The sequence below is a fragment of the Emys orbicularis genome, chromosome 6 (assembly GCF_028017835.1).
Source record: "Emys orbicularis isolate rEmyOrb1 chromosome 6, rEmyOrb1.hap1, whole genome shotgun sequence".
Taxonomy (NCBI): domain Eukaryota; kingdom Metazoa; phylum Chordata; order Testudines; family Emydidae; genus Emys; species Emys orbicularis.
The window spans coordinates 71,982,626-72,126,804 of NC_088688.1; the positions used below are offsets into that span (position 1 = coordinate 71,982,626).

Genomic DNA, 144,179 nt, shown 5'->3' on the forward strand with positions numbered 1-144,179 from the left:
AGCATGCGCCACAGTTTGGGGACCACTGCATTAGAGTATTATGTATTTAAAATATAATTAGACACTTCTGATCAACGAAGTGCTTATTGAAGAACTTGGCATATTTGCTCTGTCTTCCATGGTAGTATGTTTTCATTATCTTCCAATTCAATGACAGATTCACATGTGACTTTAGAAACACTTTTCCTGATGTCATATTGCAGCTTTTGTTTTTGTCTTGATTTGACAGGATCCCTCACTTCTAATGCAGTATTAGGTATGTTAGCATTCATCTTTTCTTTGAGCAGGATGCAGTTGTTTAAAGTCATTTTTAAATCAGCATTTGAATTGGTGAAATCATCTTCTACAGAGGGGTTTATAGACCACCAGGACAATGAGATAAAGTATGGACTATCTTCCTCATTTAACTTTTTCCAATAACCTTCTAAATATCTGCACTGCCTTCTTGCAGTGCAGATGCAAAACAAGCTGGTAAATTTCTGGATACAGCAATGTGGTTGGAATTCTTACTCCTATACAAACCTTTGAAATACCTCACTTAGGGCTAAACTGTGCCTTTAATGTACAGCTCTGCTTTGAGGGCCATGTAAAAGCACAACCCCCCAGGAGGAGCTTGCTTGCTGATATGCTGCTTTAAAAGACGAAGCATTTCCCTCACTCCCACTGCACAGCTGCCAACGCTACAGGCTGATGTATGGGGGGGATGGCTCTGCCTTCCTCCCGCCCTCTTTGGGGTGCCTCGCATCCCAGGGTTGCAATGAGGGGAGCAGTCATGGTGCTATAAAGAGTACTGTAGTTGAATCGTACTACAGGGGCACCTTTTACAAGACAGGTGGAACAGGCCCAATTTCTGTTAAACTTTAAGACGGGGAGGGGCACTACGCACACATCACCCATGCTCTCCTATACCAGGCATTTAATTGGTTCCAGTATGGGGTACAGGGCTTTTACCGTATAACTCTGGGTAGGCTCTCCTCAGCCTACTCACCAGGACTCAGCTTGCTCTGATCCCATCCCATGAGCCCAAGGCCCATCACCAAAATTCCAGGTCTTTTACCTTTGGGAACAGTCATTTTGTTCTTTTAACCACACTGGATACCGATCGTAAATTGTGGCAATTTAACAACTCAACCTTAGCTAGGTACTAAGCATGATCCTACCTAAAAAACTGGCCTGAAGGTGGTGCAAGGACAGCAAAAGACTCCCATATCCTCTGCCAGCTGGTCCATAGGATAAAAAATTCCATCCTGACCCCAAAACGGGCAATCAGCTTGACCCATAGCATCTGTCAAGTCTGATTCCCATTCCTAGTTCAGGGTGGGGCTGCTGGAATGGAGCTGGAAGATGCTCCAAATGGCTCTCATTCCAGATTAAATCCTGGGAACTGTGAAATGCTGGCCAATCAAACCCTCTCCTTCCCAGCTGGCCAGTGGGTATCAGACTCCAAGGGGGGGCTGGAGCTACCTGATGTCCCTCATTGAGCGTCTGCCTACTTGACTGCTGAGACTGTCCTCTCCCCAATGGGCCCATTCAGTTTCCCCCACCCATTGAGGCAGATGGGTGGCATTGCTTATTCTACAGGATTAAGTCTGTTCTCAGAATTTGCCGTTGCCATTAAATACATGAGAAAAATCTTTGCTTGTTGAGAATTTCAGTGCTGCCTACATGTCACATTCAGACAATTTTTTTATGTCAATATATTGTATTTCTGACCAAAACATCACCTCTCATTCTCATAATTACACTTTTCAATTCCCAACTATTTTAGATGTTTTTAATATCTGTCACATCTATTTTGTAACTGCTATTTTTTATTCATCATAACCATTTCTTCCATCTCAAATTGTTCATCTCTATAGTTCCAATATTCTTTCAGAGTAACTAGCATATCAATTTCATTTCCAGACCAGCCACATGTCACTTTTGTACCACAGATCAATGTCTCTCACTGGTGTTTACTCCAATTGTATTCACTCAAAAATTATTTATATACATATGGGGAAGGGGGATATTTTCAGTTAAGGTTCAAGCCTGGCCTCATAACAGGCACAATTTATCCCCATAAAAAAAGCTGCAGTTCTGTGTGCTTCTGCCTTTAACTCTCCAACTTGTGCCTGCAATCAGGTAGCTAGAGGCACAAGTTTTCAGATTTATGCCTACAGTTGAAATGTAGGCACAAAAAAGTGGGCACAAGGGAAACCATCCTTCTGAAAGTGTATCCCATTATATTTCAACAAAAATTTTCTAACTTTATTAGAGCTCTGCACACTTCACTAGTTCCAGATTTACAGTCTTAATTCAGATGCTATTAGTTCTGAATTTATTTCTGACATGGGTTTTTGGGCCAAAATTTCAAATGTAGGCATTTAAACTGCACCCTCAAAATATTACATGTACATCTCTTGCATACACAAAATTCAGCTGTGCATTTGCAAAGAAGTATTTGTTCAAATGCTGATAAGCGATATGCATAAATATCCATCTGTAAATGCAGTTACCCATTTGGCAGGTGACAATACTCATTTGCATATCCAAGTTACAGTTTTACGCTGGCAATGGATGCATGCACAGGCAAGTGAAGGTTTTACACTGGCAATGGGTGCATGCAAGAATGTTCAGACTGCAATTACAATACAGATATTTCATAATGTAGGCCTCTGTGTTCACATTGCACATTTATCTGGCCATTATGCCTTTTATTGCTCAGTGTTGTTTTTAGTCATTATGTAATTATCACAGAGTAATTTTCCAGTCTTTTCTTGTTTCTGTTGAGACTTATGGTAACATTGATCAAACAATATGAGTATGCATAAACTACAACCTTACATTATGTATTTGTGTATTGGATAAACGTACTCATGTACTGCAAGTCTGTCATTAGGTGTGTCCAACCTAATGGTAGTCAAAAAATGAAATTAGTCAAGAGAATGTAACTGAATCCCTACCCTTTGGAAAAAAACTGGAAATAACAGATAAGAAAATAGCACAATTGTCCTTGCTAAATTTCCTTTTCTTTAGCATGAAAGACTGATTATCTGGTAGTTTTCCTTGGCAGCTTTAAAAGTAATTTGCTGGTAGATTGGGGGGGGAAAATTATGCATTCATTTTGTGAATAAATTTAGAAGAACCTTTTATATGTGGCCTTTTAAAAATGTTCCATTAAGTCAACAACGTACCTTTACATTTATATTCCAAATAGCAAATTCTTTGCTTTTATTTTCGATACAAAAATTGGTATGAGACCACAAATTATTCAAAAGCTATTTTCCTCTTGAACCATGCAAGAGAAAACTTGCCACAGTTAAGTGACTCCACTGAATTAATAATAAGCACAAGCAAATTCTGGAAAATAGTCCTAAACTGGCCATGATTTAACAGCTGCATCTCTTGGAGCTGACAGGCCTGACACTTCTGTAGCGTGCTACAGGTTTTGTTTCTTACTCATAGACTTTAAGACCAGAAATGAGCATTGTGATCCTCTAGTGTGACCTCCTGCACATTGCAGACCACAGAACCTCACCCCCTACTCCCGTAATTGACCCATAACCTCTGGCTGAGTTACTAAAGTCCTCAAATCATGATTTAAAGATTTACAATTACACAGAATATACCATTTACTCTAGTTCATACCAGCAAGTGATCCATGCCCCATACTGCTGGGGAAGTCAAAAAATCCCCAGAGTCTCTGCCAATCTGACCTGGGGGAAAATCATAGGCCCCAACTCCATGCGTGCTCCAGCCCCAGAGCACCCACAGGGAAAAATTGGTGGGTGCTGAGCACCCACTGGCAGCCGCCCTATCAGCTCCCGCCTGCCGGCGGGTCTCATGTATCAACACCTCCACCTCCCTTCCCGCACCTTCCACCCACTGCAATCAGCTGTTTCACAGCATTCAGGAGGCTCTGGGGGGAGGAGGAGGAGCAAGGACGCGGCACGTTCAGGGGAGGGGGCGGAACTGGGAGAGAAGAGGCGGGGCGGGGCGGGGCCTGAGGCCTCTTCTCTCCCAGGTATTTATTACTCTGATGTATTTACAGAAAGCAATCATATCTCCTCTCAGCCTTTGGTTAGGCTAAACAAGCCAACCTCCTTAAGTCTCCTCTCACACGGTAGGTTTTCTATTCCTCTGATCATCCAAGGAGCCCTTTTTTGCCCCTGTTCCAGTTTGAATTCATCTTTCTTAAACATGGGAAACCAGAATTACTGTATGCCAGATGGGGTCTCACCAGTGCCTTGTATAACGGTAATAACACTTCCCTGTCTCTACTGGAAATACCTCGCTTGATGAATCCTAGGATTGCAATAGGCTTTTTCATGGCTGCATCAAATTGGCATGTGCTAATGAGGTATTTCAAAGGTTTGTAGAGGAGTAAGAATTACAACCACACTGCTATATCATCCAGCACATCTTCTCAAACAACCTTATGTGGAACGGATAAGCAGCTGACAATATAGGAATTAATACATCCATTCTCTATTTAATAGTAACACTAGTTTATAGTTTTCCTTTTCCTAGATACTAAACATAATAGGTGGAAAATGTTAATATTCCATACGCAAGATTACTCAATCAAATCTTTGTCATCATTTAGGGATTTGAGGATTCTTGCATAGAAGGATAAACCTTGTTTTGTTTTTGCTTAGTAAGGAATTATGGGAAAGCAGATACTAGCAAATAGTTACTAATTTCTTTAGCCATAATATTGGTGCCTCAAAACACCAGGCAACCGGAATTCTCAAACTAAAACTTTGTTTTGAGAATGTAAGGGTGAGAGTATGTTTCAGAGTTCAGTTATCACTCAAATATAGTATTTCCTTTGTTAGAAAAAAGTAATTTTAAAAACCCAAATGCAAGAAGGTCTGGAAATAAACAATTAATGGATTCAGCCAGTTTCCTACAGCTGCCTAGTGATGAGAAATTAGAGGTTTCACTGTGTAGGTTGGATATTTGGGCTCAGCTCTTGCAAAGAGTTGTGTGAGGATGGGCCCCCTATCCTCATAAGAAGCCTTACTGAAATCGATGGGGCTCCATGTGGGTAAAAATTGGCAGGTAATTCACGGGCAGCCTCAATTGTATCTTAAAGACACAACTCTCTGTTAAAGCAGTGTGGAGTTAGAATTCCTCCAAAGCTTGCTGGAGTGCAGATGTACAAAGGCTGTGGTATACTCCTCCCTTTGGGCCTGATATAAAGCCCTTTGAAATAATGAGAGTTTTTATATTTACTTCAATTGGCTTTGGATCAGATCCTCTGTGTTTGGCCAGCTCTGCTGGAAGATGTGAAGGGGAGGTGAACCCTGATGCTGCTCCCTCGACATTTGTTCCTTGCTCAGAGTTTGCATGGATGGACCACTGCCAGCATCCTGAGGGCTCTTTTCTGGCCCTTTTTTCTGTATCCACAGTGCAACAGAGCACAGTCTAGCCCAATGACTTTTAGGAAAAAGTCATAGCCCTTCTCCACAGCTACCTGCTCACCTCAAAATCAAGTTAGTGAAAGATATCAGAAAGGAAAATAATTTCAAAATCTTTATAGTAAATAATTCCAAATTTACACATTAACATAAAGGAACACAATATTTACTATAAATTTGACTGCAGTATTGCATGCTAAAATGGCCTAAAGCTGCAGCTTTATCACAGTATGGCTAGTTGGCAGCCCTTGCAATTTGTTCTGATCCATTTATGGGCCACCTACTTACCAGCAAGCAGTCCTCACCATATTTGTAGATCTTCTCACCCCAACGTGTAACTAATTGGGCAGCTGAACACAAAAAGAGGAGGGGGAACATTCAAAGGGCCTTGTGTGGCCAGAAAGGAAGCCCACCCTGGGTTTTGCTCACATGTCAGGCATTGATGACAGAGGATGTTCACAAAACACAGCTGTGCAGAAAGGAAGCTGAAAGCTGAATGGGACATAACACCCCATCTGCCTACTGGAACTAAGATTAAAATGCTCTTCTGTGATCAATTGTTTAATTCAAGTGAGTTCATCAAGTCAAAAACAAACATTTGTGTGAAGGGAAATTTAGTAGTTGGAGAATGAATGGGGCAAAAATGGGAAGACTTCTAACATTTTTACTGTGGAAACTGAGTGTGGAGCAGTCATTACAGTACCTTAAAAACATAAGCCATTCCCTGACCACCACCGCTGCTTTAATGGCTAATGTGGGAAACATTCATAGATTCATAGATTCTAGGACTGGAAGGGACCTCGAGAGGTCATCGAGTCCAGTCCCCTGCCCGCATGGCAGGACCAAATACTGTCTAGACCATCCCTGATAGACATTTATCTAACCTACTCTTAAATATCTCCAGAGATGGAGATTCTACAACCTCCCTAGGCAATTTATTCCAGTGTTTAACCACCCTGACAGTTAGGAACTTTCTCCTAATGTCCAACCTAGACCTCCCTTGCTGCAGTTTAAGCCCATTGCTTCTTGTTCTATCCTTAGAGGCTAAGGTGAACAAGTTTTCTCCCTCCTCCTTATGACACCCTTTTAGATACCTGAAAATTGCTATCATGTCCCCTCTCAGTCTTCTCTTTTCCAAACTAAACAAACCCAATTCTTTCAGCCTTCCTTCATAGGTCATGTTCTCAAGACCTTTAATCATTCTTGTTGCTCTTCTCTGGACCCTCTCCAATTTCTCCACATCTTTCTTGAAATGCGGTGCCCAGAACTGGACACAATACTCCAGCTGAGGCCTAACCAGAGCAGAGTAGAGAAGAAGAATGACTTCTCTTGTCTTACTCACAACACACCTGTTAATACATCCCAGAATCATGTTTGCTTTTTTTGCAACCGCATCACACTGTTGACTCATATTTAGCTTGTGGTCCACTATAACCCCTAGATCCCTTTCTGCTGTACTCTTTCCTAGACAGTCTCTTCCCATTCTGTATGGGTGAAACTGATTTTTTCTTCCTAAGTGGAGCACTTTGCATTTGTCTTTGTTAAACTTCATCCTGTTTAACTCAGACCATTTCTCCAATTTGTCCGGATCATTTTGAATTATGACCCTGTCCTCCAAAGCAGTTGCAATCCCTCCCAGTTTGGTATCATCCGCAAACTTAATAAGCGTACTTTCTATGCCAATATCTAAGTCGTTTATGAAGATATTGAACAGAGCCGGTCCCAAAACAGACCCCTGCGGAACCCCACTTGTTATGCCTTTCCAGCAGGATTGGGAACCATTAATAACTCTCTGAGTACGGTTATCCAGCCAGTTATGCACCCACCTTATAGTAGCCCCATCTAAATTGTATTTGCCTAGTTTATCGATAAGAATATCATGCGAGACCGTATCAAATGCCTTACTAAAGTCAAGGTATACCACATCCACAGCTTCTCCCTTATCCACAAGACTCGTTATCCTATCAAAGAAAGCTATCAGATTGGTTTGACACGATTTGTTCTTTACAAATCCATGCTGGCTATTCCCTATCACCTTACCACCTTCCAAGTGTTTGCAGATGATTTCCTTAATTACTTGCTCCATTATCTTCCCTGGCACAGAAGTTAAACTAACTGGTCTGTAGTTTCCTGGGTTGTTTTTATTTCCCTTTTTATAGATGGGCACTATATTTGCCCTTTTCCAGTCTTCTGGAATCTCTCCCGTCTCCCATGATTTTCCAAAGATAATAGCTAGAGGCTCAGATACCTCCTCTATTAGCTCCTTGAGTATTCTAGGATGCATTTCATCAGGCCCTGGTGACTTGCAGGCATCTAACTTTTCTAAGTGATTTTTAACTTGTTCTTTTTTTATTTTATCTTCTAAACCTACCCCCTTCCCATTAGCATTCACTATGTTAGGCATTCCTTCAGACTTCTTGGTGAAGACCGAAACAAAGAAGTCATTAAGCATCTCTGCCATTTCCAAGTTTCCTGTTACTGTTTCTCCCTCTTCACTGAGCAGTGGGCCTACCCTGTCTTTGGTCTTCCTCTTGCTTCTAATGTATTGATAAAAAGTCTTCTTGTTTCCCTTTATTCCTGTAGCTAGTTTGAGCTCATTTTGTGCCTTTGCCTTTCTAATCTTGCCCCTGCATTCCTGTGTTGTTTGCCTATATTCATCCTTTGTAATCTGTCCTAGTTTCCATTTTTTATATGACTCCTTTTTATTTTTTAGATCATGCAAGATCTCGTGGTTAAGCCAAGGTGGTCTTTTGCCACATTTTCTATCTTTCCTAACCAGCGGAATAGCTTGCTTTTGGGCCCTTAATAGTGTCCCTTTGAAAAACTGCCAACTCTCCTCAGTTGTTTTTCCCCTCAGTCTTGATTCCCATGGAACCTTACCTATCAGCTCTCTGAGCTTACCAAAATCCGCCTTCCTGAAATCCATTGTCTCTATTTTGCTGTTCTCCCTTCTACCCTTCCTTAGAATTGCAAACTCTATGATTTCATGATCACTTTCACCCAAGCTGCCTTCTACTTTCAAATTCTCAACGAGTTCCTCCCTATTTGTTAAAATCAAGTCTAGAACAGCTTCCCCCTAGTAGCTTTTTCAACCTTCTGAAATAAAAAGTTGTCTGCAATGCAGTCCAAGAACTTGTTGGATAGTCTGTGCCCCGCTGTGTTATTTTCCCAACATATATTTGGATAGTTGAAGTCCCCCATCACCACCAAATCTTGGGCTTTGGATGATTTTGTTAGTTGTTTAAAAAAAGCCTTATCCACCTCTTCCACCTGGTTAGGTGGCCTGTAGTAGACTCCTAGCATGACATCACCCTTGTTTTTTACCCTTTTTAGCCTAACCCAGAGACTCTCAACACTTCCGTATCCTATGTCCATCTCCACCTCAGTCCAAGTGTGTACATTTTTAATATATAAGGCAACACCTCCTCCCTTTTTCCCCTGTCTATCCTTCCTGAGCAAGCTGTACCCATCCACACCAACATTCCAATCATGTGTATTATCCCACCAAGTTTCAGTGATGCCAACAATGTCATAGTTGTATTTATTTATTAGCACTTCCAGTTCTTCCTGCTTATTACCCATACTTCTCGCATTTGTATATAGGCATTTAAGATACTGGTTTGATCTTGCCTCCCAGTTTTGTCCTGACCCTCCTTTCTCTCTGCCAATATAGCCCACACTCCCTCTCTTTTCCGACCCATCTCCCAGGTCTCCATGTTCCCCACTTACCTGTGGGCTTTGCTCTCCTGTCCCCGTCGAACCTAGTTTAAAGCCCTCCTCACTAGGTTAGCCAGTCTGTGTCCAAATAGGGTCTTTCCCCTCCTCGAAAGGTGAACGCCATCTCTGCCTAGCAGTCCTTCCTCGAATAGCATCCCGTGGTCGAGGAAGCCAAAGCCCTCCTGGCAACACCATCTTCGCAGCCAGGCATTCACCTCCATGATGCATCTGTCTCTGCCTGGGCCCCTACCTTTGACAGGAAGAATCGAAGAGAATACCACCTGCGCTCCAAGCTCCTTCACCCGAACTCCCAGAGCCCTGTAGTCACTCTTGATCCGCTCAGTGTCACACCGCGCAGTATCATTTGTGCCCACATGGATGAGTAACATGGGGTAGTAGTCAGAGGGCTGGATAATCCTCGACAATGCCTCCGTAACATTTCGGATATGGGCTCCCGGCAGGCAGCATACCTCCCGAGATGAAATGTCAGGGCGACAGACAGGCGCCTCCGTCCCCCTCAGCAGAGAGTCTCCGACCACTACTACCCTACGTTTCCTATTCGCAGTGGTGGCAGCAGACCTCCCAGCCTTAGGGGTACGAGGCTTCTCTTCCTTTACTGTAGGGGGTGATTCCTTCTCTCCTGTATCAAGAAGAGCATAACAGTTACCTATTACCATGGCGGGAGGGTTCGGAGCAGGGGTGGAGCACTGCCTGCTGCCAGAAGTAACCAGCTGCCAGTGTCCACCCTGAGCCATCTCCTCCTCCACCAGTGGTGTATCAGCAGTCCTGTGTACTGGGACAGCTACCTCAGCTGTCTCCACATGGATACTGTCCAGGAATTGCTCGTGGATTCGGATGCTCCTTAACCTAGCCACCTCCTCCTGTAGCTCTCCCACCTGCTGCCTGAGAGATTCCGCCAGCAGGCACCTTTCACATTGGATGGTCCCCCCAGCCTGGATATCAGTAAGTGGAAATTGCAAGTTTCAGTCTCTGCAAAAGCACACCAGGATCTGGGTAGAAGCATCCATGCTCAGGCGCTCTGTCTGGATACAGGCGCAGGTGGAGGAGACAGAAGCAGTGCTGGCACAGGTGTTGCGGGTCTTCCTAACCATCGTAAGCCTCCCTCTGTGAAACTCCCTCTCAAACTCCCATCTGCAGCCCCCTGTCTGCTGAAAGGGTTGTTTAAGCAAGAAGTTTTGAATGTAGTTGGTTTATAGGTTTTAAGGGGAATAAAGGGAAAACAGATAGAACCGGCAAGGGACCCTCGCCCCCTTCCCGCTCCCCTTCCAAACTCCCTTGCGAAACTCCCTGTTAGCAGCCCCTGTTCGCATTGCAGAGCCTTGGCCACTTAAATTTGTGGCTTCTTCTCAACTTCCTTCAGCTAAAAGCCTCAAAGACAGAATGTTTCTTATGGACAAGAGGATCAGACCCAAAAAACCTTTTTATATTGTGACTCAGACACCACATATCTCTGCAACCTCTGGGTTATCCTTTATCCTGAACTCATTCTTCCAGATCTCCTGGGTCTGTAAATATACTCATCACCGTCTCTACAACATTGCTTGTGACTGTCACTGCCTCAGCTCCACCTCTGCTGAAATCCTCATCCATGCATTCATCTCCTCTCTCCTTGACTACTGCACCTTGGTCACTGTGACCTTAAGTCCCAGCTTTGTAGATTCCAGCATATGCAGAATGTTCTTTCCCACTCACTTGGATGAAGCTGCACGACAATGACTCACATCTTAAACCTCCACTGGCATCGTACTCATTTCAGAATCCAGTTGAAAACTGACCGCTTTGTTTTTAAAACTCTCCATTCTACACTACCATATGCATAGTCTTCCTTTATTCCTCTTTTTGGTCTAGCTATGGCTCTGTCTTTTCTTACAGTCTTACTATTGTTTGAGAGAGCCTTTTCCTCTGCAGTTCCTGTCATCTTAATAATTATCTCTTTGTCTCATTGTCTCTGTATCCCATTTCAAGTCTCAGTTAAACACATTTTCTCCCTTGCCTGTGCATCTTATTTTGTCTCTCCCTGCGCTTGTCGTCTTCTTCAGGGGTTATGTTACCTGTTTCTTCCCATTACAACTAATAATGACTCTTGATGCTTCTCATAACTACAGGGCTGAAAAAGCCCGTTTTCTACACTTTTAAAACATCATGTGTATCCTATTTAAAGGCCTAACTGTGCAACCTTTACTCATGTTGGTAAACATTTACTCGTACAAGGAAACCCAATGAAGTTAATGAGACTCATCCCATAAGTGCTCACCAATGTAAGAGTCACACAACCTAACTAAAAGACTACATCTGAGGTCTGAAATTTCTAGGCCCAGTTATACTATACCTATAATATACTATAGCCACCATTTTTCAAGAGAGGTAAAACAAAATATAATTATGATCTAAGACATGACATGACATGAAACCTGGAAAAATAACACTTTCTTAATTTGGAGCATCATAAACAAGGTCTTGGTGTTCAGGATCTCAGTGACAATCAACATGTTAAATAATCTTAGTCACATCTTTAAATAAATCCCCAGGATATTTCAGTTGATTGAGCCCATGGTATGCATTTGCGGTAAACTATTGCTTAGGATGTTGAGTTCTAATTTTCTTCAAACAGTATAATTCTTTGTACACACCCACATCTATGCCCACTTTAATAGTGAACACTCTTTCCTTTAGTGATTTTTAGAAACTCATGGTCTGCGGAGATATCCTTTTGAGGCCAAAAGTATTGCTGCATATTACCATTTTCAGCCTCTGTGCAACTTCTTAGCCTGTTCAACTTATTTTGTTCCCTGCCCCAACTAACAGAAGCATGCATCCTGTGGTAGCTTTGAACCCTTAACTTTAGACAAGCAAAATTCTTATTGACTTGAATAGGAGTTTCGATTTAGTAAGGACTGCAGGACTTTGGTCAAAATAGCTATCTATAACTTCAGATAATGTGCTCTAATACAACAGCTGCCATTATTTGCCTCCTAAAACACCTGTGGGCTAAAACGATAATGACCAATGTAGAGGGCTTTTACTTAGGCCACTTAAGATAGTTAGGCATTAGCTGTCAGGTCAGGCATTTTCCTGATCTAAGAAACCTAGCAATAATTTTTTCTGTATCTGTTGAGCTCCACATGTTATCAGTGGTACAGCTTTACTCTACAGTATTGATCTTGTCCTAGCAATTAATGGCTGTTAGAGTAGCCAGCTGGAAAACAGGACTTTTTTCTAAACATACTATCAAACTAGATCTAAAATAAATCTCTCCCCATAACATGGCATCTTTGGCACAGCAGCATAGTGTCCTAAAATAGTGCTAAGAGCAGGCTTAATAGGGAATTAAAAAATGTTTTGATGAAACAAAGAAAATCTCTAAATTGTTCTGTAGGGGGTCTGTCATTACACCTTGGCACATGCCTTATGATATCATTTTATCAGTTTTGCATTATGCCATGCTAGTGTCCCTTTCATACAAAGGCAATTCAATTAGCATCTTTTGTCTGTACTATTAAAATGCTTTTACTCACCCATTCTTATATAAAGTTTCAAAAATTATAAGAAGCAGGGTTGATTTAAATAGTGTGCCTATCTATTCCTGCTGTTTTGCATCTTTGACAAATTGAGAGAGAGAGGGGGTCTATTCCTCTAGCATTTAAAAACGTAAGCTCTCACTAATTTTTGATTTTAGACCTTTAAAATTTGGGTAGTATAAATAATCTCTATATAATTGAAACAAATAAAAGCTTGCAGTTGATTAGTTTTATAATATGTTGAGTGTATTAGTATGCCCTCTTGTGTTAAACAGGGGAATATTCAGTTGTTTATTGTTTTAAAGAAAGATGAAGCAAGCACATAAGATATTTCAAAAGCTAGTAGCAGCAGAGTGTTTGACCTAATTTTAAGGACAGACACAATCTGTCAACAATAAGCTGTTCATATATTAAATAATAGAATAAAAATATAATTTTACCTTACAGAACACAGCAAGCTTTTACATATACGTGTTCTACTATTAAAAATTCATCTTATTTTTTCTGATTTTATAACTTTATTCACAATTAATTAAAACTAAATTATCAGATTAGATGAAAACACAGAAAATCTGAAGATTTAGTTATGCATTTAAGATTAACTCATGATAAACTGACATGATATGAAATCTTCAGGATAAAGAACAAATGTGGCCAGGAAGGTTAAAGGGGGAAAAAAGTATATTAAGCTAACATTAAGACCATGACATGAACAGACAAAAGTAAGGAAGTTCAAAGTTAAAACTGTCTACATTCTTTAATTCATCCTATCATGAAGCAAATCTCTTGGTACCTAACTTTACATAGAATTTCCATGCATAGATAGATTTACAAATATAGTCCTTGAGATGTGCCACTGTGGACTAATCTGAGACCCAAATATTACCATAGGAGCCCCTTCAAGATTTAGACAAAACAGAACAACTTGAGGTAGAATGCATGGCATAACTCTGGATTTTGTTTTGTCTGTTTATAATACTGTTAAATTTACTTAAAATATTTGTTCTTAAGTGTAAAACAATTTCCTTTTTACTCAAATATATGAGAAGTGCGTTTATACAGTTCAAGTACATTAATATAGTTTAAAGGTGCAGATTGAGTTAACAGAATATTATAACTTCATCTGTCATTCAAATATGTATTAAGGGACTTCAAATCCAGATTATTAACCCAACAGATGCTCATAAAAGATGTCACATTATGATACTGTATATCATGCAAATCCATATTTACAGGCACTTATTTTATAATCATGTCTAAGCATACTTAAACACCCCAATTTGTGGGTCATTGCAATAATCCTGTGACTGGTTTTTAGAACTACTATGTTTTATTACATCAGTGAAACTGCTATGAATATGTATTTACAAGATCTGTGTCCTAAAAGCAATATACCACATTCTGGCTGAGGATAAAGTTATTGGTCTGCTGTAAATTTGCCTTTCCTAAATTAAATAGCTTAGTTGTTCAAACACTTCATCCACTCCTCTCTGACAACCTCACCCCCAATAAAATTACCCAAGACAGACCTGATTAAAGCATCCACAATGTCATTGGGAATCTAATTATTTTGTAAGATGGAAACACCTACTGAAAAACACAAACACAAACCTATCATCAACAATTATTTTTTCTGCATTTCTATAATTTACAAATGCTTGAACAAACATTTCCCCTAACTATTAGGGAAAAAATAAAGATTTCTAGAGACTTTGACCCCTTAAAGTCAGGCCATTCAAATGAAATTTAACAGTTGAATTTCTGGTTCTTGGAAACTATCTGCATAATGGAAATGCTGACACAGCCTTAACTCTAGCAGTGAGAGCAGCATGGCTATAATAAATGAATCACTTACCATTTTCACGATTCTTTCCTCTCTCTAAGTAAATGCAAAATAGAGACTTTATCTGGCTCAGACATTAAACTGTCTAAGGGAACTGCTAAAATGAATTATTCACTTGAAGTCACTGGGGAAAAGAAGGCAAAATGGTAGTGGATGGCCAACATTAGAATTGTTGCAGAATAGAATTTCAAGAAATTGGATCCAGGTCAGAAATACAATTACTTAATGAAAGTGATCCTGTTTCACAGTAAGTCTTAGACCTATTAGAACAAGTCTCTATCATGTAAATCTTTTGGTGGACTATTGTTGGCAGATTTTTTTTTAAAACACCGTGAATCTTCTACTGACTGACTTCTCTCAATTTTTAAAAAAAATCATATTGCAAAATCCCTCAAATTTTTTAATTGTAGGATTTGAAAAATGGTTGGAATTTAGTTTATTTTTGAGTATTCTTTTATTTTTAGTGGGAAAATCCAGTTACAGATTTGCCGATTCCTGTGTCTCTTCTCTCCCTTCCCCCCTACCCCTCCACTTTTAAAGGAGTATATCTAAGCCTCTGAACCCAATCCTGCAAACCCTTACTCAGAAATAATCCTTTTGCTAATAGTCCATTGACTTCATATGAATAACAAACTTAGTGAATGAGTGCAGTTTTAGGCCCCAATCCTGCAAACACTTATGCATGCACATGGGACTGCTCATGCATTTAGTTGCCTGAACCACAGGGCAAAATCCTGGTCCCATGGAAATCAGAGGGAATTTTTCCATGGATTTCAATGGGGTCCAGATTTCACCCTTAGAGTTTAGTGTCTCTGCATGTACATTAACACACACATACATATGGCAACCTCTTTCTTGAAATAGCTTGAGTCTTCTCTCTATTCTCTCATATGTATGCTTGTTCTGAGTGCATAGGTAGGCAGACAGGGAGAGGATGCCTGGAGACATGAAGTCATGCTACATGTCTGTCTTTCAGGTCTCCAGGGAACCTGCTGCAGGTGGCCAGCAGGAGAAAAGAGGAAGCCGAGGGGCAGGAGGACTCCGCCGCGCCTTCCCTCCGGGCTCTGCTGGGGATCGCTGGACAGCTCCCCGCGGCCACTAGCAGGGCCTCCTTTCTGCTCCTACCGCCCCGGGGCCAGGCCTCACCTACTACCATCTTTCCAGTGCAGCTGAAGACGGGGACAGGAAGAAGCGGGGCGCAAAGCCCGATGTTTCGGAAAAAGCGTAAATGTGAGCGAATCCAACGGTCTACGCCGAGGAGGGCATTGCTAGGTCCGGGGAAATCCCCGCCTCCAGCCAGGCTTCCCCATTTCCCCCTAGTTCAGAGCTTTGGGACGTGCATGCCAATGCTTCCAATGCACATCGGGACTGAAAATCATTTAAGCATGTCAAGGAGAAGGGTCTGGAGTGTGTGTGGAGTGGTGGTGGGGGTTATTTCTCTCCCTATAGCTAATTGTTTGTGAACAGGTGAAGTCCTAGTTCCGCGTTAGAAACAGCCACACGTCCTGGCTCAACAATTCACTCCTCCCGCACTTCGGTGCAAAGCTTTTCACGGCTGCCTCCAGATCAGAACCACAATACACAGGCAAGGGCATCATCGCTGCCTCTATCACTGTAATTCTGGGATTTCCTGTTATTATGAATCAAATCGAGCAATCCGTTCCAAGTTACTCCCAAAATAATTACCCGGGCAGGGGAAAATTCCTGCATGCCGCCCTTTCCCCATGAAGTCAAATGAAATACACCAGGTATTGCACTGGTACCGCATTTGTATCCTATTGAAACTGATACTGTTACCTGTCAAACTTGTAGTATCCTAACTGCAGCACCTTTTGCTAACAAGTAATTACGAGGCCACATTTCCCCCAGTTTTGGATACAAATTGGGTGGAATGAGGAATAATTTGCAGATTAATGTAAACAGGCAGCAGCAAATCCCAACTGCAGAGATTTCTGATCCTAACAGGCAGCAGCTGTAGGGCCAAAGGTATTATAACGGGATTCCAGATGGAATATAACCACCTCAAGTGCTGTGCTAGTCAGGGTTGCTGGTTGCGCTGCGCGTTGACAGCAAGTCGTTAGTGCTTGCGAAGGGTTTGAGGCACCCACCGTGGCAGGCTCTAGGAGGGCAGAATATTGCTACGAATGGTGATTGTGGTTATTAATTGTGCCTTGTTGTTGCTCCGGCGGGACGATCCCTGGTGTAAGTGCCCCCGAGGGAGAAGACGGACGGACCCTTACCTGCCTGAGCAGCTCTTGCAGCACGGCTCGCCGCGCCCCGCCCGGGCTGTGTTGCACTGCAGGGAAGGTGGAATTCCCCGGGCAGGGGCGGGGCAGCGCTCGCGCTGGCTGACAGCTGCTCCCGGGATTCTCCTCGCGCCTCCTCCCTTCCCTCGCTCCTCGCCTCACGCTGCAGCTTTCCCGTCCTCCAGGTGACGTCATGCCCGTTGTTTTGGTTCGCCCGACCAATCGGACTCGCCGGCTGGATTCTACGGGCGCCGGGATGGGCCCTTCGTGGCGGCGGCAGGACTCGCCGCTGCCGACCATAACGCATTGCGCAGGGTGCACCACCGCCTGGTCTTCCTGCAGCTTTAACAGCTCTGACATGGAAACACCGCTGCAGTTCCAGCCGGGCTTCTGCTCAGAGCAGCAGCGCCCGCGCCTGCATTGCCAGCAGCAGCAGCCACCGGGCCAGGACAAGCAGAGCCTGCTCCAGCAGCACAGCCCATGCCTCCAGTGCAACAACTGCACCTACTCTGGGGCTGCGGCGGGGGATAACCTGCCCCTGCTGCTCCGCACTTCCTCGCCCCTGTCGGGCGCTTTCAGGACCCACTCCTCGCCGCTCTCCTCCTCCGCCGCCTCCTCTAGGCAGGGCAGCCAGCTGAACGTGAGCGAGCTCACCCCCTCCAGCCATGCCGGTTCGTCCAGGCAGCCACACCACCCCCAGTACCACCACCACCACCACCACCCCCAGTACCACCAGTGCCATAGTCTGCAGCAGCAGGCAGCCAGCCCCAGCAGCAGTGTCAGCAGCGGCAGCACCCACCACCACCAGCAGCCCCACCAGCGCCGGGAGAGCAACCCCTTCACCGAAATAGCCATGAGCAGCTGCAGGTACAACGGCGGCGTCATGCGGCCGCTCAGCCACCTGAGCTCGTCCCGCAGGAACCTCCAGGAACTGGACTCCGAGTCCCAGCCGCTGCAGCCGCCGCTCTCCAGCCCCGGCGCCGCCGCCGCCGCCTCCTCAGCCCCGGAGATCGTGGTGTCCAAGCCGGAGCACAACAACTCCAACAACCTGGCGCTGCACGGCCCCGGCCCCGGGGGCAGCGTGGGGGGCAGCAGCCAGAACAACAGCGGCAGCAAGTCCAGCAAGAAGAAAAACCAAAACATCGGCTACAAGCTGGGGCACCGCCGAGCGCTCTTCGAGAAGCGCAAGCGGCTCAGCGACTACGCGCTCATCTTCGGCATGTTCGGCATCGTGGTGATGGTCATCGAGACCGAGCTGTCCTGGGGCGCCTACACCAAGGTACCTGCCCCTCCCCGCTCGCCTCCCTTCCAAAGCGCTAGCTGCCAGCCACCCACCCTCACTCCTCCTGCTGCTGGGCTTGCTTTCTCCCAGGCACCAGCTTCCTACCCACCCTTCCCTCCTTCTGCCTTCCGCGCTCTCTCCAAGGTCCCAGCTAGCTGTTTGGTCTGTCAGTCAGTCCGCCTTTCCCCCGCGGAGAGCGGCTTCCACCCAGTGTATGCCCTGCAGACACTTTCTACATTCACCTGCCAGTGTCACCAGTGTCCGTTAGGCGCTGCTCCTTTGCGACATGCGCTACATACCTGGGAGGGAAAGGATGAGGAGGAGGGAGAGAAGGGATTTAAGAACAACTTGAAAAGAAAACTGTGTTTTCGAAGTCAGCAGTTTAAATCGCCACGCTCAACTCTTCATTCTGCCAACCAGGGTCAATTTCTTTGGATTTGTGTAATTCCATAGACTTGAGAGAGACTTTTTTTCCCTCTGGGACTAGAGCTCTCCATCCCATTGGCAGTCTCTAGAGTAAATTGGTTTCCCAGTGCTGGCTGTCCCACCTGTACTGGTCTTGCTGCTGAAGCAATGACAAGTAGCCGTTTTGATTTAGGGCACCTATTCTTCATCCTTAAAAGATAGAAATCAAGTCAGTAATCCTGGTCTCTGTTATGCAAGATAGATTTCCCCCCATCACAGTTCAGAAGGGTGAAGGACAAAAAGTCTTTATAAAGGTGTATATCTTTTCATGGACACTCAAATATTTTTCTGTTGCAGGAGTCGCTGTATTCATTAGCTCTAAAATGCCTTATTAGCCTCTCCACGATTATTCTGCTTGGTCTTATTATTGTATACCACGCAAGGGAAATTCAGGTAATGTTTCACTTTATAAACTACCAAACATTGAAACTGTCGGTAATGAAAAGACTCAGTTTTCAAAGGGCATTCTTTGGTGAGTAGTTACTCTTTTCCAGTATTTCAGAAAACATTCACTTTGTTTTTGGTGCAGTTTACTGAATCTATTTCAAAGGGATCTTGGAGACTAAATATAATAAATTGATATTCCTATTAGAAGTTATAAAAATGTCTGTAATATGCTGCATAATCACTTATTATAAATGACTGAATAGAGTATTCTGTGTACACTTGTTGTTTTATGCTATAAGGGGAATTTTTTAGCCCAGAATTTAGAACTATATTATGCTGACCCAGACATCCTCATTAGATCACATGATTAATTGTAAGGAGACATCAGTCACCTCTAGATATGAAGTCTTAACCATGCTGTCCTAAACACTGAAGATAAGACAATAATTGGAAAGAAAAAAGATAAATAAAACAAGCCATAAAATGTTTAAACTGTAAACAGATATTTTTAATGCCACAGAAATTATAGGCATCTAGTAAAGAAATGTGAGAAAAAAATGTAATGGTCAACAAGTGTTGCCTTCATTAGTATTTAAAAATGTACCTTTTCAGGACTTGTAGACTTCCTTCCATAAATAACCCAAATTTTCAATTGGGATTTTGCTTAGCTAAGGAGTGAAGGAAGGATTGGATTTATAATCAAATAAGGATAATCTCCACATTAATTTTTCCTTGGTGTTTTATTCCTAGATGCATATAATGCTATTGTTATTTCCTGCTATAGAGAACTTGTGGCTTAAAGCAGTAGTGAATATTTTCAAGGACAAAGAAACTTTTTTTGTGTTGTATCAATTAACAGAAAGAAAAATGGCACACTTATAAAGGAACTATAATATAGTTGTTGTTGCAGCTATGTTGGTCCCAGATTTTAGAGAGACAAGGTCAGTGGATCAACTTCTGTTGGTGCAAGAGACAAGCTTTTGAGCTACAACAAAGTTGGTCCAATAAATGATATTACCTCATCCATTGTGTCGCTCTATAATATAGTTGTTATATAAGAGTAAGTACAGGCTTCTACCTGCTAAGGTTAGAGTAAAAGAATACTGTTTTATCTGAGACCATTTGCAAAATAGGACCCTGATCCTGCAGTCCTTATATGTGCAAAACTCCCATTTCTGAATCAGGCTCTAGTTTCTTTGCACTAAGATCATAGAGCTAGGAAACCTGTTAATTAAATTCTTCTTGAGTAGTTGCTGTAGAAGTGTTAATATAAACTATTGGAGGACTTAAGAAAAATAGAAAAAAATGTGTTGATATTTCTGTAATGCAGAGGTTTTTTCCCTCACAGTGCTTTTCATAATGAAAATTGTAGAAGTGTGTTATGTAAAAATGTACTTAAAAATAACCTTCCTAGATATTTCAGTTGCTGTATGCAATTCTGTTAAGAAACTTTAAATAGAAAATATAAAGAAATTTTAAGATAATTAATTTTATCTATGTATACATCAGTTAATTTTCCAAACTACAGTAAAATAAAAATTTTGAAAGTACTCAAACATTTGTTCATTAAACAATCGCCATGTGTAGATTATTGCCCTGCCCCCCAAAAACCAACTCACAACCCTAACCAAAATAAATAATATTAAGAAAAAGCCCAAAGATTTCTGAAGTTTGGAGAAGTTAATGTTTTGTAGAGAAATGTGCCTACAATTGTATTCATAAGGGAACTTGAATAATCTACAACAGATCCAAAAAATATATCACTGATTTTGTGCTAGGATTTTGATTAGTACTAATTATTTAGAAAGACCATAGATTTACATTTGTCAGCTAAATTTTTGCAAATAATAATTGCTACAGCTGGGAGTAAAGCTGGATCTTGTGCGTCTTTTTGTATGTGTCTTCTCCAGTTGTTAACAAAAGATAAAATAATCCAGGACTTCTGTTCTTCAGCTAATATATATGAAATCAAATACCTTACAGTACGGTTGCCAACAGTCCCTTATTACAAGGGATGTCCCTTATTTTTTTATCTCTGTACAACAAGATCGGGAGTTGCTGAGTGCTGCAAAAAGCAGCAAGAAATACCCCCGGCGAATGTAGGTGAGTACAGGGGGAGGGGAAGGTGCTAAGGAAACAGTCCCTTATTTTTTGAAATACAGTGTTGGCAACCCTACATTACAGTGACTCATTTGTTTTTCTGGTCGGTAATAAACAAAAATGCAACTTTGGTTGTATTTCTGTGAATTCTTCTGGGTTTGGTGCCCCTCTTAGAGAGCTTCCCAGTAAATGAGATGATATAGAATGAGTAACACCATCTACTAGCTTAATCGAAGTTAATATAGTTTAACACTGCCTGACAGCACTAAAACTAAAAACATACTTAGGACTTGTCTACACTGCCTGCCAGATCCACTGAGCACTCTTTCGTCAACTCTGGTACTCCACCAGAACGAGGAGCGCAAGCAGAGTCGACAGGAGAGAATCAGCAGTCAACTTACCGCAGTGAAGACACGGTGATAAGTAGATCTAAGTATGGCAACTTCAGCTACGCTATTCATGTAGCTGAAGTTGCATATCTTATATCGACCCCACACAGTAGTGTAGACAAACCCTTAGTTGCAAAATAGTGATACAGTTTCTTTTCATCAGGAAGGTACTATAGACTGCCAATAGTCATTGTAGGATTCTGGATAAACTGCAGATCTTCAGGGCTCAGTTCATTTACCTGGACAATGAAGAAGGAGATCTCTTTTCAGCAACATGGGAAAGGGCACTATACCACCTTTAAGCTGACAACATTAAATATCCTCCTGATTTAGAGGCAACCTACTTAAAACTTTTTATTCCCCTTTCTGTAAAAAAACACAAAAAGCAACATAAATAGCCATATAAGTAGCAAATAATAACTGGGTATATAAGTGAATGTTACACTTCATGTCTGAATACAGTGGACACAATTTAAATATTTTGGCTTGTAACAGAAATTGTGAAATCTATTCTTCAGATTATTGTTCCATGAAAAATATTGCACACTCCTACTATCAGTAGATTTAAAGAAGATCAAGTTTTTAGCCATCTGTTTTCTGAAGGGACATCTATATTGCCAAATTTTTAACGTCTGTTAGCTTCAATGAGAGTTTTATCCTTAGTGAGGACTACAGGATTATGTCCATAGAGATGTGGCATACTTGACGATGAAGGTTTTATTGTTTGGTTGTTTTTTTCCTCTGGTGGGTTGTTTGAACTCACTAATTGTTGTTAACCTAATCTGTGTTTGAGCATTGATTCCATTCTAATCCTCATCTGAGAAGTGTTGAGACTGTGCTAGTCAGTACAGTGCAAATTAACAGGCACTCGCTGAGATAGCAAACAATATTCTAGGAATTGGAAGAATATCCATATTCTCTGTTTGTAGTGTGTCACGTTTTACAATTTGAGGGAAGCAATGCTACTTGGAAATGAGAGGTATTTGTTCTACAAAACATGATGGAAAGTATTTTGTGACAAACGATGAAAGTTTACAGATTGTTTCTGCTCTCAGAAGTTACTCTTGACAGCACCTGATGGCCTAAAATGCCTACTAGCTGGAATCAAAATTTCTTCTTTATTTTCAATGACTACCTTGAGCTACTGCCAATGGGAAGTGTGAACAATGTGTGGTTCAGTCCTTCCCTGTACTGGAGATGACTGTGTGCTACCAATTTAAATGTCTCTTCTGATGTATTCTGATAGGAAAACAGTCAAATTGGCAATAAAGCTAAACTCTGCAGCTTGCCATTCCAGACCCCACAAGGATCCTATTTTAAAGATGTTTGGTAAGCGGGTTTTATTAGAATTATGAGGTTCCTTCACAAGGTTATTTTATGGAGGAAATTTTATATTACAGCCTTGGTTGAGCTGATACATGTTAGATTATTATTTTGTTAGACCATGTGCTCCATAGTGAGAAGGCAGAAGGGCAGCAGTTCCTCGTGCCATAGGTTGGTTTTTTCTCTTTCAGCACCACAGACAGCTCCATATTGGAAATTCTCTTGGCAATGCTTGGCTATGGCGCTTTACGTCCTGGTGTTCTAAACAGAAACTATATGTTAACATCATTTATAAAGAATTTTCAATTTCCATTTCAAAATGCTCCTGGAAATGCAAGGTTTAAATGACATTTTATTGGCTTTTGATATTAACTGAATAGAAATTCATGATTTTTGAATGCACATTAAGTCTTGCATTCTAAACCCATTAGCAAAACAAATTCATTTTTATGCTCCAATAAATGTACATAGATCAAGGCTTCCTGAATACTATATTTCTAGAGTACTAGGGAAAGTATGATGTTTGGATGTTTTGCAACCTTTTTAAAGTTTTTTTTCAAACAAATACGTTTTTGAAATACACTAACACAATAATTGAAAGTCTATTATAAAAATACATTTTATTTTGAAACTCTCAGTGGGTAAAGGGTGATCTATTACAATAATTTATTAACTTTCTAACTGTTATGTTAAGTCTAGCACAAATCAGCAGGATCCAGGACATTTTAAATGTAAGGATCATACTTTATTCTTAGCTTATGTCTTTGTGAACAAGGCAAGAACATCAGGAGTCAAAGATGTAGACAGCATTAACGCTGAGTTTTCTTCATTTGTCTCATACCCATAATGCTATGAAAACATTTTAGTTGGGAGATTATGAAATATGCATTAGCATGCCTATCCAGGCAAAAGAAGGGTTGGTGGCTTTTGGCCCATGAAAGATCCGTAAGCCTTCTGGGTTCATCAAAGAAACTGTTCTCTGGATGAGAATGTATGTCTCCATAGGGAAAGCATACTCAATGCTTTCCCTAGAGTCCTGACACAGGGTAGCTGCTTCCCTGACTGCAAGTCTGCTAAGGAAGTTTTTGAGATAGGTAGGGTAAGACTAATAAACTTTATTTTTATTGGCCAGTGACAAACTAGTGGCCCATCATTCTCAGGCTTATCTAATATCCCACTGAGGAACTGGGAACCTGTGTAATGGAGACAGAAACCCTCCAGGGCTAGTGGTTTACTTTTGCAATTATACATCATAATTTATGGTATATTTTCTATATGGACTTTTAGTTTAAATAGAATGTTTACTTTAAAATTATAAACCCAAGAAAACTGTGGGAGACTTAATGAATGAAAATAATGAACCTTGAGATATGCTATACACATTGATTATGATGATTGAGGCAATTTTGATTTCTCCTTCCTTTATATTTTAAATAAAGCTGGAATAAGTTTAACTATAGGGTTCTAAATTTTGCCACCTTTGTACATATTGAATGAAATGAGACATAAGCCCTATGATTTCTGGTATCCACTACATACCACATATCATTTAGCAGTGCTTTTACTTATAAAGGTTCTGCACACATAGAGGTTCTTACATTATTTATATAATGGAATGGTAATATATCGTTGCTTGCAGGGTGTATGGAGTTGCACCACAAATTAATTGTATGTGTTGCTGTTGGTTTACCACAAAATGGGCTTGTTGGCCTTTCTTGATCTGTCATGCATGCACAGCATAAGTGTGTGTGGCAGGAAGACCAATACAGGCAGAAGCCACCAACAAGAAATTGGGAAAGCTATGGGGGAAGGGAGACAGGAATTTTTATTCAACATTGATTCAGCATAAGGTAAATGAAAAGCACATTGGCTAAATTTTCTGCAATACTTCATTTTTAGGATTAGGGGCTTCTGATTTCAGAGCTGACCTTTATAACTCGTTAGTGACAGTGTTAAATAACTGTTTTTTCTCTCTGAGCATTTGATTGAAAGTTTTGAGGAAAAGGAAATAGCTCAGATGAATTTCATCGTTACTGTCTCATTTGAGGAATGAGACAGCTACAAATAAAAGAATACTAGAATGGCAAAAGTTTCCCTGTCAGTTGCAGTTAGTACGGTGTCAACCATGTCAAGAATGAGAAAATGTAATTGGGCATTGAATCACTGTATTTTTGTCCATTACTGAGCAGTTAGATAGTTCAGTGTGTCTGCAATAGAATCTAATTAGGGCTGTCAATTAATCACAGTTAACTCAAGCAATTAACGCAAAACAAATTAACTAGATTTTTAAAAGTCACAATTAGTTGTGCAATAGAAAATAGTCACAATTAATTGCAGTTTTAATCACAAATAATAATGGAATACCAATTTAAATTTGCTATACATATTTTGGATGTTTTTCTACATTTTCAATTATATTGATTTTAATTACAACACAGAATACAAAGTGTACACTGCTCACTTTATATTATTATTTTTTATTACAAATATTTGCACTGTAAAAAAGTTTAACAAAAGAAACAGTATCTTTCTATTCACTTCATACAAGTACTGTAGTGCAATCTCTTTATCATGAATGTGCAACTTACAAATGTTGAATTATTATTTTTTACATAACTGCACTCAAAAACAAAACAATGTAAAACTTTAGAGCCTACAAGTCCACTCAGTCCTACTTCTTGTTCAGCCAATTGCTAAGACAAACAAGTTTGCTTACATTTATGGGAGATAATGCTGCCCACTTCTTATTTACAACGTCACCTGAAGTGGGAACATGCGTTCACATGACACTGTTATAGCCGGTGTTGCAAGGAATTATATGCCAGATATGCTAAACATTCGTATGCCCCTTCATGCTTCTACCACCATTCAAGAGGACATGCTTCCATGCTGAATTAAAATTGGTATTAGATTATTGTCTAACAATGTGATTAAAACTGCGATTAATCATGATTTTTTTTCAATCTTGCGATTAATTGAGATTTTTTTCGATCATTTGACAACCCTAAATCTGATAAAGTAAGGAAAAGGCTAACATGAAAATTTTGGGTCAGTTTCCTTCTGCTGTTTCATGGTCCTAAAATACACAAATGAATAGGATATATTAAACAGGAATTATTGGTAGTTTTTGCTGATTCTATTTTTGGAATTATTTATTGCAAAAATGTATAAGGCATCCGATATACAATGTGTGAGGCACTCATTCTATGTATACACAGCCTGTTACCACATACTATTTTACATAATTGAAATAGCAATATATATCATGATTAAAACTTGTTCTTCCAAGATAGAGAACATAATGTTGAAATTCATAATTTGTACAGAGAAAATTTTCATAGCAATGCATGAGAAATTAGATATGTTACTCTGATATTACTGAAGGTGGCATTGCCCTTTTTTCTCATAGAGCTGGATGCAGCTCAGGATTACACTGACCTCTTCTTACATAACCCAGAACAGAAGGCCTCTGGTGACTATTTTTTTTAATCTCACAAAAATCCTCCAGGAGGGAGGACACCGTGATATAACATGTTCATAATCCCTATTTCACAAGGGGTCTGGAGCTGACCAGTATGGCCTTGGAGATGGGTAGCATTGGCTAGGGTGGAGCATGTTCCGTGTGTGTACTAATTCAGTGCCACCTCCAGGGCATCTGTACCATTGGGACTCCTACAGAGCCCACGATGTAAGTGAAAGCTGCCCTAACCTGAGTAACCACCACATGCCTTTCCCCAGAAGTGACACCCTCTAGGATGCAGCTTCAGTTGCTGGCACAGAAAGTTAAAATTATGCTAGTAGAATTGGATCAGGATCGGCAGCCCTTGAATAGCTGAAGTTTCTCATCACCTCATAAGACTGGACCTTCGGGCCATATTCAGGCAAAAGTCTTGATGAAAGTCTACAGGACTTCAGTGAGCTTTAAAATAGTGAAGTACAAACCATAATAAAATTCCAAAGCCATGGCTGGTCCATTCGAGCTCATGTTAATTTCCAGAGCCCAATCCATCACTTCCAAGGCCTGTAGAGGCTGACTTCTTTGTGGAGGCAGCACTCTTTGGTTCCTCAGAGAGGGAAGAGGAAGTGCCTTGGAGTGTTCTTAAGTGATTCTTGGCTAGCAGTCATAGTGCTGTTGATGGGCCTGCAATGACTGAGCCACATTCAACTCTCATCAACACAGGGGAAGTCATTACAATCTGTAGCCCAAAGGTGTTGGTAGGGCAATAAATAGGGGAACCCAGAGATTCTCTTTCTCCCTCCCACTCCCCAAAATATGCAGATTGGAACATACACCAGTAGGAAACTTATATGGAGCTTTAGTTATTAAGAAACTTCCACTATTACAATAAACACTAGACCAAATTATTCCTGTGATGCATTCCGGGTACTTATTGGAGTCAATGGGAACTCCCTCAATGAAAATGCTGCATTCACTGAATGTAAAGTTGGATTCTTTCCCTTTTTTTACATAATTACAATTAATAAAAGAGCTACAGCTCATGACTGAACAGAGAAAATCAGTATTAGATATCAAATATTGCTCCTTCTTTTAATAGTATTTAATTTTTTTGTAATTTTACAAAATCTATTACATTTGACAGGTGGATGAGAAAAGTCCAGTCTGAAAATTTGGTCTTTGCAATATTTAACAATTTTACTTTTAGTAGCTTATGTATTTTCACTGTGACTAGGTAGGTCAACTTTGTTATATTACTGGTACTTTAATTTTGGAAGTTTTATTGAAACAAATTTCATAGTTGCCACTGGATCACATTTCATTGTTATAGAACATCTTTCTGGTTTAGAAAGAATTCTAGTGTTAAAGAGAATAGTAAAAGACGAAGCACTTGCTGTCACTTAGGATCAATTTATTTTTAAACTAGACGTATGGAACTGAAGATACTGATAGTTTGTTTTATACACCGCTACCTCGATATAACACGACCCAATATAACACGAATTTGGATATAACGCGGTAAAGCAGTGCTCCGGGGGGGTGGGGCTGCGCACTCCGGTGGATCAAAGCAAGTTCAATATAACGCGGTTTCACCTATAACGCGGTAAGATTTTTTGGCTCCCGAGGACAGCATTATATCGAGGTAGAGGTGTATTATGTATCTATCCTGTGTATATCCTTTCTAATATTGCTGTTGAGTATATGACACCTCAGAGCCCACATAGTGAGCTGAAGTCTATCCCTTGAGCATTATCAACAGAATTGTTTACTATGTTACAATCAATTGCACCTGAGAAAACCCATTGAAGGCAATAGGACAGCACAGGTGTCACTGGAGGCATAACCAGAAAACAAAGGTATTGCACAGGTTTAACTGAAGCTGTAATTTGGCTTGCAGAACATTCATTACTGGTGATAATGCTTTAGAAGGAAGGAACCCTGCTTGACTCTCAGAGCCTAGGTTTTCAGGACTGGGGAGGGTGGTAGAGATTTTGTGCTTGTATAAGGAGCATGTTTGCTATGGAAATAATTGGGAGACAAAAATATACGACACCACAATGACATTTCTACAGAGTCACTTTTTTGAGTAAAACCATCTTTTAATTTTCTCATCTGCAATATGTCACAAATATTTCTAAATGGGACTTTATATTTGGTCTGCTGAGATGTGAAGTGTATAAGTTGTCACCTGTCAAATAGAATTTTGGTAAAGATTTTTGCTTTGAACTGTTTAAATAGTAGCTGCGTGTCCTTCATGAACAGTAAAAGATGTAACCACCTTACCTCCACAGGTTGGTATAGGGTGTGTGTAAAGTACGGAAAAAAAACTGAGTACATTATTTACCTTGTGCTTTTCACTGTCAAAGTGACTTCAAAATGTTAATTAATCCTCTCAACGCTTTTGTGAATTAAATAATTATTATTATCTGCCATTTCATAGATGGGGAAAATTGAGGCAAATAGTTTGATTTGGCCAGAGCCAAAGAATAAATTGGTGTGAGAGCTATGACTGGAACTCAGTATTTCCTGGTGCCCAGTCCTGCGCTCAGCGAAATACATGCCATTGGAATGAGAGGCATGTCATACAAATACTACTTTGGCTGCAATATGACACTTAGACTGTAACATACAATAAAATAATACTCTCATGAATGTCTGGGTAATGTGCCGTAGTCAGGAAGCATGTGTATAGCACAACTCACTGTAACTGATATGCATGGCATATGGCACAACACTACATCCCCTACAACATAATGTTGCAATGCAAAAGATTCAGTGATATTGTATTACTGGGCTATGTAGGTCAGTGTTAGGAAGCATTCTAATAGTATAATGTTGAAAACCTCCATGAGTCACTAGATTGCTGTTATGAACATCTGTTCAAGCCTCCACAGCATTTTGATGCCTCTCATGGGACACTATCTTAGGCAGTCTTTCTTTACACACTCTTGACCAATATATGTGATATATTTGACTAGAATTGTGGGCCATTGCTTCAACTTTACTCTCTCATGAAACACATCAGTGTGCTTCAGATAACGAATGCTATTCCCTGATAGGAAGACAATTATACTTTCAGATAAGTCCATTTATGAGGAGTCTATTGTGTGATTACAGCCTGGTGTTGAGGCACCTTGTATTATCACTGTAGCCCCAATCTTTTAAAGTGGCCTTGACCCAATTTCTAAAATTGTCCCCACAGATTCTGCATGTGCAGAACCCACATCTCAGATTGTAAATTGTTCAGGACAAAGGCTATGTGTTCATATATGTCTGGACAGTGCCTAACATGTTGTCACCTAGTGAAATATAAATAATAAATAGAAATAACAATTTGCACTTGCAAATTTTGTAGTTAGCCATCAAACAGCTTTCACTGGCAACACATCAAGGGCTATTTTTGAAAATCACCCATATTAGTTTTATCCCAGATATGGGAGTAGCTATCAGCTGCACACCAACATGAGGTGTGTCATGGCAAAATGTTACCACAGAGTGAGGTTTGCATTTATGAAAGTGCATAAATGGGTGGGAATCATATTGCCCTTTTATCTTACAATGCCATCAGTTTGGGACATTAGCACTTTCTTCTTCAAAAGGCATTATGACACAATAAGGGCCTGATTCTTTTAGTGCTCTTTTTCATCTCAGTCAGTATTTCTGTGCAAGGAGCTGATCTGACTCAAATTCTTGACTGTAGAGTGCAGCTGAAGTAACTGGGTTGTGCACAAAGGATAGGCTGATGGAGAAGAAATCCTCTGTCATCCAAACTTCAGTATGGTAGAACAGCTTCTCTTTGGTCACTACTATAGCAAAATGTCACTCTCCTGATCCACCCACTGGGGTACTGCACTGTATTGCCCCCTGTTCAGGACTAGCCTGTAATAACACAAGATGGCACTCAGTTGTGTCTTGCATCCAGTTTGGTATGAACAATTTCCATTTTGTTGTGATCTCTCAAATGAGATGGTTTGAGACAGCGAAGTCAAATGAAGGATTTCTGTACAATGGCAACCTGCATCTCAGATTTGGTTGTCAGATAAGAAAATGTGTGATTATCCATTTGTATTTTGACAGGTTTCAGAGTAGCAGCCGTGTTAGTCTGTATCCGCAAAAAGAACAGGAGTACTTGTGGCACCTTAGAGACTAACAAATTTATTAGAGCATAAGCTTTCGTGGGCTACAACCCACTTCTTCGGATGCATATTTCGTTGTAGCCCACGAAAGCTTATGCTCTAATAAATTTGTTAGTTTTATTTGTATTTTGTAGCCATATATACTTGGACATGTGTCTACTTCCCAAAGGCAGTGTGGGACACTACTGGCTGAGTAGAGCCAAAGGAGAAAACTAACAGTGTAGTGGCAGGGCTGGCAAACCACTCTTTTCTACTGCCGTTTGGTGGCATTTAAAAAGAAACAGAAGAGACTGAGCAATTTTTATTTTCAGCCTCAGGTCAGATGTGTTAGTCAATGCACCTAGGAGTTTGAACTCCGATAAACACTTTGTATAGCAGGCAGTAAGTGATTTTAAATTTCACCTCTCTGCCTGGTTTTTTTGTTTGGTTTTCCTGGGCTGCCAGACAATGGGCTTTTTCCTAGTCTGGGCTGCTGTGCAGAATGCAGTTTGTGGAAAGGAAGTTTCCTGAAACATTATGAAATGCAGTTATCTCTCTGTCTTGAAGGTGAGGAAAATGATGGGGTTAGTTGCTCTAACTACAGTCCAGTCTCATTTATAAACATAGATTGCAATATTTTTGCAAAACTATTGGCTATGAGGCTAGATAGAGCCTGTTTTTTCGTGGGATACTTCACATAAACTAGACGGGATTGATAAAAGTGAAGCATTCCAATAATAACATTAGACTTTTTGTTGATGTGTTAAACACTAATAAAAATGTCAACAACCAGGCAATGGCAATAACCTTTGATGCTGAAAAGGTGTTTGATAGAATAGGCTGGGATTTCCTTTTTTATGCTTGATAGATTTGAGTTTGTAAGGATTTTGTTGATGGATTAAGCTATTTTATGCTGATACAGCAGCTTCAGTCACAACTAATGGTGCAGGGGAAAAAGCCATTTTTAATACGTAAAAGAATGCACCGCATGTCCTCTGCTTCCTCATTTATCTGACCCTGCTGTTGAAAGTCTTGCTTTATGGCAAGATTGTAACTTGCCGTATGAAGCAGCACAGTGAAGTAGGAGGGCATGAGGGCCCTGTATGTGCTCCCGTATGGTTATGCCCTGAGTATAATCTGGGTAACTGGGGACAGAGGCGCAGCTGTGTTTTTGCTTTTCTTGGATAGCTGGGTGGAGAGTCAGTGGACCTTTGTGCCAGTATCCCAACGATGTGATGGGGATGAAGGTAGATAATCTGGGGGTAATCTGCATGTACAATATTCATACAGTTGCGTTTAGTGCAAAATAGTCTTTGTTGTCCCAGAGTAGATTTAAAAACTGATTTTTAAAGATGCATCAGATTTTTTTTTTCTTTTTCTAGAGAGCAGAGTTAAAGTGCTTTAATTCTGTATTTCTATACCTTAGCATCTTTGGATATCTTTTAAGTTTAACGTTATCTGCGGAATTTCTTGGATTTGTAATGCTTGTTTTTAAAATAGTTACAACATCCCTGTAATGTTTTTACCCTTAAATTACTGGTATGTCCTCAACCTTAGCTCCAATTAACATAGTTTTATTTGGGAAGTTCCTTAGATTTTTTAAAAACAAATCATATATAAACAATAAACAAGAAACCCAAAGAGCATGTTATGTGTATTTCTAATTATTTGAATATATTAGTATCAACCTTACTTTTTTCCCTTTATTTTAACTTGTAGGGCCAGATTCACCAGTATGTTCTGGCTGCTTTATCTCACTCTGGACAAGTGCAAAGCAGCCAAAGTGAAATGGCCAGTATCCTCCAGCTTCTGATCTCCACATTCAGTCTTCTCTTAACCCCCGTCCCTCACATTCCCTTACACACACCCCTCTAGATTTCTTAGGAAGGATGCTCACTTTCAAAATGGTCACTTCATTCCATTGTTCCCAAAGGGAGAGATGCCAAGCTGCCTTCAGGGAAGGTGGTGGGGTCCTATATTTTTGAGGCCACTATTTCCCATGAATTACAGAACCACAACTAGTGTTTCCATAACATTACTGAGTGGGGTGATTGGATTAGTGCACTGACAAAATTGGAGAGGGATCTGTCTGAAAGACAAGATGATGTTTGTTCTAAGAGATTTGGCCTTTCTTTCTGGAGTTTTATTAGTATAATCATCAGTGTAATGTAATTATGTCCCTGTATTATGTATCTCTCCAGATGTGCAAAGGGAACTTAAAGCCGCCTTAAAGGGGCAGTTGGGGATTTCTTTGGGGATTTCACTGTCATGTGTTGTAAAGCTGGTATAGGTGGCTCTATGCCACCTTCTCTCTTCTTGGTAGTAGGGGTGTTTCAGAGCAGGCCAGAGGTGGAATTGGGGGATGGGGTGTGATGGGACCAGGTGGGAGTTGGGGCCAGAATGCGTTATCCTTGCCAGTCCCTGAGAAACCATTACAATCTGGCAGAAGCTGGAGCAGCTATTAGATTGCTCCACTTGAGGTGTGGGCTTCTTTGGCTGTTGCTAACCCCTGACATCAAGAGAGTCAGAAACGTGGTTTAAAGCTATGTATGCTTCCCCTTCTCCCCATCCCTCATCAGCTGTACTGAGAATGAATTCGGTGCAGCTAAAATCAAGCCCAGTGTCTTGGTTTGTAACTTATATATAAGCGCATAAAGGGATAAATGCCTTTCCCTTCTCTTTTTAATACAAAAATAAAAATATTTTATTACACTGTTTATTCCCACATTAGGGAGAAACAGGCCATGCATTTGTGTTAAATTACACTTAGCTTACCTGTTAAATGAAAAATACTATTAAATATTAAATTAAAGTATCTGTATTAAAACTGCCACTGATGAAAGGATCATTTATTGTATTATCTTAATTCAGTCACTTACTTATGGATCCAAGGAGTGTCACAAATCCAGATGGTATCCCTGAGTGGAGGATTTTATATTTGGATCTTTGATTTGGCTGAAAGATGTGTAAAACTCATCTAGATAAATAGCTCCCTACTGACTACAAATATGATGATGCTTAAGACTGATGATTATTCCAGCAAGAGTCCAGAAGAAATTATACTCAGTAAATTAGCTCATGATATACCTTTTTAATTCAGGAGAATGTAACTTTTGGTTTGTGCTAACACCTCTTTATTATTAATAAACTCATCTAATTTCTTTGATCTCATGATATTTTTATAGACTTACAGGAATCACTTAACTCACTACTGAATTGCAGTCTTTGGTAAGGTTGCATCTTCCCAGCAGCACTAAGACATCTTTTTTACCGCAAAGCCTTTGTATCTAGCATCTTGACAATTCCCCTCGCGTGGAGGAATTCTTGGGTGGCATAGAGCCACTGTTGCAGAGTCTACACCCCGCTTGATTCCTGCAGTGGGTATGTTTGAGAGGAAAGATGGCATCACTTGGGCTTCCCTATGTCCCAGTGATTGCTGGTTGCAGTATTGGCCCCTTGGGACTCTAGAAAGCGAGCAGTTAATGCCACCTTTGTCTTCTTAGGCGTCATGTGGACAAAAGATGGAGCTAACGCTCTGGCCCATAGGCCATGTCTATACTTACAGCTAGATTGGCATGGCTGTGGTTGATGCAGCTGTGTTGATTTAGCGGGTCTGGTGAAGACCCACTAAGTCGATGGCAGAGAACTCTCCCATCAACTTCTGTACTCCAGCTCCCCGAGAAGCATAAGGTAAATTGCCGGGAGAGCATCTCCTGTCGACACAGCACAATGTAGACACCGCTGTAAGTCGACCTAAGGTACGTCGACTTCAGTTACATAACTTACATAACTGAAGTAGCGTAACTTAGGTTGACTTACATCTGTAGTGAAGACTAGCCCATAGTGTTGAACAGTATAAATCACTGTTATACAACAGCTCAGGAGAAGAAGTGAAGAAAACAGAAGGGAAATTTGGGTGGGCAGAACGAAGCCTTAACTGTAGTGTGATCAGGACACCCTGATTAATATCTCTTCTTTTGCAAAATGTACCAAGAAATATTTGGGCTAGATTTTCAAAACGGCCCAGAACCATGTATTTAAATGTATGCACAAGTCGGACAACTATGCACATGTTACTTAAAACACCTGTTTAGCTATTTGCATGCACATTTGCCAATGTGTATACACACATAATAACTAAGCATAGAATTCTGGGTGCATTTTTATTTGCAGACCTTGGCCCTCCATGTGTGGACCAGATTTCCAAAATGACCACAAGTGGTCAGACCTCAACTTAATGTTTCATCTAAATGACAGCAGCTCTCTAAGTGTGTGCCAGGAGAAGTGGCTTATTACTGTCTCAAATGGAAGTGTGCCACCTACTGAATCACTAGCACCATTACTTGCCTCACCGTGAGGTTTCCTATGCATATGCCGACCTGTATAGTATTCATAGGAGAACCACAGGATGTTGACATTCATGGAAAACTCACTTTGTATAATTTCATTTAATGGCATCAAATTTACATAAACAGTAACATGCAGAAAATTGTTTTCATGATGACATGAAAGGACACATTTTCAAATTGTCCCCTTAATTTGAGATTTTTACAAGCAAATTAGGCATTTATGCATGCAAATAATGTATTTGCTTGTCTAATTACCCAATTTGAACAAATGATGTGTTTCATGCATACAGGTGGTTATACCAACAAGAGTTTGTGGACACATTTTTAGTGGCCCAGTGAAAAGTTTGTCCCTATCCCTGTATGTAGGTAACAAGCTCTTATATGCAAAATAAGCAAAAATATATTACAGGAATATTTTTAAGGTGCTGTGTCACTGCTGGGTTATATGTTGATTCACCTCTTTTTGTTTTGTCATGCAGTAAGTGTTGGATTCACAATGGCCTTATACAAAATTAGACAAAATAAAAAGAAATTCCTAATTTCTGTGCCATGCAGATTTGTATCCAAGACTTGTTCCTTGGAGTCCAGCAGCCCTCCGTAATTTCGACAATCTCTCCAAGCTTAAGAAGGGAGAAGAACAGACCCTGGATGACCTACAGATCAGTGATTCTCAGACTATGGGGTGGGCCTCTTAAAGGAGGTGTGGAAATGTGTCAAGGGAGGCGCGAGATGTGTGATTTTTTTTTTTAAGAGCTCTGGCTGTCAGCCCTGGGTGGCTGAGGCTTGTGCAGAAAGGCCATGCACATCTGGGAGGGGGGGATAAAGTGGACAGCTGGAGCCCCACCACCCTAGGACTGACAGCTGGAGCCCAGGGTTGACATCCAGAGCCCCGCCACTTGCGCTCGGGCTCACCTTCTCCCCCCCCCACCAATCCCTCACTGGGAGTTGGTGGGGCTCCAGCTGTCAGCCATGGGGTGGCAGCAGCAGCGCAGAAGTAAGGGTGGCAATGGGGAGCTAAGTCTGCTTTGAAAAGAGGTGACAAATATCACGTTTCACATTGCCACCCTTACTTCTGTGCTGCTGCTGGCGCAGCACTACCTTCAGAGCTAGGCACCTGGCCTGCAGCCGCTGCTGTCTGCTCTGCCTTTTTTTACCTATGAAAGCTTATGCCCAAATAAATCTGTCAGTCTTTAAGGTGCCACCGGACTCCTCATTGTTTCTCTCATAAGATAGGTTTTCCATTTCTCTGATCATGCTAGTAGCCCTATTCTGCCCCTGTTCCAGTTTGAATAATTCTTTCTTAAACATGGGAAACCAGAAATGCACACAGTATTCCAGATGAGATCTCACCAGTGCCTTGTATAATGGTACTAGCACTTCCCTATCTCTACTGGAAATACCTCGCCCGATGCATCCGAGGATTGCATTAGCCTTTTTCGCAGCCACATCACATTGGCAGCTCATAGTCATCCTGTGATCAACCAATCCACATTTCTGCTCTGAGTTACGTGGGTGTGGTGCTGATTAATCATGTATTTAACTTAGGAGCCCCTATAAAATTAATGAGTTATGCCTGAGCAATAAGGAGAGAACAGACTCCTACTGTAGAGCAGAATCTTGAGGTCAGTACACAGGCAAAGCTCCCATTAAAATCAGTGGGAGTTCTGCCACCATATGGATTTTAAATATGGTTGCATATAGACTTCTGCATGGAACTAATAATTAGAAAGTGTTTCTTCACTGTAAACCTGCTGTACTGATCTTTCTAATATAAATTACTATTTTCCTTTCATCTGCATTTTTCAAGAGCACTTGAGAAATTTCCTTTATTTTCCGGTGAAATTGTATGTGAGAATTGAAAGGTGGATGAGGAACTGGTAAAAGTCTGTAGAGAAGGTTTTGAAATAATTTGGGAAGAGTATTTGAGCAATTTACTGACCAATATTCTGAGTACAGGTTGTCTATGTGGAATTTAGTCTGTACAGTTTCTTTGGCATACCACAACTAGTTGTTGCTAGCAGGGCCGCCCAGAGGATTCAGGGGGCCTGGGGCAAAGCAATTTAGGGGGCCCCTTCCATAAAAAAAGTTGCAATACTATAGAATACTATATTTTCGTGGGGGCCCCTGCGGGGCCCAGGGCCTGGGGCAAATTGCCCCACTTGCCCTGCCCTCCCCCCCGGGCGGCCCTGGTTGCTAGTACTGAAGTAAGCAAAGATAAGAATGATATCTATGATGAAGGTAAAGAGCATTAATTAAAAAGATTATAACAGGGTTCCAAAAAGTGTTAAATTCATGGAGGATAGGTCCATCAATGGCTATTAGCCAGGATGGGCAGGGATGGTGTCCCTAGCCTCTGTTTGCCAGAAGCTGGGAATGAGCGACGGGATGGATCACTAGATGATTACTGAACAATAGAACCCTGATTGTTGTGATCAACCAGCTATATGAACCATTTTTATTCCTTGATTAATAAATACTTGTCTATGTACTTGAGCAATGAGCAGAGGTCATGCACTCAGCATGTGGAAATATTGACCTTCCTATGCTCTGGTGAAAGCACCATAGTATCAGATGTGTCATGCCTTGGAGGGGTGGTGTATAAGTACCCCTGTCTTCTTAAGTGTCCTTTCTCACAGTTAAGAACTATAAGTGAACTGTGCTCATTGGTTTTTTTTTTTTTTTTTTTTTTAAAGAGTTAGTTGAAAGTCAGACAGAGGTGAAACAGCAAATAACTCTTTGCATTTGTTATGTACACTTGTTGAATGATTATTACATTAACTTATGATCTGTACCTACTGTAATTTTGAATGTTTGAATTATGAATGTTTCAATTTTATGGTCTGCTCAATTCCAAATTAGTTCATGAACTGTAGTCTTCCATTTCTTCTTTTAAAATAAATTGTGTGGCCATCACAATTGTAATAGCATTAGTTTATAGTTCTCAGTCTTAACCCAAAGAGCAGCTGCATTTTCTAAACTGCAAGTTGATTGAATTCTTAGGAGGATGTACAGTGTATTTGCCATCTGTAAGAGTTAATACAGGAAGTTCAGGCGACCATTTAAACTCTTGATTTGTGAAGAGAGGTAAGATTGCTCGAGGACACTGCCAGTGAAGAAGAGTTTGCAAGGCACTGTACATTGTTTAGGGTACCATTCACATGTTCATAGTCCTCCTGCAGCTTCCTTTTAGAAATTTATTGTGGTATTTAAAAATCAGCTTAAAAATTCCTAATAATGTGATTTAAAAAAAACTCTACCAACCTTAGTTAGGAAGGATTCTCATCTTTCAGCTATGGAAAGGAGTTTTACATACTGCCCACGTAGTGAAAAGCTTGGTTCAGACTATATTTGCAGTACCAGACATTCCTTTTTCTGCCTCATGGTGGGATGTTATCACTGATGAAACACTGCTAGTGTCATGGATTATTTTCCCTCTTGCAAAGCTGCTCATAGAACCTGGTTCTGCAGTTCTTCCTTGAATAGTTCCAATTCAAATCAGTGGGAGGTCTGCCTGTGGAAGGACTTAGCCAGTTAGGATTGTGAAAGAAAGGAGATGCCATAAGGTTGTTTATTGTATGTGAAATATTTTAACTCAATATCATAATTATCAATTTTTTCCCACTCCCAGAGTGAATTTTTTGTTTGGTTTGGTATTTATTTAGAAAAGTTTGGGAGGTGACAGTTGATAAAATATGGTGAAGTATCTGATACCTTTTGTGCTGAAGGCCCCCGATCCTGCAAAGGCTTACTCATGCAGCATGTACGACTTTCAGCATGTGATCAGGCTTGCTGAACTCATTGAGGCTACTCATGTGCTGCAGTTAAGCATATGAGTAAGCTTTGCAGGAAAAACAACAAGAAGTCTTGTGGCACCTTAAAGACTAACAGATTTATTTGGGCATAAGCTTTCGTGGGTAAAAACCTCACTTCTTCAGATGGTTTTTACGCATGAAAGCTTATGCCCAAATAAATCTGTTAGTCTTTAAGGTGCCACCAGACTCGTTGTTTTTGTAGATAGAGACTAACACGGCTACCCCCTGATACTTTGCAGGAAAGGGGTCTAAAATTTGTCATGTGGCCACAATCCTGATAAAGCTTCCGTACATTCTAAACTTTACATACTGTGAGTAGCCCATCAATTTCAATGGGACTACTCACAGTGAGGAAAATGTAAGCATGTAAGAAATCTTAGCATATGCAAGGCCTTAATCAAAAATTACAATTAGAGGATATAAGAATTTGAGTAAACTTCAGTTTTATATAAACATCTTTTACATCAATTTCTATTTTATATAAAAGTTCTTTCTAGTTTAAGTAAAATTATGTATTGAGTTGGTTTAGTTATACCTTTGACTCCATAACACAGTGGTTTAGCAAATGGTATTTGACATATTTACAGTTTTCAAATTTTGTCAGTTGTAATGTTGCTAATGAGCAACTACTGCATATGTGTTTGGCTTTTTTTAAAGAAGTTTGTAAATCCTTTACTAAAGTAGACCTTATATTTTATTATTTCAGTTGTTCATGGTGGACAACGGAGCAGATGACTGGAGAATAGCCATGACTTACGAGCGTATTTTCTTCATCTGCTTGGAAATACTGGTGTGTGCTATACATCCCATACCTGGGAACTATACATTCACATGGACAGCCCGGCTTGCCTTCTCCTATGCTCCATCCACAACAACAGCTGATGTGGATATTATTTTATCTATACCAATGTTCTTAAGACTATATCTTATTGCCAGAGTTATGCTTTTGCATAGCAAACTTTTCACAGATGCCTCATCTAGAAGCATTGGAGCACTAAATAAGATAAACTTCAATACACGTTTTGTTATGAAGACTTTAATGACAATATGTCCGGGAACTGTATTGTTGGTTTTTAGTATCTCATTATGGATAATTGCTGCATGGACTGTCCGAGCTTGTGAAAGGTAAGTTTCTTTTTCCTTTTATATATATTTGAGAAATGTAAATGTCTTACAAAGTGTTTTTCTTCTAATCTCTTGGATATTATCTCATTCTCTTATGTTGAGGAGTGAGGCTTCCAGTACCTGGATGCCAGGGCCGGCTCCAGGCACCAGCCAACCAAGCACGTACTTGGGGCGGCACCTTGTAAGGGGCGGCCAATCTTGGGGTGGGGGGGCGGCGCTTGGGTTTTTTTGTTGTTGTTGTTTTGGGTTCAGCGGGGCGGCGCGGGGGGGTTGTTTTTGGTTCAGCGGGGCGGCGCTCGGGGAGGGGGTTGTTTTTGGTTCGGCAGGGTGTTTTTTTTTTTTTTTTGCTTGCGGCTGCAAAAAAGTTAGAACCAGCCCTGCTGGGGGCATGTTGATTGTTAGCTGTATTGTGCTTTTTGTATCATGGCTCTCTGGAATACTTTATCTCTTGACCTCAAAGGCCTTTGAAAGGGATGTTTAAATTGTCAGAGATTTCTCCCATAGCATTGTGATGTGAGTTTTTTTACTTCATTCTAATTTTATCTGAGTGCTTTATTATGAGTAGCCTAGAACATTAAAGTGGATAGTGGAACATGAGTGCCATAAACATTACTTTTAATAATAGTCTTTAAATTTCTGTATTAATATTAGGTCTCAGTCATTTTAGCTTATGGCTTACTACAGTTATTGACAATGGTGTAAATAAATCAGTAATCGGAAAAGCCAGTAAAAAGTTGATTCCAAAAACTCTCATAATTCTAGTGCCCTTTAGCGAAAATGAAAAATCAAAGGTGTAATCCCAATATATTCTATTGACAGAGATCTTTTTATTTTGGTTAGGTTGAATGCATATCGTTTATACACCTCTACCCTGATATAACGCTGTCCTCGGGAGCCAAAAAATCTTACTGCGTTATAGGTGAAACCGTGTTATATCAAACTTGCTTTGATCCGCCGGAGTGCGCAGCCCTGCCCCCCCCCCCCGGAGCGCTGCTTTACCGTGTTATATCCGAATTCGTATTATATCGGATCGCGTTATATTGGGGTAGAGGTGTATTTACAAATACTTGATTTACTTTGGTAGAAATACAAATATAACAATAGAGGAAAGAGGTAGGAGTTATAGTGGTTGACACTTTTTTCTGAAGTCCAGAAAAAGTGCACTTGATAGCTTGATATTTTGTTAACTTATGTTTCAAGCTTCAGCAACCAATGGACGTTGAACAGGCACAGAACAAATCAGTATCAGTAGTGACACCATCAAATCTGATTTCTCAAAAATACCACTTACAAAAAGAAATGAGCAGGGTAACTTCTGACTACTGTGGACTCGAGTGAGTGACTGAGAACAGGTAGAACAGGACCATTTGATTGAAACAGTTAGGAAGAATCTCTGAAAGATTTGATATCTGATGTGGTTCTCAGGCCCTACACTGAAATACCCTCAATTACTCATGGTGGAATACCTTCTTCAAAATATTTCCAAGATTTCCACTATCAATTGGTGATCACTCTGTAGCCCTTTGCCTATATGCCCATTTTGAAAGCAATTTTGCAATTGCTTTCTGGCAGTCAATTGCTGTAGACATGTTGTTTTTGAAAGTTGCTTGTCACATCTCCACTCAGTTAGATAAGGGGAAAAGTGGCAAATTTTATAAACCGAATATGGAAGTTATCTTGTTATCACAGTCTTCCCTGTTTAAAAACCTCAGAACTGAAAAACAGTGGAATAAAGTGTGATATAGTATGTTCCTCTGGATTGTCAATGATCCAAGTGCTGTGGTGAAGATGTACAGTGTATAGCATGTGATGCCAGGAATAGTTCATCATCAGAGTATATTCTGAAACACCATGCTAAGGATCATATATCATATTATTTATTGACAGAGACAAGGTAGATGAGGTAATATCTTTTATTGGACCAACTTGGGTTGGTGGTATAGCTTTTGACCACTACAGAGCTTTTCTTCAGAAGACACTTGTACTTTCCACCAAGAGAAGATGGTCCAATAAAAGATATTACCTCACCTACCTTGTCTGTCTCAGTTCCTGGGTCCATTGTGGCTACAACACTACAAACGTTAGTTATTGTCTATCAAAATAGTCCCCTCAGCTGGGACAGGTATAACAAATTATTATTATGTTTTATTTATTAAGTCAGTTTCTCCTCCTGAATATGTTAACAATAAACTTCAAACATAATTAATTTTTCACCAATTTTGTCCTTTTTTTGGTCATATTGCCTCCAATTTCCCTTCAATTGGGACCCCTTCCAGTAGCTTCCCAAGAGGAGCTGAGCAGATTCAACTCTACTTAACACCATTGTTTTTGAATATACTGTAATTTAATTATTATTGAATCACTCTATTATTTGCTCTGTATTAAATGAATATTCAAAACAGACTATGATAAAGCCAGTTTCTGTCAAGAAGAAAAGTACTGAATGAGAACAGTGAGGTTCCTGAAAAGCACTTAAGCATGTGAATACTTTTGCTAATGTGATCTAGTTCCATTGCACTCAGACAAAACTGCAAATATATCATGACTGTGACTTGTCTTATTCTCTGCAAAACCAATGACAGAATTTGTGAATTTTTAATTTCATTTGCAGCTCTTGAATTCACTATAATGAATGGAGATACCAGGCGGGATCATTCACTGATTTTATTTATTTATTTATTTATTTATTTAAAAAAACACCAGATCAACATACAGTAGTCCTAGGGTTAACTTTATACTTGGTGTAACTGCACTTCCTTCAGTAGAGTTAAATGAGAGATTAGTTTGGCTCCTTATTGTTAGTAATTATGAATTTTAAAAGCTCTGGCCTAATGCACGGGGAATTGGATACTCATTTCCTATCATTAATGGGAGTTGCATGGCCAATTTCCTGCACATTACACTTCGTATTTCTCCTGGAGGGATTATGCTTCATAGAAGAACTGCACTGAATCGGTGTCACTGGCCTAGTTACTAATTAGTCACATTTAAAAAATTGTGGCTCCTCACTCTGTAATGAAGTACGGTAAGAAAGTGCCACAGGCACAGAATGCTAAAAGGTGTGTCTATTTTTAAACCAACGTCATCTTCTTGTATATATTCATAGTTATAATAGTAGTTAGAGATGGAAAAGACAATTTAGATCATTGAGTCCATTCTGAGGTTAGTGCAGTTATAATCCCCAGATAGAGGATGGATCTGAAACCGTATTTAATGGGCTTGATTCACTCCCTAGCAAAAATTTACACAGATAACCACATGTTTCATTTACTTACGTTGATTTTTCCATCATAAGTAGAGAGAACCTTTATTCTAGTAGGTTGTTTTAAGTGTGTCAGAAAATAAACATTACAATTAGAAAGAATTTATAGTTTTACTTGGCATTATACATGGCAGTCTAACATTTTAATTGTTTTTTTGGGGGGGACAGGACAGATTCTTATTCAGCAGAAATTAAAACTCTGTCAGGATTTTGATTTATTTTCCTGATGAGAGATAATGAAATAAAGAAAAAGTAACTTCTGTTCCACAAATATCACTAATTCTCCTACAGACACAGTGGTCGATAAAGTGCTATAGCAAGTTGTTTTAGTGTTTCTGTGACTGTATATCTTCATATCAATTTGCCTGACTATTCCAGTTAGTGCAAAATAGTGTGAATGGAGACAGGACTCACCAAAAAATTAATAAAAATCATGGAATGCATATTAGACTTTATCATCCCATTCCAAAGCACTCATGAAGGTTTATGCATAGCCAGGAATAGCTAATGGCAAACAGAAAAGGCATAACAGATTTTCATGTAAGTGCTGTAAAATCCTTAGTACTCATGTTAACAACAGAAGCAGCAGCTGAATGACTGCCTAGTAACCAGTCCTATTTGGTTTAAACTATTTGGCCAATCGGTTGTCCCATTGGGACTCTGGAGACTGTCACATCATAGACCTCATGGAAATGTGATGGATAGGTTTGAGTGGGAATATTCATGGTTGGGAAGGAAACCTCTGTCTCTAGATTAGTCATTGCTTTGACTATCCTTTGGCTTGACTTAGTCTAAACACTTTTTGAGCAGGAACTGTGTCTTCCTCAATGTTTTGTATGGCACTGAGCATAGTGTCAGCTCTCAGCAAATTAACAATAGTGGGTGGCATCCTTTGTGTTGGTGTGTGCATGAGACATTTTACAGGATGCAGCTTAAGGTCATCCTTGAGGGCATTAGGTATGAATGAAAATGAGAGCAGGCAGGTAATGTGTACTGAGTGTAGGCAGTCTAGCAACGTTCCAGGATAATCTGGCAAAAGAAACATAGAAGATGAGCATGGTGGAGGTATTCAAGTCTTTGCCATACATGCAGCCCTGGAAACCTGACTGATTGCTTGTGGTTTCTAGGGCTGCAAATGTGGCATAGTGTTGAATACCTACACCTCACCAGCAGGTATCAGTTTGATGCACAGCTGTCTGTCATGAATGTGCTCCCTAAAATATATCTTAGTTTTATCTGGCCCAACCCAAGAAATGCTTAATTTTTCATTTGTCTTTTTGAGACATGTGACTCTTAATCTACAACACTCATGAATGCCTTTGCTTACAGGGTCCATTATTCAAGTGTGACACTAATAGTTTTTTACTGTCTCCATCATAGTGATCTTTCAATTGTTGCTGAAATGGCTCTTCATTCCGGCAGGCAGTCAGTTACAAAAGGTGAAATATAAATATCTTCTACCTCCACAAAAAAGTTAGAAACACATTAAATTTTTAGTATTTTATAATTGAAAAATGGCTTGGCAAATTTGCTTCAAACTTAAAAAAATTTAAATTAAAAACCCCTTTATTTCACGCTGAAAAGAGATTATTTTTCCCGGCACAAGGAGGATCAAAAAGAGAGCTTAAAATGGAATGCTGGTTGCAGCCGTAACTATAATATTCTATGCATATATTCCAGCACGTCTCTGTAAAAAGATTCTGAGCCAAATTCTGCCCTCATTTACACTGCTGTATGTCCAGAGTAGCTCCATTCCCTTCATTGGAGTTTCTCTGAATTAACAGCAGTTTAACTGAGAGCAGAATTGGGTCCACTACATTTTTCTTACAAATGACATTGGCACCTTGTTTGCTTTTGTGTGTCTCTCTTTTGACTTTTTTGACTGTGAAGCCATTTCAGACAAAGAAGCTTATGTCATCATTTTTCTCATTCAGATTCTGTTCTGTCCTGTTCTGTCCTTGATTTAACTCAAATATTTGTTTGCTCTCTTTTTGTGTTCAGTTGGACTTCCTCTGTACTTGCTGTACATTCTTTCATTTTTCTACAAATACATGAACTTCTGTGTACCTTATTTTCTGGAAATCAGATGTCATCTCAAAGGTTTCTACAGGAAACTTAGAAATCGTAAGTGTGAGGCAAATTCTGGAAATCTAAGAATCCCTTTTTTCATACTGACAACTCAGACATGTCAAGCCTCTAAACTCTCATTGAAAATGAAAAGTTATTTAGATATCTAATTTCCTCATGACTTGTGCCCAATATCGTTTGCTGGTGTGAGAGGGAAATGTGTCCTAAAGTATTCATATAAAGCAGAATGCCACATTAGGCAGTAATGTGTACTACCAAAACTAATATCATAGGGTAAACTGAGTAGACCCCTGTTTTCTGCATGGGCTATCTATCTATTTTTAAAGACTTTAATATAGATGTTTACCAGAGAGATTGAAGTTACGTGAATTACAGTAGCTCCCAGATGCCTTAATCAGGATTGGGGCCCCATTATATTTATAATCCTCCGGACATATATGCAGTAAAATCTATTCCCTGCCCTGCAGATCTTGCAGTCTAGTTGATAGTGATGTTAAGATCTGGCCTCCACCTCCCTTTCTGCACAGTTTCTCACAAGTTTCATCCAAATCTTCCTCCTCCCCTCAGATTGCCTTTCCTTCTCCTCCTATATCTCTCCTCCTTCTTTCCTGTCACAGAGGCAGAAGTTTCTTTGCTGCTCTCCTCCTCTAATCACCCATTTGCCTCAGTGACTCCAACCCAACTCTGTCTTACACCCACTCTTATCTCATCCGTCTCTTTACTCTTCTCCTTAACCTCTCATTCTTCTCTAGCTCTTTCCCTTCACAATACAAACATGCTTTAGTCTCTCCCATCTTAAAACAAATCCACTCTTTGCCCCTCTTGTCTTTCTCCTCTTGTCTCTCTCGAACTATTACCCTTTCTCCCTTTTCCCTTTAATGTCTACGGGTATGTCTTCAGTACTGGCTGGATCGGCGGGCAGCGATCGATCCAGTGGGGATCGATTTATCGCGTCTAGTCTAGATGCAATACATCGATCCCCGAGCGCTCTCCCGTCGACTCCTGTACTCCACCAGGCCAAGAGGCACAGGCAGAGTCGACGGGGGAGCGTCAGTAGTTGACTCACCGTAGTGAAGACACCGCGGAAAGTAGATCTAAATACGTCGACTTCAGGCCTGGGTTCTCCTACTGGCCACTGGGGAAGTGGCATCATCAGGGCACCACAGAAGAAGACTGCCTGAGACTGTTTGCATAGAAAGACTTTGGGGTAACCCTGGAAGTGGGAAACACGGATGGTGATCCGGCTTGAGAGCTGTCATGAAGAGGACACTATGGTTCTTGGAGTGAGGCAGGTCTGTAGGATGTGAGGATAATGAGAAAGGCACCAGCTCAGTGGTTTGAGCATTAGCCTGCTAAACCCAGGGTTGTGAGTTCAGTCCTTGAGGGGGCCATTTTGGGAACTGGGGTAAAAATCTGTCTGGGGTTTGGTCCCGTTTTGAGCAGCGGGTTGGACTAGATGACCTCCTGAGGTCCCTTCCAACCCTAATAAATAATAATATTCTATGAAATCTAAGAGGATGCACAAACTGGCAAAGCTAATCCCCAGGTTGGCCAACAGGAAGTGTCACTGTGGTGAACAGCCCATGTGACAGCATGTCTATACTGACAAATCACAGATCTACCTGTTTATTCCAGACCTGTGTCCTTCTGTCCAAACTGAAATCCCAGCCTGTCTAAGTGATATATTATTATGGATGACTATCCATCAGCCCAGGCTCAGCAAATTGCAATCTTTCCCCCCTCATATCAGTTCAGAATGCTGCTGCAAAGATCATTTCCCTACCCTTCCCCTTTGACCACCCTACCCCTCACTTTGCAAACTTCCACTGGCTTCCTCTTCTTTATTGCATCAAACACGAGTTACTTGTCTTCACTTTCAAAGCCCTTTATGATCTTTTCCCACCCTATCTATAATCTCTCATTCAGTATCCAGAGATAGACTCCCACCTCCAATCTTCCCATGATGCCAGCCTCCATTGCCCACTTGTTGAATTTTCAAACAAGCACCTGCACTCTTTCTCCCGATGCTGCCTCTCGTGCTTGGGAGCAGCTCCCTGTAAATATCTGCAAAGCTCCCTCCTTATGTGTCTTCAAATCCCACCTCAAAACTGTGCTCTGTGGAGATGTCTTCAAAAAAATTGACAGTGGTCAGGCTGCTGGTGATCTGAGGCCACTGCCTATCATGCTGACCAATATGGTCATTATTTCCCTGGACTCCCTTTTTGGTCTGTCGGTATCCATCCGTTGTCTTATACTTGGATTATAAACTCTTTGAGGTAGGGACCTTCTTCTTGTTCTGTTTGTACAGACCCTAGCACAATGGGATCCTGATCCATGAATATGGCTCCTAGGTGCTACAGTAATACAAATAATGCTGCTGCAACCACTACTGGTGGTGGTGATAGCTCAGTGGTTTGAGCATTGGCCTGCTAAACCCAGGGTTGTGAGTTCAATCCTTGAGGGGGCCATTTAGGGATCTGGGGCACACACACACACACACCAAAAAAAAAAAAAAAAAAACCTGTTAAGGACAGTACTTGATCCTGCCTAGTGAAGGCAGGGGACTAGACTCAATGACCTTTCAAGGTCCCTTCCAGCTCTATGAGATAGGTATATTACTAATAATAAGCCAAGTTTTTCATTTTTTCAGCTAACCTGTCTAAACAATGTCAAAAAGAATATGAAAGAAATTGTTCTCTTATTTTTATCACCTGGATCACCTGGATCGATTGGTCTTCAGCTGTCGTTAAGACTGCGCCGATCACAACACATCCGCCATTCTTCTCGTATTCTTGCCTTTCTTCTCCATGTTTGTCCGAAACGTTTAACAATGTCATCTTCCCATCTTCTTGGAGGCCGACCAGGTGGTCTTTTCTGTTCTCGCGGGTACCACTCAGTAATGATTGTGGTCCACCTACTGTCCGTGAACCGTGCTATGTGGCCCGCCCATCGTATCTTATTATATCTGCTTTCCATGATAATATCTTTCACACCATTGCGTTCTCTAATCATTTCATTTGGGATACGATCCAGAAGGGAAATTCCCAACATAGCTCCCATACCGACAGCCACTGTTCTTCTCTCTTCGTCTTATTTTTATCATCACTGTCCATTCAGTGCAGAATCTCTTATTTCCTTTTGGTTTGATTGAAATTGAAACACATTACTTGTGATCAGGTTTCTTCAATGGTTGTAAAAGTAATCATAAAATATTCATTACAACAGTGATCAAACGTGCCCTATTATCACCTTGATTTATGACTCTGTTCCAATGCTATGAATGATCAAATATTTTTCTTTTCATTCCAACTTTAGTTTTGGATGTTGCAGAGTGAATGTTAATTACTGTAAGTGTAAGTTGTTGTACTTTTAAAATATTTACACTTCAAGGGGCTAAAAATAGATGTAACCATTTATGTAACTGTCCTTTCCATTTGTGAAAGTTACCAGTAGGCACTAACAATATTGTTTTACAAAACAACAATACAAACGTAAGGGGTGTTATCACTGAAGCTCTACCCTTGTATGGTATACACAACCTGTTTGGGGGCAGATAAATCCTGGAAGGCCCATACCCAACACAGTGTAGCTGATCCAGGGAAGAAACTGACCTTCAGTGTAATGCTAAAGGAAAATAACTATGTACCATGTTGTTGCACAGCCTGAAGGGGGAAGAATTCATGTACCTTTAGTGGAGGCAATGGAGATGCACCAGTTCATACTAATGGTGAATTTGACTCCACTCTCTTAGATTCTTCCCTTGATTATTTTCTGGAGCGATGATGGTTGTGGTTTTTGCCAGAACTTTGTGGAATATGAATTAGAACACTTTGCACTGACATGTTCTTCTGTTAGCCTTGATTTATGGAATTACTTTCACTATAATGGAAGATCACAAAGAAAGGAGTAATGTGTCAGTGAGTAACATTCTCTCTTTACAAAATCTCAGGGAAAGGTGTTAGTGAACCAGGGCAATGTCAGCCTTTAACCAATCCAAAAAATGGCATATCCAACATAGCGGCTACCTAAAAAAAATTTTTTTTCTTTCTTTAATATTTAAGTGCAGGAGATTTTATAACTGGTTAAAATAATGTCTCTGTTTTTATTTTTTAGTTTAATCCAACTAAAGCTGGAAAATCTTTTGGGGCCTGAATCTCCTTTTACTTGCACTGTTTTTATGCTTGTGTAACTGTATTGATTTTATTGACATTACTCCTGATTAGAGCTGTGCAAAACTTGTCTGATTTTTTCTTTCTTTCTGAAAAATGCAGATGCAAGCTAGCTGAAACATTTTTGTGAATTTGTGTCAATTTTCAAGCAAATTGTACTAACCACTGGGCTATGGGGTATTCTGCAGTAAATCACTCTCAATATCTCCTACTGAAGTTGTTCTACTTTGCATGAAGTACTTCAATATTTATTGGGCCAGACTGAGTGAGAATGACTCTATGGCTTGGTGGCATGGGCACTCACCTGAGGGTGTGTATAGGAAAGTAGGGGACCTGGATTCTAATTCCTGCTCTAATGAATATTAATTCATTATTTGAAATGGAATAACTTCAGCAGGAGAGATTGTGAGAGCAGCCATAGAATATGCTCTGGCCCAGTGGCTAGGGTATTTTCCTGGGATATAAGAGATGTAGGTTCAAATCCCTTTTCCACTCCAGGCCAAGGAGGGACTTGAACCCATAGCCTAGGTGAGTGCTTTAACTGCTGGGCTATCGAGCGTAAAGGGTGGCACTACTACAACAGTTTTGTAAATTTCATTTGCCTTTTTTTTTTGTTAAAGGTTTAAAAATGCCTGAAAGCAGAACACTGTGTTACCACCAAAACAATTCCCCCCCCTCCCAGCTTTTTGAATAGCAAAACAAACAAACAAAAAACACCAAACACTCCTCCCTCCCCACCTCCTTTTGGGTTGATTTAAAATTAAATCTTTTTTTTTATTATTGTTTGGAACTGATAGTAAACAGAAAAATCAGTTATTTCCACAGTTCTACTCCTAATTTCACTTGTATAAATTCATGTAGAATCAGGACCAAATCACCTAGAAGTTTCTGGGGCCTCAAAACAGCAGGTGAGCAAAATCACAAGTGCTTCATTATCAAACCACAAGAGTGTGAAACAGAGAAGTGCACAGTTGCTTTCAAGGACAAAAAAAGTCTGGTTTAATTTGGATTCTTCAAAACATGATATAGATGTTGACCTTCCTCCCATAGAAAGAAAGGTGGTCTGATACTGTTTTTTACAGGAAATTGTGTGTGTTCCTATAATATCCTTATTCAGTGTTCAAAGTCAACGTTATAATCTCCGAAGTCTGCTTTCAAACGAAGACAAATTTTAGTGTCAAAGCAGAATTTTTTTCCTTTGTAATGTATAACTTAAATTGTTTTGACTGCTTTTAAAGTGAAATATTCTTAATAGTGCAGCGTCTTGCCTCAGAAGGACTCTATCCTTGAGGAAAAACTGTAGAGTATACATGGTAAACTGATTTATGCTTCAGTACAATCTTTCACTTTTTTTTAATCTTTATTTTTTGTTGCCTCTTAATTTAGGAAAGAGTTTTACATTCAAATGGGGGGATCTTAGGCTTTACCATCTGTTTTCTCCTGCTACTTGACCTAGTTTGTAAGCTGCAAAAAAGAATATAACATTTGTAACATAGTAATCATTTCTGTGGTAGCAGATTGGGGGGTTGTGGACCCACTTCTGTCCTTAGATATTTATACATTAACTTTAATATGAGAGTAGAATTTGACCCGGTGCCCTAACTGCATAGTTCAGCTGTAGGAGAAACTGGGGTTTGTAGGAGAAATTTCATATGCTTCAAACACTGATACTTATATGAAGGGAATACTGAAAAAGTACATTGTTTCTCTTCCTTGCATGAGAATTCCTCTTTTAAATCAAGATTGCAGTAATATGCAGTTTGCTAGTTTAATTTGATTTCTTTTCCAGCTTTGTGGACTCCTTACATCTCCTTGCTTTTGATGTTATTTTATGTACTGAAACTGCATTGCTGATTTTTACCTTGAAAATTTCAAAATCAACCAAAGATTTTTATAACCTTTGCCCTAAGTAATCTTGCAGATGTCAGTTATTTCTGTGGCTAATGTGTTAAGAAGTAACCCTAATGCCTTGTCTGCACACAAAAGTTGAAGCAGTTAAAATAAGGAATCAACTTAAGCTATATCAATAAAAGGCACTTTTAAACCCATTTAAGAATGTCCACACAATGGCAGGGACATCATTTCAGAAAAAAAAATTGGGAGTGGGAGGTGCCAAGTTCTGTTACCAAATACAATATAATCACAAATGTTTTATCTTGCAAATTTCAGGGGGTGGGGGAGAGATGAGGATGAGGGGCAAAACATGGAAGACATAATAGAACATATAGTCCTATGAAAAGTCCAGACTGGAGGGGAGGGGGGGGAGTGGTGAGAGAGACCAACTGCCTCCTTTGCCCCATAGCAAATGGTGCCCCTGCACAAGGGGTCTGCAACCAGTGCAGTTAAATCAGTGCATCTTGTGTGAAGACCAGTCCTAAAATAGTTTTGGACATAAGTGTTTGATATTTGAACCAGTAATGTCACCTTCAGTTAATGGTTACCACTGGGTCTGGGGAATAAGTGTTGTCAAGCTGGATAGACTGTTAACAGACTTGACCCCTTGTGTTTATGGGGTGGAATCACTGAATTCAAGTAGGTTTCCTGTTGTACTGCAAAACAGCTATAGATAAAGCTACATATAAATATGTAGCAAAGGTAATCCATTGCCCAGTTCCCAAAACCAAATGGCCAAACACATTCAAAATTTAGAACAGGAGAATCTGTGTAATAGGGAGTGGGCTATAGGAATGGGTGCTTTTACTGGCTGAGAGTCAGTGCAGGTCTATGCTTAATACTTTTGCCATTGTAGTAATGTAAGTTAGGGTTGTGATATTATTTTTATGACATTTTTATCACAGCAGAAGGCCTAGTGTAGTAGTAGTTATATTGGCATAAGTGCTTTTGCCAGCATAGCTTATTTAATTCAAGGAACTGGTATATGATATTCTGGCAAAAACATTCTTTTGCCAGTATATGTTGCATCTATACAGCACATATACAGTAGAACCTCAGAGTTATGAACACCTTGGGAATGGAGGTTGTTCGTAACTCTGAACAAAACATTTTTACTGATCTTTCAGAAAGTTAAATTGAATATTGACTTTGACTTTGAAACTTTACTATGCAGAATAAAAATGCTGCTTTTTAACCATCTTAATTTAAATTAAACAAGCACGGAAACAGTTCCCTTACCTTGTCAACTCTTTTTTTTTAAACTTTCCCTTTATTTTTTTAGTAGTTTACATTTAACACAGTACTGTACTGTATTTGCTTTTATTCCCCCTCTGCTGCTGCCTGATTGCATACTTCCGGTTCCAAATGAGGTATGTGGTTGACTAGTCAGTTTGTAACTCCAGTGTTCATAACTTTGAGGTTCTACTGCACACATTACTGGCAAACTTTTTCTGTGCAAACTATGCCTCAGTGGCGGGAAGAATCAGGTCTGGCTGAGAATTTGCTTCCATAATGGTTTGCTGAGGTTCAGAAAGTGATATGGTACATATGAAAGTTATAAGATCTACTATGGTTTTGCAATCTAGCACTTTTGTTCAAGCACAGGCTACTTCTAAATAAATTAGACTGGTATACAGTAACCTGTGTCTTGTCAACTGATTTATATTCCAACAAGGTAGTAACCAACTTCTAGAGTCCAAAAAAGACCACTTGGAAGCCATAATTTTACTGTATCTTCTTTGCTTGAATTGACATTTAAGAGGAGCTATACTCATATATGAAGGTGTCTGTGACAGGGTACTGTTAACAGTTTCAAATTTGGCTCAATGGAAGCCAGCACCCTGGTCACTTAGAACACCCCAGGCACTGGATGTGATTAAGGTAGAAGAGAGCGCCTGCTGGTAGCCTCATGAGTTAATGAGGTAGTTAGATAATCAGCCGGAGAACCCAGGAAGCAAAGCAGGCAGTATAAAAAGCTAACCTGGGGAATAGGAAAGGGGGTTTCTCATAATTGCTGTTATATGGTTGCATTCTGTCTGCTGTTTAAGAAGGAGACAAACATGCTCACATGGTGAGAATACCTTGATGGAACCATGTGCTGCTTAATTCAGAAAGAGGGCTTACCAGCTAGGGCTTTCCTGGAGAGGAAGAGGGGACCCTGTTCATGGTGCCTTTTGCAGAAGTAAACATTTTGTTAAATTTCTACTGTGTTATTTGTAGGTTTATTTTCCATTTGGGGTTGGTTTGTTGAACAAATGTAAATTGAAACGTAACAAATTTCATGTCACTATATTTAGACTTCATTTTCAAAATGGAGGGCCAAGATTCCTGTGTGCAAATTGGGAGCGGGTGGGGGAAGTGTGGGTTGCCTACTTAAGAGCCCAGCTCATACTGTCATGCACTAACTTGCCTTGCCTATGTAGTCATGATAACTGTATACCTGATTTTTCCCACATTAAAGTCAGTGGAAGCTTAACCATTGGCTTCAATGGGTACAGCATCATTCCCCATATGCACAAATGCAAGTGTTTTCAGCTTATGCCAGTGGGCTTCTGCCAATGGCCCAGAATGTGAAAATACAACATTCTGCTCCGATTGTACAATGCTTTGCAGTTCTGTAGTGTTGATAAATTGGACTGCTTTGAATTCTGCCTTTTGCTGGCCATTTATTTGGGCAATAATATTAGTGCTTTGCACATTCTGCTAAATTCCCACTTATCATGAAAGTGGATTCAAAAATAGTCTCCTGAACTAAGTGATTGATTCGCCTACCTCCTGAATGAGTTCTATGATGGGGGGGGAGGAGCAAGTTATGATTTGAACACATCAAAGAGTGCTATCTGCATCAAGCCCAAGACTTTAGTTATCCTCCGCCTCATCCTTTAATCTTTATTATAAAGAAATAAAAGGCTTAAGATATTCTTTCTGGATTAATGCAACATTTTATATATGGATTCCTATATGAAAAGATTGTCTTCCAATGCAATGGATTTTCTCTTGCATAAAGAAGTGAATCATCTATTCATTCTGGTAGATACAGAGTAACCTCTTAAAGCTTTACCCTACACTAGGCACTTTAGATCAAGAAGCCTTTATAATATGTTTCATTAAACATCTTTATTCTGGAATTTCCCACAGATGTTCTCAAGGCCCAAGATGTGCATATTTTTCTCAGTTATTCTTTCTTGTTGTTTAAAAGATATGTGGTCTTTTAGGATTATATCTCTTTAGCAGTAATTATAAGGAAATGTTTGCTTTTTGCCTTATAAAGTATAATTCCCAGTCTCAAACATACAAAGACACTTTGTAATAAGTATTGGTGGAAAGCTGTGTTGAACCTGTAATAGCCTATCATAATGGTATCTCCAAGAAGTACCTCAGTAGTGTCCAATTCTGATGCTGCTGTTTTTTAAAAAAAACCCACAATTTTCTGCCCATGATATCTTTAACTTGTGCTTTTTGTAATCATGATATTGGTGCTAGTGAGAGGTCATTGCAGCTTATGAGGTCTACCTGCAGGATGAAGTAGAGACAAATATATATATTCAGTTTTGAAAATGTATATCCTACTGACGGTATTGCATACAAGTTCTATTATATGCACTAGAAAGTGTGCTGTCCAGGTGGATGGGATCACTGTGCCCATAACAGTTCTGTCACAAAATGGGTCATATTGATTATGGATATAGGGCCCAATCCTGCGAGGAACAGAGCATGGTGTTCCAATTAATGAGGGTTAGGGGCTCTCAACACCAAACAGAGTCTGGCTCACAATCCCTCTTCATTTGACTGTGCTACAGATTTTTGTTACTTGGGGAAACACCCATTCCAACAACATGAGTGACTGCTGGAGCAGTATTACACAGCAGGTAGACAGATTTATACTAAATGCAATGTCTGTCACTGTCACAACTATATCAAGTGATCATTTGCTTTTGTGTATCTTTTATTTATCTTATTTGTTATGAGTTATCTCTTCTGGGATTCTGGATTGCATTCTCATTTCCACTCATCTATATTCACAGTGGAAATTTTCAGCTAGGCTAAAGCTTTGCCTGTCTCTTTGCTGGCACAAATATATACATGCAGTCTTTACCCTAGCAAAAATTGTGGACATAACTCTTAGTGCTTACATGGGTACCTCGTTTGCAAATTGCACCCGCAGACAAGTGACTGGGCCACTGAGAATTTGGCCCATGCTACTGTCTGTCTACTATAGCTATACCATCAGCTGCAATTACCTCTGAGCTGTGCATAATAAAGATCTTTCACATATGAGCCACTTGCTGTGGTTACACTAGGCTGTTTGCTGGGTTTCCAGAAACTAAATAAGGATGCTTTTACAGCACATAGATAAATATGGCATCTTTCATATATGGAACATCCACTGTCACTGAAACAACATCTAGTGGCTGCTACTAATTTTTGCTATTTTTTTATGGATTTTATGAGGTGGCAGGGTGCAGAACTGATATGTTTCTGTTTTGGAGCATCATTTTTCTTTGCATTCTTTTTATTCCAAATGAGAGAATCAGACCCTGTCTTTTTAAAAACTGCTAGATGAAGAGATTATGAAATATCTCTCCTGTAGGGACACGCGCATGAGCACACATGCACACATCCCACAATGCAATTTGGAAGGGCAATCAAGTTGGCATGTTCTTTATACATAAGAATGAAGTATATGGTGTACGGTAATGTTATGAAAATATTGCCTAACTATAATAAACAATTTTAAACTTTTATACACAAATCGTACCGTATGTTTTATTTAGTTGCTTTTTGTTTTAAAAAACTCTTCTCCATATTTCCATATCCTCATCTGTTGTGTTTGTTTCTATAGCCCGAGGTTCTTACAGTCCTTGCTGATACTAGAGTCTTGGGGTATGTTAGAGGGTTGTCATGAGCCTGACAGCCTTAATTTCCATTTTAAGGTCACTTTGGGAACACTGTCTCTTTGCAGTAGCCAGATTGAGAACAAGATCCAGTTCTGTACCAATGACTGCTTTTCCAGTAGTTCCTGGAAAGTGCTGTAGGAATGTGTTCAGTTCAGCCATTTAATATTCATATTAGTGTATGGCCTACAGGGCCTCACTGTGCTGGTTATTGCACAAGCACCTATGAAGGCACAGTCCCTGTAGGGTTGCCAACTTTCTACACGCACAAAACCAAACACCCTTGCCTCACTCCCTGCCCTGCCCCTCCTCAGAGGCCATGCCCTGCCACACCCCTTCTCTGAGGCCCCCGCTCACTCCATTCCCCCTCTCCCACTGTCGCTTGCTCTCCCAACTTTCACTCACTCGCTCATTTTCACCAGGCTGGTTCATGGGGTTGGGGTGCAGGAGGGGGTGAGGGCTCTGGCTGGGGGTACAGGGTCTGGATGAGGCTAAGAATGAGAGGTTTGGGGTGCAGGAGGGTGCTCCAGGCTGGGATTGAAGGGTTCAGAGGGTGGGAGGGAGATCAGAGCTGGGGCAGGGGATTGGGGCGCAGGAGGGGGTCAAGGGTGCTGGCTCTGGGCGACGCTTACCTCAAGGAGCTCCCAGAAGCAGCGGCATGTCCCCCCTCCGGCTCCTACATGGAGGCATGGGCAGGAGGCGCTGCACGCTGCCCCGTCCACAGGTGCCACCCCCGCAGCTCCCATTGGTCGTGGTTCCCAGCCAATAGGAGCTGCGGATCCAGTGCTTGGGGCAGAGACAGCGTGTGGAGCCCCCGGGCTGTCCGTAGGCATAGGAGCCGGAGGGGGGACATACTGCTGCTTCCGGGAGCTGCACAGAGCCAGGGCAGGCGGGGAGCCTGCCTTAGCCCCACTGTGTCACCAACTGCACTTTTAACTGCCCAATCAGCAGTGCTGACCGGAGCTGCCAGGGTCCCTTTTCAACCGGGCATTCCGGTCAAAAACTGGACACCTGACACATGATGGGTGGGTGGGAATGGATACAATTTAAATGTATATACATTAACAACTTTAAACATTATTATAAATAAGTCCAAGCTGTTCTTATCTGCCTTGAAGTGGTGTCATCATAAATTGTCTGACTTCTGAAGGATGTTGACCAGAAGTGAGTCTTGAAGAGAAATTAGTTGCTGGTTTTCAATTGATCTTAGTCAGCATTGGACAGTCCTTCTTTAAAATATATAAGTGTTTTCATATGTAGAAAACTTAGCAGTCCATTATAAAAAGGAAGTTTGAACAGTAGTTGATGTCCCATGTGTGTCTTTCCATGAGTGAAGGCAACACAGGAGCATTCTTCTAATGCTGTCCCAGCCCCTACTCACTGTTTTCCCCTTAGAAATCTTTACATGGAAGATCTAAATGTAAAAATGTGTTGCCATATGACCAGAAGTAATGAGCCCCCCCAAAAATGCTAAATAAAATATTGTACCATGTAAATACACATTATTGCTGACTTTTATATTTTGGATTCCCAAACACACCCATACCTTCATCACATCTTATATTGATTTATATGATTTAAAATATAAGCTTCTTGGAGCATGGACCGTATCGTGTGTTTTTTTTCTGTAAAATACCATGTCTACCCCTGATGTTGTACAAATAATAAATTATTATTATGAACAAGGCCATGTAGATGGAAATATGTGAAAACAGAAATTAAAATAGAGTAAAATATAATTCACTATATAGATGTTTTTTCCAATTATGGCTCATTTAGGGAATTGTTCAATATGATGTGATTATAACATCAAATAAACTTTACAGTCTGGCATATTAATCATCAGGAGTGAAATATAATTCCCATTTGTATACTTTTCACTTAGTTTTAAATTTTTAGTTTCTAGCATTAATTATTATATGAATCCGTAGCATCCCCAACAGCAGTGTTGCATTTCATAACATCTTTAACAACAATGGTGAAACACACTCTTTAACAAAATATTTTGGAAGGAGATTGTGTTTTCTTCTGGAGTCTACTATGAGCTGACCTCTTATTTCCTGGCAAATGTAATCAACTCGGCAATGCATTTAACAGTAATATATTATATGGCATTTACAGTGCTGCTAGTGTGGTGCTGATGTACCGAAGATCAACAGCCCCATCACTGAAAAATGGTTACTCTTGAGGGGTCACATTCAGGGCTTCCCCTGAGATGAGCAAAATCTCAGACAGTAGACCTAATAGCATCTCTAGCATCATGGACATCAGCAATCTGATCAGGACTGGTGCAAAGATGCTGATTTTTTTTTTTAAGCATTACCATTACTGTAGTGGGGTGGTCACCCCGCTCCGCTCCAGAGGGGTTGAAAAACAGCCCGGGGAGGGGGCTGTGGCTGGAGAAAGCAGCTCTTAGGCTGAGCTGATTGGGGGAAGTGGCTGCAGCTGGGGCCACGCCCCAAACAGATTCAGCTGGCCCTATAAAGGCAGGGAAGCCAGGGGCAGACAGACAGTCTCCCTCTGCTTGTTGAGGGAGAAGGGCCTGGCTGCCTTGAAGCTAGGCAAGGTACCTAGAGTGAAGTAGGGCTGGGGAAAGGCTAGAGGAGCTGGGGAGCTCAAGCCTGGAGAACCCCCAGGCTGCAGGCCTTGATAAAGGCCGGGACAGGTACTGGGGCTACAGAGGGGTAGCCTGGTTTAGGCAAAGGCAGCAGGTCCAAACCCCTGTTTGCCAGTGATGAATGGCGTGTACACTGCAGTCTGCCCCGGTGAGCGGGGCTAGATGGTGACGGGCAGTAGCCATATTCTGAGATGAAGTGGGGATAGTGGGGGGGGTTCCCCTGGGAGGGGGAGACCCAGAATTGTGGGGGTACTGCTGGGGGGCGCAGCACCCAGTTAAAGGGGCACTGGGGTCCTGGGAGGGACACGGGGGCCAGCAGTGGCGGCAAGACACTGGCCTGCAGAGGGTGCTCCAAGGCTGGCAGAGCTAATTCCCTGAGACAACCAGCAGGAGGCGCTGCCAGGTGAGTCTGCGCTGTGCTACAATTACAGTATGAGCATTAAAAACAGAAACCACCACCACCACTGTATCCGGTTCTAGTTCAAGTCCACGGCAAAACTCCCATTGATTTCACTGAGAGCAGGCTTGGGCCCACACACTTCAAAAATGGAGAACTCCAGATATTAGTGCAGTGAAAGTTGAATAAATATTTCAGGTTACTTAGATGGTCTCTGCCCCAAACAGCTTACAATCTTTTTGTCCTGTGTTTATATAGCACCTAGCATAGCCCATGACTGGGGTTTCTGTGATACAAATAAATACTACTAATAATAATTAATAAAAAGGAGAAATGAGAACTAAACCAAACACTTCTTCTGAAGGCCAGGCATGTTCAGATGCAGATGAGTGTGCAGAAGATTACTGATACTTAGAGTTAAACTATGTTCAGAATTTGTAAGCTATGGTAACAGATAGCACTGAGTGCACTGACCAGGCAGAAATAACACAGCTCTAACTAATGGCTCCCCACTCTCAAAGAGACTGTGGGGAATCCTTCATTCCCCTTAACTCCTCTGCAGCAAGGAATGATCTGGAACATGGAAAAACGGGGTGAGCTGTAGCTGGTAACTGTGTTGTGGTCCCATCTACCCTTCAGCACAAGGTGTGTGTGAAAAAGAGAAAGATCAATCCCTGAGAATTGGAGAAAGGGGTTGAGGATAAAAGGACATTCTACACATACACTACCTGACCCTACAGGATGAGAAGAGGTCTGGTAAAAGATCCTAGCCCATCAACACTGGATTAGGCCCTGGCTTTAGGCCCTTATCAAAAGCCTTTTGAAGCCAGTGGAAAGACTTCCACTGGGCTTTGGATCAGGTACTTGGTGAGAAATGTAATTGGGACTGGTCCCAAATTCAGATTCAGATGAGTGCTGTATTTGGAGACTGCTGCACATCCCTATTAAGTAACACTCATCAATGTTAGTAAATTGCAAAGTGTAACTAAGAACAAATACTTTAATTGCTATTATTGGCATCAGCTTTTCTGAAAAGTAACATCAGTGTGACACTAGGTGTGTGTGTGTGAGTGTGAGAGAGAGAAAGAGAGAGAAGGTTTTAAAAAAAACCTTAATTGTCAAATATTGTCTTCAAACTTTTCCACTTCAATTAATTTCACGAATATAAAAACAGGTAACTTCTCTTCCTACAAAAGACTAGCCCCAAGCTGAAACTCATAATAAGCATGGAGTCTGTACATTGAATTTGTAACAATGCTGCATTTTGTAATATATAACTTAAATATGGAATGGTGAAATTGACATGCCGTCTGAAATGTCTCACGACCATGAGTGCCTATCTCAGGGAAGAATGTCAAAAACAGGGCAATCATCCCAAACTTCTGGTATGTTTTATAATTAGATTTCACCAACCTAGTAACAAATGTGAACTTCTGGATCACTATAACAGTCTTACCATGACAGGTTTCAGAGTAGCAGCCATGTTAGTCTGTATCCGCAAAAAGAACAGGAGTACTTGTGGCACCTTAGAGACTAACAAATTTATTTGAGCATAAGCTTTCATGGGCTACAGCCCACTTCCTCTTAGGCTCTCCAGTCTATTTTGCCACCAAAGTAAGCTGGACTTAGTAATAAATGGTCACTCACCCCCAAAATCACTAAATATTCAGGTTGCTGCAAGTCCCAAGAGACCACTCACTTATCGCAGATCAATTGGTACCCTAGATCTTACACCAAAGACACTGCCTATAGCCAATCCTGTAATAAACTATCTAAAGGTTTATTAACTAGGAAAAAAGAAATGAGAGTTATTTACAGGTTAAAGCAAGCAAACATATACATCCCAATGAGTTACTATCTATGATTCCTAAAGATGACAAAAATGTGATAATCTGTCAATACAAAATGTCTTTCAGGGTGGATGCAGGGGTAACCCCTGGGAATGTGTGCCTTAGTTTACTGTTTTCGGCTGTGAGATAGTTCAAACAGTAAAGAGATGCAAAATTCTCTTGTGACCCTAGTTTATCTTTTACATTTAGTCTTCCAAACTCTGAGATGAGCTCCCCTGCATGTAGGTGTGATAGGGGCATTCACCAATCCTTTGTGTCGTGATGTTCCTTAATGACCCGCTTAATCTTGCTAGGGCTCCTAAATGGGCATGCAGCGTTTTACACGAGATTAATGTATGCAGCAATTTATAAATATTTCATAGTCTAAACACTAAATACATTCTTATAAATATAATACCTATTTTAAAAAAACTGACATACAGGTGAGCTGGTTTGCTCTCCAGCTATGAGTTTGTCAGTTCTTAGCTAACACCTAAGGCCTTGGCCAGAGCTGGCACTTCATTTACCAGTGTCATAGAAACAATTAAAAAATAGGATGTAGTTTTATGGGAGCCAGCAGCTGCTCTTTTCTCACCCCATGATGTTATTCATGTATAAAGTATAATACAATTATATATTTAATACAAATGTAGTTTCATAGTCAGCAGGTAGTGGTGGGTGTGGAAGGACTGCAGGGTCATGTCCTGTCTTTTGGAGTGCAATAGATATAAAAATGTCCGTCAGTTATTTCAAATTACTTATAATTGTTTAATAAATCAGGTGATTTTATGATAACACCATTATAAGGTAGACAAAGATCAATATTAAAATATTATTCTTAATAGTCCCAAACCTGAGAGTAAATCTATAGATACAGTTGCATTCAAATAACACGTGCTTTGTGGTATATGACAAATTGCATTCCAAACAATGTTATCTCCTATATGTTTAGCTCTACAGAACTTCATAGGAGTCCAAAGTAAGAATTTTTTTTAACTTTATGAACTGTAAGACTGTTGGCCTGAGCTAAAAGGAGTATTCTTTTAAATATCAGGACTAAAAATAGGTATTACTTCTGGCTTTTTCAGAGTCTGTCTGTGGGCCCTAAGAAAAATTATATACCATCTCTCTGCTTCAGCTTCCTCATCTATAAAATGGGGTTAATTCTTCCCTGCCTCTTGCGGTTGGTAGCTGGCTAAATTAATTAATGTTTATAAACCACTTTGGGATCTTCAGATTAAAAGTCCAACAGAAGCTAAACCTATTATTATTGTTCCAAACACTTTCTGCTGAGGGCTTTGCCTAGCATCTGTTCAAATACACTTTTTAAAACCAGATAGGAATTACTGAAAGGCTGCCTCAGATACTAGAACATAAGATTGACCATACTGGGTCAGACCACTGGTCCATCTAGCCCAGTATCCTGTCTTCTGACAGTGGATAATGCCAGGTGCTTCAGAGGGAATGAACAGGACAAGCAATCATAGAGTGATCCATCTGCTCCCAGCTTCTTGCAGTCAGCGGCTAGGTACTCCCACAGCATGGGGTTGCATCCCTAAACCATCTTGGCTAAAAGACATTGATGGGCCTATCCTCCAGGAATTTATCTAATTCTTTTTTGAACTCCATTGTAGTTTTCACCTTTACATCATCCCCTGGCAGTGAGTTCTACAAGTTGATGCATTGCATGAAGAAGTATTTCCTTTTGTTTGTTTTTAAACCTGCTGCCTCTTAATTTCATTGGATGACCCCCAGTTCTTGTGCTATGTGAAGGGGCAAACAACACTTCCTTACTCACTTTCTCCACATCATTCATGATTTATAGACCTCTGTCATATCGCCCCTTAGTCATCTTTTTCCAAGCTGAAAAGTCCAAGTCTTTTAAATCTCTCCTCATATGGAAGCTGTTCCATACCTTTAATCAATTTTGTTGCCCTTCTTTGTACCTTTTCTTATCTTAATATATCTTTTATGAGATGGGGTGACCAGAATTGTACACAATATTCAAGATGTGGGCATACCATGGATTTGTATAGTGGCAATATGATATTTTCTGTCCTATTATCTATCGCTTTCCTAATTGTTCCTAACAGTTGTTAGCCTTTTTGACTGCTGCTGCACATTGAGCAGATGTTTTCAAGGAACTATCCATAATGACACCAAGAGCTCTTTCTTGAGTGGTAACCACTAATTTAGACCCCATCATTATGGATGTATAGTTGGGATTATGTTTTCCAGTGTGAATTACTTTTCATTTATCAGCGTTGAATTTCACCTGCCATTTTGTTGCCCATTCACCCAGCTTTGTGAAATCCCTTTTCTAAGTCTACTTTGAACGGCATAATTTGAGTAATTTTGTATCATATGCAAATTTTGCCACCTCACTTACCCCTTTTTCCAGATCATTTATGAATATGTTGAACAGTACTGGTTCTAGTACAGACCCCTGGGGGACACCACTATTTACGTCTCTGCATTCTGAAAACTGACCATTTATTCCTACCCTTTGTTTCCCATCTTTTAACTAGTTACTGATCTATGAGAGGACCTTCCCTCTTATCCCATGACTACTTACTTTGATTTGTCTATAGAGAAGGAGAAAAATTTCCTAATCTCCTGAAAAGTAATGTCCATATTATTATATATATTCTAAGGAATAGTATATTTATTTAATTAAAGATGTCCGTGGAAGGTTAGGAAAAATCCTGGTATCTGGCAGCTTGAACAACCTTTTCTGGACCAGTGGAATTTAATTACCACCTGCTGTCTTCCACTTACCCATCATTACATCCCGGGATTGTACGTTGGAACTGAAGATGAAAACGGAAAGTGTCCTCCTCTCTGTTTTCTAGTAAGCACTAGCGACCAGCAAAAGAAATGGGAGATTTGTTCTCTCAGCCCCAATACTCTGTTAATTTTTTTCCACTTGCATAGCTCAGGCAATTGGGCCCCAGACTGCACTTTGGGAAGATTGTACATTGACAATTATGTCTGACTGCAAAACTGCTAGGACAACCACATGTTCTTGTTGAACAGCTAAATATGAGATCCGGGTCATCTTATAAATATTTTCCAAGTCTGCCTGTAGCGGTGATAGGTGATAAAAATTTGGGAAAGAGAAAGCAATTTTAAAAAGTGTTTGCAGTAACATGCTAAAGAGTTTCATATAAAAATATAAATAATATTTATCTTACAAACATGTGCTTTCTTTGCTTTGTTTCCTGAATTACAATATGTAATAGCTGTGTTGTATACTTTCTTACATTCCATGAAATTACATGTACTAATTGTCACCCCCACATCAGTGGCAGACTGTTGATGAAATCTGGCACAACTTTCAGATGTCTTGCAAGTAAACAGTGTTCATCTTTGGAAATAGCTTATAAATATTCAGGAAAACCTGTCTAGTTTCCAGCCGAATGAATTGTTGAAGCATAAAAATAAATAAAACCTTTCCCTTTAAAAATGGTTTAAAAAAAAAGCCAAATGATGATCGATGCAGTAATTGTTTGGAATAATGAAATGTCCTAATAATGTAGCATGAGACATGGGCCAATGGAAATCAATAGGAACCTTTCTATTGACTCTCAGGGGCTTTGGATCAGGGCCAAAGTTATTTAAAAGGTTCTTCATACATAGCTTTATGTAAAATGGTTATTAACACTGTATTATGTAGGAAAGATATTTTGGGTAGTATTTTATTTTATCAGTGAATTTTGAAGGAAATAAGTTTGTTTGTCCTCCCTCCCTATTCTGTATACTTTAAATTTGAAAATCTGCTCACACTAGTAAAACTGTTTTTATTTTGAAGTATTGTAGCTGTTAAGATTAAATTTTATAACTGTAAGCTTCTATTTTATTACCTGTTGTGAGATCGCATACATGGAGCTTTGCTGTTATAGTGAAGAAACAAGGAATTAAAAAAATAATTGCATAATGAATGATGACAAGTGAAATTAGTTTCATAGCAGAAAAACACCCTGGAGACCATTCAGTTTGTCACAGAATCTTCCCAGACACCGCAGCATTAGCTCAGCTGCATGATTCCTCCATATGGCTGAAAGGCTAGGGTAAGCTTTCCCTGGTTGTACAGTTTTATGTCAGGAAAAAAATATCACCAGTGGGTTTGGTTTTAAGTGAATTATGATTAATACTTTTTTCTGATCTGCTTGAGATTGAAGCAGTTACGGTTGAGTGACAGAGTTTTCTTTGGACCTGAATTGATTGTTTGGTTTTAGCTTTGAAAAAACTTGTCCTTTTAAAAAGGGATTTGTATATAAAATAGTAGCAGAACACACCCAGAGAGAACATCCAATGCAAGACAAAGGAAGATGAGGAAGGAGTATATTGCTTGCAAGTGAATATGCTGAATGATTCACAGTGGAATCCATTAAGGGACTCTTGATTGTGAAAGATTGATACTCCTAAAACGAGACATATTAGATTAATATATTGTTACAAACTTTGTGAAATTGAAGCACATTTTGCAAATAATAGGATTCTGTTTTAATCAATACTTAATGCAAATTTTTAACATTATGCTGCTCACTACAACTATGGGTGCAGAAAGTGCCATTTTTATATATGTATATTAACACACACACACACACACACACCTACCTACCTACCTACCTACCTAAAAGAACATTATTAAGGCTGCAAAGTCAATCACTCAAATGTGAAGAGATGCCAGAATTAAGGCTGCCTGTACAACCTTATTGTCCCTTTGTGCATATGCAATATGATAAAGTCTTTAATTACGCAGCCCAACCTATAATTTCTGAATAAGAGAATGAGAGAGCTAGTATATGTATTTTTAAATGAAAATTCTCATTTATTTTCTTGCATGCTTTTATTTAAATTGAACTCTGTTTAGAAACAGAGGGCCTGATTCTTTCTCACTTGCTCAGGATTTACATCCATGTAAATAAGAGGCTAGTCAAGCCCAGGGGGGTAGATGTCTGTTTCCACATATTGAGCAATATGAAACCACCATTCAAATTGGTCCTTCATGTCACTTTGGCAAAACAATAAAAACTTCATACAGTATTTGTAGGAACACAGGACTTACCATATTAGATCCAATCTGTATCAATTGCTTCAGAGGAAAGTGCAAGGCACTCCATAATGGGCAATTTGGGAATAACCTGCTATTGCCTTCATCCCCTATACTTTGTTTCTCGTGTGTGGTTAGTTGGCATTTTCCATGTGTCCATTGGGCCACACCTTATGGGAGGGGATTTCTTAATCCATGCTCCTTTTGAATGATGATCTCAAAAGAGACAGGCTCCAGACTCGCTTTGTTAGGTTATTTTTTCTCTCTCTAGATAATTCCGAAACATCAGTCTAGGAGAACAGAAATTAAAACAAAAGAAGCAGCATGTATAACAACTGCATAAAGCTCTTTGTGATAAAGGAACAAAAAAGAAGACTGCATTTTATAAAAATCACCTTTTTCCCTGTGACCTTCTTGGCCATCCAGTCTGTAAGAGAGACATACACCTCTACCCCTATATAACGCGGTCATGGGGAGCCAAAAATCCCTACTGCGTTATAGCTGAAACCCTGTTATATGGGGGTAGAGGCGGCAGGGCTCCGTCGATGATTTAAAGAGCTCTGGGCTCCAGCCGCTGCGGGGAGCCCCGGCCCTTTAAATCGCCGGCAGAGCCCCGCTGCCGCAGCCCCGGAATAGGGGCGGCAGGGCTCCAGCTGTGATTTAAAGAGCCCGGGGCTCCCCGCAGCAGCCAAAGCCCCGGGCCCTTTAAATCGCCGGCGAGTCCCGCTGCCGCAGTCCCGGGGTAGCAGCAGCAGGGCTCCAGCGGTGATTTAAAGGGCCCGGGGCTCCCCACAGCAGCCAGAGCCCTGGACCCTTTAAAGTGCTGCCGGAACCCCGCTGCTACCACGCTATACACGAACCCGTGTTATATCGGGTCGCGTTATAGTGGGGGTAGAGGTGTATCTCTAATTTTACTCCTTTCAAGTTCCCTTCACAGTGCAGGAATCCTTCTCAGATTTTTTTGATATGTCTGGCTAGTTATCATACCGGATGACTCCCCCCCACTAAGGGGTGTTCACCAGGGTCTGGTCCCACAATCGTGCAGAACTATATTTAGTGCTATGCCTAAACTGTTTCAGTTCCTGTTTGCCCATTCAACTTTTTCATTTTATAATTTCCTATAAGCATCCCTACCTCACAGGTTGTCTATCCACACTACTGGTTTTTAAGGATTATGCTTTGTCATGACAATTGTCTTGACTCGAGGTGTTATCCTGAAGCTGGTTTCATCTGCTTTGAAAGCTACAGGGCGTGTGTAATGCTAGAATTCATTCTTAACATTAATTCTGCTAAGTCAGGTATGAAACATGGAGAGATTAACAGATCCATTAAACTTGCCTATAGGAAAAATTTCCTCCTAATCCCTGACAGTTAGTGGTTGCTTTATGCCATAAAACATCAAGATTTTTATTACTTATGCATTTTTTATCTCACTAATGTAACTGGATGTTCTCATTATACATATAATTGTCAAATTTGTTTTGAATCCTGTTAATCTCTTGTCCTCAATGACAAATAGTGGCAATAAATTCTATAGGTTAATTATGCATTGTGTCACAGAATATCCTTTTATCCATTTTTAATTTGTTTCTTTCCAGTTTCATTGGCTCATTCTTAGTAAATGCAGGTGATATAAATTCCTTTTTCCAAATCTCATACAATATATTCCTGAAATGGGACTTTCAGATGGTTTGTAACAGAAGCCTGAACATTTAAAATATTCTAATGAGCTCTTCAGAACCTTGAAATCTCATGGATTCTTATATAATTGTTTAACGTTACTAAGGTAGTCTGTCTTTAAATAATATTTTCCCCTTCACATAGCTATAGGCATTAATACTTGGGTAAATTAGCCAATAGAGTATACAGTAATGCACAAGGTCTGAATGCTTTATATGTTTACGTATTGTAATAGAATTATGGTTTATCTGAGATTTATTGTATAAATGTGTAATCTGAGGCACAGACGGTGACTAAATACAATTTTGTTTGTTTTATATTGCTGCCTAGCACTGTTTTAATGAACTCAGTATTATACTGTAGCACCTCTCTTTGCTGTTCTGAAAAATCTGTAGTACAAACCACTCAAGCTATAGAAAATAAATCTGACATTCCTTGCAACCAGATTTTAATTTTCTTCTACAGTTTGTCATTCTGTACTCTGCATCCATATTTTAATGTAAGTTTAGCAATGAGTAGATTCCCAACCATACATATTTTTTCTTTTTATTTTCTTCGTGTATTCTAACATATTTTCTCATTCCATTTCCTTTTCTTTGTAATGTAGTGATCCTTGTAATTTCTCACAACCGACACAGTCCCATAGGCCTTATGCTTGCAAAACTTTCCATTGAAGTCAACAGGATTGTGGCCATTGGTTGCAACTATGGTGTTACACTGGCATTTTTAATTCACATTTCCAAGTCTAATACAAATCTTTATGGCATGTTATTTTAATTCCTCAAGACTAAACTTATTTTTATTATCATTACTAATTGTTTCCAGCAGTGACCAAAATAAGGTAGGTGCTTTCCAAACATAAAAGGAAGCACCATCCCTGTTCCAAAGAGTTTAGCAGAAACAAACAGCCTCGGGGTATGGGAAAGAAGAACAATGAACAAGTAAGCTGAATGGCTGATGATTGGCCACATACTGGTCATAAAAGTTTTCATGGCGAAATGTTAGAGAGAGAGAGAGAGAGAGAGGTTGAAGAAGTCAATATGGGAGATAAAGAAAGTCTGGAGGAAAGTTTTAGCTATCTGGACAGTCAGAAAATATTTTGTAGGAAGCTTATTTTGGCTCTTGTTAACCAATATTAACTAAGTTTCAGTGACAAATATCAACCTATTGAATCATTATCACACTTTAGAATGTTTAAGAAGTAAAAATAAATTCTTGTTTAATTGTATTAGCTTTAATTTCATTAGTTGTTTTAATGAATGAATGTGAAATGTCTTTCAATGTATAAAATCAAACTAAAAAATGAAGCTTTATTCAAAATTAAGAGCCAAAAACTTGAATCCAAGACAACATAAAAATAAACATTTCAGAAGTATTTGAGTGCAAATATATTTTAGGGCAGAAAAACATTTTTAAAAGACTGATTTGCTGATGCTCCATCAAAAATGAGGGGTGAAATCCTAGCGATATTGAAATCAGGGAGAATTTTGCTAGTGACCTCATTGGAGCCAGGATTTCATCTGAGTTATCTGAATCTACCTGAAATCAACAAAGAGGGTTCTGTAGTTGTAAGAGTGTTGTTAAATTAGGGGGGGACAAGCTCATTATGTGCTGTGACAAAGTCAGGCTGGACAGCTGTAAGAGAGTGGTGGAAAGCGGTATATGAGCCCTAGAATGGTAAAGGTCTTTCCCCCTTGAGCTGAAAAGAGGTTACTTCAGGTCAACTAGGGACACCTGAGTCCAATTAAGGGCTATCTGTGACCTTTAAAAAAAAAAAATCTTTTCTGGCGAGAGAGAGGGAAATGAAATAAGGTACCTCAGGGAGAAAAGGTTTCTCCTGGCTGGAAGGCTGCTTTCCTCCCTATAAGGGAAGTAACCAAGGTACCTGCCTGTTTGGAGAAGGACTGGCATCCTAGAGCTAGCATAACAAGGCAGCACCCCAGAGAGGGGCCAGGGAGAGATATTCCCTCTTTGTGTTATGAATTTTTTTGTTTGTTTGGCTGAAGAGTACTGCTTGGGTCAACACTGAGGCCCAGCTTGTAAAACATTGAAAAATAAAACCTGAGTGAGGAATAAAAGCTCTTTCGACTGGGACTGGTTTACTCCAGAGGGGCGAGTGCTGAGCATGGCGAGGCAAAGGAAGTGCCTTTCCCCAGTGCTTTCAAGGTCAGGAAAAGAGCTGCATGAACAAACCTAGTCCAAATTTTGATTTAGCATTATATGTGAAGTGTGAAAAGATGACACTAATATTTTTGCTGTATCAAAATGTAATGAAACATACCATTTCATTTGTGTGTGTGAGTTCAGCATAACTTTTGTCTCTGCTGTGAAGCAGCAGAACTGTTGAAAGGTGCTCTGTAAGAGCTAATTATACACAGTGTAATTGAGCACTCCTGTTACATACTGTCCTTCAAACTACTCAGAAAAGTTGTCTGGGCTCAGAGAGCCCCATTTCTCCTCTTCATAAAGGAACCATGTGGGTGGAGTGGCGGGGATGAATTGGGAGAAGTGGATTGCCTCAGTGAGGCAGAGGGAAGGCTTGAGCTATCGTAAAAACCTGTTTAGTTTCTTCAAGAGTTGGTCCTCAATAAGCTAATGATATTTTTCACTTCATCCTCCTAAGGAATGTTAAAGGTCTCGAGTCTTTTGGGGAGCAGAGCACACACCTGGAGCTTGCATATTGGTGGCAGAGGTGCGTTAGCAATTAGCGGAGCCTTTTTAGGGGCTGGATGTCTCATGTTCTTGCCTCATTGGGATGATGGTACATCCCAATAGAAAGTAGTCCAATATCTTGGTGGAGTGTGTGTAGTAATTGGGGAGGGGGTTCTCAGGGGAACGGGCATAATAGAGATGAGTGAGCAGATGTCTTTACTATGGGATGTGTGGAGCACACAGAGGAGGTGGTACCTCTGTGGGAGACAGGCCTCTCCCCGGATCCTGCTGCCTTCAAAGGGAGAGGTCAGCAGTGTCCTTAGAACAGCTCCTAGTTGTGCATACCACCTCTTGGGGATATTATTCTATAGTTTTCTAGAGTTGTTTAGTTTGTGGGCATGTGGAAAAGCCTGTTTTACTCTGGGGAAGTTTTCAGGTCAGTTTTTGGCACTCAGAATATTTCTTCAGCACTAAATAAAAGTCTATGGATTTTTCTTATGATATGTTTGTAGAAGGTGTGTCTTTCATTAAGCAGAACAATTTACACTGGATTATGCAAATGTTAACTACCTATAGAGAATTAACAGACGGATTTAGTGGGGCTTCTAACTTAGTATCTGTGTCATCAAAACCCAATTATAAAATCACTCCTGAATGATAGTTTTTGAGGAACGAGTTCTTCCTATTGCTGATGAGGTGTTACATTGTGTATGTTTGGTTAAATCAATAAAGAATGTAAAACCAAGATGAACAATTCATGTGTATCTGAAATATATTCCAGTTTATGTGCTGCAGTAAATTATAGATTGAATTTTGCATGCTGTCATTGTTCAGCTCAAAGTCAGCTGAGATTGCAGTTCTGTTGTTGTTTGTGTACATATAAATATTTCTAAATGTTTGCTAGAGAAAGTACAATAGTAGCAGTGGTTATTTAAAATGACTGAATATGGTAATGAAGTAAAATACCACTATTCCTGAATAGGGATGTTTTGGATGATTGGACATCAGTTTCACATAGGAGGCCCAGGAGAGGGCTTTGGTGTTCATCATTGGCTTTAATACATGATAATTGTGTAAGATTATCAACATTTAGTTAGTCTTCTGAGCAGAGCTATAGTGCTTCTGTAGGGAGTTCTAACTCTGTCCCAGTTAATTCAAGCAGGTATATTTAAGGCCTTCCAAGACATGCAGGGGTAGATCGTAAGCCGCTGTAAATTGTCATAGCTCCATTCTAATAAATGATCTGCTCTTGGCAGCATCTACAGTTCAAGCATTTTTTAGAACACCAATTTGGTCTTAGAGCTCTAGAATCACTATATGTTAAAACTCCTTAAGGGACTGGTAGATATGTTAGGCCTTCTGTTACAGTATATTCTTTCCTGGTGAAGGAAACAGCAATAAGCCTTGATAAACTAGCTTCCCTAAGGGATGTACTTAACTGCCTCTTAATGGAATAATATTTGTCACTAATATTCAACAGTCTTCAGCTGACCTACAGTTAATGTTAGTTCAACAGGAGATGCTCCTTAATGTACAGGAACACTTCACATTTATTTAAGGCAGGCAGAGATGCTGGTGGCGCAGCAAAGTCTATGATTCATTAGTATTTGTGCTCTTGGACTGCCATCATGTGAAGGATGTCTGTGCCAGAACCAGTTTTATTTTAGATGTGAATAATCCTGTAACATCTGGAACTTCCATATTAGGACTGACAGAGTTAAAATTAGGTCGTCCAAACTCTTAGAAACTCTGGTTCCTTCAGGCTACCCATGAAGTCAAATGGCTTCTCTTGCAAAGGTGGAATCCTGTTTGTCTCCAAAGGCTGAGTACTGGTATAATAATTTAGCTGAAATGACAGCTTTTGACAGACTCCTTTATAAACAATGGAAAGAACTTCAGAAGTTTCAGGACTCTGGATAGATTTTGAAATCACTGGAAGCTGCAGGTGCTCAGCCCCTTTGAAAACCAGGGCAGTGGTCTTTATTTCTCTTACGTACAAGCTAATCATTACCTTTATAAACATTCTTTAAAATGAATAAATATTTAATTTAAAAAGAGAAATTATAGTTACTTGCAACATTTTGACCTCAGTACCTTCAGAAAAGACCACTTGCCTATACCTTTTACCTTTAGCTTCATTTATAATTGCTGTATTTTTGCATCTGTGTTTGTGGATTCCAGACATCTGCCTTAGAACCTGGTGTATTTGTGAAATTATTTGTGTTGCAAGAAAAATGTTGCTTTTGTTCATAAATGTTTGTAGGAGGCCAGAAAAGATGACAGAGGGAGAGAAAGAAGAAAATCGAACATCACCTACTTGAAACCATCTCACCCCTCCAAAGCCCGTTGACAGAAGTTTTTTCCGTTGACTTCATAGAAGCCAACTTTGAGTCATGGTGTATGTTACTTTAAGCACAGTTGATTTTGCTTTTTAAATGGTGGGGAAAAAAAGACCTGTGATCATCACTGTATTAAAAGGTGGGGGGGAACCTGCCTATACCTACTGTCTAACTAGAGCTGAAAAGGCACTTAACAGCCAAAAAGATTTAATATAGTGGGAGAACTTTAATAGCTAGTTAAATAAATCAGTGTCTTATCTGAGCCTTGACAAGTTTCTGATTTAATGAGCTGAACACACTTTCAGCTGTTATTAGTCTAAGAGTTTTAAGATTTAACAAAACCATACTTGATTTGGCAAGGTATTTCAAGCTAAGATTTTTTACTTATTTTTATGATTACTATACAAACAGTCTATTATATTTGGATTGTCTAGGAAAGCGAAATCAAGGAATGTTAAATTTCTTAGTCAGCTGTCAGGTGAAGTAGGCTAAACTGAAACAAAGCTACTAAGAGTGAAGTAATATGTCATTGGTTAGGCTAAAACTTACATTTTGTTTCTTTTTACTCATCATTTTTAAGATGAATGTAATCGGTTGTCAAGGCAGAATTACTGGGTGATAAATATGTGCTGCTAAAGGCAGGCATAGCAGTTACAATGAAATATCACCAAATACAAATGCAATTATGAAGGAAAATAATTTTGAGTCATGATATTGATTTGAGCCATATTAGAAAAAGAGCACTGCTGTTACAATCTCTGAAGACCCAGACTTGACATGGAATCTGGAGTATTGAATTACTGCAGCTTTATTAGTTGAGGAATCTGATGCTAATCCTCTTGAAGCCAATGGCAAAACTCCTTAACGTTAATGTGAGAAGGAGCACACTTACTCTCTTTTTGCAAAGGCATAATCATTTCAGCCCTTGTCGTAAATTACAGCAATCTCAGGACTACTCTAATTTATGTTGGTTTTTAACTACCCCCCATTACAGTGAAATGTGTTCTGGCTGTGCTCTCTCCCTTCTTTTAGTGCACCCCTCCAGCAGGGGAAAGATGATGTAAGGGAAAGCTGCCTTTGTCTGCTTTGCACCAGCCAAGGATTCCCACACACCAGGGGAACCTTCAGCTGTCATAAGCAGCCCTTTGTGCTGCCAGAGCAGGGCAGTTGTGTCCCAGTGACTGGTTATAGTTGGGTTTAAAATTTGCTAGCTCTTATTCTCTATTTCAAATGGGTGACTGTTCTCAAGGCTTGCTTTCATTGTCCAAAAATATTGCATTATAATAAAATAAAAATATTTAAATATATCTTTTTGTTAATGAATCAAAAGATTCTGAAGAGTATTTCGTTTAATATCCGTGACATTTGGAATGCATGTGATGAGAACTATGGAATGCACTGCATAAGAACTTTGTATTCCATACATTCAGTGTTGAAATTAGTATTTTAAGAATCCTGAATATTTCTGTTCTATTAATGGATATGCACTAGAGTCTTCTAGTAGCCAAATTATTGCCTCTATCTTTCCACTAAGTTAGCCAAAGATTATAGTGGATAAAGAGCTCATTCCTACATCCTTCTAAAGTCACTGGTAGTTCTGCCACTGACTTCCCAGGGAACAATATCAGCCCCTAATTTTCTATCTGATGTTTCAAGACATTGTGTTCAAGTCTTCTTCAAGCTGTACATAAATTTTTATTGATTTCTTATTTTATTTCTGTCAAATCAATTAGAAATGCATTGTACTAGATCCTTAGAGGGGTCCAGGGAGCCAGTTGCACCCCAGATCTTGGGGCTGTTTTTACCCCATCTGTGTGAAGCTTCTTTAGCTGGTAACTGATCCCAAGGAACCATCTGTCAGCTGGAGAGCTACTTCAATGCATCTGTAATCTTGCTGACAAGACACCTGTAACCATTTATGTCAGAGTTTTCAGGGGCTTTATGTAGGAACCAGCTGTATGCTTGCCAAGAATTCCTCCAAATGGAGGGAATACCTAGCTGGGGAGATGAGGTCAGTTTCTGCCCCCTTTTGCCCCACAGAGTTTTGTAAAAGGAATGGAGGATGGGCCAGGAGCTGGGCCATTCTTATTGATATTCCCCTTAATTTTCTTTAGGAAAAAAGTAAATAAATATCTCATCCCAGCAATAAAGGAAATAGTGTCTCATCTAAACTGATAAAAGGAAATACTGTTTTGTATACAGTTCACAATCACCCTGTGAAGCTCATTGCCACAAATATCAGTGAGGCTTAGTAGGATTCAAAAAAGGCATAGACTTTTCTATGGATAGCGAAAACTTCCACAGTTACATTGATAAGGTGGTTTGTTTGTTTGTTTGTTTGTTTGAAAGGATATAGAGCTTCATGGTACAAGCCAACTGTGAATTGTTGTCTATTAGAAAGAAATTCCACTAAGGGCAATTTATTCCATAATTGTCTACTGCAGAATTTCTTGCCGCTTCCTCAGAAGCAGGAACTATTGACCAGTGTCAGAGACAGGACACTGAACTAGACAGGCCACTGGTGTGATCCAGTATGGCAACTTCTACAGTATGTTTCTATTTAATTTTTTTTTTTTAAGAAATAGCCAAGCCATATCACATTAGAAATGTGATAAGTGTTTGAGTGATAAAGTTAAACAAAGCACAATTATGTCTATTGTGGCCCTCAGTTCCATTTCAGAGCTCCCACCTCTGACTCATAGATCCTTAGAAGGGTCCAAATTTACCCTCATTTTATCTAGTTTAACTTGGTCATTTTTAAAGCTAAGTGTTTTGTAATGTGGCCACTTATTTTTGTAGGTAAAAAGTTTATAGAGTATGTCTGCACACTTCTTCTTCTTACTTGCCATTCTTATATAAGAACAATCTGAGTCGGACACAGTTTTACTGCACATGCTTTCTGAAATGACCCAGCTTTTAGCTGTAATGATAACCTATACAAAATCTGCTATACAAAACTGTGTTAAGGCAATTTTATCTAACCATTGTCTTTTGTATTGCTACAGTTTTATTAAACTTTTCATATGATAGCATCTAAACTGCTCACTGGTGACTGCACTGTCATGTAATAGAGATTTCAGACATGGAAGGAATGGATAGCAGTTGGATTATCGAGTCTTTAACATCTAGGTTGCCATTCAAAATCCATCCCAGGTTGATACTGAGCAAATGCTATTGCCAGCTGATGGCTGTTCAGTAACCTTTCTGCAGTGAGTTGGTGATCTTGGTAAGTTAGTTCCAGCTGCTAGTAGGCAGGTGTCCTCACCACAATAATCACCAATCCAATTGGCTCCCTCAGTGGTGGGTTCTGTACATTGTCTCTCTGCTGAGCCTATCTGCCCTCTCACTCTTAGAAGTGTTCTCTATGACAGATTTGAGGTATGTTGGTAGAACGCTGTGGGAAGGTTTGAACTGCCACTATCCACATTGTACTTGTTCTGTGGATAAATAGGGGCTTTATAGCTGTGGGTCTGGCATAACTAAAAATGCATTTAAAACAAGTCTGAAAGGTAAAAAATAGATATTTCAAACTGAACTGATTTAATGTCTCATCTATCCTTTTGCAGTTGTTGTCATTCTCATAGAGCTTGTAAATGCAACATTGCAATTTCTAGTATGCAGAAAATGCTCTTCGCCTCTTCCATTTTTAATATAGCTGGATTCACTTTGTAGTTTGTACACTTTGTAGTACAGTGCATGCAACATCTTAAATATAGACATGGGGCCTGTACCTGCTCCCACTGAAGTCAGAAAAATTCCTACTGACTTTCATGGTGCAGGACCAACCCCTTAGAACTTGATCCAATAAATAAAGACATACAGGTCATGATTCAGCAAAGTACTTAAGCATGTGCTTAATTTTAAGAACATAAATAGTCTCATTAAAATCAGTAGGAGTTAAGCACATATTTAAACCTAGATTACTAACCTCAGGGGTTCAAAAACATGACTCAGGCCACAAAAGTCATGAAGCTGGCTTAAAAATCATGAGATTATAAAATTTAATGTATTTTGGGTTTTCTTTGTTTTGCCTTCTGGTTTTTTGAGCATTAGGGGTCACATTTCCAAACTTGTTTTCTGCAGTCATTAGGGCTGGAAACTGTTCTTTGTTTTATGAAAGCTGTTATCTCATTGCATGAGGAGTTTTTAACCACATTGCTTGAGGGGCTTTAATGAAAACACCAAATATCATGAGACTCATGGTAAAATCACAAGAGTTGGCAGCACTATTAAGCATGTTCTTGTGTTCCTTGCTAAATCAAAGGCTTAAATAACCAGAGTGGGAAATCCCAGAGATCAGTCAGCTTGTTGCTGCGAGCTAACAAGATAAAAAGGTTTGAACAGGTCCTTGAAGTGGTGTGCTACTAAATATAGATGCAGACAGCTTTAATGAATATTTCATCTAAAGGACCTTACTAATTAAGATACACCTCTCAAGTGAAACCTGGAAAATTACCATTGATAATTGTGCTGTTAAAAATGTGCATCCTTGCATCTCTGAAATAGCTGTGTAGTAAAGGTGTGCACTCTGTGAAGGAGAGAGCTTTCGATGCATTCCCTGTGCAATCCTAGCCCATCTCTGCAAGCATAGGAGACTCTTAAGGAAGCAACGCTAAGGAAATTGCTTTTGTGCTAGGAGACAGCATATTCCTGCATCTCACGGAGCATAGCTCCACAAGTGGACCTTGTGCCCGGTGAGGATGGTGGCTCGGGGTACACCATGGGGAGGGCAACACCAGAATACAACAGCCTAAATCATTCATGTAGAGCAGCCTGGCAGCTGTGGGATTACCCTGAAGCGGAGGGTGTCTGTGTTGCTCTGTGCCTGGGAGACAAGATGTCCACTTGCCCTAATCACCACAGGCTTCACTGGTGAGCATTCATTTCATTCAGACTGTGTTGGCAACAAGTTTTGATCCTAAAGCAGGTCCCACTGGATTCACAGCTGTTTGGGTCCAAATGTAATATAAGGGCCACTGTATTGTTTAAGCTTTCTCTGAGACTGTTCTCTTTGCGGGGGATGGAGGGGGGGGGAATAGTTGTATTGTTCTAGAGTATTTTAACAAAAAGGCACATCCCCAAAAATCAAAGTATAGTAAGTACTGGATTTTAACAAAAAGGAATATTTACTTTTTTAACATGAACCTTTCATGGTCAAATAGGAATGCAATGCAGGACAGCCGACTTACAGCTATTGAATGCAGTGAAGTAGAATGAAGGTGCCAGGCTGCTTCAGTTTAATTCAGTGTCCATATGTCAGTTTAATAATGAACCTCTGCTTACAAGGCTATCCTCAGGCCGGCCGCTGGGGAGATGAACAGGGTGCCCTGCCCTCAGCCCACCCATGCCTCCACCACCACCTGCAGAGACCCGCTGCTACTTTCGTATAGGCAGCAGATTGTGCTGGTTCCACTGCACCTGTGGAGGTGGAGAATTTGCCCCCAAATGAAGTGATTCTATGGGGGGTGGGGTTCTTCAGCCAAAGGCTTCCACCACATTAGATGATAATAAAAGTATATTGACTAAATAGCACAGATAAATACCTCTGCTGTTGTACCAGCTGATTTTTGTTGTTGTGTCTGAGTTTTATATAACAACTGCTTATCTCCAGAAACAAAACACAAAAAATACATAAATAAAAATAGCATTACATCTTTGAGAAGGAACAGCTGAGACACCAGCTAGTGAAAGCTCCCTCTCAAAGCACAGAAATTTAGTAGAAGTATTTATGATAGAGTAATTATGTTTCTATCTTTTAGGTACCACGATCAACAGGATGTTACTAGCAACTTCCTTGGAGCTATGTGGTTGATTTCAATAACTTTCCTTTCCATTGGATATGGTGACATGGTACCTAATACATACTGTGGGAAAGGAGTCTGTTTACTTACTGGAATAATGGTAAGCGTCACTGATTTTCTTCACTAACTTTCTCGTGTATCCAGTTAAGTCTAGCATAAGATTGTTAGCTTTAACACAGCACTTCTTGGTGGTGATATAAAATGCTTATCAGTAGTTTGTACAGTACATGGGTTACTTTGGGCCACTCCCAAATCTTTCATTCTGGCAGTAACTGAGAGCAGTCGCCTTCTATAGGTAAATGCAGAGCTTTATCATAAAACACGGAGAAACCGAATCTAACCTGCTGTTATCTGAGAATCAGAGTCTCAATAAAGCCTGTTTCTAAAGGTTACGATATAGCGACAACACTTATGGATCTTGCTTTGTGTTTGGGCATATGTAAGTAGATCAGTAATAATAGCAAAACTATAATTCCTATACCTGTTTCTTAAAATTTTAAAGTTATTTAAATATATAGAAAAGCTACTGTAGCTAGTCTCCCATAGCATGTTTTACTGTGCATGAATTTTCTAAGGTAGTCCACATATATATAATTGCTTTTAAGTAGGTTTATATAATATGTCTATCATAAGTGCAATGCTAATGTGGTATTGGTTACTATATTATTATACTATATTACTAGGGTTGTACCTAATTTTAATATTTGGCTAATGCACTATAACTGACCGTGGTATGTGGTTAAAGCCAAATAGTGGATAGAGCAACAAATGACTGTCACATGTATTTAATTTGATCTTATTTTGCTGCAGAATGTCAGTAATAAAGGGCTTGACCCTGCAATTCTTATTCATGAAAGCGTCCATTAAATGTAATGTAAGCTGGCCCCAAATCAGCACCAATGGTAACCCAACTTCATATATTGTAGTTATATTTTTCTATTATTTTAATAACTTTCTATTCTTGTGTTCACACATAATAAAAAAATACAGCTTGAACACCTGCCTTTCATTAAACAGGTGTTGGGATTTTGGCTCATACCTAATGATAACTAAGGGTTGTTTTCTAAAAGTTGCCTTTTCTGTACAGATATTCTGACAAATAAATTCATCTGAAAGTAATTCCTGTTTCTTTGTATAGAATGATATATATTTCTGTTTCTAAAATGTGAAGTAGACTAATGCACTCTGGAAGACTTGGAGACTTTATGCCAACTGGTCTTTTACTTATGATAAATTTCTTGTCATTAACTTAGAGTGGTTGAGATAATAAGAAAGTCTCCATGCCCTTTTAGCAAAGTTTGCTGATAGTGGCAAATACAGATTGTTTTAAAATACAGTTTGCAATTTAGTCTTAAAACACAGCCTGGAAGAGTGAGGAGTGAAAAAGAAAACTTCCATAGAGTGTATCAAAGCAAGCTCAAATTTGCCATCTTCCAAGGTGCTTGACTGTCCTCCTCAGTACAAGATGGGTTCTGATACCAAGGAGGGGGCTCAAAGAAGAATTTGCCATGGGGGAATCTGACATGAGTAGTGTAGGAAGAAGAGGGGAGAAAAGCATTAGTGTGGGGAGAGTCTGGAAGGAAACAGTCCCCCACTCCCTTTCAGAAATGAGAAGCAACAGCAGCTGATTGGTTCATGCTACAGTTACTGAGAGGTACATTGCCTTTTCCTAAGTGCTTGAAGAATTGCTGAGCCAAACTTCGGTTTTAAATTAATCTGAATATGCATTCAATGCAAATTTTGGAATATGATTGATATTTGCAATATGAAAAATCCTTTTGTGCAGAGTAAATTTTATACAGAACTCTTATGATGGGCTTCCTAGCCTCAAAAAGGGGTGGTAAGTGCACTCACACTGGCTCTGATCTCATGTGGGTTTCACACGAGTACAACTCCATTGACACCAATGGAGTTAGCACTGATTTGTGCTAGCATAGCTGAGATCAGCATTAGGGCCTCTTTTCGAAGACTTTGATGGTTAAGGGTCTGCTGTATAACTGTAATGTGGTAAGAACATAGTAAAAATAAAATCATTAAAAACAGACTCCAAATTGTTGCAAGTATCATTCTCCATACTCATGAATTAATCACACTCAAGACTGGAATGATAAGCAATATTTATCACTTTACTTATGAGAATGTGATTCTACTGCAAGCATAAAATAGTTTGCCATAGTTGCTTCTACTGTATTTGGTGAAAAATGAATTAAATTGCCATTTAATATTTGGTGTTTGCATATGCAAAGTTACACACACAGTTGGAGGCCAGGCCAAGCAAGACCCTTTTTGATAATTTGGCCCATAAAATGCAGAGAGAATATGAAGAACATAGTCAAAGGCATGAAGTAAATAATTAAAAATTCTCCAAATACATTAAAAGCACTGAGGCTTCAAAGATGACTGACACAGTCAGTCTCAGTTAGCATGGTGATGAGTGTGACATGAACACCTAGAGCAGTGGTTCTCAGCCAGGGGTCAAAGGCCCCCTGGGGGGCCGTGAGCAGGTTTCAGGGGGTCCGCCAAACATGGCTGGCATCAGACTTGCTAGGGCCCAGGGCAGACAGCCAAAGTCCTGCTGCATAGGACTGCAGCCAAGGCCCTCAAGCCCTACCACCAGGGGCTGAAGCTGAAGTCTGAGTAACTTAGCTTTATAGGGCCCTGGGCAATTGCCCTCCTTGCTATCCCCTAATGGCAGCCATGGCTTTTATATGCAGAAAAACAGTTGTGGCACAGCTGGGCCGTGGAGTTTTTATAGCATGTTGGGGGGGGGGCTTCAGAAAGAAAAAGGTTGAGAACCCCTGACCTAGAGAAATGGACAGACTGTAAACACTCTAAACCAGTGTTTCTCAAACTTCAATGCACCGCAACCCCCTTCTGGCAACAAAAAATAACAACCCCGGGAAGGGGGACCAAAGCCTGAGCCCGCTTGAGCCCCACCACCCCAGATGGTGGGGGGAGGGAGACAAAGGTCGAGCCCCACCACCCTGTGCACGGGGGTGGGGAGGCAAAGCCGCTCCAGGCAGGGGGCCTGTAACCTGAGCCCTGCTGCCCAGAACTGAAGCTGAAGCCTGAGCCCCGCAGCCCAGGGCTAAAGCCCTTGGACTTTGGCTTCAGCCCAATGCAGTGGGGCTCAGGCTTCAGCTTTGGCCATGGACCCCAGCAAGTGTAACACCAGCCCTGGTGATGGGGTCGCGACCCACTTTGGGGTCCCAACCCACAGTTTGAGAACTCCTGCTCTAAACTAGTGAAAAGGAGAGAAGCAATTGAAAAAAATGGTGAAGCTAAAATAAGATAATATTGACATTCCTGCCCCTAGCAACACTTTTAAGGGCAGTTGAAATTTGGCTCTGACAGACTAACATCTCTAAGAAGGAAGCTATGGAGCAACTGGAGAAATTCCAGTACTGTAAATACAGTTGGTTTTCCTGCTAGTCTTCTGAAGGGCATAAATGTGGGGATGTATCATCCTTACGCCAACCTAATGGAAAGTTCCATGAGAGGGTAAGGGTCACGATGGGACACTTGCCAGGCAATGGCTCATGGCCTTGTAAAACAAAGGCGCCCCCTGGTGGTCTAGGGATTATATAAAATGAGGTAAACAAAGTAATAAATCATGGCCTTATGTAAGGAACGGTTGAACCAATCGGTGTGGGGCTATACATGTGATAAACACATGATTCTCCTTCTTGTCCAATCGGCAGATGTGTGATTATAGCCTAATTGTGTTATGTAATGTTGAGAAAAACTATAAAAGAAAGCTTGTAATAAACAGGATTCGATTCAGCTTGCAACCACGTTGGTCGTGTGCTTTATCCGCTCCGCGTGGAGCCCCACACATAAAATAGTGGGCACACTAATGAGCATGTGATCTTTGGGACTGAACCCCAAGAGCAAAAACAGCAACTCGTTCTGAAGACTGGAAACCTAATTTTTTGTCTATTTTGAAAAAAGCAAGCTGCCAGGAATTACCGTCTGGTAAACCTCACCTTAGCTCTATAGAAATGATTGGTAGTCAAATTAAAAGGTCTACTAGTACAACACTTGAATAAATACATCCAAATAAGGTCAATCCGTCAACATTTCTGTGAGGAAAATCATGACTCTAACCTTTTGAATAAGGAAATAAATTAGTAGATAACTCTGATCTGTACCTAATTCAGTTGGGTTTCCGGAAACTCTTATTAAGGCCTCTGATAAAGGAGTAGATAGGAAAATAAGTAACGATAGGTAAAAAGGGAAAATATTGTTGCTAATGGAAACCTGTTTAAGTAATGGGAGGCAGTTGTAGTGAGTGGATGCAAGAACAGTTACATAAAGTACCCAAGAGTCAATATTGGGAACAGTCTAATAATGACTTGTTAGAGAAGTAGATCTTGAGTGTTTACAGTTTGCTTTGACTATTAAAACTAATGATATATTGTCAGACTCCAGATGGATTTTAGTGTCTTGGAAGATTGGACTATGTGACATCATTTAAATCCCACTAACTCCTGTTGCCCGAAAATAGCTTAAACTTCTAATATATGTTGATAGACTCTGAACTTCAAGGATAAACTGAAGGGAAAATACCTCAGGAGTCATCAAGAATAGATACATTTAAAAGTCTGTTCTGGGTGCAGGAGCAGCTTAAATAACAACAAAAAACAAAGCAAAAGTAGCAACAAAACACAAATAGGACATTTGGATACTTTAAAAACTGGGAGAAATGATGCATAATCTGTTGTCACAACATCATGGTGAGCCGTGGTGCATTTAGAAGCACTAGACATGTGCAGTTGATGTGTGACACAGACACCATACTATGGTTAAATATGGAAGTTGCAACTTTAAAACCTAACTGGGGTAGCCATCTTGAGCTACTCAGCAGGATTGTTCCAGAGTGGACTTCATCTGGGCCATTGGTGCCAGTTGAAATATAAACCTGGGTGAGTGTAAAGGCTGTGCTGCCTCTACACTCTTAGACCGGCCTGCAAAGGGACCCTGATAGGAATCAGAGTCCCAACCAGAGTGCAGAGGTATTAGATATGAGGAGCCACATGCTGTGCCAGGCATAGTCATACCTCCTAAATATGCCATGGGAATGCCTTCAACCAGTATGCAGGGAGCTCTGCTGGACCCTGCTTAGCCCACCAACTGAACTTGAACCCACCAGCTTTGTGACATTTGTAAATTCACGCCCACACCCAAACCAGACATCCTGGATACTGAATGGAAGGTGAAAACTCCACATTCCAGTTTGCCAGTTCTAGGAGCTGAGAGGGATTTTCCCCCCTACGATGAATTTGGCAATCAGATTAGCCCCAAACATCAGAGGAGATATTGGGTACTAGACTAAGGATGGGAAGGGAGGGGCTGAAAGAGAATGGCTACTCCCCTGACAAGCAGACTGTATCACTGCTGTGTCCCTACTTATCACCAGACAGGAGCCTGTCACCTGAGCTTGCACCACTCCCACATCAAAGGGCAACAGTGGAGGGTAGGACAAGCCCCAGAGGCTGGACAAGATGCAGCATGTCATCCCTCCCACATACGCATTATAACCTACACACACACACATACACACTTTGGCATTTTCTGTTGGCTAGCTTGGGTATCTCCTTGCTCGGTATCCCTGCTGACTTTTGAGTCTCACTGTTAGGTGCCTAGCTCCCCCCCGCCCCCCATGCCCTGTATAAGGAGCCTGGGTACCTAACTTGGAACTGTGGATTCCACTCAGTGGCAGAGCACCTGAAGCTAGGCACTGCAATGCTGAGCTTAAGTCCTCTTTGTGGATCTATCTCAAAAGAGTCAAAGGAGAGAAGTGAAAAGTGTTGGTGCTGATGGGAGACTTACATCTGATGAGAGATTGGAAGATCTAGAATTACATAGTGTGGAAAGGAGAAGAGTCAGGGTGCATGACTATGCTATTAAAAATGTATGATGGGTGCAAAGGAAATTGAACCGTCCCTTCTTTTTACACCATCTCATACAAGGGATGTATTCATCTTAATTAAGGGCCAGTAAATTTAGAACAAATAAATAGAAATACCTCTCCGTGAACATATAATCTCTTTGGAATTCACTCTCACAGGTGGTCAACAAGTCAGTGTGTCTGAATAACTTTATAAATCTTGATAAGTAAACTTGGCAGGATTCAATTTTTATCAGTAAATATCGATTTCACCACACACAAGCCGACAAAACAATACTTCTATCAATAGTAATTGAAATGTACAGATAGGTAAAGTAAGGAAAATGCTGCTTGAGAACTTCTTAGAGTTTGATTTAAGGATATTCACTTTGTCTGTTTTGACGTTTTGTTCACAATTTGTGCTTTAATGGTTATAAACTTTAACTTTTTAAATTTGTGTTTACTGTCATTAAATAATTATTGTCTGACCCTCCCCATAATTTCCCACAACTCTGAAAATTTAAATAGATAATCTAAAAAAACCCTAAAAATAATTGTATATATAATTTATAAATTTTTGTATTTATGTAAGAGAAAATAATGGCACCCAAAAATCCTGCTGCAAGGATCAGGAAGGAATATTTTCCTCCGACGTGCAGCACTGCAGAATAGGATGGGACATTATGGTGGTAGAGAGAGGAGGATTTGCCTTCCTCTGAAGTATCATGTGTTTGTCACTGCAAGAGGCAAGATACTGGATTTGATGGATCTATTGTGTCAGATCCTATGTTCCTAAAATAAATGGGAGACTGAAGATTGTGATAACTGCTATCCTGTGGGATGCACACAGATGTCTGATGTAGCTTGATTGAGGGTTGCTTTTAACCAGATAATTATCTTACGGACTCTTTTTTTTGGGTATGTCTACACTACAGGATTAATCCGAATTTATATAATTCGAATTTAGGAAACCGATTTTATAAATTCGAATGTATTCGGCCACACTAGGCACCATTAATTCGGTGGTGTGCGTCCAAGCTACCGTAGTAGCATCGATTTCCAGAGCGTTGCATTGTGGGTAGCCAATAACATTGAATTGCCAATAACTTCGAATTGCGGCCACACTAACCTTAATTCGGATTAACAATACCGATTTAGATGCTACTCCTCTCGTCGAGGAGGAGTACAGAAATCGAATTAAAGGGCTCTTTAATTCGAATTAAATGGCTTCGTTGTGTGGACGGGTCAAGCGTTAATTCGAATTAAAGCAGCTAAATCCGAATTAAAGTCGTAGTGTAGACCAGGTCTAAGTGGCTAAGTTGTCAATTATACAACAGGGTGGCCTGCAATAGCAAGGGACTGCGCTCAGTGACACAGGAGTTCCCTTCCAGCTCTGTGTTTCTGTGTTGCTGAAACTTCTGTTCTTTAGCATCTGCGGTAAGATTCATTGCACAACTTGAATACCATTCTTATTAAAGTAAATGCCTGTACTAGAGAGCTCATTAAGCTTAAGGGTAAAGCAAGCAAATGTAGAAGGTATTCTTAGGCTGCACAGTGGAAGTGGGTGGTGGGGGAAGAGGTTAGCAGTTTCTTTCAGAAAATCTTTAGATAGCACATTCTAAGGGCTGGATCATGAACCCCTTCCTCACAAAGGTGACCAGTTATCAGGAATAGTCACAGTGAAGACAGTTGTGGCAAGCTGATGTCACCATACTAGCTTTCACTAGTGTTAAGAGCCAATTAAAAATCTCTAGTAAGGAACAAGTATTCAAGCCTGTTCTGCTGAGGTGCAACTCTCAAAGTCCAGGTGTAAATCAGGGATGCATACGAATTAAAGAACATATCATTTTGAAAATTAGGGTCTGTATTTGCTTTAAAAGGGGCAAACCTTACCTCCTCTCACATACGTGCTTGGGACCTAAAAGGCACCAGGACTGCAGTGTTTCTGCTATATGGGAAGGAGAATGCTTTGCACCGGCTAAACCATGCTTCTGAACAGGGATTTGGAACAGACTAGGGAAGAGCTGGGATATGTGACTGTGAAGGGCAGTGGCCTCTAGATACCACTAAGGCCCATGAGCTAAGGAAGCTGGGATGGAGATGGAGCATGGATGTTCCTCAGCCCTGGAGGGAAATGATTCCATCCCCCCAAGCTCTGTGGGACTCCCCTGCACAATGTAAACATACTCAGGGTTTGCATAGGTTGAAAGAATTTGCCCCCACATATCTCTTTATAACAGGTCTTCTCAATGTTAATTAGACAGTGTGCAGTTTGTGTTACAGTTAAAGAGGAACTCTTATTCAAAACTACTGTTTTCAGGTGCTTCTAACTCTCCAGAAACATTTCCCTTTGGGTTGAAAGTGAATTTGTTTTTGGAGTATATATTTAATGTGATCTATTTTGAGAGAGCTAACCAGGAAAAGAGACATGTATATGATAAGGTCATTGTCACACTTTTGCAAACTGTTAAGATGCATTTATTCCACAATACCATGCCATCCTTACTTCTCCACTGCTGCTGGCAGCAGCGCTGCCTTCAGAGCTGGGTACCCAGCCAGCAGCCACTGGTGTGAAATAAATAGGATGAAGTTTAGTAAGGACAAATGCAAAGTACTACACTTTGGAAGGCGTAATCAATTGCACAAATACAAAATGAAAAATGACTACCTAGGAAAGAGTACTGCAGAAAAGGATCAGGGGGTTATAGTGGATCACAAACTAAATATGAGTCAATAGTGTAATACTTTTTCAAAAAAAGGAAACATCATTCTGGGATGTATCAGCAGGAGTATGTTGTAAGCAAGGCACAAGAAGTAATTCTTCCACTCTACTCAGCACTAATAAGGCCACTGAATTGCAATGGTCAGTTTTGGGCACTACGATTTAGGAATGATGTGGACAAATTGGAGGAAGGTCCAGAGGAGAGCAACAAAAATGATGATAGGTCTAGAAAACATGACCTCTGTGGAAAGATTGGTGAGGGGGGAAAAAGGGATGTTTTTAGTCTGGAGAAAAGAAGACTGAAGTGGGTCATAACACTCTTCAAGTATTTAAAAGGTTGTTAAATTGTTCTCCGTTTGCACTGATGACTGGACAAGAAGTATTGAGCTTAAATTGCAGCAAGGGAGATTTAGATTAGACATTAGGAAAAACTTCCTAACTGGCAGGGTAGTTACAATTTACCTAGGGAGATTGTGGAATCTCCATCGTACAGGTTGTTAACAGGTAAGACAAACCACCTCTCAAGGATGGTCTAGATAATACTGAGTCCTGCCTCGATGCCAGAGGCAAGACTAGATGACCTATTGTGGGCCCTTACAGTCCTACAGATCTATGATTCTAGGTCTTACTTGCTTTTTCTTTAAAGGAAAATAAATTCAAACATCTGTGGGCCCAATCCTGCTCCCATTAACTGAAATTCCCTCATGGCATGCACTGCAGTCATGGAGTAAAGCAGAAAAATATAGCAAAATCTCAACAGAACCATCCCATTAATGTAGTTTGTGGCATTTAATATATAATAGTAGATAGGCAATGAAGGAAAAGGAGGAGAATCTAGCTGCAGTGTTAACATTGGGTACAGATCTTCTGTTAAGAATCCAAAACAAAAGAGAGAAAATAAATATCAGTTTGCAGTGAACTGATGTTTATGCATAGTGTACACTGAAGTCATGAATTACCCTACATCATAATAGTTAAAAACTTGTATTTGATTTTTAGAAAAACTGAGCTTTACGCAGTTTAATTTTGTAACTTCTAAATACAAAAACATAGTGCCGTGAGTCATGTTCAAGGAATGTATCATTAAAACTAATGCCCAGTCCAGAGGCAGAAGTTTGACTGAACTGAAAGGAGTCAATTTTTGTGTAATATCAACCAAATGAAAATAGATGGCATTGTCAATTAAAGATTTACCCAAGGCTTTCCTTCATTTCATTTGTAAGTGTTAGTGGGAATCTTTTTTTATCATTTTGTAAATAGATATGATGGTACACATATAAGGTCATGGAAACAAAGTTCTAACAGCTTCATTTTCCTGTGAGTAAGGGAAAATGTCTTTCACACACATTAGTGGCATTTTATGTCCATTACTAAGATGATTGTGCTAAGAATTTAACAAGCTAAGTTCTGAGAATTTAATAATAAATATCAATAATGACTTCACAGTTCAGAACAGCTTGTTTCCTCCAGTGATGTCTTTCTTCTAACCCAGTATGCTCCAAATACACTAGTATCACACAGATGCATAATATGGGGAAGGAAGTTAATGATGCTCAACTCGCTCGCTGAAGCCATTAGGAGTCAAAATCAAATTTCAGCAAGTTAAAAGGCCTGACGTTATTGGAATGAAGAATAGTTTGTAGCAACACTATGGGAAAACTGTTGCTTTACGAGTTGAAAAAATATAACTTTTATTTCCCAATAGTACACAACCTGCAGTGCTTTGTAATCTACATGTGTATGTGGCTGGGTACCAGTCTGAATATTTAGCTGTGCCTGCTGTACTGAAAAGAATATATTTAAACTCAGTAGGTCATGTGACTGTCAGATACTTCCAGATCACCATCAGTAAGAACAGCTACTGTCTTGAATGAACAAAACTAACATTTCCTTCCATTTTTACAGGGGGTGAGCTAGATTTTCCCCCTTCTGGTCCAGGGAAGACAATTGCACCTCCTTGTACCAGCAAAGATTTTTGCACACAGGCAGAAAGAAGTCTTCACGCTTTCCAAGGAGGACAGGCAGTTTTCCCACCACCACTCTCTGCAGTGGAGATTAAAGCTGCAGAACCCATCAGAGGCTCCATAGGAGCCCCACCACCGGGCTGCATTGAATCAATGCATCTCTCAGTCAGTACCACCCACCCTTTGCAGGTTCTCTGGTACAGAGTAGAATGCACATGTCTTGCAAAACATTAATCCCCTTTCTCACCTAATAGTACTGACTCTTGCAGCAGAAAGTCTATCAGAAAGTGAATCTGGCCCTCTCTTTCTCTCTCTCTGTCTCTTGGATCTATTTTTAAAACTGGGTCTATTCTGTACTTATCAGGCAATTCCTGGGGTCCTGGCCTGTCTGTAGGTATTTAATTTACATTATTTTGTGTCGTTTTTAGTATTTCACACAATTTGTATTTTCTCTAATATTGCTGACAAACCTGAAAGACTGGTGAAAAGCGAGGAAATGTGCTCAAGTACTACACTATGAGTAGAAGAAGCTTAAATGTTTCAAATACAATGGATCAAATTCAAACAGGTAGAAATGCCACTGAAGCCAGTTGCTAGCTAGGCACAACTATTGAACACATAGAAGGGCCATAATGCAAAACAATTTTAGGTAACAGTTTTGGATTGGAGGATACAGTAATTGTGCTGTTACGTCTCCTGCTCTGTTCAACACTGCAGGGTTACTCCTCACTCCCTGTAGGCAGCTGTGATAAATGCAAAAACTCAGGTGTATGAGCTTGCTGTATGACTCCCATTTCCTTAGCCTTGTGTCCATTTCATGGGTGGATTCCTCTTTCAACACTCTTACATTGCTTGTTTGGAGAGCAATTTTGCTTCAAGAAGGACATTTTTTTTCCTGGCTGGTCCAATAAGCCCACCTACTAGAGAGCCAAATGAACAGAGTATCTGTTTAAATTCTTACAGGCTTTTCATTTTATGCAGAGCAGCAGGAGGAATGTTGTGCCTTTTCTGGTGCAGAGCTAAATTTCCCACCAGAAACATATGTCTGCAAAGCGGACCTTCTCTCTGCCTCAGTGGATCGCAAGGGAAATGAGCAAGAAAATGTGGCAGCTGCCTTCTCTCAGTACCAGGCAAGTATAGCAGGACATTTTTGTGGTGACTACAGCACTAAAGAACACACTTCACTCCCAGTTCAGCTAGACCAAAGCTGCCAAGAGATTTCCAGCTGAGCCACTGAGCATAAAGTTGCTTCCATTTCCCATAGCCTCCACCACAGGCATGGATAGATGTAAACAATAGGTGGTAGGCCTAGACTAAGCAATTGCCTAGTTCATTGCCAACATTTAAATGCAATTCTGATACCCTGCGAAACGCCGAATCAAGAGGAAATGCCACAGGAGTTCATTCAGTGAAATCTAGAATTTCTTCAAGTCCAAGTGCAAGATTTTAAAGCTCTGACTAAACACTGTCTTCAGTGCTGCCTTCCTGGGCATTTTACCATCTTAGATTTTTTTTCAAACTTTTTATTTAAGAGATGCCAGCACCATTCTTTGGCTATCACTAAAACTGAGCCCACACTAGTACCCTAGATCCAAACCCTCTACACTTTGTCAATGTCCAGATCAAAACACTGCAGTTCTGGCCTTTCTTTGTGTTGTGCCTAAGCTGAAAATATGAATCTGAACACCTCTGTATTTGAAGAAAGCTTGGAAACTGATCCAGACTTTACATCTCAAGTCTGTTTTTAGCTATCACTGTTGTGGCCTTGGTTCCTCTGGGTGACATTTGTCTTTCCCCACTAGAGCTGCTGTTTTGCTTATTGTGCTCCACTGAGGAGCTGTTTATTATTAGTAGTATTAGTGTAGCACATAAGTCATGGACCAGCACCCCATTATGCTAGATGCTGTACAACAAGGCAGTCCTTGTCCCAAAAGAGCTTACAATTTAAGTATCAGACAATAGATAACAGATGGATGAGACAGACACAGATGGGGGAGTACAAGGAAAAACTGAGACAACTGGTCAGCATGATAGGCAGTGGTCTCAGAACACTGGCAGCCTAACCATTGTCAGGTTGTTTGTTTTTTGTAGTTATCACTACAGAGGAGGGTTTTAAGGAGGAATTTGAAGTAGGATAATGAGGTAGCTTTGCATATATTTACAGGGAGATCCTCTGAGTATGAAGGGCAGCATGACAGAAAGCATGTAGATGCTTGTTTGAAAATTTAACCGGTGGGCAGCGGATGCTGGTTTCATGGACCAGTCAGAGGCAGGAGTCAATGTCTTGATAGTGAGAGAAAATAGGTGTGGTGGGGATGGATGGTAAAAGACCTTGAAATGTAAAGACAAGCAGCTTTTGTTTAATGCAGTAGCAATGAGGGAGGCAGTGGGGGGATACAAAGAGAGGGGCAACATGGCCAAAGCAATGAGAATGATCTTTGCAGCAGCATTCTGAATGGATATGAGTGGGGCAAAATTAAATTTGTCAAGACCAGCGAAAAGGATGTTGCAGTAATAGAGAAATGAGATGATGAGAGCCTGGATAAGAGTATTAGTTCTGTGGATGGATAGGAAACACTGTATCTTAGAGATGTTATCCAGAAAGAATCTGCAAGATTTAGATGTAGCCTGGATGTGAGCACCTAGAGAGAGGTCCAAATTGAAGATGACAGCCCGTACAACCTTTTTGGTGGGGAAGATTTCAATGCTTCACTTTTACGGTTATCTCAAAATAATAATTTTATATGTTATTACTTTACCTCTCTTTGCTGGATTGGGAGGCTGTAGGCCTTCAAAGTTCCAGACTGGTGCCAGAAACTTACATCCAGGCAGTCAGGTATGATTCTTCCCTCACTCACGCCCATTTTTCACTGTTGCAAGTCCATTTGCTTCAGGATAGCAACTCATGATTCACACTGGTGTAAATGAGTAGAGAGTTAGGCTCTCAATACCAAAACCCAAAAATGGGTCAGATACATACACACACGTGTCTTCTAACAACGGGTCTTATTTTAGATTCTTGGCATTAAGCAAGATTCCTGGTAACTGATTTCACAAGACCTAGCATAGACCAATATTTGAACTAGAAATTGTATGATCTTGAAGCTCATTCATGTTTATTCTATTAGGGAGGACCATGTCTATAATGAAGATATGAGGAATGCTCTTTTTTGTTTTGTATATATAACTGAAACATCGTCCTACAGTACAGGTAAAATGTAGATCAATGGTCAAGGGAAAATGTTGTCCACTTGTGAAAGATTGTCAGGCTTTTGCTTCAGAAATGAGCCACTCTCTAATGTGTGCTCCATTGACGTCATAGAGTTTTAAGAAACGATGCCTGCAGATGTGAGAGCTATCATGCAGTCAGATCCATTCCAACATTTGTCACTCTGCATGAGTGAAGGTCTGAGAATTTGTCATACATTGGTATTCATAGAGTTCACTTAATGATATAAACATGTTGTTAGTACATTTACAATAAAGCTCAAACTCTCCCAGTTTCTGACCATGAAAAATAGGTGTTGACCAGAACCTGGAAAAACTCCTGGTCCCCTTAAAGTCAATGGGAGATTTACCTTTGACTTCAATGAAATGGGGTGAAATCTGCACTTGTGTCAGCAGATAGGCCAAACAGATGTGTTGACGCTTTTGGAGAATAGAAGAATCTAGGCAGGTCATCATTTTAGTGTGTAGTTTGCTGGAAATCCATCTACTGCATAATTTATAGTACTCCTGAAAAACAAACATCATGCTCCTAATTCTGCTTTTAGCAACAGCTATCCACTTTCATTAAATAAAATAGATGTGTTGCTTACAATTTTGCCCTGCAACTTCTGAGTTCCTAGAACACTTATGTGAGAATATTTAACTGCATATCTGCTCATAATTTATTCTATTCTATTTTATGAATATTTATTATGAAATAAAATGGAATTAATGTACAGCATTTAAATTTAAATTCATTTAAGCAACCACTTGGCAAGAGGCTGAGAAAAAAACAATTTCCTAAGGCAGGTGGACTTTTACTTAAGGTGTTTGTGAACTGTACTGGGAAGACTGAATAAAATCACATAATTAAATTTTATGTAATGGATACAAAATTATTTTACTATATACATTATTGTTTAAAATACTTAAATCTACTTTACTTAACACAGGGACTTACATGCTTTCATTTAAAATATGCCATCACCCAGAATACCAGCACCTTACTAAATATAGTGTTTTAAGAATTAGTGGTGCTGTTAGAAAAATAATGCAGGAGGTCTCATTAAAAAATTAAAATGAGTTTTAATGGAATATCGGTTATAAAAATTAGCATGAAAGCCATATTTTAAAAGACTGCCTCTAAATTTGTGCCAGTGATTTTGCAATTATTTGATGCTTATTTGCATATGCAAATCAGGTAGATTTCTATATGAGATGAGTATGTGAATTCTGTTTGCATTGGACAAAGGAAGGGTTATGCACACTGTAAAACTGCATACACAATCATAGGCTGTCTTGAAAAATTGGTGCAGTTAGTTTATGAGGCTCAGGATAGCTAGAATGGATTAGTAAATTCTGAATTTATTCTGTTCTATGCGTGATAAATTCCTCCTTTTCTGAAATGGCTACAAGTCATCATGTTTAGATGTTCTACAAAGTCTTTGCAATTAATTAGCAGGCCTTGCTGCTCTCTAATTCTTGTAAAAAATAAAAACCTGGTTGGCAGATTCTGTTCTAAAGATAGATCAGGATGGCTGAAGACCATAGTAGCATTCAAGAGTACATCCGAAAGTTACCTTTTAACTGTACTAACAATATACTGCTTTTGTTCTGTATTTGTCCTTTCAACTTGGTCTGTGGATGATAACTGGCATTCCCATGTGTTCTTAAAAACTTGATGTTTACCAACACAGAATATGCAATTTAAAATAAAATGTAGTCTAACAGGCAAGAATGAACCAAACCAAACTGTTGTAAACTCCAGATAGAGTATATTACTGCTTTGACATTCCAAAAGCTGTGTGCATTTCCCCATTTGTTTTGTTTTTGAGGAAATAAGATTCCCACGAAGAGAGAGCAGGAGCTTGAAGCAGTGATTTAGTTTATTGTTTGCCTTAGTCCTGCATAATGTTCAAAGTACAATAATTGAAATACATTTTTCAGCTTAAAATAAGACTTTCTTGTAACTGGAATTGTGCTTTTACCCAACAGATATAATTCCAACAGAAAATGTTGTTGTTTTTTTGTGCAGTGTTAATTATGGAAAAAATGGGGAGGGTGTGATTATGCAACTTTATGCCATCATTTAACATAACAGTACAGATTATCTATGCCTCAGTTTCCTGATCTTTAAAATGTAAATACCACATCTTAGTTCAAGTGAAAGTACAAAGTATGATAATAATTCAGTGTATTTATAATAATGATAAAATTTTAAAATCCCAATTTAAATTACTGTGCTATCTCTGTAAACTATTTATTATTAAAAGAATAAACATCATTTGTTTTCTTCCATGGTAGTGCAAAGAAGAAATCCACAAGTAATATTCTACCTTTCCTCCTTTGAACAAAGGTAAAAAGTGTGCATTTTCACGCATACCATCATGATGTGATCCTGTCATATTTCACTAGCCGAACAGAGCCAGTGTGAATTAGTATTTGCATGAGAGTCCTCCAACAAACATCTTGATGCTTCATGAAGCAGTTTTGATGATTCAAGAGATAGCATTCTGTCCCATAGGCCAATATAAGGCATTTCCCTAGCATGTTGGTGGCAGTATGGAGCTGCTACAGGCACAGTCTTTCAGATGATAATCATTCCAATTCAGGTAATTGCATTTTGTTTACCTATATTCCCTTAATTTCAATTGGATACAGTATTCTTTTTTACCTTTTGGTTCTAGACTGTGATTTGCCATTTAAACAGCTGCTTCATTCCATCATGCCAGTGGCAGGTGAACTATTCTTTGTACATTACTGCTTCAGTGGGATGGTCTCAGACTCAAGTAATTAATATTTGGGAAGTGTTTCGAGAAACGTTGATGAAAGATGGTACAGAGGTATTATTGGGACTAAATAATAGCATTCCTGAGCTGAGGCACAGAGTTCACCACCACTGACTTTCTAGTGATCTTCCTTATAGCCTCTTTTTGATACATTTGACAGTTTAGATTTCAGGGCTATATTTTTAAGAGAACATGGTGAACCTCAAACCAGTTGATTTCCATTGCTGGCTAAAAGACCTTGCTCAGAGTCTGCACTGACTCCCTGTGCACTCCCACTGCCCTCACCCTGTGTAACTTCACCCAGATTCAAAGGTGAGGCTAAGGGTTGATTAATTTACATGCTAGGGGGAGATTGGTCAGAAAATGTGTGCAGAGTATAAGGCTACGTCTACACTTCTGGCAGTATGTGGAGTATATAAACTACACGCACCCCTAGCACTGGTATAAATAGCGCCTTCTCTGCAGCTCTCAGCAATGCTCCCTTGCCGGGGCTGGGATTTGGAAGAAGTGAAGACACTTCCTCCTGGCTCCCGCATGCCTCGAGGGCATGAGAGACTCCAGCTTCCCTTTCCTTGATTTCATCCAGCACTAGAATAGGAGTGAGGGAGTAGAGCTTCTGAAGAAGAAGCTTAAAGAGAGAATCAGAACAGAGAGCAGCACCTGCAACATCTGGGGAGAGACTTATTTGGGGGGTGAAATTGGCATGGAGGTTCAGCTAGGGCGGAACTAATTGGGGGAGATCAGGGCTCCATGTGTTGGTGGTGAGCAGATGAGTTCACTGGAGGGGTCTGTGTTTGGGAGGGATCCAGGACAAGTTAAATGGTATGCAGGTGGTGGGGAAGCAAATGAATGTATTTGGTGTGTCTCAGTATATGGGGAGAAGAAGGCAGATGAATTCACTGACAAGTCTATGTTAATGAGGGAGTCAGGTGAATTCATTGTGGGGTCTTTGTGTAGGGGCAAATAAATTAATTGAGGGGAACTTATAGGGAGCAAATTAATTAGGGAAATCTCCATATTTATTGGAGGTAGCAGAATTGATTGTTTTGGAGGGAAGGATGAGAGAGTGAGGGAAACAGAAGAATTTAGAATGAGAAAAAGTGGAGGCAAGCATAGGAGTGAAACCAGGGTAAACTTCAAGATGCAAAGGGAGACTTTGTCTGTCTGTACTAAGAGTTGAACTGATACAGCTTCATTGACGACTAGACAAAGTGTAACTCAGTGTGTATATATATCAGAAAAATACTGGGGATAAAGGGGCTGTCTGTAGAAGTTGGCCAGGTGTATTACAACAGAGCTGATTTGGGAATTTGCGGGTTAATTTGTAGTTGGGGACTGCTTTATATTACACCCTCCTGTTAGTTGTTTTACCTGTTACAATTTGCTTCTACTCTCTTGGCACATAATCTACCCCACTATATTTCTCTTCCATGGGATTTGTATCTGCTTATTCCAGGCTGTACTTGGAACGGTATTTATAGTTACAAACATACATATACTTGGCACAAAACAAACTCCAGTTGTTACAAAGGTCCAAGTTACAAAGCTATTTCTGCAAGACACGTGTGTTGTTCAAAGTAGTACAGTCAACTAAGCATAATTTGTAGAAAAAGATCACGTCTGTTTGTCAGAAGAGAACATGGAAATAGAGCTGTTCAAATAACTTTGTTTTTGTTTCGGTATCCAAACCAAAAAATTGACCATAAAAAATCATTTGGGCTGACCCAAGAGGTTTTGGTAATTTGAAAAAGTGGGGAAATTTTATTTTGGGTCAAACTAAATGTTTCATTCTACCGGAAAGAAAATGTTTTGTTTCATTTTCTGGGTTTTTTTAAATCTTTTTTCCCTGCCTATAAAATCACAGTAGAATTTGAAACAAAAGGGCATTTCAGATTTTAAAAAATGAACTGTTTTAGTTGAAAATGTTGAAACTAAAGTTAGATTTTTCTTAATGTTTTATTTCTATTGTTCAGCCAAAACAGTTCAGTGAATTCAACCAAAATTCGCAAACTGTTTTAGTCAATACAAATCTGCATTAGTAAAAAAAGATTTTGCACAACAAATTTTGACCAGCTCTTCAAGGAAGTATATATAAGTGACTAAAAACTAGATTTAAGGTAACTTTATCTTTAGACTTTAAACAAAGCCTTAAAACAGATTCTAGTTTTATTGTGCTAGATACTAATCCAAGCTTACTTCCTTTTAGCAATTGCAGATACCATGACTATGAACAGGCCTTTCTGGATTCATTTATGGCTGTATTCTAAATTTTAAACGTTGTATCTGGCTGCCTTTGTTCAGACATTAGAAACTGAATTTGCTCTAAAATCCATTTCTTTTTTCAACTTCTAGAGAAAAAAAGCAGGATTTTAAAATGATGCTCTTCAGTAAGCAATTGATGATGCCTTGACAGTTTACCAGTGTATGGTAACAGACTCTTTATATAACCCTGAACTAAAATAGCTGTACTATATTCATCACATTTATTAGGAATGGTGATTCATCTGATGCCTTTCATATTTCTTCAGTGAAGGCGAAACTTCTTTAAAAAATGCTTTTGAAACACACAGTAGTAACTCCTTGGGGTTTGTTTTATTGTTGTTTTCAGGGTGCAGGGTGCACTGCGCTGGTGGTAGCTGTGGTTGCAAGGAAGTTAGAACTTACCAAAGCTGAAAAACATGTGCATAATTTCATGATGGATACCCAGCTAACTAAAAGAGTAAGTTATATCTGCAGATCTTTATATTCCCCACTGAAAAAGGAATGTTGTTTAATGTATTTCTGAGACTCATTGGGGAAAAAAATATAATTTTCTTTCTTGTACTTCTCTATGGGCTTCTTCTGCAAGGTGCTGGGTGCCTTCTGGGAGTACTGAGCACCTGAACTTCCATTGACTTCAACGGAAGTTGCAGGTTCTCGCTCCTAATGAGGATTTGGTGCAATGACAGTAGATTTGAAGATTCTCTTCCAGCGGGACATATTGAAACTAGACCAAAGCTGGAAGTTAACTGAGGTAACCAGCAAAGAACAGAATATTATTCTGAAAGACGAGTTTATTATGTATTAAACTAGAGTTTTGTGCAGCATATGAGAGGAAAAAACTACAGCATACATGTAATTCTTGTAGTTCTATTAGATTATATGAATTTAAAGAGTTATATAGATTGAAATCCAAACATACACAAGTAGAAAAACTGTTCTTTGTAAAAGAACGAGAGAAGCTTCCTTACATGTGAGAACATCTTGAAAAACAGGATTAAAAATATTCACAAGCGATTTTTTGTGAAGTCTGCTATTGCTTCATTTACTGAACACATGGGGTTATTCAATCAGCCACTTGCAATAATGTAGCAATCTCATACACCCATTAAAGATATTTCACAGATAGAAACTAAAATTCAGTAAGAAAAATGTTTTTAATTGATTTAAAAAATAACCATTTCAGAAAATGTAAGCATCACAGCTAAGAAGACAATGAAGATCTACAATCCAGGGAAAATATGTTTATGTAAAGGGAACAAATAATGGAGTTTATCCTTTCTCATTTGATTAGTCTCATTCATTTCAGGGGGATTATTTATGTGAGAAAAGTCTGCTCAGTCAGACCCAAAAGCAGGAAAAGCAACCTGGCAGATTAGGAAGAAGGTGGTGGTAGTCACATAGGTATTAAGAAACTGAACCATGCCAACCATGAACGTGAGTAATAGGGAGGTAAAATTCTCCCTCTCTCCTCCCCTCCCTCCCAATGTGGAACAAGGTGGGTGAAGTAATATATTTTATTGGACCAACTTCTTTGGGGAGAGAGACAAGCTTTCACCAACAGAAGTTGGTCCAATAAAAGATATTACCTCATCCTGCCTTGTCTCTTTAATATCTTTAACGACACTTGAAAATCTAGGCAGTAAAATGGATTCATGCAAATTTGCTAGCTCTTGTGAATTTAGCATTTCACTCACTTCTCTTTAATCCCAGTCTATCCGCCTTCTCTATCTATCTATTCCTCCAAATAAATCTAAAGATCAGCTCAGTGTAATATTTAAGTTAGCCTCAGAGCATACTTGTGCAGTAACCTCAGCCACTCAGATAATACAAAAGAAAGCAAATAACCTTCCTGTTTCTGAATATTTGTTAGATCACAAAACACAATAGTTGGATTTTGCCATAAATCACAAACTGACGGTGTCCAAAGCTTAAGGAGAGAGCAAGGACTTCAGTCCTTGAGTGAGGTCCAGTGAGCCTGATTCTGCTTCCACTGACATCAGTGGCAAAACTCCCGTTGACTACAGCGGTACATGATTGGGACCGTTGTCTCTGGACGCTCCTGCTAGTTGCAGGATCCAGTTGCAGCTCTGCATTGCTCCCTTCTGTATACTATGATTTAGCTTGAATACTGCAATGGTGGATATGATAGAGGCATAGATAGAGAGGGATAAGGAGAGAGATAAAAGCTACAATTGAATACTCTATATTTACCATAGGAAGTATCCTATCAATTAACATTAGTCATCAATACATTGAAATGCTTTGTCAATATTTGTATAAGAATTGTCAGTGCCACACTGGGGACATCAGAGGGCATAGGAAAACTGAAGGTATCCTTACATTTTATATTGTGAATATCATTTTATAGAGACCCTCATTTTAGAAAAATACAAAGCAGACTTGAATTGTATACAGTAAACAAAGCTAGAAGGTTTTGACAACATGCTTATCTCAGAGGAAGTGGAGGGACAAAAATGTGAGAACCAGAACAAAGAAAAACAGAAACGCTTATTTGAGCATCTTTTGAGTTTATCACAGAAGAAAAGACTGTTAAATCACTATTAGAAGTGAGAGGGAGAAATCTTACAAGAAGGAAGTGACCAGAAGAGACAAACTTGTAATAGGGAAATCCATTTTTGGTCCTGTACAATCTTTCCAGTTAAATACTAGACATGTAACATTTTAATGTCTGTTTCATATAATTTACACATACTGAGAGCACCAAATGGGTCAAGTTCCCATCAGAAACAGATGTGATTCTCAGTCACAGAGGAAGCTGTTACAAATATCACTTTTAGAAGAAGCATAGATTTATTAGATAGGCCTCATTGTCTCTGGTCATGTCATCGCATTTCCTGCATCACTGCTGTAGCTTCATGCAGCGCCCCAACCCCACAGATAGCTAGGACCATGAGTGCTTCTGAAAAACGGTATACACCTGAGAAAATTCAAAGAGACATTAATGCTATTTTTGTGAGCCTGGTGTTTTCTTTTATTAAACAGGTGAAAAATGCAGCTGCCAATGTACTCAGGGAAACATGGTTAATTTATAAAAATACAAAGCTGGTTAAAAAGATAGACCATGCAAAAGTAAGGAAACATCAACGCAAATTCTTGCAAGCTATTCATCAGTAAGTACTATTTTGGTTTGGTTTTTCTGTCCAGACTTATCTATCCTCACCCAGAACTTTGCTCTGGGTTCTGAATTTTCTCTTTCTATTAGAATAAAGCAAAATAAGATATTAGAGTAGTGTTTATTCACAAAAGAAACTGGGCCAGCAGTGCAAAGCTATGATCTGAATTTTTGTAAACATTTTCCTGGAATTCTCTATCATGCTTCATAAATTAGCATGAAGATTTTTATGTTATGTTATTACCAGTAGTTTGTTGTTACTGTTCTATGAATTGGCTGAAAAGCAGTTGCCTCCTTTTATCACGGTAGAAAACAGAAATGCAGCAAGTATGTCAGTTTCATTTAAAGCAAATATTTTAATCATTTCATGTTAGAATAATCTAATCACTTTAAAATAGAGGCTATTACTGCAACTAATATTTAATGAAAAGATAATGGACCAGATTCTCTGGCTCTTAGAGCTGCTCCAGCAGCTCAAAGGGACAAAAACGTAATTGCCCATCCTCAGCTGGGGATTTCCTTGGTATGCGGGAGTCCTCAGTGGGTGTAATTGGCATAGCTGACTCTTACACTACCCCCTGGCATCTAGGCAGGGACGTAGCATGGCCAGAGCATGCTGTATTCTGGCAAACCCCAGATGGCCCCTTACGAGTTTTTACCAGTATAATTTAGATCAGTCCCCAGCCTGTCCTGATCTCCACCAGGGGATAAAACCAGTCTGAGAATCAGGAGTGATAAAGACAGAGACTGGACCAGATTCTCTGCTGGGCCCAGTCGTGGTAGTAAGCTGAATCATCATAATACAGCCCATGAAACTCTGCTACGTTCTAAATTTGGTCTAAAATTCACAGTAAGTGTTTTTCATAAAGCAGATCCACAGCCAGGAGGATGGAGGGAGGACCAAGACTCCTCCCAACTAGATTCCTCACATCAGTAACTTCTGGGCTTCAAAGTAAAGACATATAGTGCATGAGGAGTAGCATTCCTCCAACCCACAGATAGAGCATATTAGCTGATAGTTCCCTGAGCTACATGGAATGAAAGGACTTCTGTCCCCCAAAAATGCAGATCCCAGGGGGTTGTTAGGAGGTCTGGCACTTTCACATCTGCTCTGGGACCTCCTGCTGACCCTTCCAGCTGCATGGCAACCCAGCTAATTGAAGCCTTTGGTACCTGCCATGAGCTGAGCTTCCGCAACATAGTGCGGAAAAGTTAACTCAGCCTCTGGGTGTACTGGCTTTTTTAATAAATTCTAAATGCAGGTTGATGTGGGCTCGTGCACATCCCATACCCACTCCCCCACCCCAAGCCCTCCAACCTCTGCCTACATGTGGTCCAAGCCACAGGAAGGGATGGTGTTGGCTGGCTCACATATATTCACTCTCACTGCTCAGGAGGTGGGAGATCTGCAGGAGGAAATTTTCTCTTCCTGTGTGGATATAGGGATTGGGAGCACAATCTGGCCCTTAATTTTCTCATCTATAAATTGGGGATAATATTTGCTTCACTGCATATTAGTTAATGTTTGTGCAGTGCGTTGAAGGTTTTAAAATACTGTACAAACACTGCATGTTGGTTCATTTTAGCAACGTTGCAAATTTTAATGTAGAACTGTTGTAAACACTTATAGTAGAAATACTTTTATGTAAAAAATCCACAAAAGATTAGGATTTGGTAGGTTAAGAAAATGTGTTCTGAAATGTATATTTACTCAGCTTTGTCATCCTTTGCACCATTTTACATTTGTCCTTTGACCACATAGGATATTCCTTCCTTTTAACCTTGTCATTTATTTTGTGTGTGTGTGTGTGCAAAAATGAATTTAAAATAAAAAGCCCGTCTGGCTCAATCTGCAGCTTTATACACCATTCAGACCCCAAAAGAGGTGCACAAGGGTGCAGTTATTTGTTCTGCTTCTGCCTTAACTATTCAGCAGTCAGTTCAGTTGGACTGCAGTGGTCATTTTTTCTAGTTATGCCAGTCCAGGGCTCTGAGAGCTCATGCTAATGAGTTTCCCTTTGCCCTGCAGCACTTTGCTTCTGATTCGGAAGGGTACTTTGCATTATATATTGTATTTTAGCAAAAGATCAGAGGGCCTCCTCTGTGCATGCAATGATAATCTGTTTGGAGTACAGCTCCAGAATGCTGCTTTTTTCCCCCCTTTTAGTTAGAGTACCTGGGCACAATGAAATGTTTTGGTTTACTTCTCTTTTGATTCATGGCAATATGTCCCTTATCCATCTTTATTCTGGGTTAGTTTTTAATTTTTTAAAACACATTATTCTCTCGGTCTACCACAAATTATTGGACTAGTTGCAGGAATCAATGGTTGAAGGTCTATGGTCTGTGTTATACAAGAGGTCAGAGTAAATGATCCTTTCTGACCCTTAAAAACTACAAAATCCATGAAATTATTGTTTCTGGCTCTGCCTTCAGCAACTCATTGTCCTTTTTCCTCATGTAAATTAAATGGGGTGAGGGGGGAGAATCACAGGAACCACTAGACATAATTAATAAATGGTATATTCTATACGGATAAGGAAGATCCATGGGTCACAGGCAGGCATAAAGGAAAATGGGAAAGAAATGCAAGGCTTAATGACGTGTAACACTATTGCAAATCCCATCGTTATTGTGCAAACAAATCAGGCTTAACCCCCATGGCTGTTGCTGATCCATAGAAGCCAATGGTGAAACCATGGGACCTGCTGAATTGAATCCACTGTGTGCCTATGAACACCACCCCCTGTGTTGGTTTGTTCTAGTATATTTTAAAGATTGTTTTCTTTTGTTTTGTCTTTTTATTTCAACAAAATGAAAATAGAGCTCGGAAGTAAGTTGTATGAGCTGTTCCTTTCAAATTTGCAGAATTTACCACTGTCTGCATGCAACAAATGGATTCTTTATTTGTGAATTTAATGGTCTGATTGCTGCTGTGAAAATGTGATCCAAAATCATGATCTTTGCTGTGATAAGTGAAGTTCATAAGGAAGGAATTGGAATATCCATATTTTAAGAAAAAAATAAAATCTGCCAACTTCCTTTTAATCTGGCTGTTGCAGCTAAAGACTGATCTGTATGTAATAGCTGTACCTTTGCAGCCCCTAGGCCAAATTTTGTCAGCTGGTATTTCTGCTGTTCCATTATCCATGGAATTACATGGGCTTTTAGTCAGCACAAAGATTAGTCCAGTGTGCTGAAGTGTAAAGAATTGACAATTGGATTGTCCACAATATATAGTGTTTTAAGAAGCTAGAAAATAAAATGTATATGTACCTTTTCAATTGTTTGAATAAATTCACAACAAAATACTAAGGGTATAATTCTACAGTCAAATCTGTACATGCTTATCTCTGAAAAGTATCTTGAGTGAGTCTGTTCTGGACTGTGATGTTTAACTCATGTTCTTCAGGAGTTTTCCATATTCCAAAAGGGCTTAGCTACAGCTCTGTGCACACAATGTTTCAGAAGATTTCAGGTGATGAAGCTTTAGGTTTGCCCAAAAAGGGGAAGCTAGCCAGCACACTGACTGAATGTCAGTCTTCTGAAAACAATTGATTCCTACCTCAGGAACAGAAATCATTACACCCCTTCAGTGGGATATTTTACTCTTCACAGCTTTCTTTCAAGCATGAAGTTGGAAGTCAGTATGTTTCTCCAAATTAATTGCTTAATGTAAAGATCCAAATACAAACTTCATTTGATAGCTTCTTGTGGATTTTGGAAAATTCCTGAAGTATTTTGGTTACATAAAAATTCTGACTTGAGACACAGAATAATTCTTCCAGCTCCTATATGTTTCATAGTATTTTAATGGCAACTGGAGTCGCTTTCCTGAGTTCATTCAGTTGAAATTTCCAAAAAATAAGAACTGCCACTGAACAGGAATCTATTCCCTAATTATGCATACATGTCTAGCATGTTAGTTACAGTGCATGATATTTCTCCATTTGGTGTGACTTTTTTTGAAAATAGTGTTTTTTAAGAATATCCATTAGGACTCTTGATGTGGTTAGTAGCCCAATTTCTGCTTGTCAGCTAAAATGAAACACCTTAGCAAACAATTCACACTTAAATGGTTAAACTCTCATAAACCTATTGCGGATGAGTACATCTGCAAACCACTCCCATAGCTTGATCTGGAAACCTGAGTTTGTGACAGGGAAGAATGTGGAAAAGTTTTGTAGCCTTGATCATATGGAGAGATCTGCTCAACAATGGAATTAATCACAAAAATCTCACTGACGGTAGAATTTTGCCCTTAGAGTTTTGATTCTCTACCTGTAAAACTGAAATTGTCCTGGCTTTAGGCCTAATTCTCCTTTCACTTATGCTGGTGTAACCCAGGAGCACTGAAGTCAGTGGCATTAAACCAGGGTAAAACCAGTATAAGTGAGAAGAGATTCAGGCCCCTAACTTTTTTTATATGAGAAATCAGAAGTTAGAGGTGTTTTAACTCTTATATACTGAAATTTATATTTGTGATACAAAACAGATCTTGTATTTTGAGTAAAAGATTATAAAATGACCCATTCTGTCACCAACAAAAAAACACATTTATGTCAGTTGGTGTGTTTGATCAGTTTACCATTTGCAATAAAGCTTGGTAATATAATTAACTTTATCAAATGAATGAGGGTTTTTTTCCTTCTCACTGTTTTTGAGTTCACAAAATCGTTGATTAAAATTGTCCATTTGTATAGGCCTTGTTGGAAATACAGGCCTTTTAACAAAGCATACTGATTTTTTTCCCTAGTACAGTGTGAGGAACTGAAAGCTTGCATTCTCTCTCTCAATGTATGTGCATAACTGTAATTAACTTAATTCAATTACTCAGGCATCCAGAGGAAAAAATACAGGAGTTTTTACAATGCTGTAGTTTAAGCAGTGCATTTTCATGCTGACATATTAACAGCATAATTCAGAAAAACATGTTTGATATATATTTTGAAATTTATTGTTGTTTAGAGGTAAGTTGCAAGTTAAATTCAGTAGGACAATAAAATTAATATAGTGACAAGTATTCTGGTTATTTAGCTGCTGGTCAGATAAAAGTTTTTTTTTTTTAATTAAAAAGAAACTCACTTATCACTGTATTTTCATCAGGTTCAAACACCTTCTAACCCAATCCATTTCAGACTGAACAGGGCTAATATCTGTATCTAGTCATATAGGTATAGGAAGATTCTTGACTGTTATAACATTATTGATTAAATCTGACTTGTTTTGTTTCTCTTCCTATATCTACTTGTCATGATACTGAGGCTTTAAGGAATGTTTTGGCTTTCTTTCATACAGTATGAGTAAACCTTTACCTCCCTTTTTGAATTCAACTTTAACCATGACAAATAATAGTCTTGAGGACATCACATTTTCTTGCTCTTTCTTTTTTGCGGTGTTGAGGAAGCATGCTTCTCATTGTACCAGACACATAACCAGATCTGACTTTACACAAAGTACTCAAGGCATTGTCCATGCAGTTATTTGTTCTTGTAAGTTATATGCATGCTCTTTAGAAGTCCTAAGATGGAAAAAAACATATCTGACCTCAAATTCCACCTTTTTAGATTACGAAGTGTAAAAATGGAGCAAAGGAAACTGAACGATCAAGCAAACACTTTGGTGGACCTTGCAAAGGTTAGTAGGCAATTATCAAATATTTCATTTGTTCTTTTGTAAATTAATATTAATCTTCTCAAAATGAATAGTTCAGAATAAAAAGCTCATCTCTTCACTGTAGTTCACAGGTACGCATACACATTCTTCCTCAGTCTGTCATTATAGGAAAATAGACCAATTGTCTTATCTGCTGTGGTAAATTCTGTTAAAGTCAGTATCATCCTGTCTGAAATGGCAAATACTTGATACTTCAGAAAAAAGGCAAAGCCCTTGTATAATGCACATAACAAGGAGCCTGATCCAATGTTTAGCCTCTTTCAGGAATGGGCCACGTTTGTGTGATGGTATATATGTGAAAGAGTAAATTCTTCCCTATATTTACATATGATGTGAGAGGAAGCATAGCCTACTGGTTACAGCAAGGGACTGGAACTCAGGAGTTCTGGGTTCCATGTCCAGCACTGCTAATGTGACCTTAGGCAAGTTACATTACATCTGTGTTTCTGGTCCATATCTGTAAAATAGGGACAATACTTACCTATTTTGGTAATGTGCTATGAAGCTTGATTAATTAAACTTCTTAAAACCCTTTGAGATCTTCAGATGAAATGTGTGATTCAGGTGCAAAGTTCTATTATATTATGTGCTTTCTGTAGGGAATAATAGTCAGATTGATAGGATTGAGGCCAAAATGTACAAGCTTTCACATCCGCATATGTGTACATAGCAGCTGCTCAATCTGAACTTCATATGTCACTAAGCGAGAAGTGTATATATTTTAAATAAATATTTATTTTAAATAAATTAAGAGATTTAGCAATACAACCATGCAAATATGAATGTACTTTTAAAGTCAAATTTTCAAGGGATATCCGTTCTGCTTACTCGTAAAGCTAGTGAACTCTGAAAAGAAATTAAACTCTGTTTAATCATTTAAGGATCCTTGATTCAACAAGTCCCAGTGTAGATCCGTCATTTGTAGCAGTGAAAATGAAGTATAAAAATTCTATGCTTCGTATTTACGATAGAGCATGTGGTTATTTTCAAAGCACTTCGTATTACCAAAGCACTTCGTATTATCACTTATATTTTTGTTTTCTGGGGGGAGGGATGGTTGTACCTTAAAAGTATATTTTCTCCTTGGTCGGCATAAGGAGCTCCATTAACACCAATGAGAGCTTCATGTGCTGATCAAGGGAAGAACATACCGCTTAGAAGTATGAAGATCCATGTAACGCAAATATAGAAAAGGATAAAAATTCCAGAATTTATCCCATATACAGTGGAACCTTTGGACTTCCTCCACTTGTTGAATAAATCCAATATTAAGGTAGCACAATGCTAAATCTCTGTACTTCTGAAAGGTCTTCTGTTTTACCCAATTCATCAACAGTTTGAAATTAAAACAGCTTCATTAAGGAATTAATGTTAACTTCATTGAATGTTGCACCAAGGAGGGATTTGTACTGAAGCCCTGAGTAAAATTACTTCATGAGACAGGTGCTTGTTGTAGTATCATCAGCCCTCCACTCATGCTGACCTTTTCTTTCAGTACCAACTTTAAAGGGCAGGGGAAAAAACAAAAACAAAACCCTACTGGAATAACACTTCATACTGAAATGTTTGCAAACCAGATCTAAAGCTCTGCTTGCATCCTTTCCTTTCAGACTCAAAACATCATGTACGACCTGATTTCTGACTTAAATGAAAGAAGTGAAGATTTTGAGAAGAGGATTGTTACTCTGGAAACTAAACTGGAAACCTTAATAGGTAGCATTCAAGCTCTCCCAGGACTGATTAGCCAGACAATCAGCCAACAACAGAGGGATTTTCTTGAAGCTCAGATACAAAATTACGACAAGCATGTTGCCTACAGTGCTGAGAGATCACGATCTTTGTCGAGACGGAGATCCTCCTCCACAGCACCACCGACCTCGTCAGAGAGTAGCTAGAAGAGAATACGTTAACAACAAAATAAAGACTTTTTGCCATCATATGGTCGATATTTTAGCTTTTATTGTAAAGCCCTATGGTTCTAATCAGTGTTATCTTGGTTCTGATGTCAGAATCCTGGAAACCTGAACACAAAGTTTTAGGCCAAAATGAGTGAGAACTTTTTTTTCCCTGTCAGATGCACAGTGAATGCACCTATTATTGCTATATAGATTATTCCTCCTGTAATTTCACTAACTTTTTATTCATGCACTTCAAACAAACTTTACTATTACAGTATATAATATAATAAAAAGGTTAATTTCTGCACATACCTGCTTGGTCACTTTGGCTTTAACATTCTTAAAGATTTATTAAGCATTATTTTAAGGCCAAATACAGAAGATGATTCTAACTAAAGAAAGACAAAGTTTAAGCATAATTAGCCTTCAGATGTGAACATTGATTTTCTAAACTCAGCCCCCAGGGGAGAAAAAAACAATTGCTGGATGAACATTAAGTTTACGTGTGTATAATCACTTGAGAGGGACAATGTTAACTTGAATTTTTTTAAAGTGATTATTTCTTTAAAAAAAAAGCAATTTCTGCTACACCCTTTATAAAATGTTCCATGAATTTTTTTAAAAGTATTATTTTTATTGGAGGGGGGGTTCTGCTCACCTCTTTATGTTTATAAAGGCCTTTTTCAGTAGTGGGAAACTATTTAACTTCCTCTACAGTGAAATTGACTATTCATAAAATGCTGCAAATACACAAAGTAAGCACAGTAAAAACACAGAGGGGAAATAATTCCACCTAATTCATGCAGTTATAATCAGTTTAGTAGTGACTTGTAACTATAGCAGATACAATATTTCCAGACAGATATGATTTTCAAGTCGATAGTGTCCCTTTAAATTACTCTGCATTTTCAATTTGCATTTCAAAAGGGTGTTTGTTTTGTTTTTTGTTGTTTTTGTCATATATCTCTGTATGGTGGGTACAAGCTACAGAGAAAAGTCTAAATTACTGTGTCATAGCAGCTCAGTGCTAAATGTCATGTCACATTTAGATAATCCCTTTGATTTCAACTACATAGCAAACTAGCATAGAAATAAAGTAAGGATTAACCTAAGAGGCTCTTCGTGATGGTCATAAAACAGCTGTTGGAAGCTAGTGTTCCAGGTGATGGAATTGAACTGCTTTCCATTTCCATTGATTTCCTTTCATTCACTAATAATGAAGTCTCTTTGATATTTTGAAGAGGCATATGTATGCATTTGGGAAGTGTTCTCTTTGACTTTTCTACTGCATATATTCATGAGTGGGAATCCTGAGTAAATTATTTGTGCAAGGCACAAGAGTATTACATGCAGGGTTCCCATTTATAAAAACAGGATATAGGGGGCTTTAACTCCCTATGTTGGTATCATCTTTATCTCTCAACTGATGGAGTCTATCACAAATGAGTACTTGAAGATAATTGGTAAGTATAGCTATTTCATGTTTTCATAAAATATATTTATGAAATAGATCTAGATATGAACTATATGCATGTTGGAGGAAATTGAGGTTGTTATATTAAAAGATTGCAAGTTCCACGCTACAGAAATTAATTTTTGGCAAACATTTAAAGGAAATTACTGTTCGCATCTTGGAAACACAGGGACATTTCTAGGATGAATCCTTCCATGAATACCTTTGTGCTGGGAGATAAAATTTCACTGCTTTATACACCGGTGCACTTAGTACATAGCACTGGGAAATCCAGACCTCTTCTAAGCAGCTTCATTTTTGCCCAGTTAAGGGCCAGGTGCTACCATTATAGGGGAAACACTTGTGCGACATACCCCCTGATACTTGATACATTATTGTGGATCGTTAGCCATGTTTTCTGCCATCACAGGTGTGTCTTAGAACAGACGGCAGAGCATTTGTTACTGCTCCTCTGAACAGATGACTTATGCTGGTCAGCTTGTTCATGGCAACAAACGTATGCTGAGTTCTGGGCCAGCCTCGTCCTATTCATGTTGTTAGATGGGCATAATTGCCAGAATGCTTTTGTATGCCAGTTCAGGATGCCAGCTAACAATCCACATTGTATATGTGTGGGATTTGAGACCAACATTTTCTAAAGTGGTGTCTGATTTCAAGTGACTCTACGTTTGGGTGCCCAACTTAAGATACTTTTACCCTGATTTACAGAAACCCTGGGCACCCACATCTCCAACTGAAGTGTTTCTTTTCCCAAAAATATGAATTCTCTCTCTTGCAATATTTTCATATATTTCTGCCTGCCTCTGATACCATATTGCACATAGGAACTTTTTTATTTGAAACAATTCTGCCTGAAATGCTTCTAAGGTACTCCCCTTCCTCTTAGTCCGTGATCATCTTCTTTTAAAGTAAGTAAGATGGGTTGCTGGAATTCATCCATTTATACTGTGTTCTTTAGTAGAAGCCATAATAAAAATGCCTAGAACTTATATACTGCTGTTTGTCAGTAGATCTCAAAGCACTTTACAAAGGCGGTCAGTATTATTATCCCCATTTTACAGATACGGGAAATTGAGGTCACCTAGCAGGCCAGTGATGTAGCCAGAAATAGAACCCAGGTCTCCTGAATACCACGCCAATGCTCTAGGCAACACTGCCATAAATGAAACCAGAGTAATGAGGACCTTAAATTGCTATCCTTTATGTGGCACACAATATTTTTTAAATCATAAGCTGCATGGCTGAAGCAAGTTTTGTGAGGCCTCTGTATAATTTCCAAAAAATTATTTTCTCATAAGAATGGCCTACCGGGTCAGACCAATGGTCCATCTAGCCCAGTGTCCTGTCTTCCAACAGTGGCCAATTCTGGGTGCTTCAGAGGGAATGAACAAAATGAACAGGCCATCATTGAGTGATCCATCCCCTGTTGTCCACTCCCAGCTTCTGGCAAATAGAGACTAGGGACACGCAGAGCATGGTGTTGCATCCCTGAGCATCTTGACTAATAGCCATGGATGGACCTTCCTCCATTAACTTATCTAGTTCTTTTTTGAACCATGTTATAGTTTTGGCCTTCACAACATCCCCTGGCAAAGCATTCCACAAGTTGACTGTGTGTTGCATGAAGAAGTACTTCCTCTTGTTTGTTTTAAACCTGTTGCCTATTAATTTCATTGGGTGACCCTTGGTTCTTGTGTTATGTGAAGGAGTAAATTATATTTCCTTATTCACTTTCTCCACACCAGTCAAGATTTTATAGATCTTGATCACATCCCCTCTAAGTCAGTGCTTTTTAAAGTCGGGCCGCCGCTTGTTCAGGGAAAGCCCCTGGTGGTCCGGGCTGGTTTGTTTACCTGCCGCGTCCGCAGGTTCGGCCGATCGCGGCTCCCACTGGCCGCGGTTCGCCGCTCCAGGCCAATGGGGGCTGCGGGAAGGGTGGCCAGCACATCCCTCGGCCCGCGCCGCTTCCCACAGCCCCCATTGGCCTGGGACGGCAAACCGCGGCCAGTGGGAGCCGCGATCGGCCGAACCTGCGGACACGGCAGGTAAACAAACCGGCTGGGACCGCCAGGGGCTTTCCCTGAACAAGCGGCGGACCTGCTTTGAGAAGCACTGCTCTAAGTCATCTCTCTCCCAAGCTGAAAATTTCCTATCTTTTTAATCTCTCCTCATACAAAAGCTGTTTCATACCCCTAATCATTTTTGTTGCCATTCTCTATACCTTTTCCAATTCTAATGTATCTTTTTTGAGATGGGATGACTAGATCTGCATGCAGTATTCAAGATGTGGATTTACATAGAGGCATTATGATATTTTCTGTGTCTTATTATCTGTCCCTTCTTTTTATTCTCCACTTTCAGAAACCAATAGGTTAAGAACATAGTTAAGAACGGCCATACTGGGTCAGACCAGTGGTCCATCTAGCCCAGTATTCTGTCTTCCAGCAGCGGCCAATGCCAGGTGCTTCAGAGGGAATTAACAAAACAGATAATCATTAAGTGATCCTGCTCTTGTTGTACATTCCCAGCTTCTGGCAAACAGAGGCTAGGGACACTTCAGAGCACAGTTTTGCATCCCTGCCCATCCTGGCTAATAGCCATTGATGGACCTATTCTCCATGAACTTATCTGGTTCTCTTTTGAATGGTTGACAGTGATGGCAGAGGGAAGCAATCATGCAAAAAGTGATGGACATAGCCAAACAGAGCAACATAGCATACATATTCTCCCCTTCCAAAAATGAAAATCTTCCCTAATCCACAATGTAGCACAAACTATAGTTTGTGGTTGTATTTTTGTCTGTTTAGGGTTACATGTTTACTTTTCTGTTGGCTGTGCATAAATGACTCTTGCTACATATAAGCAGTCTAGAGGGATTGTTTGGTCATAATGAGAAGCAATCGTCCACCTTTGTGAGGGCTGAATAATTTAAAGTTGTCTAACTTTAGGTATAACTTATATAGCTTTTCTAAATGTCACAATGTGGCTTCCAATAATTAGTGTGTGGTGTTTTCTGGTTGATCGTAGTCGGTAGCAGGTACAGTATTTACAATCTGGTTTATTTCAGTATACCACTTGCTCTTAGCTATATCTGATTTACCGACTCTGAGTTTCTCTCTTTCAAGATTCAAAATGAAAAACTGGATTAAGTGCTCAATCAGTTATATGCTGCTAGCTCTGCACTATTATTCTGAAGTCAATATTCATAGAATCACATAGACTAGATGGGACCTCTGGAAGGTCATGTCAGCCTTGCCCCTGCTTTGTGACCATATCCTAATATTTCTTCTAATCCATGACTAATAGCTATTTATAAAATCATGTCTTGAAAATGTTCAGTGATGTTCCTTCCTCTAATTGATTTTTTTGGATTAGAACATTTCCCCTACTATTGAATTGGAACTATCCTCTTTTGAGGCTTAAACATGTTACTTCTGGTCTTGTCATCTTGGGGAAGCAAGAATGATTACTCCTTTCTTGCTTACAACATCCTTTTTATTGGACTCATAAAATATTATCAAGTGTCTCCTTGGCTGTTGTTCTCCAAATTGTACAAACGTTGCTCTCTCAACTGTTCTTAATACTGTAGGTCTTATTTTGAAGGTTTTTATTAACTTTTGGTTTTTTGGGAGGGTTTTTTTGGAAATAAGGTGACTGGAAGAGCACTTGGTACTTCATCTCACTTTGCTGCTGAGATAATCTCCCTGTTTTACATATAGTATCTTTACTTATACAGTACAACCCATGAGCATGATCTTGCAAACTCTTGCTCATTTGAGTACTTCTTATGCAAGTAACTCCTTAACTTTAACAAGACTACTCAAATGAGCAAGAGTTGCAGGATTAGGACCAAATATTTTCAATTTCATGGGACTGGAAATAGTCAAGGGAAACTTTTTGTCTGAAGATTTTGGGGGGAGGGTTGTTTGTTTGAAAAATAGCCTTTTTATGGGTTAAAAACATTCAAACAGTCCAATTTTAAGATTTTTTTCATCCATTTTTTTGCAAATTATTTTTTCAAAAATTTTAATTTTTTGAAGTGAAACATTGATAATTTTTATTAAAATCTTTTGGGTTTTGTTTATCAGAGTTTGGGTTTTCCTTCTTTCCTTTTTTCCTCTTATTTGTAAATATCCTTTTCCTTCCCCTCTCCCTTTTTTTCTAAAATTATTGGGGGAAAAGGGCAGGGAGGAAAAGAGAAAAGGAAGAAAGAAACACAAAAAATAATGTGTAATGGAAATTCTTGACTAAAAAGAAATTCTATAAAAAAGTTTTTAAAAGCTGAAAAAAAATTCACAAGTATTTGAATGGAAATGAGTCAATTCTAAACTCTACAAAAATGAAAATCTCTTAGAAAATAAGAATTTTTTCACAACGTTTTTCCATTTTCAACCAAGTTTTATTGAAAATTAGAAATGAAAAATATTAGGATCTTGGGCCCCAATCCAGCAAAATACGTATGTACGTGCTTTAACATATAGTAGTCCCATTGGCTTAAGTACATACCAAAGGGCTTGTCTGAATTGGGGCTCTGAATCTGATCTCACACCTGTTAACTCAACTATAATCTCAGAATCAAGTATTATGTCTACTAATCTCTTTCCTCTGATGAATCTGCAGTCTGGTGTCCTGAGTACAGGGAAGGGAGTCAGCCAGTCTAGATTCTATTCCTGAATATACTACTGATCATGGTGTGATCTTGGCAAGTCATTTAGCTCCTTTCTGCCTCTGTAAAATAGGAATGAATGTACAGTGCTTTGAGATCTATGAGTGAACAGGATTCTAAAAGGAGAGGCATTTTTCTTTACTACTGCAGGATTGTTCCCTACAGTAATGCTTTGTTGTATCCAGGTTTTAAGTGACTCATGTAGTGGGGCTTTCATCAAGTGGAACCCATTTAATCATTAAAACAGTTTTTCCTGACACTGAATCTAAATTTTATTTTATTCACTTTCACCCCATTACTTATCGTTCTCACTCACCTTCTCTGAAGAATAGACTTATTCTCAACTGTTTGGCAGATCTCTTTGGCTGAAAAGAGATATTTGCTAATTGTCAGGTCACATGATTTTGATTCTACAAGCATTCTAGATTCATTAGCTCGCTTCTGGATCTCTGCCCATGGATGGCCTAAACAATGTTGAGTTCTCCTTTTTCTTTACACATGCAGAACAGCACAATGTTATGATACAGTGCACCCTTTAATGGTGTTCCTTCCATGTATATGTAGCTGTGTCTTTTCCAGCATTCATTCACAAAATTGTAATTTTTAAATCTTCCAACACTTTTAGTTTCACCTACATTCTAAATGTGGACTTGCTCTGAATCTAGTCATTCCATTTACACATGTTCCTCTTTTTTCCCTTTTAGAAAAAAATAATACAAGGACGTATGTGCCTGTAAGGTAGCTCAATCCATCATCTGCTGGTCTGGAACGGAGGTATTGGGTCTAAAGAACTAGTTTGCAGAAAAGCTGGTGCACCTACCTCAGGACCCATGAATAGAAGCCACATCTCTGATGCAGGAGCAGAGGATGGGATTGTCTTCAGTAGCAGGGCAATAGGATCTGAGTAGAAAAAAATCAACACCTAGGCAATCAGGTTGCTTAGAACAGGACTGCTCTTTGTGGAAGTGGCCAGGCAAAGGAGTTTAGTGTAGGCTCTTCTAGTTCTATTTATTTGTTATATTTTAAAACTTGTTCTTTGTGTTAGGGGAAGAGAGTCCCTCTTTGTCTTTATCTGAGGCTAAACTTTGAAACTAGGTGCCCAAATTTAGGCACCTATATCCAAATGTAGGCACCTGTTTGTCAGAGCTGCTGAGTCGCACACCTCAACTGAAGTCAGTGGGAGCTGCAAGTGCTCAGCACTTCTGTTTAGATGCCTAAGCGTAGGCTTTGGTCCTTAATTTGAAAATGCTGGCCTTCGTGATATCCCTGAGCAGCCTCATTTTCCTCACTCACATCAATAACAGGTTCTCTTCCAGAGGTGCTCAATGTACAGCCCAAGAGCCAGATGCAATAGCACAGAAGCTGGCAATGCATTCAGTGGCTGCCTTTTCCTATAACTGCAGGGTCAGGACGAAGCCAATGAACTGTGTGTGTTTTTATGGGAATCCTGATTGCAGTCTATGGCCCAGATCATGCAACTTCTTGCACATAATTGGACTGCTGCACCTGCTTACAACCCCATTGCATTTAACAGGGCTCCCTTTGGGTGCAGCAATCTCCTCAGATGTATGAAATTGCAGGATTTGGGCCTAGTTCAGCAATTTCTATTAATCTTTCAGGAATGATTTCCACAACCATAACATCTGTTTTCACTTGAATTTATCTTTACTTTAGAGGATAGTTATGGTTATATGCAAATTAGCTGTGATCCATAGACTCAAGTCAATCACCAATGTTCCTTCAATCCCTCGTTACAAAATGCCCTCCCCATGCTGGGTTTCAGAGTTCACCCTCAGCAAATTTGGACTAGAGAGTCGGATCATCGGCTCCTGATTCCTGGCGCATCATTAGGCAAGTTACTTCACTTTATTCTGCCTTTTTGTTCTCTAACTAAAGATCTATCAAGTAACAAAATTATCTTTCCTGGCATAGCAGATTCATGCAGTAAAAAAAAAAAAAAAAACCTGGCTGAGGAAAGGTAAATCTACTTAAAGCTGTTAACAAGAAAGTAAAACCTAGCTTCAAAGTGGGTTTCTCCAAAAGCCAGATGTGCGGAGTGTTGATGGGCAAACTTCTTCAACAAACAGATCTTACAAGCATCACTTAAATCAGTGCTTCTCAAAGTTGGGCCGCCGCTTGTTCAGGTAAAGCCCCTGGCGGTCCGGGCCAGTTTGTTTATTTGCCACGTCTGCAGGTTTGGCTGATCGCGGCTCCCACTGGCCACGGTTCGCTGCTCCAGGCCAATGGGGGCTGCGGGAAGCGGCGCGGGCCGAGGGATGTGCTGGCCGCCCTTCCCGCAGCCCCCATTGGCCTGGAGCGGCGAACCATGGCCAGTGGGAGCCGCGATCGGCCGAACCTGTGGACGTGGCAGGTAAACAAACCGGCCCGGACTGCCAGGGGCTTTCCCTGAACAAGCGGTGGCCCAACTTTGAGAAGCATTGATTTAAGTGACGCTTGTAAGGAATGAGATCTCTGAACAGACTGGAGGACAAAGTGAGGAGATGCTTGGAAAGCTAACAGAGAGCCAATTACCAGATTTAATGTATAATCTAACATATTTTAATGGAGTGTAGTATACATGTCTGTATTTGATGTAGTATCTCACAACAGCATCTACAGGCACAGGTAAGTGTGTATCTTTTCTGGCTTGAACCATCTTACATTTTCCTTCATCCTCCATATTGAGAATTACAAACCTCCCACTGAGAGAGGAACATGAAGCTTCTCCTTCCTCGGATTTGATAGCAGGAAGTCACAATACAGCTAAAACCACAGACAGAAGGCATCAAAGCGGTTGTATGCATAGCTATTGCACCAGAGCAGGTTAAGTACAAACAACTCTCAGGGCCCAATGCAAAGACAATGTGTAAAATGCCTTTAATAATGTTGTCTTCCCTACACTTGGACTCACTTAAGCCCATTTTACTTATATGTAAGGGAGTCTAAACTGGTGTAAGTTACATACGGAGATGCCTGAAGACGATATAAGCTAACGTGACTTGTGCCTTTTTGCACTCTAGAGTTGCTTTCTATTCTCCTCAGGTCTGGCCCCACAATATGTGTTACACTTTCTTAAACTCCTTTAGACTTCAGTGAAGCAAATTCAGTGGTGATGGATGAAGGGGTGCGAGTTCCATGTTGGTGAGTAGTTTGAGTCTATCTCTATAGACAGTCTAGCACCAGAGTGACCTCTCCCACTGTTCTGCTTACAGAGGTCGCTATGGGTCTGAGATGATCTGTGACAGAGACAGTGTGCTGGAAGAAAATGAACACCAGTGGCAGGTAATATGGTCTGATATAGGCAGACTCGGACATTTGTAGGGAATTTCTGTGAATCTATTCCATTGCTGGGACCAAAGAGAACCTGCCTCTCCTTTGCCATAGAATCAGAGAAGAGAAATAGAAGAAGAGAAATAGAAACATAGAAACTCATGCCCTGCAGACCCTCCCCAGACTGTCTCCACTCTACCCCACAGCCACTGCAGGGGATGATCATTCAAGTTCACAGCAATGATCCACCACATCCAATAAGTGTCAGATTTGGCGGCACAGGTAACAAGATCTGAAGGACTCTGCTTCCAAGTAGTTAAATGATAAATGCTATTTAAAGACTAAAAGGCTCAGGTCAAACACTGCGGAAAGAAGTTAGAACCTTGTGTTAAGATGGGCATTGATTTTTGGCTGATATACCTTAGCACTTATTGATGTTTCTGCTCACTGAGAGGCAGATTCTGATCTCAGTTACACCACAAAGTAACTATAGATTTACCCCGGTGTGCATAAGTTCAGAATCTGGCCTTGAGGGGGAACTCTCCTAGCAAGCACCCTGGCTTCATTAGTTCAACTCTGAGATAAAGTTTTTGAGAAGTTTGACTAATAAGTGTGGATTAAATTTATTGCATTAGTGATTTTAATGTGTTTTAAGGTCAGTGCGTTACAACTGTACTTACTGCTGCTGGGTTCATGGTCCCTGGAGCATTTTATTGACTTTAGATAGCTATGGTAACCTGCAGTCAGGCTCAGTCCCACGAGGTGCTGAGAAGCCTGAACTCCTATTAAAGCCAGTGGGAGCTCAGGGTATTGCAGCAGAACCAAGTGTTCAGCAACTCAAAGGAGCAAGCCCTTAGCAAGGAGGAGGAGATGCTTTCCCATGAAATCAAAAGCTTGACTGAAAGGCAATATTTGATTAGCTATCTGGTTATCTGTTCCTTCAGCCTGTTTAATTACAGTCTATGCATCAAGGAGGCCACACAGTCAGTTGGGTGCGGCAGTAGAAAGTGAAGGCCTTGCTGATTTCAAATATAAAGGGCATGAAAAGAAACATTCACTATTTCTTTACAAAGAGATAGAAGTTGGTTTTTATAGTTTAGGTGCAGGGTCATGTTTCATAGAACCATAGGGTTAGAAGGGACCGCAGGGGTCATCTAGTCTAACCCCCTGCCAAGATGCAGGATTTGTTGTCACGAAACCATCCAAGACAGATGGCTATCCAGCCTCCTTTTGAAAACCTCCTGTGAAGAAGCTTCCACAACCTCCCTAGGCAGTCTGTTCCATTGTCCTACTGTCCTTACAGTTAGGTAGTTTTTCCTGAGATTTAATCTAAATCTGCTCTGCTGTACTTTGAACACATTGCCTCTTACGTAACATAAGAACATACGAAAGGCCATATTTCATCAGACCAAAGGTTGTTCTTACCCAGTATCCTGTCTTCCGACAGTGGCCAATGCCAGGTGCCCCAGAAGGAATGAACAGAACAAGTAATCATCAAGTGATCCATCCCCTGTCCCCATTTCCAGCTTCTGGCAAACAGAGGCTAGGGACACCATCCCTGCCCATCCTGGCTAATAGCCATTGATGGACCTATCCTCCATGAATTTAATACTTTTTGGAACCCGGTTATAATCTTGGCCTTCACAACATCCTCTGGCAAAGAGTTCCGCAGGTTGACTGTGCGTTGTTTGAAGAAATACTTCCTTTTGTTTTTTTTAAACCTGCTGCCTATTAATTTCATTTGATAGCCCCTAATTCTTGTGTTATGAGAAGGAGTAAATAGCACTTCCTTATTTATTTTCTCCACACCAGTCATGATTTTATAGACCTCTATCATATACCCCTTAGTCGTCTCTTTTCCAAGTGAAAAGTCCCAATGTTATTACTCTGTCCTCATACGGAAGCTGTTGCATACACCATTTTTATTGCCCTTTACTGAACCTTTTCCAATTCCAATATATCTTTTTTGAGATGGGGTGACCACATCTGCACACAGTATTCAAGATGTGGGCATACCATATGGATTTATATAGAGGCAATATGATACTTTCGGTTTTATCTATCCCTTTCTTAATGATTCCCAATATTCTGTTCATTTTTTTGACTGTCGCTGCACATTGAGTGGATGTTTTCAGAGAACTATCCACAATGACTCCAAGATCTCTTTCTTGAGTGGTAAAAGCTAATTTAGATCCTATCATTTTATATGTATAGTTGAGATTATATTTCCCAATGTGCATTACTTTGCATTTATCAACACTGAATTTCATCTGCCGTTTTGTTGCCCCATCACCCAGTTTTGTGAGACCCCTTTTTTGTAGCTCTTTGCAGTCTGCTTTGGACTACTATGACGTCATCTGGAAGGAGATATCATCTTGTCCTGCCCTCTGTGGCAAAAAGAGAACAACTTTTCTTTATCTTTTTTATAGCAGCTTTTCAAGGATCTGAAGACTGCTATCATATACCCCCCTTAATCTCCTCTTTTCAGAACTAAATGCACCCAGTTCCTTTAGTCTTTGCTCATATGGCTTGCATTCCATTCCTTTGGTCATCTTTGTCGCTCACGTGTGAATTCTTTCCAGTTTGTCTACATCCTTTTTACACATTGGTGACCAAAATTGGACACAGTACACCAGCTGAGGCCTAACCAGCACCAAGTAGAGTGGTAATATCACATCCTGTGACTTGCATGCTATGCAACCTAAAGTTGCATTTGCTTTTTTTGCAACAGCATTGCATTGCTGACTCACGTTGAAGTTGTGATCCACCATAACTCCCAGATCCTTTTGAGCAGTACTGCTGCCAAGCCAGTTATCTCCCATTCTGTATTTGCGCATTTGGCTTTTCTTCCCTAAGTGTAGCACCTTACATTTGTCTTTGTTGGATTTCATTTTGTTGACTGTAGACCAGTTCTCCGATTTAACAAGATCCCTCTGAATTTTAGCTCTATCCTCCAAAGAATTGGCAGCCCCCCTCATTTTGTGTCATCTGCAAACTTGATCAGTATGCTCTCTATTCCTACATCGTCCAGGTCATCAGTAAAGATGTTAAACAACACTGGACCCAGAACAGAGCCCCGTGGAACCCCATGTGTGACCTCCCTCCACTCCAACCTCATTCCATTAATAGTTACTTTGTGTTTGCTTGTTTAACAAATTATGTATCCACTTGATGGTAGTTCTTTCAAGCCCACATTTCTGCAGCTTACTTATCTATCCGAGTTTCATGCTTCCCTTGCTACCATGTTTTCCATCTTGCAAACGTAGTTAATTCTTCTGCTATATTTTTAGTTTGAAGCAATTATAGTACAAAGAAAAGACTAGCTCAAAAGTTTTTTGTTTGTTTGTTTTGTTTTTTCATAAAGGTATTGACGACTCTGAACATAGATGACTTTCCAAAGATGTTTTGCACCCAAGTAACTCTATGATGGTCATGGTAGAAATATTTAGATACATTAAATATACAGATGAGACAGACAGAGGCTAGATCCTCATCTGATATCAACTAACATAGTTCCTTTCATGTCAGTGTTTTGCTGATTTATCAGGTATGGATCTGACTCAGATTAGCTAAAGTAAGATTAAATTTGCTAACATTACATAAAAGAAAAGAAAATTCTCATGTAGCTTTGCATCAAAGATTTGGATCCAGTTCCTCAGCCTGGCGAATAAGCATCACTTCAGTGAAGTCAATGGTGCTGCTCCGATGTTGTTCAAGGTAAACCTCACATTGAAGTCCGGATCCTGCTCGCACAGTGCTTTCTACTATGAGTCCCATTCGTGGTGCAATAGTAAGCACTATTTTCAGTAGGTGCTTGCAGGATTAGATCTAGGCCTTAAAGAGCTGGGAAAAACCCATATCCCTTAGAAAGCTGTTGGAACCCTGCAGCTGGTCAGTGTGGGGACACTGAGCAGTGGGCTGCTCAGGAGGCGGTGTGATATTGCATGGAAGTGATTCCCTCAATATGCTACAGTGTGCTTCTTATTTGCTCTTCAATTTTATCTGCCAACATTTCACTGGGAAAGACTGTTAAAGTTACATTTCATACTCCCACATTGCAATTGTATTTGCTGTTGGTTATTTGTTTTTTTTGTAAATACTCAGGAAGTGGATACAATCCAAGGAATAATTCTTGGTTTCTGAGTCCCAGTTTGCCACCTGTACAAACCAATAGAGGGTTCCTGCTTATTCATGTCCTCATCCCACATAGGTTCACACCCTTTGGCCAGCCAGGCTCCATCTCCTTGTCTCTGTCTGTGTCTTCCTCCTGTCTTGCTTGAGAGAGGCGGCTACAGAAGCTTCCACCAGTTTGGCTTTTGTCAAAACTTTGGGGGTTTTATGTTCCTCAAGCGTGTTTGTTGCAAATATGCAGCAGAAACAGGAAAAGAAAATGCTAAAGAAATCATCACTTATTGTTATGACTAGTGTCTTGAGGTCCCAGCTGTGCTGGGCACTGTACCAACACAGATACAGTCCCTGCCCTTAAGAGCTCACAACCTGAATACACAAGATAGACAAAGGATGGCAAAGAAAACAGAGGAACAGATGTTGAGTTAGCACTCTTCAGTCTCCTTCAACCCTGCTGCTGAGACAGTCCTGGGCCCACCCTTCCAGGATGCAGCTTCTGCAGGGAGATTAAAAGATCAGACATGGCTTCTGGCTGGCCAGCCAGCCCATTCCATAGAGGGCAGAACAAGTTTTGGCTCTCCAGATCCCACTATGAAGGAGGAATCTCAGAAGGTGGTGGCAGAAGAAGAAACGGAGGGGCCCTGCTTTCACCAAGAATAGTGTTAGGGACCAGCTAAGCAGATACTATTGGGTTGCCTACGTTCAGGGGCTTCATGATGTATGGATTGATTGTCGAGCAAATCTTCAAAGTTAAATGCTCTACATCCAAATCCATAGCAGCAATGACCATGCGAGTCCCCTTTTTGATTGGATCTTCACAATTGTCACAGCTGCTTATTCTCCTTCAGGTACAGGGCCTTCTAAAGCGATTGATCCCCCACACCCCAGCAGTATTTATTTCCATGCTTCAATCTCCACCTGTCAGACTAGTTTGTTTTCTGTCCAGAGATCTCAGAGGATTCAGAGAGGACCAGGCAAAACTAGAGAGATCATCTGACTGCTCCCATAGAAACATTTGCTTTTAAACCTTTAACATTTGCTTTGTTTTGCCCATGTATTGAAAAGATTAAAACTGAAGGGGAAAAGTGTGATGCAATATGCTGTTTTTTTTTCTGTAAGAACAGCTTGTTTCCATGACATTTATACAGTAAGCTTTTTCTAAATAACAGGCAGATTGGTGAAAGATGTTATTTTCTGTAATTTTTCCCCTTTGATCTTTGCTTGGCTGATTTAATGTAAAAGAGCTATAGCCTTTATATGGCGACCTCTTGTAACATATTAGGCTGCTGGATAGAAAGCCTGTTTGTTTGGGGAATGATTGGATGTTAGCGAGTGAATTAGAATGCTGAATTCATGTGAAAAACATTGGGCTGGATTGTGACTCACAACACATGCCCATGCACGGGACTAAGAGGGAGTAAGAATTCACCTTGCCCCCCTATGTGGGTTACTTGGACCTTGAGCAATGGCCACATACTCCTCACAGAGCAGATGGGTGGAGAATTGGCTGGGAAAGGCAGGGAATGGGCACCAACTTTGGTATAGACCAGGAGTCTCAAACTCAATTTACCTTAGGGCCAGTGCCAGTCCTCAAATCCTCCCAGCCGGCCAATGTCACTCATGCTGCCCAGAGCCCCCCCCCCAAACGCTGCCCCCCCAAAAAACTCTGTCCCCCACCTGCCTAAGGCTCTGGGATGGAGTTTGGGTGGGGGATGAGGTCTGGGGTAGGGGATTGGGGTGCAGGGTGCAGGCTCTGGGGGGGAGTTTGGGTGCAGAAGGGGTGAGAGGTTGGGCTCTGGGAGGGAGTTTGGGTGGGGGAGGAGGTCTGGGGTGCAGGCTCTGGGATGGAGTTTGGGGGGCTGGGTGCAGGCTCTGGGAGGGAGTTTGGAGGTGTGAGGGGGTGTCAGAAGGGGGTGCAGGCTCGGGGGGGAGTTTGAGGGCTGGGGGAATGTGGGGAGGGGGTGTGTGGGAAGGGGAAGAGGGTGCAGGCTCTGAGAGGGGGTGGGGGTGCAGGCTCTGGGAGGGGGTCGGGGGTGAGGCGCTTACCTGGGCCTCCGTGCGCGCGTCCGTCCCCAGGCACCGTTCCTGCAGCGTCCCATTGGCCGAAGGGGTGCTCGGGGCAGGGGCAGCACGGGGAGGCACAGCCCTGCCCCCGGGCCACAGGGAGGGGCTGGCAGCCACTGGAGCGAGCAGGCAGATGCCGCTCAGCTCTGCTGTGCTGCCGGGGCCCCTGAGGGGGGAGCACCAGGGGGCGGCAGGTGGGGCCAAGGGAGAGACCCGGCCCCAAAACTGCTGGAGCCCCGCCAGCCACACGGGGGAGGCTCATGAGCCGCAGATGGCCCGCAGGCCGGGAGTTTGAGACCCCTGGTATAGACCATACCATCCCCACCCCACTTGCAGAGCAAGGAGGAAGCAGGGAGGAGCAGTGATTCAGAGGTGTCTGACTTACAGGTCTTCCCTTAGGCACAGCAGTTTATGCACCCCTCCTTGCTCAGGGTTGTATCTTCAGTTACAATCTAGCTCTTTGGGACTATCCCTAAGACACAGTCCTAAGATCCAGGAAAATATCTGATGCTTGATCTTTAGTCTTCTCCTGTAGAAGTGATTTTAGTGCTGACGTGGGCTGTCACATGAATATCTCCGGAAAATGGACTTCTCCACAGCAAGGATACAGCAAAGGTAGCAGCTGTGCAAGTTCCCCCCAGAACCCTGCTACTGAGCCTCAAGCCAGTTCAAGAAGAATCATTTCTACAGGTGAGGAGCCCTGTTGTCAGTCTTTGGGCCCAGTCAGTCCTGGCTCTATTGGTACAGGCTGCCAGCAAAAGGGTTCATTGGTTTTGATGAATTGGTAAGTGGTCTGAAACCGCTTCCTAATGTATTTAATAGAGGCCACCAGCCATCCTGAAGCTCTTTGGATATTACTACTCTAAGTTTCTTTTAGGATGGTTGAGAGGAAAAGAGACCGTGTCATTTTGCTTTCTCCTTTAGAAATGCTACATCATTTAAGAAGCATTTTTACTTGAAAAACAAACTGAAACCAATTATGTTTCTGGAAAATAAATCTGCACTTTCCTATTGGCTATTTGTGGAATTAGCCTGTGAAGACAGGCATCTTCACTTGGTTTTCCCTACTGTAGCTCACTCCTTGTGCTTTCCGATGGTATATTTCAATACAGCAACATCTAGGTTCATAAACACAAATTAAAGTTAACCCCCGCATAGTGTCCCAAACATGACAGATCACCAGATTTTTGGCATGACAATGAAAATACACATGGATCTGTCCCCAAAATTTGTTCATATCTATCTAGCCAGCTAGCTAGTTATTATACTAAGCATGGTATCTGAGCACATGGTGGCAGCATAATAGTGAATACCATACAAAAATGCCTTACTGTAATTGGTATGTGAGTCTACAGCACTTATCACAATGGGGCCCTGATCCCCATTTGGTGCCTCTTGGTGCCACCATAACACAAATAAATAATAACAAATTGAGTGGTAAAAGGGTTAGATGTATAGTGCCAGGCACAATCATGCTGTATATAAAAATTGGGCCTTGTGAGCTAAATTCTGCAGAACTCTAATGCAAATGATATTTTTTTTAATTATGAACCTGGATGAATAAATATAATTGTCCTAATACAAATGTTTATACCCAAATAAAGTATTTTGTTGTTAGTTTTGCAGTTTATTAACCATCTTATTTGCCCTGTAAGTATCCAGATCACTTTATGTAACAGAAACCCATTTCGGATGTTTCCCTAGGTAGGAAACACAAGTAAAATGGAATATGTGTGACCTAAATTACCTTAAAGAATGTATTTTACTGTAAGTTTTGCTGTCTTGGGAAGAGAAGGCTAGGAAATCACAGAATACCATGACTAGAACTTTTGGGAGAGTACCATCATTAGCAAATGGATTTATATTCTTACGGTGTACTAGGTTGAAACAGGCAACTTGTGAGAATATGTAGGTTCTACGTCAGAGCTGATTTTCACATTTTTATTGCTGTTTCCAGGATAAAACTGGCAATGTGGTACAAAATTAAACTGAATGCCACTTAAATTGTGGTTACAGGGATGGGACTGTTATACTTATTGAGGTAAAAATTGCCCAAGCATGTAAATGTACAGAATGACTGTTTGGTTGTGATAATTAAAGTCCCAAGGCGTTAACTGCCATTTTGCTGCAAATCTTATATGGAAGAATTGCAATGTGAATTGTTCAATTAGCTCACCATGAGAAAGACTTGCATATCAACATGGAAGCAAGGATTATTTGAGGCTGTCTCTGATTTAAGAGACAAAGGAGAAAGACACAGATATATCATCATGCATACAGGCACATTGACAACATTGTCAGGGGCTAGAGCAACTTTTAGAAGGGATATGCAGGACAAGTAATTCAATCAATTTGTCTCTCTCGCAGCCCCAGCCAAATAGCAGAACAGAAGAGCGCTCCTTTCCTTAAATAAAATGTTATTTTGTACAATGAAAGGAAAAGAGCAAGGAAGATGGTGTGTCGCATACACAGGGAAGAAATTACGGCCTTGTGGGTTAACACAGTGGATGGAGACTCGTGAGACCTAGATTCGGTTCCTGGCTCTGCAACATATTTACTATGGGGACCTTGGACAAGTCACTTAAGGGCTAGATTTGCAAAGGGGGCATAGCCTCAGTGTTACAACACTTAACATTTAGGGGGCCCATCACTTAGTGAAATCCACAGTCCTGAGTTTGATGCCAAGACTCCCTATACAATGATGGGGACAGTTAGGTACTAAAATAGCATCTGCAAAAGCCAGCCAGCTGCACAGAATCTGGCTAAGCTAGCCAATAGGAAATGCTGAGGGGAGGGGCATGTGCCCTAAACCCTGCCCCTCAAAGGGAATTAGGTGCACAAGGCTAGCCCAGACTTAGACACTGTCCTTGGCTTGGTATTCCCAGTTGGGAATCCTTTCTTGGAGTTAGGTGCCTAACCCCTTCCTCACAAAAAAATGAGGAGGGGCTGCTCCCTTAAAACCTTTATCCCACTGGTTAAACCAGTGGTTCTCAACCAGGGGCGGGGGATGCAGAGGTCTTCCAGGGGGTACATCAACTCAACTAGATATTTGCCTAGTTTTACAACTGGCTACATAAAAAGTACTAGCAAAGTCAGTACAAACTAAAGTTTCATACAGACAAATGAGAAAGTAAGCAATTTTTCAGTAATAGTGCACTGTGGCACTTTTGTATTTTTATGTCTGATTTTGAAAGCAAGTAGTTTTTAAGTGAGGTGAAACTTGGGAGTATGCAAGACAAATCAGACTTCTGAAAGGGGTACAGTAGTCTGGAAAGGGTGAGAGCCACTGGTTAGAGCACTCTCCCAGCATGCGGGAGACATAGAATCAAATCCTTACTCTGATGTAGAGCAGAGATTCAAAGCCTGGTCTCACGCCCTCCAGGTGAGTGCACTAACCACTGAGTTATGGGGCATTCTAGGGAGCTGGTTTCTCAGTCTCTCCTGTTGAAGCTGTTCCGCTTCAAAATAAATTTTATAAAATGTATCAGTGTAAAATAAACTGTGTAAAATAAATTCAATAGTCATTGGAGCAGGACCTTGAACCTGCCTCTCCCATATCCCAGATAAGTGTTCTAAGCATTGGGCCATAGAGACATTCACACTTTCTCACACAAAGAACAGTTCCAACAAGAGAGTGTCCCACCCAGCCTACCCCAGCCATTACAGCGCTCACCTGGGAGGTGGGAGACGTTGTTCCACATGAGGCAGAGGGAGGATTTGATTCCTGTATCCTAGTTGAGTGCTCTTATCACTGTGCTATAGGGTATAAGGAGGGTGGGGGAGGGGAACCGCCTCTGCCACTGTTTAGTGCAAGGCCCAGTCAGCAGCAACCTCTGACTATGGCTATCAGCTCCGGCTCTGCATGTGAGACAGGCAGGGCAATGCCTAGTCTGCGGATCCTGCTGGGGTTTAGGTACGAACAGGACATCAGGACTCAGATGGCTGTGCACATGCCCAGCAGCAGTAATTTTAGTGCCACAGTGACTTTACTGACAGACACCTAGGGTGGGATTCACAGAGGTCCCTAGGTGCCTAATTCCAATTGAAATCAATTGGTGTGAGGTGCCTAAATGCCTTTGTGAATCCCACCTCTAAGGACTTTAGGTGCCTACAAGATTTGGCAGCAGCTGAGCAGGGGGTTTGAGGATCTACATTTTGGACTTAGGTACCTAAAGTGTCAGTTTGTCGCTCTAGCCCTTAGTCTCTCCAGGCCTCAGTTCTCTAGCTATAAAATGGGGATGATACCTCTCCCTATTTCACTACAGTGGTGTGAGGACAGTTCAGGCGTGGTTGTTGGGGGCCCTGATACTATGGTGATGAGGGCCATAGAAGTACCTAGTTATCTGGCATATAAAAGGAAACACTAAAATAGCATCACTGTTATTGCATTTTATTTACTTAAAGACTATAAAAAGTTAATGATACATGAAATGCTGTAAGTGCTTTTCCTTTAGAAAGGGTGCACTATTTCAGAGGTAATTTAAGACGTGTATCCATTTGTGCGTTAAGCACTCACTTTAAAAGAAGGATTACATAGGGATTTGCAGCTGAAATATGGATGTACCCTAGTTGTTTGTGACTATTGAAGACTGTGTATGGAGTATGCTGATTCCTCTGGTGAGATGACATGCTACATTTGAGCCTTCCATCAGATTTGCATTATTTGAATATGCTGTGAATTATAAAGTCAAGAGAACAGAGTTGTAGTTTGAGAAGAGAACTTAATACTGAATTTTGATGTAGTTCTTTCAGAAGGATGTTCCTGTAATCTTAAACATTTTCCCATTTACTGTAGATGACCCACTTGTTTTCAGGTGCTCATACATTTGTCATTACTTACTTGACAGTCATTAAGCAAAATATTATACAAGTGACTAGTATCTACCAGCCTATTCAGTGCCTTGAGGATGAGTTTTCCTTAGTACTGATATAAATAACTGAACTGGAATGTCACAAATTTCATCAGCAGGTGAAATCTTTGCATTTATGGGTGAAATCTTCGCATTTACTGCCATGGGCTGTATTTAGGTCAGGCCATAGTAGCACTATAACATGAAGGCAAAAACAGAAGCGTAAGGACCTCAAGTACACCAATAATGGGGACGATGATAGAAGCGTATGAGGAAAAGATGGAAGTGGTTTTGTTTTAAACAATGAGAAAACAGATATAGAAAAGATTGCATGCACTCCAGTGTGAAATGTATACATTTCAGGGGGCTAAGGGTATGATGCCAAGTCAACAAGAATCTTTTCACGGATTCCAAGGGGCTTTAGGCCCTAAGGTATGTCTACACCTGACTCTGGCTCATGGGCTGAGGTGATGTTTAATTGCAATGTTGATGGGTGGGCTTGGGCTGGAGTCCAGCCTCTAGGACCCTGCAAGGTGGGAGGGTTCCAGAGCTCAGGCTGTAGCCTGAGCCCAAACGCCTACATGGCAGTTAAACAGACCGTTAGCCTGAGCCCATGTCAGCTGGCACAGACCAGCCATGGGTTTTTAATTGCAGTGTGTAGACATACCCGCTATGGCTTAAGGGGATCAGGCATGAGATATAGTGCTGCTCACCTCTAGGTTGCTCATTGAAATCCAGCCAGCTTAGTTTGTTGCAACCAGAAGCCATTATCATCTCACAACTGTATTGGCTTATGTGAAATAGGTTGATAGTCTCAGTCCAATTCCGAGTAACAGTAGCTGCATCACACTGTCAAATACACACAGTCATTTTAACTGCACACTTGTTGTCAATCCCAACAGCATCCAAGGACTGATTGGATAGGGAGGATGAACTACTCTGTCTAACCAAGGGGGAGAGCGCAGATTTACTCTGCCCATGGAAGCTTGCATTGCTGCTACTTTTGCTGCAGTTGTTCTGTATGATAGAGGATTTCAGAACTGACATCATAAATGCATATTTAACCGGGGGGGGGGGGGGGGGGGATTCTGTAATTGAATGTATTTCTTTCTACTTACCCTTACTGTAGGCATGCCCAACTTCCTATTTGCTAATACCTCTAACTTTGAAGTTATAGTTCTACAGGAGTCTTGGGCCCAACTGAAACACTACATGGAGTACAAAAAATGTCATTCATTCAGAGTTTGTGTGTGTCTGATTGTGTGAAACTTTCATTTCAAGCCAGTATCTCTGAAGGACTGTTTTGATACCCCATAACAATAGAATACAGGGTATGCTACAAAATAATCCAATTCCAAGTCTGTAACCAGCAGTCCACCTACCATTCTGCTTTTGCTTGTGTATAAATAACAAAGAAGCCCTGACTGTAGCTATTTAGCCAGCTCTAACTATCTTGGTACCTCAGTAGATAAACAGAATGAAAGAAAAAAATCTCTCTCGTTTTCTTTTTATCTAGATGGTCCCCCTCACCATAGTATGTGAACTGACCACAGAGAAACTCGTTTAGCCTGAAATTTTAATGCATTCGTCCCATTAATAAAAGATTATGTCTTCATAGCTGCATCTATTCATATTCTTTGTTTGTGTTACCAGTATAATTCAGTTGTTTATTCTATGATGTTATGTTTCATATTTTCAGATGTATGCTCTCTCCTACAATTTCTGGTGTAACAAAACTATTTTTATATGATATGGCGTGCTCATCCTTGGTGTTCAGGAGCAGAAAGGAGAGGGATCAAATCTTTAACTGATGCAAGACTTTAAAAAGTCCAACCTCCCATAATTTGAATGATTTGTTCTCTTCCTGGTGTTGTTTTCTCTGTTTTTGTATTCATCTCTTTAGCTGATAAATTGTGATGTAATTGATGGGGTTGTGTTTTTTATAACTTTTTCAGAATGACATAATTGAATTGTATATTTACCTATGGGCATTTTTTTTATTTAAAATGTATTTTATTATAAAAATACTGTGGAACTGTATATTATAATGGACTATTCTCTATCTTCATGTAAATGTAATACTTTTAAAATAGACTGGAACAGCTATCTGATTAGTATTATTGTTTGTCAGCATTTCCTTCATTAATCTCTACCAAAATATGCCAAAGTAATGCTGAAACTGATGCTATATCCTCTGCTCAGGGTGTGATGTGATGTAGTATCTAGGCATATGGGCCCCCACTCCCTTTGCCATTGCTGCTACAGGAAGCTGCAATAGCCCGCAGAAGTATTTGTACATGTGGTAGTGAAGATAATAGATCAAATCTACTAACTCCGCACCTGCTCCAGACACTTCCTCTAAGGAGTGGAGCCCAGGAAACTATCATATATCTGGGTACCCTAGCCCCATATGAGAGCACCCCTTATACTGCTCACAAGAACCACATTGTTTCTTCTTCAAGTAGGGCTGTTTATACCCACAGAGGAGACAAGAGGGATGTGTTGGTCTGACAGCTGCCATCTTTGTCTTCACCTCTGAGCTTGTCCTGAGTGTCTGAGGCCCACAGTTGTTTGAATCCCAAATGTGGCCCCACTTAGGATGGCTGCCATCTTGGGCAATGTACCAAAGGTTGAACTGTGGACCTGAGGCACTAAAGAGTTCTAGCTCTTTAATGGGGCCTGTAACAGACTTCTCCTCTGTGGACTGGACACCAAGGAGGACCTGTAGCACACATGCACCAGTAGGCTACACTTGCTCCTAGATACAGATTACATGGGAATACGACTCAACTGTCAAATACAGTTAAAAATCTGTCTTCCCCAAAGGCATTCTTTTAGAATGCATGTCATAGTGTTTGAGGCAAAAAATAAACTAGGAATAACACTAATACTGATCTGGTAGTGGAAAGACTCTCATATTCCATAGGATGTTCAAAAAAGATGCACTGCACTTTTTTCTCATCTGTTTAAAAAAAATTGAACACCTTATGAGTAGTCTTAGTCAAAATGTTATTGTTCAAAAGCTCAGAGAGGCTTTAATAGCTCTTTTTACAATAAATGCAGCTTAAAAAATTTTTTCTTAAGGAACAATGGCCTACATTTAATGGAGGTGCTTATACATTATTTATTGATTTTTCCTTCACTTTGGCAGAAGTGATGGAACAATTGCAGAGTATTGCCATGGATTAGCTTTGCAGTACACAAAATTAATCAAACTGGAACAGATATGCAGATGCTCTTTGTAAGTAGTCATCTAATGCACACTTCAAGCGGATGGACGTCTATTGGAGCAGTAAAGAAATGTACATAAAGCCCCTACCTAGTCACTTCATGAGCTGATGTCCAGCTACAGTGTGTATCACCATCATACAAAGCATAAGCCACTTTCCCTGTATTGATTCCTTTTGCTACACAGAGGGGTTGTGGTAACACTGATATCTCCCACCAGGCTTCTGAACAGAGTGAGTCATTTTGGTTTCAGGTGTGATGCATTGTCTGCACTCAACTATAGTGTGTTTCTGTCCCTGAAATTCTTCAGTACAGTACTTGCTAATCATTGTCTTGGCCAACACGTGACAGACCACCGAAAGGGAGTCCTTTATTTCCTAACAAAGCACTTTCCTTCGGTGAGGTGTCTTTGTGTGGGAGTAATCCTGTATTAGCACAGACTGATGAATAGGGAGAAAAGCAGGAGGTATGTACCAAAAAGAGTTCTTCAAAATTTCACTTTTTTAAAAAAGAGCAACATTCATTATTCTGAGTGTCACTGTCAGTAAAAAAAAAAAATAGAGCTCTGCAAACAGTTTGACTCAACGTGCCAAAGTGCTTTTATGCACATTTCATTTCATCTGCAAACCAGCAACAATTTATTTTCACTTTTAGCCAGGAAGTGATCTTATAGTTATTATTAATATTACTGTAGCACTAAGAGACCTCAGCAAAGATCAGGGCCTCATTGTTTTTTACAAACATAGTGAGAGACAGTCTGTGTCCAGAAGAGATTATGATCTAAATAGGCAAGACAAACAAAGGGTTTGAAAGGAGGGAAGAGGCACAGAGAAGTCACAGAGCAGAGCAAGCAATAGAACCTAGTCTCTCTGCTCCCAAGCCAATGCTCTGGCCCGTAGACAACAGTGCCTCTCAAGAAAGCACTTTGCTCACTGAAGTCAATGAGTGTGCCAATAACTTGGATTATAGGCTTGCTTTTTGCTGGATCTGTTCAAACTTCTGGTGGTAGTCCGTTTCCAGCTGAAGCCAGTTCTGTTAGGCATGTGGGGCATGTCACATGGTGGAAGGCACATGGTATTCTCTTGTTTCACTGAATGACTTAGCCTAATAAAGGAATCAGGAGGTCACACCACATCAGCAGAAGCTATTTGCAGATGGTCTCTCAAAGAGAAAAAGTGACATTTTTATCTGAGCTAGTTGGAATAATCAAATGGTGTCAAAACTGCTGTCACCAGTTCTGAATTTGGTCTCAGTGTTCATTTGTTCAATGGTGTGGACTAGATCATACAACCTAGCCCTTATAGGTTGCCTAGCTTTGTTAGTATGATGTCAGTGTGGCATTTACTATGGAATAGTTTGTTTGTCACCACTGCGGCATGTTGTCCTCAAGGGTGCAATGACCTCACCACAGCAATAACAGTTTTGTGCTCATATATAGTGGGGGAAAGGAGCACTTTAAAAGTGCCTTGCCCATTAGAAGGGAGCATATGCATATTTGGCATTTGCTACAGCTGATTTCTGAAAGGTCATGCCCACTTTTTCCATGCCCTGAACGAACCATAAGCCGTCACTGAGCACTTCATTATGCCTTCCCTGGTCCCCATCTGCTCATAACTGGAACGTGGGCCATAGGGTAGCACCTTTCTTAGTGTAACAGGCACTCAGTTTTGAGATGGTTGGGGGGGGGTAAGTGCACCTTCTTTGTCAAAAAGCAAGACGTGCAACAGAGGAATTCATGCACCATTAGGTCTCAAGCTTGGATATTTGCCTGGATTAATAAGTCATATGTGTCTGGTTCCTATTGCCTGATTATTTTATATGACTCTGATTTCATTCCTCTAGCATGAAATACAAGGACCATGAACCAGCCGATTACCACGTAAGCCCTGGGTGGAGGCTAAACTGCAACTTAAGTAAGTGGTTCATTGCCTTTGTGCTGGGTTTCTGCAAGGGGAAGAATTTTCCTCATAGTTCTTAGTGGTTGATTTGTTACCTGCTTCTGATGTTTTACAGAAATGTAGGGCTGGAAGGGGGCTGGAGAGATTTTCAAGTCCAGACCCCCCGCTACACTCCTCCCCGCCCCACCCCCAAAGCAGCACCAAGTAAGTCTAGACCAGCCCTGACCCCTGTTTGTCAAACCTGTTCTTAAAAACTTCCAGTGCTTGGGCTTCCACAACCACTCTTTGAAGCCCATTCAAGAACTTAACTACCCTTACAGTTAGCTTTTTTCCTAATATCTAATCTAATTTTTCACCTTTTATGTTATAGTGCTCTGTGGAATAAGAGGCTAAAATGTGTCAGTTTAGAAGTCTATTTGTTACCCCCTGAAAAAGACTTAGCTTTTCATCCTGATGTATGCAGGACTTTTGCAATCAAAACTTTGATTATCTTATCAAATGATGCAATATTACCAGTTCTGCTGGCTCAATAATACATTTTAATGGTTTGTTTATGTGCATGGGATGTCCCCCCAAACTGCACACAACTTCATCTTTACTATTGAATGTATAAATAAATAGAGAGCGACTAAATGCCTTTACTTGTGTTAGGCTATATTTTGCAATGTAGCTATAGGCCATGGCATGTTGTTGTTTCTGCACTTCACTTAGCTGATTATTTGCCTTTTGTATTTAAAGAGAAAAAAAGTTGTTAAAATGCCTGGCTAGATTCTGCTACTGTAATTCAGGGGACCAAGAATAAAAGGTCTGTTGCAAATGGGTTACATTGCACATGCAACCCCCACTCCGGGGATGGGCACAATACCAAGTACTGCAGTCCCCACAATGGGTTAGAGGTCTGGAGAGGGGATGTAGTGATGGTGACCAAGGGGTATACATTCACCAAGCAGTCTTGGCTGGTTAGAGTCCGGTGGAGCCTTGCCCGCAATTTAAAGTTGACAGACTTGTTGAAACGTCTAAGAGAATAGCAGTTCTAGCACTGCCTGCCATCCATGCCCAAGGGATGAATGTCTCTTCAGTTACAATGCCCCAAGACTGATGCTATTTTGCAATCTTCCTATGTGAGCAAAGGCAAATGAAGCCAATATGTTTTACATGAAGAGTGACAGAAATATTATGTTCACCAACTTACATGCAACAATCAGTAAAAGACTAATGCAAACTCAATCCCCTCCCTGTTTCCTTTGTTAGGGCCACATCTTCAGCTGATGTAAGTTGACATAGTTCCACAAACTTCAACTGATATCAGCTCAGGATCTGGTCTGTAGGGCCTGACCTCAAATCCACAGAAGTCAGCTCAATGACTTCCATTGTCTTCCTTGGGCTTTGCATCTGGCCCTTAACTTGGAGGGCTAAAAAAATTGTGAGGAATGTTGAACCAAAATTTAACAGCTTCAGTTAGCCTTAGCCTTCACTCCCTTAGCCTTAATTAGAGCTTTGATCTATTGATCCACTGAACTGATAATTTTAGTCATGTCTCTTTTTTACTATCCCTTTGATTTTGAATAATATTCCTGTTCTCTCTCTCTCTCTCAATTCCTGTCAACTTCTACACCAACTGCCTTTGCTTTTCAAGCTCTTATTTGGGAACTTGAGTCCTTGGAGTTTTGCAGTGCTGATATCACTTTCCATGGAGAGAAAGCAGTGGGGAAGACCTAACAAGCTGTAACTCCCCTAGGAAAGCAGTGACATGGACTCCAAAACAAAACTAATCTCAAATAACAGGAGAAGGAAAAAGCATTCGTGCTAATTAGGGGCCCTGAATTGCAGGATAAACAATCACATTAGAAAATGTTTTTGTGACTTGAGACAGTATAAAAAGAATGTCAAGCTGTTTGCAGATTATAAGAAGCAGCTGTAGAGTGAAGGAAAGAAAAAGGGTCTCTGACTACCACTGCCACTTGCATATTGCCAGGCATAATCTTCTGGTAGCAGATACTGAATAATTCCCATTGTCAACAATTTAAATATTAAAACCAGTTTCATCATGGCAGCTTGTACAACCTCAGCAGCCTGTCTGTTCAGATGCAGCTAGCTTTTTCACAGCTATCAACTTTTTTGTTACTAAACCTCAGAGAAAGGTGGGTTTCTCCCATAACAACAGAGCAAACGATTAAGAGAGGGTTGTCTGAAGTGTGATAAATATAGTATAGGTTTTCAAACCAGTCATGTACATGTTGGCATTTGCTTACAAAGCAGCTGATCTTGAAACACAAGAGTACATATCATTCATACATGTCCTGTATGGGGCCTTTAAAGACCAATTTGAAAAATGTTGTACATCTGTTTCCAATTAATAACAGAGTAAGCTATCGCATAACATCAAGTTAGGGCTTGTGTTACTATTAACAGAAGGGACAGGATAGTTCCTAGCTTAACAGATGAAGCCATGGCGTTTCACCTCTGGAATCTATGTACTGCACATTCATATGCTAAAGTACCATACACAATTTACATTGTCTAGCAGCAGTTCTTTAGGAGTTACTGAGGCCTGGTCTATACTACACAGTTACGTTGACGCAAGGCAGCTTACGTTGATTTGGTAGGCACGTGCACAACTTTCAAATTGGTCTCCCATTTTTAAGCACCTCATTAAGCAGACTTACGGTACGTCCACACTACCCCTGGATGGGTGGGTAGTGATCGATCTATCGGGGATCGATTTATCGCATATTGTCTAGACGCGATAAATCGATCCCTGAACACGCTCCCCATCGACTCCGGAACTCCACCAGGGTGAGAGGCGGAAGCGGAGTCGACGGGGGAGCCGCGGCCATCGATCCCGCGCTGTGAGGACGGGAGGTAAGTCGATCTAAGATACGTCGACTTCAGCTACGCTATTCTCGTAGCTGAAGTTGCGTATCTTAGATCGATCCCCTCCCCCCCCCCCCCCCCCAGTATAGACTAGGCCATAGTAACACAACCTTCCTGAGCAGCGTAGAGCCTTGGTTGATGCACTTAGGGTCACCATAAGTAACACATTGTCTACACTTGCACTGCATTGACCTAACTGTCCTTGAGCATCTGTCTCACAATACCCACACTGACTGCGCTGGTCACCATTGTGAACTGCACTGTCCAGGGGTCACAGAGACCACAAGATGCCCCCCCCCACACACACACCCTATAAAGTCCTGTAGATCTTTCAATGCCTTCTCCTGGTTGTCCGGCTTGGCAAGCACACATAACAGCACATTGTTGAGTGCAACTGCCCAGCTGACCATGGCGTAGACAGGAGAGATTGGATCTCCTGGACCTGTGGAGGGAAGAGGTTGTGTAGGCACATCTCTGAACCAGCTGTACAAACAGCATCTACGAGCAGATTGCTCAGGGGTTGCAGGAGAAGGGGTATGGCAGGGACCAGCAGCAGCGCCATGTGCAAGCCAAGGAGCTGCAGCAGGCATACCAGAGGACAAAGGAGGCCAACAATCAAGCTGGTCTGAGCCACAGACCTGGCACTTTTACAAAGAGCTGCATGCCATTGTTGACAGAGACACCCCACCCCCATACCTGAGACACAGGCCCCTGCCATGAACAGCGAGAAGGAGGAGGGACAGACAACTAGGGGATCCAGCTGCACAGTGGGCCAGGACGTGTTTTTAACTCAACTGCAGTCCGGCAAGTTCCACCAGTTAAGCATGGGTGAGCCTGATGCAGGAGAGGGAATTTCGAGGGGGTAGAAGGTAGATTAATTTTCAGTTACAGGTGTGGCCCCCACAAAATAGCAGGACACATCTTTTGTCTTTTCCTTAAATGTACTCACACTAGAAGAGGTAGTGGTCCAATTAAGAGAAGTAGAGTTGCTGTCTGCTTTCCATTGCCCTCTAGAGTTAGGAATCCTCTGCCCAAGGTTTCTAGGGAGGCCTGCCTTATTTCTTCCTCTGCCGTAGGACACTTTCCCACACCACTAACCTCATCAGGCACCATTGCAGTACACAAGCTAGCAGCATACAGGCCTGGGCAGCCAGCAGTAGGTGGCCTCTCTCTGCCTTTGTTACCCTCGGGAGTGAGATACCAGCTAAAATCACCACAGCCTGTGGAAAACTGTGCAAGTGTTCAGTGCCTGGACAGTGCTGGGTTTACAATGGCGCTAGTGGCTCCATGGAGCCGGGCCCATGCTCAGAAGGGGCCCTGGCCTGCTCTGCTTGCACTGTGTCGTGAGCCCCCGCCAACTCCACCCACCACTTGCTCCTCTTGGTCTGCCCACCAGCCGGCTGAGGGCTCCTCTCCACCCCCTAGCCCCACCCTCCAACTTCTTGCCAGCAAGTTAAAGAAGTATGGTCTGGATGAATGGACTATAAGGTGGATAGAAAGCTGACTAGATTGTCGGGCTCAACGGCCCCACGTCTAGTTGGCAGCCGGTATCAAGCGGAGTGCCCCAGGGGTTGGTCCTGGGCCGTGTTCCAGCTAATTTTTCCCACCCATTTGCAGAATTAATTTTGTTATGTGCACCAATATAGAGGCGATATGTGAGGTTTGCGGTGCAGGGGTGTGAGGACTCCAGCTAGGGGTGCGGGCTCTGGGGGTGGGGCTGGGGATGAGGGGTTTGGGGTGCGGGAGGAGGCTCCGGGGCTAAGGCACGGAGAGAGGACCCCCCCACACACACACACCCAGCTCTCTTGCCCCGCAGCAACACCTGGGCTGTGAGGGAGAGGTGCCTTTCCCCGCAGCAGCAGCTCCGGGGTTGGGGCTGCAGGATAGGTGCCCCTTCCCTGGCCCCGGCAGGTCCAGGCCGGGGCTGGATTCAGGCTTGGGGAGGAGTGGTCCAGCTGTGCCTGGGGCCGCGCCGCCCCAGACTGGGGCTGGGCCGCGCCGCCCTGGGCACGCCTGGGTCCAGGCTGGGCCCCTCCGGCCGCACGTGGGTCCACGCCGCCCTGGCTGCACCTGGGTCTGGGCTGGGCCAGGCCTCTCTGTTCATGCTTGGGTCTGCACTGCCCCGAGCCGCGCCTGGGGCCGGGCTGGGCCGGGCCGCTCCTGGCTCCAGGCCATAGGACTGGGGGAGAGGCACCCCTCTCACGGCTGGTCCCCAGCCACAGCAGGTCCCCGGGCAAGTTCCCTGAGCATCTGTGTGGTGCTAAACAGGCTGCTGCGTGGCCGCGCAGCTTACAGGGAACTTAGGTCTTGGGGTCAGTTTTGTTCAACATCTTCATTAATGATCTGGATGATGGGGTGGATTGTACCCTCAGCAAGTTTGCGGATGACACTAACCTGGGGGGTGGGGTGGGGATGAGGTAGATGCGCTGGAGGGTAGGGATAGGGTCCAGAGTGACCTAGACAAATTGGAGGATTGGGCCAAAAGAAATCTGATGAGGCTCAACAAGGACAAGTGCAAAGTCCTGCACTTAGGATGGAAAAATCCCATGCACCACTCTAGGCTGGGGACCGACTGGTTAAGCAGCAGTTCTGCAGAACAGGACCTGGGCATTACAGTGGATGAGCAGCTGGCTATGAGTCAAGAAGACTAATGGCATATTGGGCTGCATTAGTAGGGGCATTGCCAGCAGATTGAGGGATGTGATTATTCCCCTCTATTTGACACTGGTGAGGCCACATCTGGAGTAGTGTGTCCAGTTTTGGTTCCCCCCCACCACCACCATCACTGAAAGGATGTGGACAAATTGAAGAGAGTCCAGCAGAGGGCAATGAAAACAATTAGGGGGCTTGGGCACATGACTTATGAGGGAACTGGGGTTATTTAGTCTGCAGAAGAGAAGAGTGAGGGGGGATTTGATATCAGCCTTCAACTACCTGAAGGGGGTTCCAAAGAGGATGGAGCTAGGCTGTTCTCAGTGGTGGCAGATGACGGAGCAATGGTCTCAAGTTGCAGTGCGGGAGGTCTAGGTTGAATATTAGGAAAAACTATTTCACTAGGAGGGTGGTGAAGCACTGGAATGGGTTACCTAGGGAGGTGGTGGAATCTCCATCCATAGAGGTTTTTAAGACCCTGTTTGACAAAGCCCTGGCTGGGACGATTTAGTTGGGGCTGGTCCTGCTTTGAGGAGGGGGTTGGACTAGATGACCTCCTGAGGTCTCTTCCAACTCTCATCTTCTATGATTCTCTCTGCCCGCTGGCCAGACCCCCAGTGCTAGGGCTACCATATGTCTGGATTTCCCCGGACATGTCCGGCTTTTCGGTCTATAAATAGCCGTCCGGGGGAGATTTTTAAAAATCTAAAAATGTCCGGGATATCCCCCCGGTCGGCTATTTATAGACAGGAAAGCGGTGGCCAAGCGCCGCTGGGCACCCAAAGCCCCTTCCCGGCTCCCCCCATCCCCTGCAGCCTTACCACGCTGTCCGGCCCCGCAGCTGTCTTCCCCCTCCTCCACTCCCCTGAACGCTCTGCCCACCTGCTCCTCCCCCTCCCCCGCTTCCCGCGAATCAGATCTTCGCGGGAAGTCTGAAAAGAAGCAGGAGCAAGCGGGAGGCAGCAGCAGGTAAGCTGGGGCGGGGAGAGCGAGGAGGAGAGCTCTGGGGAGGCGCGGCCCTGGCCGAGCGGCTCCCTCCGGCCCGGGCCGAGCGGCGCCCGGCGGGCCGAGCGGCGCCCGGCGGCCCCAGCGGCTCCGGCCCAGCTCGGGCCCCAGTGGCTCCGGCCCCGGTTCCGGCCCCAGGGTGGCGGCCCCAGTTCCGGCCGAGCACCTCTGGTCCGGCCCCAAGCCCCGCAACCCCGGCCGGAGCTCCGGCCAGAGCGCAGCCCGATTCCTGGGCTCTTTAAAGCCGGCCCAGGTCAGGGGACAGGGAGGGGGGGTTGGATGGGTCGGGAGTTTGGGGGGGGCTGTCAGGGGGGCAGGGGTGTGGAGAGGGGTTGGGACAGTCAGGGACAGGGAGCGGGGGGTGTTAGATAGGTCAGGGGTTCTGGGGGGGCTGTCAGGGGGCAGGGGTGTGGAGAGGGGTCGAGGCATGCAGGTAGCAGAGGGGGTTGGATGGGTCAGGAGTTCTGGGGGTCCTGTCAGGGGGCGGGGAGCAGTTGGATAGGGCATGGGAGTCCCCGGGGGTCTGTCTGGGGGTGGGGGTGTGAATATGGGGTGGGGGTGTGGATAAGGGTCGGGGCAGTCAGGGGACAGGTAGGGTCATAGGGGGTTCTCAGGACGGGGCAGTCAGGGGACAAGAAGCAGGGCGGCTTAGATAGGGGGTGGGGTCCTAGGGGGCAGTTAGTGGCAGGGGTCCCAGGAGGGGGCAGTCAGGGGACAAGGAGCAGGGGGGGTTGAGGGTTCTGAGGGGGGCAATCAGGGGGTGGGAAGTGGGAGGGAGTGGCTGGGGGCGGGGCTAGAGTGGGGCTCCTCCCCCCCAGTGTCCTCTTTTTTGCTTGTGGAAATATGGTAACCCTACCCAGTGCACCTCCAGCTCCGGGCAGTCTCTGTTTCCCACCACCTGTGCGACCCCTCCTGTCTCCCTGGAGCTGAGCCGCCTGGGACTGGTGCAGAAGCCGGCCAGTCTCAGCCAGTTGATGGGGGGCCGTGGGGGGGGGGCTTGGCTGGGCCCCTCCAGGCAAGTGGGTCCTGAGGGAGTCTGGCTGGGGCAGGCCTGGCCTGGCTGATCATGCCACTCCTGGGGAGCTGGAGTGATTCTCCGCCCCAGGACCAGCCCTGGCTGCACTAGCAGCTCAGCCCGGCAGACACAGTCGCCTCCCAGCAGGGCCAATGAGTGCGGCCGGGAGGCAGGGCATGGGGGAGTGGGCCTCTGGGGAACCGGGGCGGCAGTGCTGGGCTATGAGGGAGCGGGGAAGATCTGTGTGTTGGGGCTCTGGGGAGTGGGGATTCTGGGCAGTTATGGGGCTGTGGGCAGGGGGACACAGGACGGGGTGGTGGTGTGCAGGGTGCTGTGCATTTGTGGTAGGGTTGGGGGGGCGCTGGGTCCAAGGGGGCTCTGGCCATAGGAAATCGGGGGAGGGGGGAGAGACATGGCCACTGTGCGTCTCGCCACTGCAGGTTTGTAAATAGTGCCCTCGCAGTGGGCTGGACAGAGTGGGGCTGCCCCTGCCATGCCATGCCATACCCCTGGCCAGCCACTCGCTCTGGGGGCCGGCCCCCCTGCACCATTGCCCCCATAGGGGCCCACAAAAGGTTAATCTGGCCCTGCCTCTACTAGAATCATGCAACCGATCAATTCCTTCTTTATTTCCTCAACCGCAGGCAGGCCTGACTCACCGTGGCTAATGCTGGGACCGGTGCCGTGTTCCAGCAGTCCCAAGCAGAAGTGAGAATGGAGTGCTTAAAACTAGAGCGGAGCAAGGAGAGCGAGTTTGGCATCTTAAGTTTCACTGTCTGTAATGCATATGCTGACACTGGTACCTATGTGGTTTTTATCTTCAGCTGCTGCCACCGCAGCCTTCAAGGTTTCCCCCTCCACACCCGTGGAACCCCTGAGCCTGATAAGGAGGAGGAAGGGGATGACGAGTTCAAAGAGATCCTGCAAGCCAGTGGTGCATCAGATCATGAGCATGGGACCTGGAGGGGGCCCATTGCAGACAGCCCAACAAAGGAAAGACCAGAGAGGAGAAAGGCCCAGCAGGAAAATGAAATGATGCACCAGGACATAATGGGGCTGCTTAGGCAGTTGGTGGTGCTGCAGGTTCAATAATTCCAGGTTCACCTCCCTCTGCAGCCCATTGAGAACTTAATATTGGGACCTTCCTAACTATTCCCCCCCAATACTCTCTGTGGCATCGGGGTTGCTACACTACCCTTTCCATTCCCCCCCAGGGGACATTACACACACACTCAGCTTCACATACACTGACCCGGGAAGGCCCACAGCTGGTGTATGTGTAGGTGAAAAATAAAATGAAATAAATTGAGAATAAAACTTACAAAGTTTTTAATGTATTTGTGTTAGAGTTGCATGGGGTTTTTTTACACTGATTTTGTTACAGAATAAAAATTCTATTATTTGGAACATGAATTCATCTTTATTAGTTCACAGCAGATGCTGCCAGGTACTCAGCAGTTCTAAAAGAACCAATTTTCCTTTTACTGCACAGTGTCACACAACCCATAGGACCATTCACAAACAAAATTAATAGGTGCATTGACAATGTTATATTCCTACATGTACAGCAATCACCACATGATTCCTGCCAGGCCACAAAAGAGCAGGGCCAGGTAGAGCACACTACTATGGCTCACTGTTAAAATGGTCTTTCAAAACCTCCCTCAGCTCTATAGCTCTACGTTGAGCTCTTCTAACAGCCCTTGTATCTGGCTGGTCAAATTCAGCAGAAAGGCACTCCACCTCCACCCTGGTGGAAACTTTTCCCCCTTTGTGTCACAGATATCATGCAGGACATGGCATGCAGCTCTAATCATTGGGTCTCAGTGAGAAAAATATCCCAATCTTGTGAGTAGAGATTCGTGGCCCTGCACACTTGTATCACAATGGCCTCTGTGGTGAATTTCCCAACTCCGAATTGATTCCTGACTCACCATAATCTGGCATTGCAAGTTTCCAGAATGTGATCGCCACTCGCTTCTCCACTGTCAGTGCAGCTCTGGTTTTGGTGTCCCTTGGCTGGAGGAAGCTCGATGCACAGATCCAGGAATGTGGTCTTGAGCATCCAAAAGTTCTGCAGCCACTGCTTGTCATCCCAAACCTGCATTACAATGCAATCCCACCGGTCAATGCTTGGGTCTTGGGCCCAGAAAGGGCACTCCACTATCTGCAGCTGTTCCGAGACTGCCACCAACACCATTGAATTGGTTCCCTCTATATCTGACAGCAATCTTGCCTCCAAGAACTCATCATGTTCCCCACTCATTGGGTTCTTCTTGTGGCTCTGCAAATACTCCAGGATAGGGTTGCCAACTGTCTAATCACACAAACCCAAACACCCTTGCCCTGCCCCCTGCCCTGCCCCTTCCCCGAGGCCCCGCCCCACTCGCTCTCCCCACCCTCACTCACTTTCACCGGGCTGGAGCAGGGGGGCAGGAGGGGGTGAAGGGTGGCTCCCGGGGTGCTGGAGGGGGTGCAGACTCTGGGCTGGGGCTGAGGGGTTCAGAGTGTGGAAGGGGGCTCTGGGCTGAGCCTGGAGGATGCAGTTGGGGTGCGGGGTGCAAGCTCTGGGAGGGAGTTTGGGTGCAGGATGGAGCTCAGAGCTGGGGCAGGGAGCTGGGGTGTAGGAGGGGTGAGGGGTGGCTCCCGGGCGGTGGCGCAGCGGGGCTAAGGCAGGCTCCCTGTCTACCCTGGCCCCACTGTCGGAAGCGGCCGACTTATCCATGCAGCCCCGGGGGGGGGGGGGGGGGGGGGGGGGGGCTCTGCATGTTGTCTCCGCCCGCAGACACCATCCTGGGAGCTCCCATTGGCCACAGTTCCCGGCCAGTAGGAGCTGCGGAGTTGGCGCTCAGGGCAAGGACAGTGGGCGGAGACCCTCTGCCCTCCCCAGGGGGCGCAGGGACATGCTGGCTGCTTCTGGGAGCAGTGCAGAGCCAGGGCAGGTAAGGAGTGTGCCTTAGCCCCACTGCGCCGCCAGACTTTTAGTGGCCTAAAATCTCCCAGTTTGGCTTCAGTAGCCTCCGGGAGATAGAGCCCGATTCCGGGAGACTCCCACCGAAACTGGGAGAGTTGGCCGCCCTACTCCAGGGCCATGCGCCCGGTGCTTGCAACGCTCATGAGAATAGTGCACCACTGTGCAGGCTCCATGATTGTGTCAGAGATGGCGGTCAGCGAGGATGTAACTTCAGTTGACATAATTTGTAGACATGGCCTGAGAACTGAGTCCATGTAGAGATCTCACAACCAAAGGTTTGCTCCCTCCACTTTCTGATGAAGCTTTTC

At 41.2% G+C, this 144,179-nt stretch overlaps 1 protein-coding gene across 1 annotated transcript; it reads left to right on the forward strand.

The window, feature by feature from the left end:
- The first annotated feature begins 15,712 nt into the window (after window positions 1–15,712).
- KCNN2 (potassium calcium-activated channel subfamily N member 2) lies at window positions 15,713–107,770 on the forward strand. Its single transcript, XM_065406428.1, has 9 exons — window positions 15,713–15,734; window positions 16,936–18,029; window positions 18,795–18,890; window positions 39,136–39,554; window positions 78,191–78,332; window positions 97,413–97,523; window positions 100,070–100,197; window positions 105,767–105,836; window positions 107,486–107,770. Exons 1-9 carry the CDS (start codon window positions 15,713–15,715, stop codon window positions 107,768–107,770), a joined length of 2,367 nt encoding a protein of 788 aa, XP_065262500.1.
- Window positions 107,771–144,179: the final 36,409 nt, after the last annotated feature.

Excerpts from the sequence above, each read along its gene's own strand:
- KCNN2 (XM_065406428.1), top strand. The coding sequence starts at position 15,713 with ATGTTTCGGAAAAAGCGTAAAT. Across the intron at positions 15,735-16,935 it reads GTTTCGGAAAAAGCGTAAAT|GTGACGTCATGCCCGTTGTT; the intron begins GTGAGCGAATCC and ends CCCGTCCTCCAG. Across the intron at positions 18,030-18,794 it reads CCTGGGGCGCCTACACCAAG|GAGTCGCTGTATTCATTAGC; the intron begins GTACCTGCCCCT and ends TTTCTGTTGCAG.